The sequence below is a fragment of the Amborella trichopoda genome, chromosome 12 (assembly GCF_054954075.1).
Source record: "Amborella trichopoda isolate Santa Cruz 75 chromosome 12, AtrichopodaSantaCruz75HAP2 v2.0, whole genome shotgun sequence".
Lineage (NCBI taxonomy): Eukaryota > Viridiplantae > Streptophyta > Magnoliopsida > Amborellales > Amborellaceae > Amborella > Amborella trichopoda.
This window is the reverse complement of record NC_142347.1, coordinates 30,918,266-31,062,444: the sequence shown is the minus strand read 5'-3', so window position 1 is coordinate 31,062,444 and position 144,179 is coordinate 30,918,266. Positions and strand designations below refer to the sequence as shown.

General features: G+C 34.8%; 2 protein-coding genes and 4 long non-coding RNA genes across 21 annotated transcripts; 3 read left to right on the top strand and 3 right to left on the bottom strand.

The window, feature by feature from the left end:
* Window positions 1–60,762: 60,762 nt before the first annotated feature.
* LOC148779523 (uncharacterized) lies at window positions 60,763–63,383 on the top strand. Its single transcript, XR_016045730.1, has 2 exons — window positions 60,763–61,080; window positions 63,067–63,383. It is a non-coding gene; the product is annotated as an uncharacterized LOC148779523 (long non-coding RNA).
* Window positions 63,384–64,076: 693 nt separating this feature from the next.
* Window positions 64,077–65,732, bottom strand: LOC110007657 (uncharacterized). Its single transcript, XR_016045729.1, has 2 exons — window positions 65,482–65,732; window positions 64,077–64,387 (listed from the first exon to the last, which is right to left on the bottom strand). It is a non-coding gene; the product is annotated as an uncharacterized LOC110007657 (long non-coding RNA).
* A 15,136-nt stretch (window positions 65,733–80,868) lies between these two features.
* Window positions 80,869–83,454, top strand: LOC110007649 (uncharacterized). Its single transcript, XR_016045728.1, has 2 exons — window positions 80,869–81,242; window positions 82,871–83,454. It is a non-coding gene; the product is annotated as an uncharacterized LOC110007649 (long non-coding RNA).
* Window positions 83,455–84,554: 1,100 nt separating this feature from the next.
* LOC105420995 (uncharacterized) lies at window positions 84,555–90,289 on the bottom strand. 2 transcript variants are annotated; one of them, XR_016045727.1, is made up of 3 exons: window positions 89,792–90,289; window positions 85,088–85,154; window positions 84,555–84,979 (listed from the first exon to the last, which is right to left on the bottom strand). It is a non-coding gene; the product is annotated as an uncharacterized LOC105420995 (long non-coding RNA). The 2 variants fall into 2 exon arrangements; XR_016045726.1 differs by having other exon boundaries at window positions 84,555–84,985; window positions 89,792–90,287.
* A 22,259-nt stretch (window positions 90,290–112,548) lies between these two features.
* Window positions 112,549–125,792, top strand: LOC18438637 (putative homogentisate phytyltransferase 1, chloroplastic). Of its 11 annotated transcripts, none has more exons than XM_088853567.1 (14): window positions 113,011–113,168; window positions 113,920–114,269; window positions 115,251–115,334; window positions 119,189–119,484; window positions 119,690–119,733; window positions 119,882–119,956; window positions 120,180–120,263; window positions 120,490–120,579; window positions 121,012–121,113; window positions 121,351–121,446; window positions 122,974–123,045; window positions 123,249–123,344; window positions 125,280–125,384; window positions 125,479–125,792. In XM_088853567.1, the coding sequence occupies exons 6-14, from the start codon at window positions 119,903–119,905 to the stop codon at window positions 125,518–125,520; spliced, it is 741 nt and encodes a 246-aa protein (XP_088709693.1). In that variant the 5' UTR covers window positions 113,011–113,168; window positions 113,920–114,269; window positions 115,251–115,334; window positions 119,189–119,484; window positions 119,690–119,733; window positions 119,882–119,902; the 3' UTR covers window positions 125,521–125,792. The 11 variants fall into 11 exon arrangements, 9 of the variants coding, with proteins under 9 accessions (XP_088709694.1, XP_020525700.1, XP_088709696.1 ...); XM_088853566.1 differs by having other exon boundaries at window positions 113,055–113,168; window positions 114,053–114,269; window positions 119,650–119,733; XM_088853568.1 differs by lacking the exon at window positions 113,920–114,269 and having other exon boundaries at window positions 112,549–113,168.
* A 1,267-nt stretch (window positions 125,793–127,059) lies between these two features.
* UVH3 (5'-3' exonuclease family protein) lies at window positions 127,060–143,860 on the bottom strand. 5 transcript variants are annotated; one of them, XM_020670051.2, is made up of 17 exons: window positions 143,585–143,809; window positions 143,159–143,409; window positions 142,477–142,640; window positions 141,040–141,160; window positions 139,975–140,052; window positions 139,830–139,883; window positions 137,901–138,085; window positions 135,867–137,289; window positions 135,660–135,779; window positions 133,942–134,136; window positions 133,405–133,490; window positions 132,778–133,069; window positions 132,515–132,651; window positions 131,935–132,019; window positions 128,699–129,169; window positions 127,773–128,099; window positions 127,060–127,446 (listed from the first exon to the last, which is right to left on the bottom strand). In XM_020670051.2, exons 1-17 carry the CDS (start codon window positions 143,670–143,672, stop codon window positions 127,207–127,209), a joined length of 4,317 nt encoding a protein of 1,438 aa, XP_020525710.1. In that variant the 5' UTR covers window positions 143,673–143,809; the 3' UTR covers window positions 127,060–127,206. The 5 variants fall into 5 exon arrangements, 2 of the variants coding, with proteins under 2 accessions (XP_020525710.1, XP_006848746.1); XR_016045720.1 differs by having other exon boundaries at window positions 131,935–132,030; window positions 135,660–137,289; window positions 143,585–143,860; XM_006848683.4 differs by having other exon boundaries at window positions 135,660–137,289; window positions 143,585–143,860.
* Between the last annotated feature and the right edge of the window lie 319 nt (window positions 143,861–144,179).

Genomic DNA, 144,179 nt, shown 5'->3' with positions numbered 1-144,179 from the left:
TTTCTTTCCCTCTCTAAAAAACCTAATTTATTTTTCTTTCTCTAAAAATCCACTCTTTCTTTAAGAACCATTCTATCTCTAGAAACCCAATCTTTCTTTTTCTCTCTAAAAACCTATTTTTTCTCTCTAAAAATCCAATCTCTTTTCCTCTATCTAAAAATACTCTCCCTCTCCAGAACCTAATCTCTCTCTAAAAACCCATTCTCTCTCTAAAAAGTCAATCTCTCTTGCTCTCTCTAAAAAACCATTCGCTCTCTAAAAATCCAATCCTCTTTCTCAATCTAAAAGCCAATTCTCTCTCTGAATATCATTCTCTCTCTAAAAACCCAATCTCTCATTCTCTCTTTAAAACTTCAATCTCTCTTTAAAGATCAAGCTCTCTTCTTCTCACTAGAATCCAACCTCTCTCTCGCTCTAAAAACTCATTCTCTCTAGATATAAAATCTCTCTCTCTCTCTAACACCTATTCCTCTCTTTAGATATCCAATCTTTCTTTCTCTCTTAAAAACGCTATATTTTTAAAATTTTCTAAAAACCATTTTTGCATGTGTTTTTGTTTTTCTTTGCTTACTACAAGCAAGTTTGGAGAGTTAGATAGAGAAAAAAAAAAAAGGGCTTCTTAATGGGCCGATAGGGCACAGGCGCAATAGATTCTTTTCAGCCTTGGCCAAACAATAGGGGTACAATTTTCGGGCCAAGCCGACTTATGTTCAGGCTTTGCCAAACTCTGGCCGCTCCGGCCTGGTGGAAACCCTACTCACGCACACACCCACCCCCCCCCTTCCCAATTATTTTGAAAGAAATTGGAATCTTCGTAGATTTTGGACACTTTTATGGAAATTAATTTGAGGCATAGAGATGTTTGAATCTTCTTACGAGCCAAACGTGAAAAATTGGTTATTTTCTAAGGAAATAGTTTCTAAGAAATCATGCAAACCAAACGTGCCATTAGTTTTTGTGTCATGAGTTGGATTTAAATTGCAACCTATTCAAGGTAATATTGACTCACATAGAGTAAACTAAACGTTGATCTCTCTCTCCTCATATGTAAATTTTCAAGTCTTCCATCTTTCTATCCCTCTCATCTGTTATCTCAACCACTAATTTTACGGCATTCAAAAAAAGAAATATCCTAAAAGCCAAGGAATGGCTGCGAGTTCCCATATGAAGAGACCAAGCATTCAACAAAGGGGTTGGTGGTTTAATGGGGACCTCAAAATTTGGGTAACCATTAGACTAGGTAGTTTCCACAAACGTTGTGCATTATTCGAAGTCTTCACATTCAGTATTGTCAAAATTGAAATTTTAATTAGTGATAAATAAAAAAATTATAACCAGCTTCTCAAGTTGTCTGATCCTTAAGTCGAGCAAACGCTCTATCGAAGTAAATCCTTTGCTTAAGTTAGAATATTTGATTTCTACTTGAACTAAGGGTGCGTTTGATAACGGTGAACGCAGGGGAAAGTTTCCGACTTTCCCATGTACTACATATTTCCTTAGTTTAGGAACAGTGAAAAGTGGGGAAGTCCAAACCAACTCTTTCCCCAAATCACCGTTGCGCTTAGGAAAGTGGCAGCACATGGGTACGCCTGCTCTTCTACTTTCATGGAGAGTAATGGCTGATAAGGATTGTGGCCCCTCATCGTCCACTGAACTGGCTCTGTAGAAGTTTTTCTTCTTCACTTGCCCAGAGGACTTTGCAACTGGGTGCATGCACTCTACTCTCTCTCTCATCACCCCCTTTCTTGCCATCTTAGCTCTTGCCAAGTTATCAGAGTGAGTTTTTTCTTTATTTTTTTCTCTTGCCAAGTTATCACAGTGACTTTCTTCATTTTTCTCGAGGATTATTTGCCTCTTTTTCAATCATTTTCTTCTGGTTTTTCTTTACGATAACAAAAAATAAACCCCTGGATTTAACGCTAGCAACCTCCATTTGAACCCATTCTTTTCTTTTTTTGTTTACTATTTTTGTTTCCTGGTTACTGCTAACGCCAAATCTAAATGCAATAGTCCTAGGTTTCGGGATCTTTCCATTTGATGTTGAGATCCAGAGGAGGAAAAACATGAGGACACTAGAAAAGTAATCATCAGCATTCAGCATTAAGAAATGTCGTGGAACATACCTTCAGAATTTAAAAAACGAAGTTTCTCATCTTAAGGTCCCAAGTTCAATACCCAATTGTAACACAAGTCGAGATTGCAAATACCATCTGGATTTTGCACAGCTACATCTAATTGAGGAGAGCACAGAGCTCTGTTGGCGAAAAATCTTTTCATCATCAGGTTTCTAAGCAAGCAAGAATAGATATTGAGATGCAAGCAACAAAAGATAAAGAAGACGATGAAGAAGGATGAAGAAAGGGAGGAACTTGAGCCACTCAATTCTTAAAGTAAAGCTGACCATAATTTTGAGGTACAATTGAGAGATAAAATTACAGCACAAATGCGGACTACAATCGGAAGTCGTCACGATCATTAGGCAATTCATAAATGTGGGTGTGCTATAAGTTTGTCCCCTCTCTCTCTCTATCTCATAATACCTTTATGGTGACCTTTTGATATTGTTATGTAGTTATCTTTTATGTCATACTTGTGCGGTTGAAAATTGATTTTTTATTGAGGCTATTTCTTAAGTTACAAATATATTAGCTTTAATTTCAATCTTAACCATACATTGTAATAAAAACATTAGATAGGATATCTATATAAGAAATGCATTTAATTTATATTATTAATCATCTTCATATTCTTTCCTTACCTTCCAAAGGCCTTTTAATATAGAAGATCCTTCGAAGTGCTATCATTGGGCAGATTTGGTTAGAGAGAAACAGAACTTTTGATGAGATATCTATGGATCTTGGAAGTATTAAGGACAGAATTTTGCAGTGGCTTGGGATTGGTTCCCTATCACTAGTGTGCGGCGTGGAGTTACAAGGGCATATATTTGTAAATCTAAAAGTTCTAACACTCCCCTATATGCCTAAAGTTCGGCTTACCTCATATTCGATTCCACCTCCATTGGGTTCCTTTAAGTTGAATTCAAATGGCAGTTTGCCTGGTAACCCAGGGCCAGTGGGAGTTGATGCATTCTTAAGGACCATGAAACGTCCATTATCTTTTCTTATGTAGGGCCATGTGGTTCCACTATGGCTAAGCAAGCTTATGTAGTCTATTATTTCCTAAACTAAAAACTATTGTCAGTAAAAGTATTTAAGTTCTATTTTGATTGAAGGAGATTCAAATAGTGCTTGATGGAGCAAAGAATCCTTTGGACTTTTCATCTTTTTTAGCTGAAGATTATGAATATGTACTCCTCACGTAGATTGCAAGTCTCATTCTCTCATATCCTTCGAGAGGCTAATGAGTCGCCTTGCGAAATTTGGAGTGTCTTTGCCTTCTTTCTCTATTTGTGATGCTTTGATCCCAATTATGTTAAGTTTGAGAGAGAGAAAGTATCTTAAACTTTTAGATAGAGAAACTACTTAAAAACTTCTATAGAAAAATATCCCAAAACATTTAGAGAGAGAAATTACTTCAAATTTTAAGTTTTAAAGAGAGAGAGCATATTAAAAATTTTGAGATTAGAAACTATATCAAATTTTAGATACATAAACTACCTGAAAATTTTTAGAGAGATAAACTATCTCAAATTTTAAGTTTTAGAAAGACAAAATATCTTAAAACTTTAGAGAGAGAAAGTATATAAAATTTCGATGGAGAAAGTATATAAAATTTTTAGAGAGAGAAACTATTTAAAAACTTTTATAACATTTAGATAGAGAAACTATCTCAAATTTTAATTTTTAGACCGAGAAAGTATATTAAAATTTTAGAGAGAAAAACTACTCGAAAATTTTAAAGAGAAAAACTATCTCAAATTTTAAGTTTTAGTGAGAAAAAATATCTTAAAACTTCAGAGAGAGAAATTATATCAAATTTTAAATAGAAAAAGTACCTGAATTTTTTAGAGAGAAAAATTATTTTAAGTAAGAAATAATATTTCCAAATATCCTGTTTTTAAATTTCATTTCTCCATATACTTAAAGTTTCCAAACATATCTAACTACATAAAAATTCCATCTTTTTAGCCCAAACAAGTTACAAAAAAACATATTTTTCATCTTTTTAGTCTAAACAAATTACAAAAATACATGTTTTTGGAAACCCTCCCTCTCTCTTCACGTGGTATTTCCAAACTTCTCTCTCCTCGTGATTCCAAACCTCTCTCTCTCTAATATAACACAGCAATAAACAATGCCCACCAAGCCCCCATGATAGGTCCATGGCCAGCAGCGAACCTATCCTCTTCACTAATGACTCTGTCGGTGATGAAACTCCCTCGGAAGGGCTCAGGATGTTGGGTGCAGCAGTGGAGCCCATTGCTGGAGAAGATGCGGCAGGCCTTTCGAAACTTTCTGGAGAGGCTGCTAGGGTCACAGTAAGGGTTCCAAATGCTTCTGAAAATGCGTTAGAGAAGTCTTGGGGCTGCCTTAAACTGAAGGTGGACTGGCCAGAGAAGTCTTTGGATTGCGAAAAATGATGGCAGATTCGCCGAAGATGCTTTGGGCCTACCGGAATTTGTTGGGGGGAGTCACGGGAGAAGTTTTGGGGACTGCTAGAAACCGGCAGAGGACTCGTCAAAACAACTGGAGAGGGCTTGGGGGAAGTGCCACTGAGATAAAAAGAACAGTAGTTAAAGGGATGTTGATGTTGAGGCCAATTTCACTAAAAAATGGTGTTTTAGAGAGGGAAATGGAAAAAGTGGGTTTCAAGGAGAAATGACGGCAAAAGCTTGCCGGTTTTGGCTCTAGACTCCGATTTAAAGAGGAATGGAGCCAGAATTCGAAAAAAGAAAGACATTCCTGGTGAAATGGGAGTCGATGAATTTGAAGTAGAGTGAGATTTCAGAAAAAATCATATAAAAGTTTGGACGGAATTTGGGAGGAGAGGGTGACTTCCGGCCAAATCACGTGAAGAGAGAAACACAAGGGGATTTAGAAGTGAACGTATTCTTTAAAATTGTTTGGGGGTAAAAAAGGAGATAAAAGCGGGTAAAGTTGGATTGGAAAGTTAAAAGACATGATAGTTGGAATCTTTATTTCGCAAGATACGGTTTAAAACTTTGGGTCTATAGATAAATGAAAATTAAAATAAGTGTTTAAGGAGACATTTTCCCCTTAAAAAATTAAATAGAGAAACCATCTCAAATTATAAATTTTAGATAAAGAAACTCTTGAAAATTTTAGAGAAAGAAACTATCACAAAATTTAAATTTTATTGAGAGAAAACATCTTAAAATTTTAAAAAGAGTAATTATATCAAATTTTAGAGTGAGAAAGTACTTAAAATTTCTTAGATAGAGAAACTATCTTAATATTTGTAGAAAGAGCTATCTCAAATTTTAATTTTTAGATAGAGAAAGTACTTTAAAATTTTAGAGAAAGAAACTATATTATATTTTAGAGAGCTAAACTATCTGAAATTGTTTAGAGGGAGAAACTATCTCAAAAATTTTATAGAGAGAAACTATCTCAAATTTTAAGTTTTAGAGAGAGAAAATATCTCAAAATTTTAGAAAGAGAAACTATATCAAATTTTAGAGAGAGAACATATATAAAATTTTTATGAAGATAAATTATATCAAATTTTGTGAGTGACTATTTTTATTTTTAAATTTTTGAAAGAGAGCATATTAATATTTTAGAGAAAAGTTTAGAGAGAGAAACTATCTCAAAAATTTAGAGAAAGAGAAAGGATTTGCATTTCCAAAAAAAAGATATTCCAAACAATCCAAACAAGGAATTTGCATTTCTTTATTTCTACGGGATGCAATCCAAACAGCATACACCATATCCCATTAAATGTCCATTCCAGTAATTCTCAATTCTAGGATTGACTTTTCCCATGATTGAAAAATCCAAGGATCCAAACGGGCCCAAAAAGGATATCTTGACTCGTTAGATCTGACGTTTTTAGATGCCATTGTCATTCTTTCATTTCTCTTTGGTTGTACTTTTGGTTAGGAAAAGATCAAAGAACACCGCGCCAGAAATTCTCCAAATCAAGCATTCCTTTTATTCAAGTAAATCATTTGTTTATGAAAAAGTTAAAAAATGAAAGCCCCAATTTCAGAAAATAAAATAAATTGGAAACCCCAATTTTGTTTTACAATCTATTGAAAACCCTAGTTTTGAGTAAATAAATCTATTGAAAATGTTATAGAAACCTTATTTTTCAGTTTTTAATTACTGCATTCAAAAAATTTGGTATAGAATAGTACACTTAGATTTTTAATTTATAATTCGTATAATCAAAACATTTGGATTAAATAATCAATACAATGAAAGTTTATTAGTATATAGAAAATTTTCATTATATTATTAGTATAATGAAAATTTTAGATATAATACGTATAATTTAAATTTTCGTAGTATATAATAAATTCATTATAAATTATCAATATTATCCACCTAATCTAAGTATATATTTTTGAAGTATATATTGATCATATAATAAGTAAACAAAAAAGTTTTCAAAAGTCAGTAAACTTTATAATCACTGTGATTATAATATTCATAGCGTGTAATAAGAGTATTGAACATATTCAGTATATTGATAATTTTCACTACATAAATAATATTTTGAACATTTTAACTATAAAATTTCAGAATTCACTTCTCCTAATTAGTGCACTAATTCTTTCAAATCAATACTTATTTTGGCGTCCCTAATTTTCAATATAATCTATTGAAAAATAGAAAAAGAAAATCCTAATCTGGCTATATGACGCATTGAAAACCTTAAATTTAAGTATATAATTTTCTCAAACCCCTGATTTATGGTACTTCGCAATATATAATCTACTAAAAATCCATTGAGAACCCTAATTTTCAGCATATTATTTACTTAGAAATCTTATATCTAACATGATAAAATTTGAAGGTACACTTTACCTCTATAGCTACATATGCATCCAAATGCCAACTGCACCCCTACAGAAATTCATGAACTAAATGCAAAGGGCTAACGCGGTGCCAATGCAAGCCTATTTGGATTTGCAAGCCTATTTGGATTGCCATTGTGTGAGCAACCCACCAAGTAGCCTTATATGGTCTCTTTAAAAGAGACATGAAAGGCCATTCAGTGCGCCGGTCATGAGCATTTTGAATACATATCTATTAGTTACCATGCGAGAGCATTGCAAGGCTACATGAATAGGTGTGGGGCATCATTTGTAAAAGAATAATGATTTTTTGCGGCCACGAAATTAGGACTTCCTGGATTGAGATTCCATGACTACGTGAAATAGGACTCCTCAGATTTGGTTAAATCACTATTGAGATGGCATTTTGGTAGAACTTGAGTAGTTCAGATTTTGGCTGAATAAAATCCCTATACAGGTCCATTAAAACAAGATTTCGCAAAAAGGGGAATCTTGGGAGTTTAGGACATGTGAGAGGACATGATCTAAAACTATTGAGATCTGCATCAGATGGAAATGAGGAAACACTAAGTCCTAATGCCCCTGGTATACATGTGCTTAGTTACTCAGATTCCCATTTTAGTGACCTGTATGAACATAAGTTTAGGTGGGTTCAACGTCTCTGATTACGAGAAGGAACTGTTCATTGTGGTGCAGATTCACCGTGGGATTCGATTATATAGAGGCTAATGATTGATACGGATGAGGAGCTTCGTATTTGTGATAACTCCAAATACCTGAATTATGTGTGAACAATGAATGATCGTAGTACAGTAAATCCAAGTCCATCTCTTATGAAGGGCAGGTTCAAGTTAAGAGGCACACTCACTCTACTTGGAATCCCATGACTAAGGGGAGTTTTTAGGGCATCGTAATGAATGACAGAACTTATGGGAAACATGCTTTTGAGCATGTGACATGATTCATGCGAATGAAATGACAAAAATGTTGGTGGCAAATGTTTTCCATAAACATATTCATGGCCTTAGGGGTATATATATAATATCTAAAGGGAAAATTAAATGAGTACTCTTGTGACTGAGTATCTCTGCGTATTCCTGTGCATGAGCATCTCTTAGTGTTCCTTTGGATGAGCATTTTTTAGTATTCTTGTGATTGAGCATCTCTTAAGTATTCCTCTGTATGAGCATTTCTAAGTATTCCTATGATTGAGCATCTCTGAGTACTCATGTATATGAACTGTGCCTGAGAATCTTGTGTATTCCTGTGCGCGAGCATTTGAAAGCACTTTTGTGCATGAAAATTTATGTGTTTAAGCATTTATGTGCCTGAGTATTTCTTCGAGTGAGCATATATGTGCATGATGATTTTTAGACTTGAGTATATATATGTGGATAAGAATATTTGTGTGACACCTCAAAAGGTCAAGTTGGAGAATATTGGAACTATGCCCTTTCAAGGCCTTGATCATACTCTATGACAGGTCACAGTGAGAACGAACCATAACCATTATCTCACCAAATTTTGGTAAATGGGATTAGGAGAGACATAAAACCCGGATCAGGAGGGGTAAGTGTTTAAGGGGCTTTTGAACTAAGAGGTTTAAGGATTTCCTCCAATCAGGGTCGTTTTAAGTATACATCATAATTGTGTGACCAAAAGCATGAGTATGTTCTAAGTATTACTGTGACCTCAAGTAATTCTACTTATTTCTATGAGCCCTGTGTGAGATCGCTAGGCATTGAGAGGATATGTTCATATAAAATTGCAAATGAAATGTCACTCTTTGAAGGAAAGATCCGCTTGAGAGTGTTATGCTCATGTTCTAAGAGAGAGGACCCTTGGGCCATCAAACATCGAGCTATCTATTAGGTTGGCTTTGATGAGCCAAGGAAGGGCCTCTACCAGAGTTTGTGGGACATGGGCCTTATTGGGTCAATTCAAGAAATGACTGCGGTTTCCAGATCTGGCAAAGTGGAGTGCCATTATACCTTATTTCATTTCTTCTATAATCCTAAATTGCATCAAACATATTTCTTTGAGATACAAAATTGATTCAAAATGATGGAGCACATGTGAAAATGATTTTTGGAAATTTTTGAAAATTTATGAGAATTCCATGTAAGAAAAAACTGAGGATTTTTATTTTGTTTGGTAGAAATACCAAATGAGGACAACCACAATGGGTGCCACGTGGCCTCCACATTGCTCAACGTGGATGACATGGGCATGACCTGGAGCAGCTAGTGTGGCAGGCCCTTAATTGGCATTTCATTGGCGGACTTACGATGTGTAATTATATGTTATGGGTTTGGGATGTGTTTAGTCCCTCAAATGTGTGTACCATGTAGGATTTAGATTTTTTTTTTTAATTCCGATTAAATTTTTCAATAATATTTTAGATCTAAGAGCTTTTCATAAGATGTTGATATTTCGTCGTACATGTGTGAGAGCCATGACACCTAGTGTGTGAGCTATGACACCGAGTCTGTGAAATATGATATCAGATGTGAGCTATGACACAGAATTTGTGAACAATAACACCTAGATGAAGAACCAAAGTTTGAAATATGATTTTAAGAGTGGGCAGAAAAATGTAGAGATTTGAGGGGCATATACCCCTCCCTTGGTTCATTGATTTAGAAAATGGTTGGTTGAAATTTGGCATCGCACTTTGGGCTTTGAAATTGAAATCAAATTGAAGAGGAAAATTGAATTGAATTAGGGTTACAAGGATAAAAATGTAGAGATTGGAGGGGCATACGCCTCCCTTGTCTTTATCTCCCTTCTAGATCTTGTTCATTGATTTAGAAAATGGTTGGTTGAAATTTGGCATCACACTTAAGGAGCTTTGAAATTGAAATCATACTGAAGAGGAAATTTGAATTGAATTAGGGTTGCGAGGGGATAAAGTGAATCACAAGCATTCATATGGTATCCATTGAATGATTTTTATAATTAGTATCTTGGCCTCTTTCACCTCTTAAATGTCTTTAATCAAAGTCCAAGGTTAATCATCGTGAAGCTTTCGCAAGCCTAGGTTATAAAAGCTCTATAACCCCACCTTTTTCAATGCATCTTCAAACCAATTTCATGTGGCTTGATTTTCTTAGCATAGGAAATGTCTTTTAGTTAGGTCATTGTCCACAGCAACTCAGGCACTTAGTCGACCACGTTGTATAGACCCCAGGCAGATAGAAGCCTAAGGGAATCTATTATGCTATGTCATGGACATACCCCCAAGGCCAAGGTTAGTCCAATCCAAGGGTCTAATATGGTTCAAGCATAGGTGAATCAATAGTCTCCAGGCTAGAACTCCATGTGGTTGGTCCTTCATGGTCGTATGCGAGGACCAATAGTCACGAGGTGTTTTCCACTAAGACAACCCTTAATAGCCAAGGTATTAAACCAGGGGCAATACTCCAACAACTCATAGTTAATACCAAACCCAAGAGGCAAAACAACAATGGTAATGAGGTTCACAACCTCTCCAATAACCCATCACCAGTCAAATCCTGATGACCCTCAAAAGCAAGAGGCTGAAGGTCTGGCAAGTCAGAAGCACGATGCTTTCAGAGCCTCAAATCGAACATCTAGCCGTCATCGCATCACTAGGAGCAGTCCATGCCCTAATGTCCTATAAAAAGAGGCGGATACCACCTGATTTCAAGAGAAACTTGATGTACATCCCTTCCTTAGATGTCCTAACAAACCAAGCATATAGAATCCAAGTTCTAGCTCAGCATGAGGGCAACTTAGGGCCTCCTTTATAACAGTCAGGTCAGACGACGAAAAGGCCAATGCCCAAAAATGAGGCCTAACCCTTTGTTCGCCACGGAACTTATAGGACAGTCTACCCATAGGCAAAAGTTGTGTCAAACCCCTCATGATGTTTAAGTACAGCTGTCTTACTAGGTTCAACCGTATAGGCATCCACATCATCCCACACGTAATGAGGTCACCGTCATCCCGACTGGGAACATAACCGCGCTCATCAACACTCTAGCAAGGTTAGGTATCCAAGAGGCCTTACTGCCGGAAGTCTGTGTAGTGTAAGCCCTTAGAGACCTAGAGGACCTTCCATATGGGGATCATATTCCCAAACTTTCGAAAAAAATTCAGTGGTAAAGGAGATCCTAAAGCCCATTTCATAACATACATGATGATGGTACCAACATTTCGAGATCATCCAAACTATCTCAAAGCGATGCTTCAATATAGTTTGGATGGAGAACTGCTACTCTAGCATCAAGCAATTACAAATAACTTCCCAAACATCACCCCTAATGAAATGTTTAGGCGATTCACATCTCTTTATCAAGGGGGAAAGCATAGATCCGTCACTCTTAAAGAGTTATCTCGCACCAAGAAGAACTTGGAGAAGTTATCTCTGACTATATAGTCCACTTTTAAGACAACTACAAGAGTTATTTAAGATAGCACTCTTTGAGCCTTCGAAGATCAGCATGGCCATAGAAAATGCTTCCCCATAATACATGACCTTCTTCAGCTACGGAATCTCGCCCTTCTCTTTCGACTCAATGTTAGAAATAGTGGCTCATTTCAAAAGAGCCAAGGCTGTTGCTACACACATCATTTTGATTGAAAACAAGATGGTGACTGCCCCCTCTGAATAAGATGGGCCCCAACAACAACAACACAACTAATCAGATCACAACGATGTATAAGAGATTGTACAACAATCAAGGTCAAACTCTTGAAATGGAAGAAATCAAGCTAGGGGCATAGGCAATAACGATGACAACGGATGCTATATAAAAATATCATATCGATCGATGAGTCATTCGAGAAAGCACTAGATAAACATCTCACAAAGAATATAGTATACGTCGGCACAGTCAGAACCCCATGATGGAGCAGGAGACCCATCGAAGTGGTGCAAGTGGCACAGAAACCTGCTCATGATATAGAATACTACATCCACTTCAAAAGTCCTCCAAGGACTCAACAATAAAAGTGCAGTTGGTTTAAAAATGAAGGACAAACCTGTGAATGAGGAAAACCAAAAGATGGGGGTTTTCACCATCCTCTTTCTTAAAACAAAAGCAACAACGCCAAGCTCAAAGTAAAAGACAACCCATAAGGAAATGTGATCATCCTCATGACTGACAATCATCCAAGTGCGACTTGATGCAATTGATATTCCTTGCCAATGATACCTAGAACCCCAAGAATATTTCTTGGACCTCCTTAACGGGCCCCCTTCACAGGAAACAGTAGAAAACTAATGAAAATAGGACAAGTACGATAACGAGGCCTTGGAAGCGAACATAAAATCTATCGATTAGGACAATACACCTTCGAAGAATCTGCAAGTGCCATCAGTTATTCTCAACAAGCAACCAAATTGACAATCGATGAAGTTGACTCATTAAAGGGGAACGTCTTCAAACCAACGAGGTTGATAGCATACGCATTAGAAGAAATGATGGGATAACCAACCACCAAGAGCCATCATCCTTCAGACCCATCTTTCTCTTCAGCCGATTGGTCCCAAGAAATTCAAGACCTAATCTCAATTTTAGAACTACTCGTGAACTCTCCTGCACATAGCTCTAAATTGAAAGGGCCATGCAAAAGACTGACATCTCCCCTAGTACCATGCCAAAACAACTAAGCGAGATGATTAGCCAGCTTACAACGCTGACTCCTATCACCTTCACTGATGATAATCTTCCACCAGGATATAATCGATTTCATGCCCAACCTCTCCACATCACCTTCTTCATGAGTGGCTATGAGATACACATGACAACGGGTCTCACTGAACATATGCCCAACAAAAACCGTGTAGAGGATAGGGCTAAAGCAAGAAGCCTTCGAACCATGTCAACTTAACGTCACAGCGAATGACAGGATGAAGCACCAAGGCCAATGGATCCTTCTGCTCACTCTTCGGATAGGACCAATAGTGCAAGTGGAAAAATCCTATGCCATGGACATAAAAACCTCCTTCAATATGCTGCTGGGACGATTGTGGCTCCACGAGAACTTGGTGGTCCCATCAATGTTGCATCAATGCTTGAAGTTCCCCACAGCTACAGGAGTGGCCATGGTACGCTCTGACGTCTCTCTTGTAATTGGTGTAGATGCAATCAAAGGCAAAATGGTAGAAGGATAGAGACCTGCAAGGTGCCTCTGGTTTCCCTCGACCCAACAGACTATGCCACGCTCGACAACGACCACCCAATTCTAGGAGCCTTTATAGACTCTGAATTATTCGACTTACTCCTGGAATGTCATCAACAATACAGGTACAGATCACCAGCCACCTGGCACTAACTCCTCTCCCAAGGATTCCAACTTGGACAAGGCTTGGGGACAGAAGCACAAGGAGTAGTCAAAGTTATATCTGAATCACTCAAGGCAAGGACTAAGAAATACAATTGTAGAGGATTAGGATGTTCACTCGCCCAATCTAAAAGCCGAGAATAGCCTCTAAGCCGGACTCGCTTTGTATTCGGAGGCATTCAAGGCCTTGATCCTCTTGTCACCATTACTGCACCTAAACCTAAGGTGATCTCAACCTTTCCATGTGGAGATGTTTCACCTTCCACACAATTCCCACACTACACATAGAATAACTATGCAGGGGATTAAGGTCATCTTCAAGGTTTGAGAATATGATTCATACTGTCAAGTTTTAACACCATTAACCATGCCCATCCATCTACTCGAGCCCATAGCTCAAAACAAGAATGGTCAACCATATCCATGAAATCACTAGAGGGAAACCAGTGGTGCTTACGAGTCCTAATGCCAAAAGCATGTAGGTGTAGGGTGTTTGCAAAAACACCCTATGCGCTCAATTCCCAATAATTCAGGAACTTGTCCCATCAAGGAAACCCTTAAAAATTTCAACCAACATAATGCGAAGTCACAAAGTGTCAAAATGATTGATCAAAAAATATATATATAAAGTAAAATAAACTTCGAAAGCTTATTGGTGGCACAGAACACAGAAAACAACGGAATTGGCAATTCATATGTGGGTTAGAAAGACGATGATACTGAATAATATTTCCATTCTGATGAACTCGAATCCCAAGCTGAACAGTTCTGAAATAGATTTAATGGTAGTCCAATGACCATCCTCAAGGAGATGTAAGGTGTCAAGTAACTTAAACCAGAACCTCGTTATCTTTCGAAGAATGAAAGAATGGCCACTCTCATAAAGAAGTACAAGGATGTCTTGCCCTGGTCTTACAACGATATATCGTGTTTCGACCCGAGTCTAGTGGAACATCACCTTATTCTATACAAAGGATCCAACCTGTAAGACAAAAACTGTGACACCAGAAACTAAAGGTCAAACTCAAAGTCAAAGAAGCAATCGACAAATTCCAAAAGGCCCATTTTATTCTACCTGTTGATTATCCAAAATGGCCAAGAGTGGTTGTCTCAAAGAAAGACATGAGGATAAGGATGTGTGTCGACTAACGGGATCTAAAAAAATCTTATTTAAAAGATGATTTCCCACTGTCAAACATAGATGCCTTGGTCAACACTAATGTGGAGAAGAACTGGCTAACCCTTGTATGGGCGATGTATAAGCTGAGACATTATGTCATGTCATATTCCATCAAGATGATATTGAAGTACTTATTGGAATGGCCACTTCTCAATGGGCATCTTGCTAAGTGGAGAATGCTCCTTAGTGAATTTACCATCGAATACGTCACACAAAGGTCAATCAAGGGACAATAGCCAACCACTTGGCTAAACATGTATTGTCAGGTTATACACCAAAAAAAATAGATCTCGCCGACGAAGACATGTTCATTGTGAAAGGCCTAACATGGACTTTACTTCAATGGTGCAATGAATGAATATGGCACATGCATAGGGATAGTGTTATTTTCATCAGAAAATTTTATGGTGCCGACAATGATAAGGCTCGACTTCCTATGCACAAATAGCATAGTCAAATATCAAGCCTTGATAGCGGACTTGAAAATGACTCTCAACTCCAAATCGAACAATTACATGTTAATGGCAACTCCCTACTAGTCATAAACGAAATTCAAAGGAAATGGAAGGTGAGAGATGAAAAACTCCAACCCTACCAGCAGAAGGTCAATAACTTATTAAAACATTTCAAAGAAATCAGTTTACAGCACATGGTTAGGATTAATAATCGGTTCGCCAATACCCTCGCTACGCTAGCTTCGATGCGAGAAGTACACATGCAATCCTTTTACATTAGACACAAGCATGATCTAATTCCACCAAAAATAAGTGTTTGAAGAAAGAAGATAAGAAACCAAAAAGTAAGAGATAACGCAAATAAATGATCAACACTTATTAGAAGTAAAGTTGTGGTTCCACGATGTAAAGACCTTCCTAAAAGAAGGGATATACCCCAAAGGAGCCATTAGAAGGATAAGGAGGCTTGCAGGAGATTCTCAATGATTTCCATAATTTCAAGAGGGGTTGCATACAAAAAGTCATTCGACAATGTCTTGTTAAGTTGTGTAGACCACTACGAGATTAAGGAAATGCTAAAAGAACTATATTATGAGGGAGGACACATAGGGGCAGCAACCCTCTCACAAAAAATTTGGTGCCAAGGGTATTATTGGACCATCTTGGTAGAAGACTGTTGGAAGTATGTCAAAAGATGTCCGAAGTGCTAACTAATGGTCTCATCCAAGTGCCTTCCATGATGGTCAAGCAGAGGCCACAACAAGACACTTCTAAAGAATATCCATATCGAATAATAGAAAGTGGCAAAGACTCGCACAAGGAACTACCTGATGCACACTAGGCATAAACCGAACCAACAATAAAACACCCATAGGCATGACCTTGTGTTCATTGGTTTACGGTGTGGAGGCAGTTTTGTCAATCAATATAAAAATACCGTCTCTGAGAATCCTTGCTCATAAAGAATCTAACGACAACCAAATAAGAGATGCTCGTCTAACCGCACTCAAACTATTAGAAAAATTCAAGCGTAATTGGGAAGGTCTTACATAGTTAACAAAGTACATGTCGTTAATTCTTACAAAATACAAACCCATGAGGGTCAATAGCTCAATGGATCCATTAATGCCATATACCTCAAGAAGTATTATCCTTGAAATTTCCTAAAAAACCAGAAAGAAAAAGAAAAGAAAAGAAAACAATAATAAGAAAATGGACATGATGAAAACTTGAACATAGCCCACAAGTAAAAATGTCAGAATAAAGGATATGGTGAAAACCTGTAAGGGCACCACAAATAAGAATGGGATCTACAAGCACAGTAGAAACATTGCGGAAAAATGTCATAATAAATAAATAAGGGTGTTAGTGAAAACCCATAACGGGTGTTGTGACCTGATGTCCCAACTGAAAATTCGAAAGGGCACTTAGGGACCAACAAGTGACAACCACGATCAATAAGGTCCAGGTTAAAGGTAACATGGGCTTTTCAACAGATGTCGACCAATTCAATCCTTGACTAAAGAAGGCACAAAGGCGACTCAACTAAGGATCTAAAGGGAATCTAACGTGATAATGGGGGAGACAACAAGCCACAATCTTGGCATGACATTAAACTTCTCGATCTCGTCTTCAGCATGATTTTAAACTATGTGATCTCGTCCTCAACATGATGATAAACTGCATGATCCCATCCTCGGCATGACTTTAAACTGCACAATTTCATCCACCATTGCATGACATTAAATTGCTTAAAGGGCTCCATAGTCTCATAAGCTTAAATTGTTGGTTGCCTCTTTTTCAAAAATCTCTCACTATCAAAATTTTCTTTTAATTTCTTAATTTATGATTGCTTAATGTCCTATTTCTTAATTTCTACTTTCATAATTTTATTTTCTTACTCGTTGATTCTTAATTATTCTTTTGTTTCAAACTCTAAATGGAGGGGCAAGTATGTTTGGCTGCTTTCAAAGATTCTATGTTCATTATTTTAAAAGCATTAATTTCTTTGGTTTAAATTATAACCCGACACCAAATCTTGTTTCAAGAAAACTTCTCCCTATTTATCAAAAATTTCTCAAAAATTCAAAAACGATGGAATTGAATCAAAGCTCGAACACAATGACATTATGCTATCATTAAAAGCTTGTTTTGCTCTAAGGAATCTGTTGTGATGCTCTCGAAAACCATAGACCCATAGGAACCACAGACTTAAGTAAACCATCTAGGTGGGATGTTTGGTACCTGAATACCGAACTTGATGGGATGATGGAACCCAGGCAACAAGCCTGACACATCCTTTGGCGAGAACATCCAAGAGATGACCAGGTTGTAAACCTCGATAGACAGAACTAGGTAGTAAACCATGAGAGGGATGGCAGACGATGTGTTGGCGCCCTGATGGGATAGCCCCTCAGACCACTTAAGCTCGGCTTTCAAGTATCTGGTATCTACTTCTTTGCCATTCTATTATTCTAGGGAACATGGAGTTCTAAAAAGGGGCAACTGTAGATGCCTCATTTGTTATTAGATATAAACTCTATGACACAGACCACAAACATACCATAATCCATAGGACCACTATAAACCAATTCATAGGACCACTATAGAACAAACCCATGACCATCTAGAGGAAAATCAAGAGGAGAACATTGTGCGACTCATGATGCATTGTACAAGTGACTCATCATACATAACACAAGTCAAATCCATTATTTTGACCCAGAAACTACCCAGATTTAGTTCGAAACCATTCAAAATGAAATCAGGAAGACTAGCATTGTGTGACTCATGATGCGTCACACAAGTCAACCCCCACATTTGACCTTAGAAACTACCCAGATTTTGTCAAACAATTGTCCACCTTGAAATAGGGGAAGCCAGTGTGTGTGATGCATGATGCGTCGCATTGTGAAACTCATCATGAGTCACACAATCCAACCGCCTTCCAACTCTTCATAAGCCCCATCAGTGAGGATGGGCGGGAGCTTTTGGGGGATCTTGGGACGTTTCAAGAGACTCTGGTACATTTTGGCTATTTTGGACTCTCTCTTAGCTAATTTTTACCCCTCTTGGTCAGTTTAAGACTCATGTCCATGTTTCCCTCTTTCCAATCTCTATGTCTCCTAGTTCACAACCTACAGACTCCAAAATGTCTTATCTCAAACCTCGAGTTCATAATCACAAAACCTAGTTGAGAACATTAAGATCAACACAGTAATGTTACTTGGATTTGAACCAGGTGATTTTCCATGAATTAGTCTGATCTAAGCCTTGATTTTGGGTGCCAAGCCGTCAGGCCAGGCTTTCTATGAGTTTGGATTGTTTTCTTCTCTTCAATGTGTTTATTTTAGTATTTCAGTTGTTTTCCTTTTGAGTTTTGGCTCCTATTTTATATTTTCTATACCTCCTTCATACTCTGATTAGCCGGCACAGGTGGTGGCCCAATTCTAGGTCTATTCCATTACGAAATCGACCTGTCTTTGGACCATAATTTGACAGGACTCCTTCTTGTCTGGGATTCAAAACATTTAAGGCGAGATCGCCTTGGGTCGTGAATACGATCTGTGGCTCGATTTTTTTCGTAAACAAAGCGACGGATCTAAGGCGACCAAAAGAATACAGAACTACCAGGTAAATTGATCTATGATCTACGCCATCAGTTGGAGGAGCCACATAGTACTGCTTGAAGAGGAATTACCTATGCACTCCATGAAGAAACTAGCGCCCAACAAAGTCTTGACCAACTTTTGAAAATTCAGATGAATAGTTTATACTCGACGAAATTACGCAGGCTTGAGCCCTTGCCAAGCTCAAGTTGTCCTATATTGGAGGTCCAACTCGAGAATCTCTAAGACAATTAAAATTTATAAATAATAGGAAATATATTTGTAACATGTTTATTTATGTTTTCTATCATTTTAGAAAAGATTGAGAAGTATTTTGGCCTTGAATACCTATTTCTATTTTTTCCCATCTTTTTAAAAAAATTCAAAAATACCCCTGATAATATGGTTTTGTCTTTACTTATTTTTATATTTTTCCATACTTAAAAAAAAAATCAAAAATACCCCCAATCATAAACTCATTTTTAAAATTTGGTTTTTTCGCTACTTTTTTTAACCAAAATTAGTAGTGTTTTGTTCAATTTTACTTTGAAGGTATTTTCCCTCTTGTTTGGGGATTTTCTTTGTAGTTTTTTATTTTTTTAATGACTTTTAGGTACTACAGTACTTGGGTCGAGTTACTCAGACTTGGGTGAGTACTCAGTTGGGGGAATAGGCCAAGTAATCAGTGAGTCAGCTTTTCCAATATTGGTCCTGACCAATGTTGTCAGATTCGCTTTGGGGTCTTCTTCGATTTGGTGAGAAAAATGAAGCAAAAAATAAATCCCCAAGACCTACTTTAGCCTATCTCCTACTACCCAATCTTTAGCTTTAATGAGATGAGAGAGAGTAGGAGAAAACCTAAGGTTGGGGTGTGCCCCCTCTATGGGGTAGGAGACAGAAGAGGCTAGAGAGAGAAGCCTAGAGAGAGGAAAGAGAATGGGGCATGCCCCTTAGAGAGAGACTTTAGAGAGGGAGAGAGAAGATAGGCATTTTTTGGTATAGAGAATAGAGGAGGGGAAGTCCTCTATTTATAAAACAATTTTAGGTTTAGAGTTTATCATAATTTGCATCTTAAGTGAGATCGAATATGGACTATCAATCAAGGTGACTTGTGGGGTAAGAGATCTGAGCTATCCATTCCATAAATAGGTCATCAACATTATGGAAGGTGCATTATTCCCCTTTTCTAAACCATTTTCCCATCAATAGAAATTAAATAAATTAAATCTAATCAAAATATTGTGCACACCATAAAATAGCACAAGTATACTCAATCTTTCCACAAAATCTTTCAAAGATATATCAAGTCAATATTTAGTCAAGGGCAAGCTTTCTATGCTTTCCCTACAGCATAGAAGTTCTATCCTTCTCCTTATCCAACTGTCCATTCTCAATGGAGGGTTAAGATTGCCCCAGTCAGAATGTCACGTCTCTACACTATTTTATTTTTAAATTTTTTATATAAACTATTTTGACACCAAATTTTGGACATTCATTCCTCTATTAAACTAGCACTAGCGAAAAATATAAAAATATATATTTTCGATAAAATAAAAGGACCAAAAATACCCCTGAAAATTTTAAGGGGTATTTTGATCATTATATTTTATCGAAAAATTATTTTTAATATTTTTTATAAGTGCACCCGAATGAGAAGATGACACGTACAATTTCATATTCATACAATTTGTATAAAAAAACAAAAAATAAAATACTTTGAGACGTCGGATCTAAGATCAAATGGTGAATAGCTCTCTTGATCAAAATTTGACGGCTGGATGGTAGGGGAAGGATAGAACTTCTACGCTGTAGAGGAAGCATAGAAACCTTTCTCTTTAGTCAATATCTTCTAACCATATGAACACATGCCATATCACTAAAAATAGGAAATAGAATAAAGGGTGGGGCGTGCCACTCAAGGGAGGCACTCATGGCCCCACCTTCTAGAAATATGGTGGGTCCATGTGCATAATGGGCCTCAAGATATTTTTATATATTTAAAATTAATAAAATAATTTTAGAATATTATTTGAATATTTAAACCATTGTAAAATCGATATCTTTAATTTTATAAATCCAAAAATTATAAAAAAAATATCCAAAGGTTTATAAAAATTCAACTAATATTTCTAAAATAATTTTCATCATAAAACAAATACAATTAAATTAATTTAATAGAAAAAAAGATCCATATGGTTTAGGAATTAAATCAACAATCATGGGGCACTTCACATTCAACTGTGAACTACAGATACACTTGTTTTATCAGACATACCCAGTGTTTTTCATGACCCACAGTCCAAGCAGAAGCTCAATAGATCACCAAAGTCTAACCGATAAGTCAAAGGGTCGCAATCTCAGTCTGTGGATTACAGGTCCTCTCCTAGAGACGAGTCAAGGTTACCTAAACCTGATGCGACCACAGCTCCTATGGTGCATAGTGGTATCTCTCACACATCCATACACTTTACCCTGAAAGGTGGTTTGCTTTCTCGAAACGGTCTATCAATATGTGTGTCGTGTGATGGTACAATGATGAGGCTTTGGCCTCCGTCTCTACAGCCCATAATCACACACAAGGATCACACAGTCTATCGGCTCACTCATCCGGACATTCTCCGACTTCATCAAGGGATGATCCATTATAACCCTTATCGATTTATACTCTATGTCCAAGTAACATGGCTTTTTCTCAACTCACTAGCCTAGACCATCATACACAGATCAGTATCTATAAATACTATTTACATAGTATGGTCCACAAGGGACCATACTCCCACTAAATTTATGTTCCACTGTATCAAATGTTTATATTCATTTAATAACCACATAAACCCAACAAAATCTTCTCAGTATCAATCCGATCCATACCATCCTTGAAACCACTAAGGGGTAATCGGATATCCATGTACCCCTCGATTATGTTGGACCCTCAAAATATGATGGAAACATGAATAATAAGGGAGAGGGGGAAAACGTCAGATTTGTCGTAAGGGCACAATGGATTCCTCCTCCTCTTTCTCTTGAGAGGACATGGGAGGTGCCTTTTTAGGAGCCATGAAGTCAAAAGAAGGTATAAAAGCTTGCTAGAAATTGTCAAAAAAAAGAAGTGGAAGGTTGATAGAGTCTAGAGAGAGAAAGAATCTAGAAGAGAGGGAAGAAATTAAAGGCTTAAGGTGCCTTAATTCTGTAAAAGGGTATAGACTGCGGGTGGGAATAGGAGTCCTAAAAGAGCAAAAATCGCATGTAAATAAAAGCATGGCCAGTGGCCCCACATGCGAGGTTTCGCGCACTGGACCGGGTCGGGCAGCAGGCCATAGAGAGAGCAGCCACATGCTGTACTAGAACGACTGGCTGTGAATCATGTAAGGGAGCGAAAAAGCAGGAAAAAAAAAAAAAAAAAAAGGAGGAAATAGAAATGAAAACGGTATATACATATATATATATATATATATATATATAAAACAAAAAAACAAAAAAAATGAAAGAAAAAAAGAGATAAAACAAGCAATTTCCCAAAACCTTGAATGCTGTCAAGAACAAATTCACCAGAAAGAAAAAAAAAAAAATTGTGATTTTTGCCTTACTCATTCCAAGGGAATAAATTCCCAAGAAAATCAAGATCAAAATTCAAAAAGCTCCGTGGTGGCATGTGTTGGAAACTCCCTACCAAAAAATGCAAAATCCCATAATCAAATCCAAAAATTTTTATCCCGTACAATGTAAAAGATCGGGATATCAACTTCAAAATCTAATCAAACGTCAAACTCATGCGACAAAAATGAATAGAGACAGGAAGATGCCTGACTTATGTGATAGAAAAAGGAACGGGAACTAATATCAATTCAATGTCAAACCCATGTGACGTAAAAGAGCCGGGGAAAGTACAAAGTTACATTCATCATTATACGATGTAAAATTGCTTACATGGTTGCATGAGTTTAAAATGCTAACCAACCAAACATGATTTCAAATTTCGCCCCATTTTTAAAATTTCCCACCTATATATCAATCAGTTTTCAAAAATCTTAATTTCTTTTCTTAAAAAATGTAGCCTGAAACCATGTGCCTATTTCAAAATTTTCTCCTATTTGTAAAAAAAAAAAGAATTAAACTTTTTTGAAAATAAAGGAGTATCAAAAGGGCTTAGACATGATGTTTCGACTGATATCTGATCCAGAATGCTGTGCTGAAACTTGAACCCTTCGAGGCCCCATTTTAGGAAAACTCATAGGGTCCTAAAATCTCAACTTCAACATATGGTCGTCTAGATCTTAGACTCAGACGTGAAAACAACTTTAATCAGCCAGATTCTCTCCACCAATTATTCATCTTCTAATTCAAATTCCCATGCAATTGAACACCAAGTCTAAAAGTAAAGGTCTAAAGCCGAAGATTACTATACGGGAGTCCCAAGAAGCATTTTGGTGTCCTCAACAAGGAAAATAACTATCACAAAGTCAACACAGTTCTTGTTGATTAGCACTATAGATATAAATTGTCAAAGACCTCACACCAAAAAAACCAACTACTTCAAAGACAATACAGTTCCAAATTGATATCCTATGGATTAAAATCCATCAGTGTACCACCTTCACAAAGGGTACTACTCATTCAAAAGAATGGCCCATCATTTCTTTCATCACGTCTTGGGTGTTTACTTCTTTACCATTCACTTGGTATCCTAGGTAAATGCCGAAGAGGCGCAACTGTAGGCACTTCCCTAAAAATTATAGTTAATAGGATTCCTAGAGACCTTAATTATGAGACTTAAGGATCATACTAAGCTTGGTGAACCATTGTGAACCTAGACCCCTTAGTTTTGTCCTAAAGTCATTCAAAACATAGCCTAAGTTATAATAGATCTCAAGAGATTTCGAACAGTCTAATAATAATCAAAATGATCTACGATTCAAAAGATATGGATTAGGGAATATTGTTCAAAAAATGACAAAAGGGTCCCCCTACGTGAGCCTATGTAGGTCGAACGTGGGCAGCACGACTTGTGGCCAGTTGTTTAGCCCACATGTCGCGAGCCCCAGGGCCTAGGGGCAATTACAAATCTTCCAAAAGCCTCTAGAAAGATCGGATAACACATTTTTTTTGGAATGGGATAAGCCTAAAATTGATGATTTTGCCCCTAACCTATTTAGATCAAAACTCCAACTTTAGTTTGATAAATTTCAACCTTGTTCCTAGGTAAAACCTATAGAAACCAATCCTGAAAATCCAAAAAACTTACTAAGAAAAATACTTAGAAAAAGCCAATAAAATCTAGAAAATTAGGAAAATTTTAAGAAATTCACTCAAAAATCCTTAAAAAATAAAAAGAAATCCCATATATTCCTATAAAATTAGAAAAGAAATCCAAAAAAAAACAAAAAAGATAAAAAGAAACAAAAAAAAAAAAAAACAAAAAAAGCAAAAAAACAAAAAACAAAAGACAAAAATCAAAAAACAATAAACAATAAACAATAAACAAAAAACAAATCAAAACAAAACAGTTAGGAATTTGTAGATAAACATAGAATCCTAGAAAACTTCTACTAACTTGCAGAAATCTTTAAGTAAACTAGGAACCCTAAAGCCTTCATAATCCCTAGAACCCAAATTTAGGGCATTCTAACCAATTTATCAATGGTATCAATTTCGCTTCGTTTCAACTGAAGAGGTCGAAGCCCTCGAATTTTAAGCATAAACCAAAGCGAAGAGAAGCGTGGTGTTGCCGCTTCGATCAGATTCGAGCCGCTTCGGGCAGCTTCGGTAGATTCAGGTCTCTTCGGATCTACTTTGGCCAAAGCTTTAGGAACCTTCGGTTAGAAAAGAAATACCTACATAAAAGTATTTTAAAATATATATATATATATATATATATATATATATATATATATATATATATATTCCATTATTTTTATGATATATATATATATATAATTTATTTATATATATAATTTATTTATATTAAATTAAAAAAAAATTCGATTTTATATTAAATTAAAAAAAAATTCGAAGTTTTCTCCTGAATTGACCGAAGCACCAAATTGCTTCATTTTTCTCACCAAACCGAAGAAGATTCCAAATCGAATCTGACAACATTGCAATTTATAAAAATTTCTAATAAAATAAAGAATTCAAACAAAAGACATGGTGGCAAATAGTGGCCTGATCCAAGCCCGAAACTCTGAGTTTCAGGTTCCCTAAGGTAATTTTTCCTTTCATTTCTATTTTAATTCACTATTTACTGATTTTCCTAGTTTATTCACATAATTTAGGAATTGAATTTAGAAAGTTTAGCTTTTTAAAGATCTAGTAGAGGTTAATTTACTACAGGCACCGTCAGTAGTCCTAAGATAGGCCAAGTTTGTATTCATTTTAGATTTATAATTTGAGCGGTCCTACTTCTATATCAATTCATCAAATTTTAACTCATTTTGCATGAATTTGAGCTGATCTCACTCAAAGATCAGCGAAAATTCGAGTATAAAAATCTGAACACATATTTTCTTTTTTATGGGTTTCATGGCTTCTATGCATCCAAATAGTACATCCCTATGAGATAACAACTAGAAATGAAGAGAAGTCACGTGGGCGAGGTAATAGACACTTCCCATCCGGATCAGTAATAGTCCAACAGTTTAAGAAACGGATCGGTGCCCCGGATCGGGCACCCCAAAAACGTATCTGGATCGGTGAATCGGTGATCCGGATCGGTGAATTAGTGATCCAGATCGGAGAATCGGCCGAATCGGTCGGATTAAGCTTTAAAAAAAATAAAAATAAAATTATTAAAATTCATTATAAATATTGTTTTTTAGAAATCCAATAGGAAATCGGGGTACTACATTATTAATTTTCATTTTTTTCATCAATATGTGAATATTGAGATGTTTTTTTCCTAAATGAACTTATTTGAACTATTAAATTTACATCACACAAAAGAAAAATCATACAATTATCATGATGAAGTATATAATCATACATAGACTACAATAAAGAATGGTTTAAATCGATGAAAAATGGCAACCAAAATCTCGAATTTGCGGAAAACATTATATACTAAAACTGAAATTATTGGTTTACATTTTATAATTATTTTATTATACAAATAATAAATCATTGGCGTGCACCCGTCCCATATACTCTCTCGTATGTCCTAGACTTTCTTTCTAATTTTTAAGAATAACATCCGTAACTTCTTCTTTTTTCAACATGTTAACTTTCGTAGCTTCTAATAGCCAATATCTTAAAAAGTGATTAGATCATAGTAAAATTTCTCTCTCTCTCTCTCTCTCTCTTTATATATATATATATATATATATATATATATCACTCTCTATCTCCATCTTTATCTTTATTCTCTGCATTATATTTGTAAATAATATCTATCTTCTCTCTTGTAATTCAATAGACTTCTGTTTTGTAGAATAACTTTTGTAGCTTCTCATATCATACTTTTGGATATGGAAATAATATTAGATATGGTATGCATATCTCTCTCTTGAATTTTATTTCTTCTATATATTATTATAATAATATAAATCTATTTTTATTTCTCTTATATATACTTAATATAATAAGATAGGTTAGGCCCAGTTTGGATGTCAAAGAAAAAAATATTCATATTGAAAAAAAAAAGACAATTTTTTTATCCTCAATTGAGAAACATTATCATTTTATTTTATTATGTTGGTAGACTGTTTGGATGTCTCTTAAAATATAAGAAGCAAATTTTATTTGCCAAATATGTCAGTTTGGATGCATTGTAAGAAATCCATAAGAAATCCCAAACCCAATTTATACAATTCCATAATTTAATTATATTGATTTTTCTCTCTAGATTTCAATTTATTCCTATAAATATAGGAGACAAAGAGAATGAGAAGAACCAGAAAGTAGGAGCAGGGAGAAGTTCAATATTATTATTAGAGATAGGAACAGGGAGAAGTTAAATATTATTATTAGAGAGAGGAGCCGGGAGAAGTTGAATATTATTATGAGAGAGAGAGTAATGCTTTCCTCTATAAATGTTTTGAGGTTTGGGCAAAAGAGGTTTGCTCTGCAAGTATTTTGAAGTTGTAAAACATCTCGCTCTGTATACTCGAAAAACCACTCCGTTAAATTTAGATAGAGAATAAAGGTTCTTAGAGATATCGAGCAAAAGCCTGAATTAAAAAGGAATCACTATCCTGCAACCCGTCGAAATGAGAGAGCTCTATGAAATTAGCAGCTTTCTAGAGAGAAACATAGAAATGATTCTAGGGAGAGCTATATAAAATTAGGGGCTCTCTAGAGAGAAAGATGGAAAGGATGCTAGGGAGAACTCAATGAAATTAGGGGCATTCTAGAGAGCGAAAGAAGGAAAAGAAAGGTTCATTGATAGAGAAAAAAAATTTGATGGGATCTAGAAAGGATGTTAGGATCTATAGTTGAGGATGAGCGAAAGAAATAGCAGTGAGATGGACGAAAGGAAAAGAGAGAAGCGAAAGTTTGGGGGGAAAACGGAAGGCTAAAGAAGAAGCAAAAGTTTGAGGGTAAAACGCGGAGAGAGAACCTAAAAAAATTGCGAGCCAAAAAAATTTGAGTCAAACTCAAATTTTTTCCACTCACATTTTTTGGCACATTTGGCTTAGCGTCATAATCTATTTTGTTGATAAATAAATGCTGATGGGGTTATCCAAACGGTTCCAGTGCCTATCTCAATCTTTTTTTCTTGTCATTGAAAAATATTACAATTTTGGGTACATCCAAACTCGCCCGTAGATTTTATTTTCCTATATATATATATATATATGAAAATGTTGATATTAGCCCACTAGCTCATATGAACATATGAGCCCAACGGCCTAGATTAAATCTGGGCCGATCAGATGGTCACGATCTCATTTTGTATTTTAATTTTAATTTTTTTTATACAAATCCAAATAATTTAAAATTTTAAGCAAGAAATAAATTGACCAAATCACCCCTGAAATGTTTTGGGGGTATTTTAGTCAATTTATGTTTTGTGAATTATTTTTTAAATATTTTATTAGGTGCACCTTGATGATAAGAATGGATATCTAAAATTTTACGTTATTTGGATATGTAAAAAAAAAAAAAAAACTTAAAATTAAAACACAAAATGAGATCGTGACCGTCTAATTATCCTATTAGGAGCTTTCCAAAGAAATAGCTTAGTAGCCACATTAGCAGCACTTGGGATGATTTTAGGGGCGGCGTATTCCCTTTGGCTATATAATCATGCGGTTTCTGGAAATTTAAAAGCTGATTTCCATTGGGCTCATATGTTCATATGAGCTAGTGGGCTAATCACAACATTTTTATTTTTGAAATTTTCTATTATGAATACTCTCTCTCTCTCTAAATTAGTCGGGGACAATAAGGTTTGAGGAGGGCATACGGACCCATTTTAAGACGTTGAAACCAAAAAATATGGAAAAACATAATGGAGATGACTTTGCACACACAATATTTAAGAAATGGTGGGATCAAAAAAATTATCCTATAGTACTAGAAAAAGATAGGTTCTTCTACTTTCCGTTTATCATTTCGATAAAATAACTCCTACTAAAATCTTGGTTTCCTAAAATCCTATTTTTAGAGATTCTCTCTTTCTCTACTCTACAAAAGCTTCCAAAAAATTCTCTCATCTCTCTTAAAATCTCACTCTCTTGTGCAAATTCTCTCTCCTTAAAATCTCTCACAATGTTGAGATATCTTTCTCTTATGCTTACTTATACTCTCTCTCCCTCTCTCTTTAATTAAGATAAAGAAAGAATGTGTTGATATGGAAACAATGTTGAGATCTATCTCTCTCTTATGCCTACTCATTACTCTATCTCTTTCTCTCTCTCTCTCAAATTTAATTATCCTAAAATAATTGCCTATTCCATCCTTATTTCCCCTAAAGTTAAAAATGTGTCCCACAATCTCTATAGAATTGGGGCTCCTTATTTTTACAACACATGTCCACCTCTTAACTCTGGCTTAATAACATACTAGTTGAATTACATGCATTGCATGTATGCAATTACTTGTAGAAGATTAACTAAATATTCTATGATCAAAAAATTTTATTACTAAAAAATTTGATAAATCTCAAATCATCTCTTAGATAATAAGAAATTTTTAACCACATATCATTTTTATGAAAGTAAATTCTACTAAAATATTGGTTTCCTAAATCCTATTTTAAGAGATTTTTTTTTATCTTATCTACTCTTCAAAAGCTTCCATGAAAATATCTCATCTCTCGTTTTTTATCTCTTATGCATGCTCTCTCTCTCCCCTCAAATTTTTTCAAAATATTGAGATTTTACTCCTATGCACACTCATATTCTCTCTCCCTCTCTCTCTAATTAAGATATAGAAATAATGTGGAGATATGGAAACAATAATGAGAACTCTCTCTTGTGTGTACTGATAGTCTTATCTTAAAATAAATGATTTTTCTCTCCCTTCTCTAAAGTTAGGAATGTGTCCTACAATCTACTGCAGGGAGAAAAAATAACCAGAAAAATAACAATAAAAAAAAAAAGTTAAGAGAATATACCCTTTCTTAATGTCTGCAAAGGAATCCACCCCAAAAACATTTTTGTCACGAGACCAAATTCTATTCAACTTATTTACTGATTTACAATGAAGGGAAATCTCCCTTAAATAAACTAAAAAGAGAACAGAAATGCTTTTCTATTTTATCTCTCCTCCCTATTTTCTCTCTCATCCCTATCTCTTAACCTTGGTTAGATAGCCCACGTTTTATTCAAAGCCTCCCCCTAGAGGCAAAACGTTATCTTATTGTTGAACATATAAACCTCCCTTATTTAACCTTTTCTTATTTATACTCCTAAACTAACTAACAATTGATAAATACCAATTCACGCATAAAATATGCACCTAATTATCCATGCGCACCTCCTATTCTTGAGTTAAAAGATAAACTCAAACAAACTGATAAATTTTCATTTTTTGTTTTCTACATCATTCTTCTGGGGTTGGGAGAAGCTCAACCTCAAGCTTGATTCAAAGTGGATCTCCTTCTTCATCATCATGGAGGACTATTTCTTGAATTTGATCTTATGGAACTTCTTCCTCTTCCTTAGTCAAGCATAAGCACGATGTCCTGGTTCGTTGCATTGCTAACACATAGACTTTGCCATATCTTTTTTTTCTTCATTAAATCTTGGTGGGCGTAAAACCTCCTTCTGGGTGTAAAATCGTTTATCAATACTCTCTTGGTATTTATTCTCTCTCGTAAAACAAGTAGAAAGCTCTACTTAAAGTCTATGGTCGATGTAGAAAAACGTCATCCTTATTGGTAGGTTGAATTCCATTTACATATGGATTAATCTTTTGTCCTTCTGTCTCTTGGAGGTTATTTCGAACAACTAATCGATAAAACTCTTAAGTATAATCTTCTACTTTTTTTTTCATTATGTTGAAGATTTTAGAGTTCTTGAAAGAAAATTTGCTCATGATCCGCAAAAGATAATTATATATATATATATATAACTCTTCCCAATGCCTATGAGCAAAAATGAATAGTGATTTCGCCTACCCTTGTCACCATCCAAACTTTGCAGTATCTTTTTTTTTTCTATTTTCTTTTCATTATGTCTAAGATTTTGGAGTTCTTGAAAGAAAACTTGCTCATGATCCACAAAATATAATATAATATAATATAATATAATATATATATATATATATATATATATATATATATATGAAAAACTCTTCCCAACCCCCTATAGGAGAAAATGAATAGTAATTTCGCCCCCTCGTCACCATCCAAACTTTGCAGTGTCTTATTTTTTTTAAATTGTTTTTATTCACCCCCTCGTCACCATCCAAATCATTGCCCTGTATATATATGAGCAATGTTATCATGCAACCGTTGTATAATAATATGATGCAACAACGTTAAAAAACCATCGTATGCCCATTTGTTTGATCTAAATTTTGAATATACACTCTTTTCATTCTAGTGAACAATCACAAAAAAAAAAAGAAAAAATTGAAAACACAACCTAGAAAGTATTTTTTTAGCCCAATTAATATAAGCCGTTCATTTTGGTGAGATGCTTAGATCAAAGCTTTAGAAGGATTTTTTCATTTCCAATTTTTGGATGAATTTATTATCATTAGATGAACAATGTTAAAAAAGAAAAAAATGATTTTGAGTTTAGAAAGTCTAAGATCTTGAAATTCACAAAATGAATGGTCTAGATTCGTTTTTGGAGATGACTCATTTTGACCATATTTAGGCTTGAAATTTAACTTCTTCTTTTTTTGGGATTGATTATTGAGATGAAAAGAGTGTGTGTGGAAAATTTGAGGTCATACAAATACCACAAACATGGTTTTCTAGAAGTGTCGTTGCATTATACTATGATACAACGGTTGCATTGGATCATTGCTCTATATATATATATATATATGTGTGTGTGTGTGTGTGTGTGTGTGTGTGTGTGTGTGTGTGTGTGTGTGTGTGTGTGGAAAACTCTTCCCAACACCTATATGCGAAAACAAAACTCTTCCCAACGCCTATAGGTGAAAATGAACAGTGATTTTACCTACCCTCATCACCATAGTTTTTTCATTTTACATTTTTTTTCTACAAATCCAAATTACTTGAAATTTGGAGCGTATACATCTTAGTAAGTCACACCTAAGAAAAATATGAAAAAATTAATTTGTAATATATAAATTAACTAAAATACCCTGAAATTTATGAGGGTATTTTGATCAATTTATACTTTACAAAATATGTTTTTCATATTTTTATTAGGTGTGCCTCACAAAGATGTACATACGCTCCAAATTTCATAATATTCTGATTAGTAAAACAAAAATGAAAATTGAAATACTAACGGATAATTGTGATCATGCGATGAAGTTCAGATGCTGATGAGGGTAGGTAAAATCACTGTTCATTTTAACACATCGACGTATTGTAGTATCTTCTTATATATATATATATATATATATATATATATATATATATATATATATATATATATATATATATATATATATATATATATATATATAGTAATGATCCTATAAGACCCTCCCACACCCATGGGTGTAAGACCCCAAAGGATCAATATTAAATTTGGCACAGATCTCTAAAAAATTTATCACATGGGTGTGGTAAAAATTTGGGATTAGCCCACTAGCTCATATGAACATATGAGGCCAACAGCCCAGATTGAATTTGGGCCGATCTAACGATCACGGATGTCTAGTTGTGTTTGAATTTTAATTTTTTTTACAAATCCAAATCACTTGAAATTTTAGGATTGTGTTCGTCAAAAATATTTGAACCTTTGAAAAATATCAAAATAATATTTTACTTGAAATAAATTGACCAAAATACCCCCAAAATGTTTTGGGGGTATTTTGGTCATTTTTTTGCAAATAATTTTATTTTTATTTTTATTAGGTGCACCTTAATGAGAAGAATACACGCCTAAAATTTCAAGTGATTTATATTTGTAGAAAAAAATTAAAATTGAAATACGAAATGAGGTCGTGATCGTCAAATCGGCCTAGATTCAATCTGGGCCGTTGGGCTAATATGTGATATATATATATATATATATATATATATATATATATATATATATATATATATATATATATATATATATATATATATATATATATATATATATATATATATATAAAGGTTTATCTCTTCAAGAATAGGAGGTGCGCAGGGATAATTAGATGGGCATATTTTGTGCGTGAACTGCTATTGATCAATTGTTGGTTAATTTAAGAGTATAAATAGGATAAGGTTAAATAAAGAAGTTCATCTCTTCAACAATAGGGCAACGTCTTGCCTCTATTTTTAATACGTGAGATTAAGAGATAGGGATAAGAGAGAAAATAGGTTAAGACAGACAAAATAAGGAGGAGAGATAATATAGGAAAGTTTTTATCTCCTTTTTTAGTTTATTTAAGGGAGATTTTGCTTCATTGGAAATCAGTGAATGAGTTTAATAGAATTTGGTCACTTGAAGAGATTGTTTTTTGGGTAAATTTCTTGCAGACCTTGAGAGATGGTATATTCTCTCAACCTTTCTTTTTTTTATTGTTATTTTTTTTATTTTATTTTCTCCGTACATCAATTAGTATCAAAGCAAATTAGATCTACAGAGTGCAAGTTTGTTTTACAATGCCATCAAAAGTTAATCGAGCAATCATGCTTCTATAGATGATCGTTGGGGCCAAGCTATAGAAAATTTGACTAAAGCACTGGAGGAGATAAATCAGAGGTTGCAGTGGTTGAAGAACAATGTTCTTTGTGAAGAAGAGGGGATGCAACAGTTGGATCAGAGGTTGCAGAAGTTGGAGAACAATCTTCCTCGTGAAGAAGGTACTCACAACCACATTAATCTTGCATCAATAACTCCACGACAAACTCAAGGTGTTGATTTCAAGCGTAACGAAAAAATTTACAGGCCAAATCCGTGTCCTATAGAGCGACTTTGATATTTTGGTATTAAAGTCGATCTCCTAAAATTTCTTGGTAAGCTTCACATTGAAGGTTTTATTGATTGGTTAAGTGCAGTTGAGAGTTATTTTGAAGGGAGTGAATTGCCAGAGGAACGCAAGGTTAAACTTCTTGCTACCAAACTTCACGGGTATGTGGCCTGGTGGGAGCAAGTTCAACAATCCTGACATCGTAGTGGGAAGGAAAAAATTACTGACTGGTAAAAAATGAAAAATAAATTTAAATAAAATTTTCTTCCTGCCGATCATGAGCAAATTTTCTTTCGTGAACTCCAAAATCTTAGACAGAATGAAAAAAAAAAAAAAAGTTGAATATTATACTGAGGAGTTTTATCGATTAGTTACTCAAAATAACTCCAAGAAGTGGAAGAACGAAAGATTGCTCGATATATAAATGACCTTCAACCTACTATTAGGGATGACGTTTGTCTACATCGACCATGAACTTTAAGTGAAGCTTTTCAACTTGCTTTACGAGTAGAGACTAAATACCAAGGGAGTACCGATAAACAATTTTACACCCAAAAGGAGGTTTTACGCCCACCAAGATTTAATAAAGAACAAAAAATACTACAAAGTTTATGTGTTATCGATGCAACGAACCAAGACATCGTGTGTTTGAATGCCCAAAAAAGAAGATGGTGGTACACTTGACTAAAGAAGATGAAGAAGTTCTAGTAGATCAAATTCAATAAATAGTCCTCCATAGTGATGAAGAAGGAGATCCACTTTGAATCAAGCTCAAGGTCGAGCTTCTCCCAATCCTGGGAGAATGATAAAGAGAAAAAAAAAGAAAAACTTTATTAGTTTTTTTTAGTTTATCTTTTAACTCAAGAAAAGACGCATCATTTAAGTTTATTATAAGTTCCCAATTGATGCAGGGAGAAAATTTTCTTTCAATTTCTTTTTAATCTTTTGCCAGTTAGTAATTTTTTCCTTCCGACTACGAAGTCAGGATTGTTGAACTTCCTCCCACCAGGCTGCAGCATACTTGTGGAGTTTGGTAGCAACAAGTTTAACCTTGTGTTCCTCTGGTAATTCACTCCATTCAAAATAACTCTCAACTACACTTAACCAATCAATATAATCTTCAATGTGGAGCGTACTATGCAATTCTAGGAGATCAACTTTAATACCAAAATCTCATGGTCGTTCTATAGATCGTGGATCTGGCCTGTAATCTTCGTTACGCTCGAAATCAACACCCTGGGTTTGCCGTCGAATTCCTTATGCAAGATTAATTTGGTTGCTAGTACTTTCTTCACGAGGAATATTATTCTCCAACTGCTGCAACCTCTGATCCAACCATTGCATCATTTGTTCTTCACGAAGAACATTGTTCATGAAGAACATTGTTCTCCAACCGCTGCAACTTCTGATTTATCTCCTCTGGTGCTTTAGTCAAATTTTTTATAGCTTGGCCCCAACGATCTTCCATAAGAGTAGGATTAGCTTGATTAACTTTTAGTGGCATTGTAAAATAAACTGGATCTCTCTGGATCTAACTTGCTCTCTATAGATCTAACATGCTCTGATACCAATTGATGCAGGGAGAAAATGAAACCAAAAAAATAATAATAAAATAAATGAAACGTTGAGAGAATACACCCTCTCTCAAGATCTACAAGAGAATCCACCCCAAAAACAATCTCTACATGAGACCAAATTCAATTCAACTCATTCACTAATTTACAATGAAGGGAAATCTCCTCCCTATTTTCTCTCTCTTAACCTATTTTCTCTCTCTTCCCTATCTATTAACCTCAGGTACTAAAAAATTTGTTAGATAGCCCGCGTTTTATCCAAAGCTTCCTCTAGAGCAAAACGTTGTCTTATTGTTGAATAGATAACACTCCCTTATTTTACTTTATCCTATTTATACTCCTAAACTAACCAACAACTAATCAATATCAATTCATGCACAAAATATGCCCACCTAATTATCCTTGTGCACCTCATATTCTTGAGTTCAAAGATAAACTCAAAAAAACTAATAAATATATATATATATATATATATATATTCTCTGTATCACAAGGTTTCAAAAAACGTTAGGCGGCCCTTAGGCAGTCTGCCTAGTGCCCAGGTGCCCCGTAATTTAAAAAAAATGAAAAACGCCTAGCCTGCCTGGGCGCCCGCCAAGTACATCCGCCTAAGCATCTACCTAGCCCGCCGCCCGTGTAGGGCCGCCTAGTGGGTGGATTTTTGGTCCAGGCTGCCTAGGCGCTAGGCGGACTGTTTTTTAAAACATTGCTATAAAATTAGGGTCCCTTTGTATTTGCACGATATGTGTCCACCCCATAACTCTAGCTTAATAATATAGATTTAATGAAAGTACAATTTTTTTAGATAAAAAACCATAAAAAAATATTTTTTTTATCATTGCAAACATAAAAATAATATTTTGATGCAGGGAGAAAATGAAACCAAAAAAATAACAATAAAATAAATGAAACGTTGAGAGAATACACCCTCTCTCAAGATCTACAAGAGAATCCACCCCAAAAACAATCTCTACATGAGACCAAATTCAATTCAACTCATTCACTAATTTACAATGAAGGGAAATCTCCTCCCTATTTTCTCTCTCTTAACCTATTTTCTCTCTCTTCCCTATCTATTAACCTCAGGTACTAAAAAATTTGTTAGATAGCCCGCGTTTTATCCAAAGCTTCCTCTAGAGCAAAACGTTGTCTTATTGTTGAATAGATAACACTCCCTTATTTTACTTTATCCTATTTATACTCCTAAACTAACCAACAACTAATCAATATCAATTCATGCACAAAATATGTCCACCTAATTATCCTTGTGCACCTCATATTCTTGAGTTCAAAGATAAACTCAAAAAAACTAATAAATATATATATATATATATATATATATATATATATTCTCTGTATCACAAGGTTTCAAAAAACGTTAGGCGGCCCTTAGGCAGTCTGCCTAGTGCCCAGGTGCCCCGTAATTTAAAAAAAATGAAAAACGCCTAGCCCGCCTGAGCGCCCGCCAAGTACATCCGCCTAAGCATCTACCTAGCCCGCCTAGGCACCCGCCCAGGTACATCCGCCCGTGTAGGGCCGCCTAGTGGGTGGATTTTTGGTCCAGGTTGCCTAGGCGCTAGGCGGACTGTTTTTTAAAACATTGCTATAAAATTAGGGTCCCTTTGTATTTGCACGATATGTGTCCACCCCATAACTCTAGCTTAATAATATAGATTTAATGAAAGTACAATTTTTTTAGATAAAAAACCATAAAAAAATATTTTTTTTATCATTGCAAACATAAAAAATAATATTTTGTGAAGTAGAGTAAAACTTTATAATTATTTTAATTGCTTATAATTTTTGTTTGTTATTTTTTACTTCAAATAGATCATCTGCAAAATAAGATAATGTATACTTTAATTCAAAGCAGGTGCTTATGAAATTTAAAATATATATAATTACATACCTTGAGAAAAGCAATATTTCTCTTTGATTAATGTGTTACTCAATCTTCATAAAACGAGAAGAACACCTTAAAAAATGGAAATGTAGCTAATACAAAAAAAATAAATACTATGACTTACCTTCAATATGGACTTTATTGAGCTCCATTTAATGGTAAATAATACCTGAAAATTACAAAATCCACATAATAATATGAAAGAGAGGGCAGGGGATTGCTTTATAATTATCATTGTATTAATAATATATGTAATGTATAACTAATTAACAATCGCTCTAGGACATATTAAAAATTAAGATTAATAATAATAATAATAAAAAGGATGAATGTTGTTCATCACCTTCACCAACTTAAAAACAAACAATAACAATAACACGTACAAATCCAAAAAATAAATAAATAAATTCTTCTTCTTCTTTTGGGTAATTCAATAAGGAAGACAACTACCCATTTTTTCAATAGATTAGGGATTTATATTTTTTAAGGTGTTAAATTGGCGTGTTAGCAATAGAAATGGATTCCACGATGTGGTAACTGGGTGTGGGGATGCTACCACCACGACCTCAGCCCCTTTTCTAATAAATAAATTCTTTTGTAATTAATAGATTACATAACCACAAATATGTCAGTCTTTGCTATATATTACATATGCAAAGCTACTAAAAATCCTACACCTAAGCAAACTCCCCATTTCAAAGTCACATAAGAGAATGTTGACAACAAAAACAAAATAAATATTCTAATCGCAGTGATAGATGAACAAACACAAAGACAAATGAATTTAAAGAAAATTTAAAGTTAACGAAACGGTACCAATATAACAAAACCATAAAGCATGATAGAATTCACAAAAATAACAGAATGAGAGCAAGCACCACAAATCAAACCAACACATATACACACATAAATAGAGAGCGAGATAACAGAATGAGAGCGAGCACCACCAATCAAACCAACACATATAAATGCATAAATAGAGAGAGAGAGAGAGAGAGAGAGAAAAAAAACAAAAAATGCAGCACACCTTAATAAAAAAATAACAGAGAGAGAGGGAAAGAGAGAAACGAAACACATCTTGTTGCATGACAAATAAAAAATAGCGTACCTATTTTGAAAGCAGCATATGAAGGTTTTTTAACTTATTTATAAGACTTCTAAACCTAATTAGGATATAGAATCTCTCTTTTAGTGAGATATATTTTAGGTAAGGAAATGGTAAGTATAGATTTTAAAATATAGATGAGATATATATTGCTCGCTCTCTCTCTCTCTTTTTCTAAATATGGTAAGCATTTTTCTCTCTCTTACATAGGAATATATTAAAATAGGTATACTCTCACCCTCACACGTACCTCTCTCTCCCTTAAACCTTGATTTTTCTCTCTCTCCCCCAACCATGAACTCTCTCTCTCAATGTTTTTCATAGCCAAGTAAATCTTCTAGATAATTTTCTTAACCTATAATTTATATCACTCCTTCCTTGAAATCTCATGCTATGAATCTAACCATCTCTATCCTAAATTACATATATGCTAAAATTAGTGCGTTGATATGTACTCCCTCTCACTGTCCCCCCTAAAATTAGTAGGATTCGTTTTCTCTCTCTCTTTCCTTAAATGTGGGAATGTCTCCTACAACCTCATCTCTTTTTAATATGCTCTTTTTCTCTCTCTTGTTAACGTATGGATATGGATATGTATCATACATATGCATATCTATGTTTAGATAAGGATATGGATATAGATATGTTAGCATCTCTCATACATACTCTCTCTCTCTTCCCTATTTTAAAAGATATGTTATGTTTAAATAATGATATAATATGGTATTTATGTGTACTCTCTCTTTTCCCTTTCTTCTCCTAAGGTATACATACTCTCTCTTCCCTCTCTAACTCTTTGCTATTTTAGAAAATTGAGCTCTTTCTCTCTCTCTCTTCCTTTAGAGTTACAAATCTGTCCTAAAGCCTCTAAGGGACCCTTCTTATTTTCGTAACATGTATCTACCCCTTAGCTCTTGCTTTTAACTCTTACTTAATAATATAGTATAGATAATATCAAAACCCTAACTAATGTAAGAGAGAGATATAGAGTTATAGAGTGGGGCGTGCATGTATTGAAGAGGTTGTCATGCGGGGACAAGGAGTCCTCTTAGGTATGGAAACACTCCTAGATATGTATGCATATATTTCTCTCTCTTGAATTTGAGTTAGGGATAGGTATCCATTTTAGGAAACCAAAAAATAAGAAACAAAAATCTCATATTTGTCTAGGAAACCAATCTCTCTGTCCCTAAACCAATCTCTCTGTCCCTAAAATCTCTACTTTCTCTCTCTTACTCTCTTCCTAAATCTCTACTATTCACACGAATAATATTAAACATGTACACATATCATTCATCTTTCTCTCTCTTGAATTTGAGTTGGAGATAGGTACCTATTTTAAGAAGTTTGAACCAAAAAATAGGAAAAAAAAATGCTATTTATCAAATAAAGACATGAAAACAATCTCTCTCTTCCTAAAATCATTATTTTCTCTCTCTAATAAACTCTCTACATAAAGTATTAAGAAAGGGTGGTGATTCTCTTTTCAAATTAAGATATGGAAACAATCTCTCTCTCACTTCTTAAAATATCTATTTTCTCTCTCTCTCCCTAAAATCTCTATACAAAGTATTAGGAAAGGGTGGAGATTCTCTTTTCTCTACTCTTCACGCACAAATTTTAGGAAATGGTTTGATAAAAAAATATCTTATTTTACAAAAAGATATGGAAACAATCTCTCTCTTCCTAAAATCTCTACTCTCTCTCTCTTCCTAAAATCTCTACCCTTCACATATAAAATATTCTCTCTCCCTTCCTCTAATCTTTCTCTCTTGAATTTGAGTTGGAGATAGGAACCAATTTTACTAAGTTTGAACCAAAAAACTAAAGAAAAAACCTTATTTATCAAATTAAGATATGGAAACAATCTATCTCTCTCTTCCTAAAATCTATTTTCTTTCTCTCTTCCTAAAATCTCTACTCTTTATGCACAAAGTAATAAGAAAGGGTGGTGATTATCCTTTCTTTGTTCTTTATCCAGAAATTTTAGAAAAGGGTATAAAAAAATTACCTTATTTCACTATAAAATATGGAAACAATTTCTCTCTTCTTGAAATCTCTACTCTCTTGCTCTTTCTAAAATCTCTACACTTCATGAATAAAATGTTTTCTCTCTTCGTTCCCCTAAGGAATGTGACCTACAATCTCTATAGAATTAGCGCCCCTTCTTATTTTTGTAGCTCGTTTCTGTTAGATTTAGTGCTATCCAAAATCACTCACATAAGGAAATCTGATGGGATTGATTGAGATTTTCCCATATTTTGTGGGATTAAGATATTACCATATTTTTCCTATATTTTGTGGGATTGATATATTTGTCGGATTAATTGAGATTTTTCCGTCGGATTGAGATATTCCTAATTATTGTGGGATTGATATTGATAAGGTTTCGAAATAATTAGGACTCTTGGATTTATCTATTGGTCTTTTGATATATATGTTATATAAATAGGAAGTTTCTTATTTTGTGTGGATTCCTTATTACATATATATATGGGATATTGATTCTTTATTACATATATATTGGATAAAAGTACAGAGAATTTGTGTGTCCAATTTGGATCACCATAGGGGAAAGGTGGTTCCTCTAAAGATAGAAGGAGGTAGAGCTTTTGGTGCCTAAGATATGATTTCCTCCCGGAGAAGAGAGCTTCCTTTAGACAGTTTGAACTCCCGAAGATTGAGAGGCTTGTTTCTTATAGAGAAGTCGTTCTCCCATTGAGATTTTGGGTTGTTCCTCTTTTAGTTAGAGAAAGAAAAGAGATTTTGGGTAGTTCTCCTTTTAGTTAAAGAGAAAATTAGTTTCTCGTTGCTCTCGCATCTCTATCTAGTGTTATCAATATTTTCAAAAGTAAGGAGAAGTGTCTCTATCTGGTGTTGCCGATATTGCCAGGAGAGGGAATAGAGAGTTGTTTAAAAGAGTTTGCTCGACTTGGGGTTTTTTGTCGAGGTTTGTTCCAAAATCTTTGACATAACTTTCATTAGAATAGTGGATTTCACCTTGCCGTCCCTGTGGATGTAGCCCTGTTGGGGTGAACCACGTAAATCTTTGTATTCTTGTTGATATTGACCCATCGAGTTTATTGCTTCCATGCGCACAACAAGTGGTATCAGAGCACAACAAGTGGTAACAGAGCAGTGGTTTTGGGGTTTTCGGTAAGGCAATAAAGGTTTTGAATGCAAAATTCTACGTGGAGAAATTTGATGGCAAGCACTAATTTTTCAGCAAGAATGATGAAGAATTTTATTTGGCAAAAGATGAATAATTTGTGACGCTATCCAATGGATATTGGCATAGTGATCAAGTGATTTTGATATCAATGTGAAGATTGTTAGATTTGGTGCTATCCAAAATCACTCACATAAGGAAACTCCATATTTTGTGGGATTGATTGATATTTTCCCATATCCATATTTTTTGAAATTGAGATACTCCCTAATATTATGGGATTGATATTGATAAGGTTCCTAAAAGAAATAGAAATCCAAAAAGATTAGGACTTTTGGACTTAACTATTGGTCTATTGAGATGTATATTATATCAATAGGAAGTTTCTTATTTTGTAGATTCCTTATAATATATATGGGAATGAATGGAGGTTGATTAAAGGGGTTTGCTCGAATTGGCGTTTTTTGTCGAGGTTTATTCTAAAATCTTTGATGTAACTTTCATTGAACTAGTGGATTTCAGCGTGTCGTGCCTGTGGATGTAGCCCTTTTGGAGTGAACCACGTATATCTTTGTGCTCTTGTTGTATACATTTCATGCTTTATTTCTCATACTTTATTTGTCAAATATTGACCCATCGGGTTTATTGCTTCCACGCGCACAACAAATGGTATGAAAGAATAACAGTTTCCACCCTTTAACTCCGACTTAATAACAAAAAATAAAATATGGAAACAATTTCTCTCTTCCTAAAATCCCTACTCGCTGTCTCTTCCTAAAATCTCTACTCTCTGTCTCTCCTAAAATCTCTACCCTTCACGAATAAAATATTCTCTCTCCTCCTTCTCCCTCCGAAAGTAAGGAATGTGACCTATAATATCCATAAAATTAGAGCCCTTTCTTATTTTCACATCATATGTCCACCCCTTAACTCTGGCTTAATAATGTAGTTCGTGTATATATATATATATATATATATATATATATAAGATGTACTATGTCTAGGACTGGAAATCCAAGTTTTCTTATCTCTATACATTTAAAGGTGAAGATGATCGATTTGACGATGTGTGAGCATCAAAACAACCTCTTCTAGTGAATTTTTAAGATGCATTTTAATTTGATTATTTAGGGACTCACACTTACATAAACTTTTTCCTTTCATAAACACTCCTATAAAGATCAAGACCGCATATTAATGTGTTGGACTGATTATTTAGTCCATCACAGAAGAAAAATGTCAGGAATCCCTTTACCATGTGAATAGCTAAGAGGACTATTTATACGAGGGTTTTAATATAAAAGATGACATGACATGGAGGCTAGAAAAGTAAAAAAACCACACCCTGCTAGAACATTAACCATATATTACCACTCGAAAGTAATACAACATATTAGTTTTTTGGACCTTGCATCATTCTTTAGCTCTATATTCTAGTAAGGATCAAGGTTATATATAACGTGTTGAACTGATTACTTAGTCCACCATAGAAGGAAATCATAGCCAAGTTCAATTACTCAAACACACTGAAAAAGGAAGTTTAGGCGCATATCCTCTTAAAATTTTGTTATTTAAGAAATCCCCAAATTTTTGTGTTATTAAATTCATACCTAATTTTTTATATTTTTTAAATGACAATATTGCCCCACTTCGAATTTGAAAGTCCAAAGTTCAATACTAGTAATAAAACATGGTTTTAAGGCTTTCTTCGGAGAACTTTGAATTTTGAGAATTCAAAGTTTGTTGAACTTCGGATTTGTCTATAGAATCTCGCAAGCTCACACAGACTTGCTCGAGGCTAAGGATTTCCATGTTTTTTTTTTAAAAAAATGTAGTTCAATGGAGAAAAGGGTCTCATACCCTTGATAGAAATAAAACTCACACCTTTGATAGAAATAAAACTCAAGGCGTAATGTTATGTAACCCCTAGCTTTGAGCTCACCCCTCTTTGAGCTCACGCAGATTTGCCGAAGGCCAAGGATAGTTTCGATTCTCAAAACGCAAAGTTCTCTAAGGAAATCCTTGGCCTCCAAGTTAACTTTTGTCCTTCTTCATTTTTCCTTTAAAATGTTCAATAACTTCATATTTTCAAATTCCAAAGTAACAGCAGTTTGGCAAAAATAACGTAAACTCACAATATAAGGTGAACTTTTAGTTACAATAATTTAAAGGGATTTTTTGAGATTAATTCTCAACAAATTACAATATAATATGCATGATGTTAAAGTTATATAAAAAAATTAATTATATTAAATAAATGAATAGAAATATATTCACATACTTTTAAAGATGTACATAGTATTATTAAGCATTCAATATGAATGCATGCGAAATAATAAACAAATAAACAAAGAAACAAAGAAAGCTCTAAAGTATATCTATGCAGAATCAAACACAAATAAATAAATAAAAATAAATTGACATAAACAATGCATAGGAGGTGATCTCTCTCTCTCTCTCTCTCTCTCTCTCTCTCTCTCTCTATACGATGGGGGAGCTCTGCCACGCCTGTCTCAACCAATTTCTCTCACTTTCTCAATCCTCTCGATTAATATCTTTCTAGGTATCATGTAATCTCCACCCTATCTACCATAAGATATTTCCTCAGCTTGTAATTGATTGTATTTTCCTGTAATTTTGATTTTCTTTGTGGTTATATCTATTTATATCTCTTTCCTCCTCTCACTTTCCTTTCTTAAACATATAAATTCCTAAAAAAAAGTTTTCTCTCTCCCTCCCTAAAGATGGGAGCCCATCTATGTCCTTGATTTTTCTCTTCATCTCTCTCTCAATTTCCTCTCTATATACTCTCTCTCTTTCTTAATCAATATCCTCTCCCAAGTCTCTCTTTTCCTTAAAAATACATCTCTTTTTTTCTCCTCTCTCCCTCTCTCCCTCCAAAGACGGGGGATGTGACATACATAATAGGTCTACTATTTTATAAGTTCTATAGCAATTTTGTAATTATAATGTATAAAATTATAATATTATTCATATATGCTATAATATTACCGTGGCTTGTAATATAATTTAGAATATATACTCACCATAACTTGTAATACTAAATAATCCCTTAGAAAGTTAGGAAATATACATGAAAGAAATAATTATAATCTTGTACTTATTAAAATATAATTATAATATTATATGTATTTGAATAATTATAATCTTATACTTATTAAAATATGATTCGAATATTATACTATTAAAATATAATTACATAAGTTCTTATAACACAGTCATAATATCAATTACAATAATGTTATTTATATAAGGGTGTATTTGTATAAGGTTGCAACTTTTACTAACCCAATTAAACTGTGTCTCCAAATTTTATCATAACATGTAATTTTGGTGTAAAATATTACGAGGATTATCTTAAAATCTATTTTCATGCCTAATTATAAAAAAATTTAACTATAAAAATAGTTTAAATCAAGTAAATCTATAAACATATGAAAATCTTGAAAATGGACTGTCTAGATATGTGTTGCAAGATGAACTATTTCTGGAACTCAAAATCTCTTCTTCTTTTTTTCATATTCATACATCTCAAAGTCGGGATGATTAATTAAAACAACCTTTTTTAGATTTTTGAGTTGCATTTTTAATTCTATGTTTAAAAATTGCAACCCTACATAAACTTGTTCCTTTACATAATTAACATACCTTTCCTAGCACTTTGAAATAATAGTTAATATTCTTAATATTTTTTATTTCTAGTAAAAAAATTAATATATTATATTAATAATTAAAAAATATAAAAAAACAACATAATGTGAATAATTAATTATGATCATATTTGTTATTATTAATGAATTTCAATATTGATAATTGCAATATGGATATTATTTATATACAAATTTGGGGGACAGGGCGTAGGAATTGTGTGAGAAAAGAGAGACTGCCTCTCCTAGATGATAGATTGATTTTAGAAGCCAAAAAATATTGATAAAATCCAGTATATACCAAATTTAGGTGGCTTGAACTAAAAAATAGGAAAGAATTTTGAGACGATAGGACGTTTGAATTAAAAAATAGGAAACAACCTTGGGAGAATATGAACTTTCAAATTTTAGGAATGGGTGAGACCAATTTGTGGTAAAATTTTGGAGGCAGACTTGCACGCCTGAATTTTAGGAAAGGGTGTGATATATTTTGGGAAGTTAAAAGGACGAAGGAAAAAAAATTGGGAAGCACTAGTACGCCCAAATTTTAGGATTGGTTGGACTTGCATCCTGAAATTTGAGGTATGATGGGATAAAAAATGAGCAAGATCTAAGTTCAAATTTTGGGAGATTTAGAAAAAAAAAAAAATTTCGAAAAGGATTTTGGGTAAGATTTGCACGCACATATTTTAGAAAGGATGGACTTATATTTAAGTGGTTTCGAATATAGGAAAATAGTTTTTTTGGAGAACTTGCACTCCCGAATTTTAGGAACGATTGGGTTGCGCGTACAAATTTAGGAATGGGAGGATACCTATACCTTATCCAGATAAGCAAATATTAAAGAATGGGGAGGATATCTATCCCTTATCCCATATTTAGATAAGCAAATATTAAAAACTTATTTAAAGTAATCGACATAACTCCACATATTTGGAAAATCCTAAGATTGGGTGTACTTTTTATCTTTCTATACATACAAATTTAGGAATGGGGAGGATACCCATCCCTTATCCCATATTTAGATAAGCAAATATTAAACGAATGGGGAGGATACCTATCCCTTATCCCATATTTAGATAAGCAAATATTAAAAACTTATTTAAAGTAATCAACATAGCTCCATATAGTTGGAAAATCCTAAGATTTGCGGTACTCTTTATCTTTCTATAGCTCAGTTCTTGACTACTCTATCCAAACTCTATTACTCCTTGCCCTATTACATCTTTCACCATAAGGGCACTTTTTATTCTCGGAACATGTGTCAACCATTTATATATATATATATATATATATATATGGTGCAGTTTGCATAAATGTAGTTTTTATATAAAATATTCTTAGAATGATTAGAGAATTTATTTTCATCTGTAATTATAAAATTTTAAACTCTAAAAATGGTTCAAATCGAGTAGATTTATAAACACATTAAAATTTTTAAAATGGATGGTCTAGATAATCTGTTGCAAGATGCATTACTTCACGGACTCGAAATCTTTTTTTATTTTCGTATTCATACATCTCGATGTCGAGATGATCAATTAGATGACTTTCCAACATCCAAACAACCTTTTATGATAGATTTTTTACGTGCATCTTTAATTTTACATTTTAAGGTTGCAACCTTTTAATTCTATATATATATATATATATATATATATATATATATATATATATATATATATATGGGAAAAGTTTACATACGGTTGCAACCATAAAATGTAGAATCACAAATGCACCTCAACAATATATCGGAAAGGCTGTTTTAATATTGAAAACCCTCTAATTGATCATCTCAACATCGAGATGTATGAACATTATAAAAAAAACGTTTTGAGTCTCTAAAATAATGCATCTTGGAATACATTTTCTAGACCGTCCATTTTCAAGATTTTCATATATTTATAGATCTTCTTGATTTTAACCATTTTTGGAGTTTAAAATTTTTTAATTAGAAATAAAATAATTTTTAAGATAATCCTAAAAACATTTTACAACAAAATTACATGTTATGATAAAATTTGGAGGTGCGCTTTAATTGGATTGTTTAAGGTTGCAACCTTATAGAAACCGCACCATATATATATATATATATATATATATATATATATATATATATATATAACCTCTGAAAACTTTCCGATAACCTCAGACACCATCCTCCACCGACAAAGCCATCTTGTCCTCTTCTCACCTAATGGCCAGCTGTAAAGCCAAAGGAATCTCCCAAGACTCCTATAAGAAGGAAGCACCTCCTTCATTCGGGGTAGGGCCTCACTCCTCTCCTCTTCCAGAGCCAAACCTTTCCCTTACCGGAAGCCTCTCAGCCTACCTGAAGCCTCTCAGCCTACCTGAAGCCTCTCAACCTACCTGAAGCCTCTCAACCTATCTGAAAACTTTCCGATGACCTCAAACCTCTGAAAACTTTCCGATAACCTCAGACACCTGAAAACTTCAACCTCAGACCACCTGTAACCTCAGACCACCTGTAACCTCAGACCACCTGTAACCTCAGACCACCTGTAACCTCAGACCGCCTGTAACCTCAGACCTCAGACCACCTGAACCTCTGCACCTCAGACCACCTGAACCTCTGCACCTCTGCTCTGCATCTGTGCACCTCTGATCTACACCTGCATCCGAACCCTGCAATTGTTCCCATTCACAGCTATCCTTGCCCTCATAGCTGGACCAGGTTCTCTCTCTCCTCACTCTTAATGTGTGATTGCAATATCAATAATTTGCCTTCTTACTGTCCTCCCCACTGGAAACTCTTTTCCAGTTACTGTATATGCACCCAGTAAGTCTTATGCTCCCTTTTCCGTTTATGCATTTCTAGTTTTATTTCCTGCTTTCCTGTTTTTATTTCCTCTGTAATATTTTCTTGTAATCTTCCCTGTAAATGATAATAAAATGCTAGTGTGATTTTCTGAAAAAATTCCATGCAGTTTAAAATCTTATTTAATATTAAACTAGGTGATATTAGTTATGCTCAATGGATTGTAATTGACATCTCTATAATTCCTCTCATAGGAATCATACTATTCTGTTTAAATTACTACAGAATTTTACAATCATTAATCCAATATAACAGCTTGCTGTTTACTTATTTATTATAACTCTGTTATCCGCAATAATCAAGTCTCCATAGACTTAAACCTAAAAACAATCAATCAGAATAGATAAAACGTAATCAAAAGACAGTGCTGTAGATCCTGGCGCAAAGTGGTATCAGAGCCATACAGTGATACACTGTCTGACAAATCAAACAGTAAGAACTATTCCACAGTGGAACTGTGCAAACAGTTATAACTGTAGAATTTGTACAACTGTTCTTCTTACCTCATAAGTGAGATAAAGAGACATTTTACTATAGGAAATTAAGTGAGATTGACCACCAAGAAAGTTGGTCCGAGAGTTAAGACAAGAGACAAGTGAACGCCAACGCGAAAAGTACCGCCAAGGCCAGGAGAGCCGCTTAGGGAAAAAAGCTAAGGCCACTGAATGTCCAGATTGTCATTATCCGCAACCTACGGATGGCAAATCTCATAAGAAATCTTACTAGTAAAACTGTACCTTCATCTTCCAAACTTAGAGTTAAAAATAAAGAACAGATAATCATAAATGATATTGAGGAGAATATACAAAATTGGAATATTCCCAAGGTACCAATACATGATGTTTATAACAAAGGATCATTCAAACTTAAGATGGGTTATGCCATCAAGACTGTAGAAGAAAGTCTATCAGTCACACAAAATCAAGAAGACTTTCACCTACTCTCTAAAAAAGTAATAGAAAAACATAAAGAACATAATTACAAATACTTACACATTGGTCTAATTCAAATAGCCGTGAAACCTTTGACCCGACCAGGGTTGAACACTTCTGTGCTTGTATGCCTAAGAGATACAAGACACAATATTTTCACAGACTCTCTACTAGGCATGGTAGAATCCAGCCTCTGTAGCGGGCCAATATATTTTAACTGTTTTCCTAACTTTTCTGTTTCTTTAACAGACCCCAATATCTTAGATATATTAACAATAAATCTTAAAACACATGGTTTTAATATGATCCATGGATCACAAAATCTTGCCATAGTTTATCGAATATACTATAAAGTTATGAATACATTAAGTCCCAATACCTTGAAACTTGATCAAAAAGATCAAACAATTTTGTTCCAAACAAATATAGACAAATCCAATATGATAGTCCCAAAGACTATAAAATGGTCAGATATAATTCTACCTCAATCATGGGCATTACAAAATGCCAACCAACCACGAGAAATTCCTCAACAGTTCATTCCTAATCATATCATAGAACATACAGATGGAAATGTAGAAATACAATTCCAAAATACAAATACACGAACACAAGATGATATTGAGATAAACAGGAAGAGAAATTCTAAACAAAATATACCAAGTAGAAAATCAATTTCTCACAACCCAAATGTTATTATATTACCACCTCCTCCTAGTCATAGTCATCCATCTTCATCCAATAGTCAAATAAGTTCATCCAATTCAGGAATACAATTCCAAGGAACACATAGAACCAGAGATAATATTGTAATCCCAACATATACATCATCTCATCCTACAACTTCTAATACTGAACCCAGTATAGAAGAATTATATGACTTTCAAGTTTGTACTTTACAACTTGAAGAAGATGATCCGACTCAATATTCAGAAGAATATATAGCAGCCTATCTAGCCTCCAAGCTAGAAAGGAAACAAAGAAAAATAAATAAAGCTTTTATTAAAAAAGATTATTTATCAGAAGAACATAAAAATATTCGAGAATGGTATTTACAAAGATTCCAACCACCTAGATTAATGGAATTACTACATAAAAAATATAATAAATTTTTACATAAAGAAAGACTAAATATAGGATTTTTTCATTGGTTAAAAGATCTATGTTTAGAAAAAAATATTACCATTCCCTCTTTTGAAAAAATTCAAAAAATTCAAACCATAGAAGAAAAAACATATATAAGTACTGATGGTACTACAACTGCTAGTATTCATCCACCGGAGAAAAGTATTATCCTCAAAACAGGCATTCCAAAGAAAAATGAGCCTGTACATTCTGCCTCCTTCTATGATATAGTGGCTACACCATATAAAGCCATACCTAAAGAAATCAATAAAAAACAAGAGTACATACCCCATATTGTAGAACAAAATATCTCTGATAAGGATCTCTCATCCTTAAATATGGGTTCCCGAAGTCTCTCTCCTTTTTAGCTGCCAGCTGTTTTTCCATATATATATATATATATATATATATATATATATATATGTGGAAAAAACCGGAATTAGCCCACTAGCTCATATGAACATATGAGCCCAACGGCCCATATTGAATTTGGACCGATCTGACGATCAAGGATGTCCAGTAGTACTTGAATTATTTCTTTTTTTTACATATGCAAATCACTTGAAATTTTAGGCGTGTGTTCATAAAAAATAGTGAGTCTTTAAAAACTATCAAAAAAAATATTTTACATGAAATAAATCTAGCAAAATACCCCCGAAAAAGATTTTTTGGGGTATTTGGGTCATTTTATTTTTCACGAATAATTTTTTTTATATTTTTATTAGGTGCGCCTTAATGAGAATAACACACACCTAAACTTTCAAGTGATTTGGATTTATAGAAAAAATAAAATAAAATTCAAGCATTATTGGACATCCGTGATCGTTAGAACGGCCCAGATTCAATCTCGGCCATCAGGCTCATATGTTCATATGAGCCAGTGGACTAACCCCAGCTTTTTTCATATATATATATATATATATATATATATATATATATATAAGTACAAATGTACCTGAGAGCTACCCATACATATAGGAAAAAGTTTATATATGGTCGCAACCTTAAAATGTAGAACTACAAATGCACCTCAAAATTCCATTGGAAAAAGTTGTTTTAATGTTGAAAAACCATCTAATTGAGCATCTTGACATTGAGATGTATCATTATGGAATAAAAAAATATTTTGAGCACTAGAAAGAGTGCATCTTACAACACATTATCTAGACCATCCATTTTCAAAATGTTCATATGTTTATAGATCTACTTGATTTTAACCATTTTTTGATTTTAAATTTTATAATTAAATAAAAAAATAGATTATGAGATAATCCTAAGAATATTTTACAACAAAATTACATGTTATGATCAAATTTGAAGTTGCGTCTTAATTGGATTGTTTAAAGTTGCAACCTTATAGAAACCGTGCCTATATATATATATATAGGTGTGGTTTGTATAGAGCCTAGGCTCTAAACAATCAAATTAGAGCCTAACTTCAAATAGTATCAAGAAATGTGGTTTCAATACAATAAATCTTTGTGATAGCATTAAAATATATTTCCATCTTTATTTATAAAATTTAAAGCTTCAAACATAGTGTAGATCGGCAGATCTATAAAAGCATAAAAACCTTAAAAATTGACGGTCCAAAAATGCGTTACAAAATGCACTATTTTCAAATTTTAAATCCATTTTTTTCTCATGTCTATGCATTTTGATGTCGAGATGATCAATTTCAAGATATTTGGGCATCAAAACAACCTCTTCCAGTGAAATTTTTGAGGTAGGCTCCAATTTGATTGTTTAGAGCCTGGGCTCTATATTAACTTTTTCATATGTATATATATATATATATATATATATATATATATATATATATATATATATATATATATATATATATATATGGAAAAGTCTTCTCAACGCCTATAGGCAAAAATGAACAGTGATTTCGCCCACCCTCATCCTCGTCCAAAGTTCATCGCACGGTGACTATTTTCTAGTAGTATTTTATTTTTCAGTTTTTTTCTACAAATCGGAATGATCTGATATTTTGAGTGTATGTACATGTTAGTAAGGCGCACCTAATAAAAATATGAAAAATATAATTTGTAAAAACAAAATTGATCAAAATTCCCTTGAAACATTTAAGGGGTACTTTGATCAATTTATTTCATGTAAAATATTTTTTTGATATTTTTCATAGAATCATTTATTTTTTATGAATACACGCTCCAAATTTTCGATCATTCAAATTTGTAAAAAAAAACTGAAAAATAAAATACTACCAGACAATTGTGACCATGCGATGAACTTTGGACGGTGATGAGGGTAGGCGAATCACTGTTCATTTTCGCCTATAGGTGTTTTGTAGTATCTTTATATATATATATATATATATATATATATATATATATATATATATATATATATATATATATATATATATATATATATATATATATATATATATATATATATATATATATATCTGAGTGAATTCTGTCGGACCACGGGCTGACTGCTACAGTGTCAGCCAATGGCCCAGATTCAACCTAGGCAGATATAATGGTTACAATCTTATTTCGTATTTAAATTTTCATTTTTTTTTTCTACAAATCCAAATCACTTAAAATTTTAGGTGGTCATTCTTCTCATCAAGACGCACCTAATAAAAATAAATAAAAATTAATTGGTAAAATACAAATTGATACCCCCGAAATGTTTCAGGGGTATTTTGGTCAACTTATATCTTACGAATGATTTTGTTTTATATTTTTGTTAATTTTTTTATTTTTTAAGAATAGATGCTCCAAATTTCAAGTGATTTTGAATTGTAGAAAAACAAATGAAAATTCAAATATGAAATGAGGTCGTGACCGTCAGATCGACCTAAATTCAATTTGGGCCATTGGCTGACACTGTAGCAATCAGCCCGTCGGTTGGCAGGGTTTTTTCCCATATATATATGTATGGAAAATGATTTGGTGAGTAATCTCGCCTACAGAAAAAGAGTGAGCCGAAAGGCTCTTATTTGTTCTTGAAATCGAACGGTTGTGGTTTTGTGAGGCAACGACAACTAATAATTGTGCGTACTGACACTCTCTCTCTAGCATGCGCACGACATCTCTCCCTGTACCTAAACTCTCACCTCAGTGAAACCATCTCTCTCTACCTAAACTCTGGCATCCCTCTCTTCTCCCATTGTCTCTCTCTCCAGTGAGCCTCCTTATAATAATCCTAAAATTTCAAAAAAAAAAAATTAAATAAATAAAAAAGAGAGAGAAAAGAAACTTTTAATAAGTGATGGTCCATATGAGCATAATGGTCCTTAGGGACCATCACTATCTTCAAAGGCTTTTGGTTTAAGCTTTTTCCTTTCTTTTACCACGTCCTGACTTTACGTGGACCTTAATCGTTTCTTGCATAATTTATGGTAACACCTCAGGTATGAGGTGGAGCCTAATAAAATAATATAATAATATGTTATAAGAATTTAAATTCGGAAAGGTAAGGACTCTCACCCTAAAAAAAATTTTTGAGATCTCTCTCTCTCTATTCGAAACGCAGTGAGCTCTTTCTCTCTCTAGCCGAATTTTTATCGGAAGCTCCCTCTCAAATATTTTAGGTAAGTGGCCTCATTGTCTCGAAAAATAATCCGTTCTTTTTAAAAATAAAATGAAATAATTACTTATGCTTATTATCATGAATTTTAGGCGCGATAAATTTTATGCGCAAGCAACCTCATTATTTTGAAGAATAATCTTTTTAGTAAAAATGGTGACATTTTATCTATTGTAAAATATTTTAAATGCTGTAATTTTAGAAATAAATTAATTTATTTTTCTTGTCCATTGTTAGAAAATTTTAGATACTGTAAAATTATTAAAAATAAATGTGATATTTCTGCTTTTAGTAAAATTGTAAGATTTCTTTCTACTGTTTTTGAATATTAGACATTGTAAATTTCATGTGCAAATGACTGCCTTATTATTTGAAAACTGATATTTTGGGCATTTGATTATAGCATTGTCTGTGAAATGTTCATTTGCGAATTGACATCCCATAAATTGTGTTAATTCTGTATTCATGAATTTCTATAAGAGTTTTTCTATCCATATTAGATTGGCAATTATGCTAGAATGTCTTTACGAACTGCTACCTTTCTTCATTTGAGCCCAAAATATTTGACTGGTTATTTTAGAAATGTTATTGAAAGTGATTGTTATTAATGGTTTCAGTGAAATTCATATTAATGATTTCAGTGATATGTTGAATACATGATATTGCTGCTTTTGAATATTTAAAGAGATTTAGAAATACTTTAAGTATGCAAGTGGACTCATCCAGTTCGCCGGTGAGGTATAAGTAGACTTATCTGGGACGCCGATAGGGATTAAGTGGACTCATCCGGTACGCCAGTGAGGTATAAGTGGACCTGCAGGGATTAAGTGGACCAATTTGGGACGCCGATAGGGATTAAGTGGACCCATCAAGACGCTGATGGGGTATATAGGTGACCTACTTGGGACGTCAATAGGGTAATTTATGAAATCCTTTGAATTATGTATTGCCGTTAAAACGTTATACGCATTTCAATTATTCAAATTATACTTAATTATGCTTTTTTTTTTAAAGTGAAACTGTTAATAGATCTCCTTTTTTGAAATATTGATATCTTTGAATCATGATTATTTTTAGGATTATGATGATCAGTTACTGAGTAGTTAAACTCATCAAATTATGGTATACATTTTTTCAGGATAACTGCGGTTTCATTTTGAGTGCTCGTCAGGATCCACTTTGGAAGATACCGTAGTTATGCTTAAACTTTCTTTTGTTACTTTGTAGGAATTCGCCACTATAAATTTGTCCTATCAATGAGATGTATATATGTTTTGACTATCACATCTCAGGAATATCAGTATTGTAAATTCTTGGGGCGTGACAATTATAGTATCAGAGCAATAGGTTTAAGATTCTTAGGAAATTTTAAAAAAATGTACTTAAAATCACATTTATTACGTGTACAGACTGGGACGAAGTCAAGATCTAGAATAGCTGAAGCTAATATGGAAGGAATTCACAAAGCCTTGGAAAATATGGTTGCTCTAATGCAACATCAGATGGAAAGCAACAATCAACCTCGGCAGGCAGTTACGGGAAATGGTGGAAGTAATATCGAATTTAAAAAATTGAACCCACCTTCTTTTAAGGGTGTTGTAAACCCACTGGAAGCTGATGGATGGATTATGCACTTGGAAAAAATATTCGAGGTAATGGAATGTCCTGATGATAGGAAGGTGGCCTTGGCAGTTTTTATGTTAGAAGGTGAACCACAACATTGGTGGCGAATGGCAAAAAGAATATTGGTCAAAGAAAATAAACCCTTAACTTGGGAAGTATTTATAGAGGCATTTAATGAAAAGTATTTCCCTGATTTTATTCAAGACCAAAAGGAAATGGAATTTTTAGAATTAATCCAAGGAAACCGGACAGTAGCACAATACGATGCCAAGTTTACTGAATTGGCCAGGTTTGCACCACATATGATTAACAATGCGGCAAGAAAGGTAAAGAAATTTGAAAGGGGTCTCAAACCAGCTATTAGAAGCAGAATATCAGTATTAAAATTGACAACTTATGCTGAAATAGTGGATCGAGCCCAAATTGTCGAAAAAGATTTCGAAGATTACCAAAAGATGAAAAATCAAAAAAGTCAGGTTAGACCCACACCATCTAATCAACAACAGTTTGAAATGACAAACAAGAAGCCAAGACCCTTGCTACTTCAAAGCCCAATAGAACCATGTAAAAAATGTGGCAAAAACCATGGATCGAGCCCTTGTTATTGGAATACTGGAGCCTGTTTTAAATGTGAAAAATTGGGGCACCAGATTAGAGAATGTCCTAGCTTACAAATGCAACAGCTTCCAAAGCAAGGAGAGATAGCTCAAAAGCCTCAACTGAAGGGAAGAGTATTCGCCATTACCCAGTAAGAGGCTCAGGCCTCAAATCCGTGATCCAAGGTACTCTTATTATCTTCCAAAAGGTAGCTCATGTTTTGATTGATCTTGGATCTACTCATTCATTTGTGCCACCACACTTTGCATGCCACTTAAAGGTAGAACCAGAACAATTAGAATACATTCTAAAGGTAGTCACACCGATGGAAAATTCAAGTGACACTAATATAGTGTACAAATCCTGTGTAATAAAGATAGAAGAAAAAGAACTGCTGGTTGATTTAATACTCCTAGAAATTCAAGATTTTAATGTAATCTTAGGCATGTATTGGCTTTCTGCATACCATGCAAGTATTGATTGTTACAAGAAAATGGTTACCTTTAGTATTCCGAATCAACCAGTATTTTACTTCAATGGTATCAAAGAAGACTCCCCATCATATTTAATCTCTTGTATTCAAGCTAATCGCCTCCTTCGAAAAGGGTGTCAAGCCTTTCTTGCCTATATCAAAGAAGATAGGAAGGAATAAATAAATTTGGATACCACTCTGGTTATCAGAGAATTTCCCGACGTTTTCCCTGAAGAATTGCCAAGATTACCGCTTGACAGGGAAATTGAATTCTCTATTGAATTATTGCCAGGGGTAACCTCAATTTCTAAGGCACCTTACAGAATGACACCTGCAGAACTTAAGGAACTGAAACAACAATTGGAATAATTATTAGATAACGGTTTTATCAGGCCCAGTATGTCAACTTGGGGTGCTCCGGTATTGTTTATTAAAAAAAAAGATGGGACCATGAGATTGTGTATCAATTATAGACAGTTGAACCAAGTGACAGTGAAAAATAAGTATACATTATCTAGAATTGATGATTTATTTGTTCAATTACAAGGATCACAAGTATTTTCAAAAATTGATCTTAGAACTGGATATCATCAGCTTAAGATTAAAAGTGAAGATGTTCCCAAGACAGCTTTCAGAACAAGGTATGGCCATTATGAATTTTAGTCATGCCTTTTGGATTAACCAATGCACCGACTGCATTTATGGATTTGATGAATCGGGTCTTTAAGCCCTTTTTGGATAAATTTATTGTGGTATTCATCGATGATATTTTAATTAATTCCAAGAATCAGAAGGAACATGAGCAGCATATAAGAATGGTATTGCAAATATTAAGAGAATAAATTGTATGCCAAACTTAGTAAATGTGAATTTTGGCTTGAACAAGTGACATTTTTAGGACATGTCATATCAATAGAAGGTCTATCAGTTGATCCTTCAAAGGTTCAAGCCATTGTTAATTGGAAACATCCAAGTAATGTGACTGATTCGAAGCTTTTTGGGATTGACAGGATATTATAGAAAATTTGTAGAAGGATTTTCTCGAATCGCAACCCCATTGACTCGATTGACACAAAAAAAGGTCAAATTTGAGTGGACAAGTGAATGTGAGGAGAGTTTTCAAGAACTAAAAGTTTGATTAACTTCAGCACCTATTTTAACTATTCCTGAGGGGGTGAGGGATTTGTGATTTATAGTGATGCTTCACATAAAGGCTTGGGCTGTGTATTAATGCAATATAGGAAAGTAGTGGCATATGCATCCAGACAGTTAAGAGAATATGAGAAAAAATATCCAATTCATGATTTGGAACTGGCTACAATAGTATTCGCTTTGAAAATGTGGAGGCATTATTTATATGGTGAGCAATTCGAAATATACACGGATTATAAGGGCTTGAAATACCTCTTCTCTCAGAAGGATTTAAATATGCGGCAGATAAGATGGATGGATTTCTTAAAAGATTATGATTGTACAATCCATTATCATTCAGGAAAAGCTAACGTTGTGGCCAACGCTCTAAGTAGAAAATCTACAGGAGTCTTAGCTCATCTAATGATCCAAGAAATGAGATTGTTCGAGGAAATAGTGATTTGGCATCTAGCTCCGTCCATTAATGGTGTGGTAAGTATGATTGCCAACATTAAGGCAGAACCCCAATTAATCCAACAGATTCGATCCACACAAAAGAAAGACCTTCAGCTTATAACAATTATAGAAGAGGTGAAGCTGGGAAAGAGAGACGAATGATTTGCTAAGACTCAAAGGTCGGATTTGTGTCCCCAATGATAAGAGTGTGAAGAAAGTTATATTGGAAGAAGCACACTACTCTCATTATACGATACATCCCGGAAGTATTAAAATGTATCAGGACTTGAAGAAAACCTTTTGGTGGAGTAATATGAAAAAAGAGGTAGCACTATTTGTGTCTAAGTGCCTAACATGCCAGCAAGTAAAAGCTGAGCATCAAAGGCTCGCTAGGTTGTTGCAGCCTTTACCCGTGCCAAAGTGGAAGTGGAAGCACATCTCTGTGGATTTTGTCTTTGGCTTGCCTAGAACAAATTCAAGACATGATAGCATTTGGGTCATTGTGGACCAGCTGACCAAAGCTACCCACTTTCTCCCAATTCGCACGACGCACACTTTGGATCGACTGGCCCAGTTGTACATTAAGAAAATAGTGCGATTGCATGGAGTTCCGGTCAGTATTGTATCGGATAGGGATACTCGGTTTACTTCGAAATTTTGGGCTAGGCTACAGTCAGCCATGGGGCATAGACTCACTTTTAACACTGCCTTTCACCTCCAAACTGATGAACAATCGGAGAGGATCATCCAAACTTTGGAAGATATGCTGAGGGCCTGTGTCATAGACTTTACAGGAAGTTGGGATGACCATTTACCCCTGATTGAGTTTGCTTATAATAATGCTTCCAAGCCAGTATTCAGATGGTACCATATAAAGCCTTGTATAAAAGGAAATGCAGGTCACCCATATGTTGGGACGAGGTTGGTGAAAGAAAGCTTTTGGGACCAGAAATTGTCCAGGTAACCACAGATAAGATAGCATTAATTCGAGAAAGGGCTCAGGACAACTCAGAGTCGGCAAAAGAGTTATGCCGATAACCAACGGAGAGACCTTGAATTCGAGGAAGGTGATCGAGTTTTCCTAAAGATCTCATCAATAAAAGGCATTATGAGATTTGGCAAGAAAGAAAAGTTGAGCCCACGTTACATCGGACCATTTTAAATCCTGGAAAGAATCGGAGGTGTCGCTTATAGACTTGCCTTACCACCTGAATTAGCAAACGCCCATAATGTCTTCCATGCATCATCACTACGAAAATATCAACCCAACCCATCCCATATCTTGAAATATGAACCTTTACCGATCAGGAAAGACCTATCCTTCATTGAGCAGCAAATTTTGATACTGGATAGAAGGGTACAAGTGTTGTACAACAAGGAGATTCCTTTGGTCCGTATACTATGACAGTACCATTCAAGAGAGGAATCGACTTGGGAACGAGAAGACGATATCAGAGAAAAATATCCCTATCTTTTTCAGTAATCAGGTACAGAAATTTAGAAGACTAAAATTCTTTAAGCGGGGAAGAATGTAATAATCCTAAAATTTTAAAAAAAAAAAAAAAAAAGAAAAAAAAAAAAGAGAAAATTTTTTTTTAATAAGTGATGGTCCATATGAATATGATGGTCCTTAGGGACCATCACTATCTTCAAAAGCTTTTAGTTTAAGCTTTTTCCCTTCTTTTACCACGTCCTTAGTTGACGTGGGCCTTAATCGTTTCTCGCATAATATTATGGTAACACCTCAAGTATGAGGTGGAGCCTAATAAAATAATATAATAATATGTTATAAGAATTTAAATTCAGAAAAGGTGAGGACTCCCACTCTAGAAAATTTTTTTGAGATCTCTCTCTGTCTTTAGTCGAAATGCAATGAACTCTTTCTCTTTCTAGCCGAATTTTTATCAGAAGCTCCCTCTCAAATATTTTAGGTAAGTAGCCTCATTGTCTCGAAAAGTAATCCATTCTTTTTACAAATAAAATGAAATAAGTACTTCTGCTTATTATCATGAATTTTAGGCGCGATAAATTTTATGCGCAAGCGACCTCATTATTTTGAAGAATAATCTTTTTAATAAAAATGGTGACATTTTATCTATTGTAAAATATTTTAAATGTTGTAAATTCTTAGAAATAAATTTATTTATTTATCTTGTTCGTTGTTAGAAAATTTTAGATACTGTAAAATTATTAAAAATAAATGTGATATTTCTACTTTTAGTAAAATTGTGAGATTTCTTTCTAATATTTTTTAATATTTAGACATTGTAAATTTCATGTGCAAATGACTGCCTTATTATTTGAAAACTAATATTTTTGCATTTGATTATAGCATTGTCTGTGAAATGTTCATTTGCGAATTGACATCCCATAAATTGTGATAATTCTGTATTCGTGAATTTCTATAAGAGTTTTTCTATCCATATTAGATTGACAATTATGCTAGAATGTCTTTACGAACCGCTACCTTTCTTCATTTGAGCCCAAAATATTTGACTGATTATTTTAGAAATGTTATTGAAAGTGATTGTTATTAATGATTTCAGTGATATGTTGAGTACATGATATTGCTGCTTTCAAATGTTTAAAGAGATTTAAAAATACTTTAAGTATGCAAGTGGACTCATCCGGTTCGCCGGTGAGGTATAAGGGACCTATCTGGGATGTCGATAGAGATTAAGTAGACTCATCCGGTACGCCGGTGAGGTATAAGTGGACCTGCAGGGATTAAGTGGACCTATCTGAGATGTCGATAGGGATTAAGTGGACCCATCAGGACGCTGATGGGGTATATAGGTGACTTACTTGGGACGACAGTAGGGTAATTTGTGAAATCCTTTGAATTATGCATTGTCGTTAAAACGTTATACGCATTTCAATTATTCGAATCATACTTAATTATGCTTTTTTTTTAAAGTGAAAATGTTAATGCATTTCTGTTAATAGATCTCCTTTTGAAAATATTGATATCTTTCAATCATGATTACTTTTAAGATTATGGTGATCACGTATTGAGTAGCCAAACTCATCAAATTATGGTAAACATTTTTTCAAGATAACTGCGGTTTCATTTTGAGTGCTCGTCAAGATCAACTTTGGAAGATACTGTAGTTCTGCTTAAACTTTCTTTTGTTACTTTGTAAGAATTCGCTACTGTAAATTTGTCCTATCAATGAGATGTATATATGTTTTGACTGTCACATCTCAGGAATATCAGTATTGTAAATTCTTAGGGCATGACACTCCTCGCCTCTCTCTCTACTGTGAACCTCATCCCTCCCTCTCCCTCTTTCCTCCCTTGACAGCAACAATTAGCCTCCTTGCTCAGTAACCCTAAATCCCCAAAATCAGTAACCCTAGATTTTGTGGACTCTGGAATTTCTCACTGGAAGCTTCTTCCATTCTCAACAACTCTAAATTTCAAGTGATATGAATTTGTAGAAAAAAAAAATATTCAAGCACTATCGGACATCCGTAATCGTCAGATCGATCTAGTTCAATCTGGATCATTGAACTCATATATTCTTATGAAGAAGTGGGTTAATCCTAACTTTTTTATAGGTATAATTATAGATATATATATATATATATATATATATATATATGGAGATTTAGTACGCCAACGGTGGTGTGGATTGCATTTTGTATGGACGATTGGGAACGAGTTTCGAAGTTTCAACATTGAGGCATCTAAAGGCTGCAAAACCTGAGGACTCGTGCTCTCTATCGCCGTACTCTTTATGCCTGCAACCTCTCTTCTCGAAATACTCTCATTCCCTCCTTCCCACGAAATACCCCCTCTCTCCCCTTCCCCTTCCTATGGAGAAGCAGTGCTTCGCTCTCGCACGGCTGCTGCACCAGATCCATCTCTCTCAATCTCACTCAGCTGCACCATATCCAAAGAACAAGTAGGCTTCTGCTTCAACATCAGGTATGGTCTCTGTCTCTGCTCTATTTCTCTCTCTCGGCTATGGATCTCCCTCTCTCTCTCTCATTCTCTCTCTCTCTCCCTTCCTCTCTTCGCTCTTGATTAAGGTACTGGCCCTCTGTCTATGGTTCTCTCTCTCTGCTGTGGTTCTCTCTCTTTCTCTCATCAATTAGGGCATTGGCCCTCTATCTCTCACGCCTCTAGATCTCTCTCTCTCTATCGTCTCTGGTTCTCTCTCTGTCTCTGTCTCTGTCTCTGTCTCTCTCTCTCTCTCGCTATTAGGGGACTAGCCCTCTCTCTCTGGTTCTTTCTCTGCCCTGGTTCTCTCTCTCTCTCTCAATTTGGGGTAAGCCCAAGGGGCTCTCTATCTCTCTGGTTCTCTCCCTGCTTTGGTTCTTTCTCTCTCTCTATCTCTCGGTTAAGGCACTGGCCCAAGGGGTCTCTCTCTTCCAAATTGGGGCAGCCCCAAGTGGTCTCTCTCTTTCTCTCAATTTGGGGCAGCCTAAAGGTCTCTCCCCTCGTGGTGGATCTCGCTCACACACACACGCGCCACCATGCGGTTCTCTCTCTCTCTCTCTCTCTCTCTCCACAGTGAGCTTCATAGCATGCAATTATTTTTCCATTTTGTGTGCAAATTATTGTGTTAAAGGAAGATGTGGTTCTCGTACAAAAAATTTCTCCCATGAAAATCCATATCTGTTTCTAGTTATGAAATTTAAAGCTCTAGAAATTTCTACCATTAGAATCTCTGTCTTGTTCTAATGCTTCTTATGACTTTTATGATTTTGCACTTCTTTGAAACAGAGGATATGGGGTTCATATGGACAATTTAGTGGGTTAGAGGGTGTGGGTTTATACTGCAATGTTATTGGTTTATGACATTTCCAGATGCTAAATAGATTTTGTTTTAGTGAAGAAAAGGGGACAAGTGTTTGCCTTATTTTTCATTGCCATTGCTTAGTTGATTAGAGGGTCCCTAGCGAGTAAGAGTTCTGGGTATTGTTAGTTTAGTAACATTGGATTGGTCTGCCCATGAAGCTCTGAACCCTACTATGATGGATTGGTAGTGTTTGCAGAAATTTTCATTAATCAGCAAAACATGGCATTTTTTATGGAACTACTCTAGTTTATGATCATTTTCTTAGGGCTTTCATTAATTTTTGGATGATTTATGGAACTAGGGAAAATATGGTTTTGTGAGTAGTTTGTAGCATCTACATGGAACAATAGTTTCTACCTGTCATTCTCATGTAGAAACATAAGAGGCACTTATGTAGGGCCAGTTAATACTTCTGTGGGGGTCACTATTTTCTCTTGTGTATTCGCACATGTTTGGGGGCCAGTCATTTGTTCTAACAGTTAGGGGTGACAGCATGTGTGTAGCAGTTTGTTGGTTCAATTCCTTGTGAATACGCCAAGACTATCATCTCCATATTCATCCTTATTCTTTTCTCGTCACTTCTTCCTCTTAACTTTTTATACTCATGGTTCTTTACAGTTTGTGTTCTCCTCTCTCTCGCTCTCTCTCTCTCTCTCTCTCTCTCTCTCTCTCTCTCTCAATGAGGTTATCTACGATGAAGTAGTTAAAGATATCAAAATCAGAATCAAAATTCATAACCCAATTTACCAAGCAAGAAAGTATCACTCAAGTAACAACTATATGGTGCGTGTGATTGTTATTAGATCTTGGAATGTTGTGTAAGCTTTCCTCATATTTGCTGGCCTACTTGCAATTGAACTTCAACCATCCTTTAGTTTATTAAAATAGTGTGACGGGCCTACTTGTAAATGAAAGCAGGTTCTAGTGCACAATGTCTATTATTTAAGAACATAATGGTTAAAATTTCTTACTTTAACTATGGGATGTTAACTGGTGTGAATGGTTATTGGGCTGTTGGTTTTGATGATTGTGTGAATAGTTATTGGGTTCTTGCTTTTGATGATTGTGTGATAGTGTCATTCACAAAATTGTGTTCTACTTGGGCGTAGGTGGGAAGATGGCACTTTCATCTACAAGACTACATAATATTAGAGCCAACAACATCTAACTTCGAGTCACGGATCAAGTTATTAGAGAATCAACGATATTTGACTGTTCATGGGAATTCTGAAGAGCGTGTAATCATAGTTATATTAGCTCTGAGTTTAGTGATTCATATTGTATATTTCTTTCTCCTTATAAAAAAAGAGTAAGGTGTACTTCTCAATCTTACATGTATATTTCTTTCTCCTCGTAAAAAAGGAGTAAGCATGCAATCATAGTAATGTGTACACCTCAATCTTAATATACTTCTATTTGGATCAAAGGAAATTTTATTAGATGTTGTTCTTTCCATTTCTCTTTCAGGATTAGCTGCTTGATAATGCTGGGTTGACCCAAGTCTTTGGGTGCCTAAAATTATTTTCAGAAATATTGGTTAAAATGTAAGTGGATATCAGTTGATTCGAAAAGACATTAAACCATGTCATAAACATGCCTTATAAAATGTTACAGTTTATTGGACACTTTATATGTGGCACTGCAGATTTCATTCAAATCAATTACTTTAATCTCATTCGAATTAAATAAGAATTTGCAGGATTTGTGCATGGCCTCACCCCTTGCAAATTTAGCCTCAAATCTCGTATGAATTAAAATCCAATTGATGGGCCTTATATAGGTTTACAGTTTGTTGGAAACCATGCGACTAAAAATCGTATTCGCATTAAATAAGTATTTGCATGATTTGTATATGGCCACACCCCTTGAAAATTTAGCCTCAAATCTCATCCGAATTAAAATTCAATTGTTGGGTTGAGTGAGAATGATGGAGAGAGAGTATGAGAGAGTTTAAAAGGAATTAAAATCAAACATGTGGTTTCTAACCCATGGCACCTTCAGCCCAAAAGTGAAAAAAAGAATGACTTAAAAGGAATTTTCCCAAATTTGAAAAAATGGAAAGGAATTTCCCAAACATGATACCCTTGACTATACCAGACAGAATTTGGAAGTCTTTAAGTCCATCAAAATAAGACTATGAATCTATGACATAGAAGTAAACGAATTAAGAATCCTACAACAAAAGACATCCCCACAAGAAGTGAACATTATTGCACTATATTTTACCATTGAACTTCATCTTGAAACGACCGATTGCATTGTTCATTCCATAAACTGAAATTTAAAAACACATTTATATTTATTGATTTGAATGCAGCAATTTTGGCACTTCCCTTGATGCTCAAGTGTTAATAATCTCGGACCGAATCTTCCTCTCTTCAAAACAATCTCTTCACTGGCTGAACCCCTCTGTCTTCGTGAATCATTTATCTGCATTAAAATTCAGTAGCATCTTAATACAGTTTTTAACCCTTGTAAGTTCTTTATAAAAAAAAATTTGTTTTAAGTGAGAACAATTATAGAAAATCAAAGAAGCTTCATTTAAGAGAGATTGCTGCAAAAAACTAAAAGATAACAATAACTCAGGTCTAAAGTTTGTACAAATTCATAACACAATGCCTCCAGGAAAATAGCGTGCATACCATTAAATCATTGAAATAAACAAACACCTATGAAATGTACAAGCATTTTTCAGAATACTAAAGAAATGCAAATTCAAACCATAATAGTCCCTAGAAGCATTATTTGATTCCGCCAAAACACCAAGGTTAATTACAAAAAAACCAAACCAATTTGAACAAGACATCGATTCTAATGGTAGAGCTTTAAATTTCATAATTATGGAAGAACGTTTTGGTACCAGAACTACATATTCCTTTAAGACAATAATTTGCACACAAAATGGCAAAATAATTGCATGTTATCAAGCTTACTGTAGAGAGAGAGAGAGAGACCCATGTCTGGGCAAGAGAGAGACCTTTGGGCTGCCCCAAATTGAGAGAAAGAGAGGGACCCCTTGGGGCTGCCCTAACTTGAGAGAAAGAGAGAGACCCCTTGAGGCTGCCTTAAAATGAGAGAGAGACCCCTTGGGTCAGTGCCCTAAGAAAGAAGAGAGAGAGAGAGAGAGAGAGAGAAAGAACCAAAGCAGGGAGAGAACCAGAGAGATAGAGAGCCCCCTTGGGCCACCCCAAATTGAGAGAAAGAGAGGGCCAATGCCTAACACAGAGAGAGAGAGAGAACCAGAGCAAAAAAAGAACCAGAGAGAGAGGGCCAGTGCCCTATTCGAGAGAGAGAGACAGAGAGAGAGAGAACCAGAGCCTAGAGAGGGAGAACCAGAGCCCTAAGAGAGGGAGAACCAGAGCCCTAATCGAGAGAGAGAGAGAGAGAGATAAAACCAGAGCAGAAAGAGAGAACCATAGAGAGGGCTAGCGCCAAGAGCGAAGAGAGGAAGAGAGAGAGAATCAGAGAGAGAGAGGGAGATCCAGAGCCGAGAGAGAGAAATAGAGCAGAGAGAAAGACCATACCTGATGTTGAAGCGCAAACCTTCCCATTAGTTCTTTGGATATGGTGCAGCAGAGTGAGATTGACAGAGATGGATCTGGTGCAGTAGCGGTGTGAGAGCGAGAGTGAGACAGAGAAGCGTGATAGGGATGCGGAGAGGCACTGTGCTCCTTGGGAAGGAGAGAGAGGGGATATTTCCTGGGACGGGGAAAGAGCGTTTTTCGTGGAGATAGGTTGCAGGCATAAAAAGTACTGGGATAGAGACGCGTCCTCAGGTTTGCAGGCATTAAATACCGCAAATTTGAAACTTCGAAACTCGTTCCCAACCGTTCATTCAAACTGCAATCCATCACCACCGTTGGAGTACCAAATCCTATACGCGAGCTGGCCTATCAAATCGTTTTCCAAATCCTATACGCTAGCTGGCGTATCAAATCGTTTTCTTTTATATATATATATATATATATATATATATATGGCAAAAGTTTACATAAAGCTTAGGCTCTAAACAATCAAATTAGAGCCTATATCAAAAAGTTCACTAAAAGTGGTTGTTTTGATGCTCAAATATCTTCAAATTGATCATCTCGACATCAAGATGCATGGACTTGAGAAAAAAATAGATTTTAATTTTTGGAAATATGGCATCTTGTAACACATTTTTTTACCATTAATTTTTAAGTTGTTCAAGTTTTAATAGATCTGCTCGATCTACACTATTTTTGAAGTTTTAAATTTTATAATTAAAAATAAAAATATATTTTAAGGATAGTAAAAAAATTTTAATTTTGAAACCACATTTCTTGACATTATTTGAAGGTAGGTTCAAATTTGATTGGTTAATACAAACCACGCCCTATATATATATATATATATATATATATATATATATATATATATATATATATATATATATATATATATATATATATATATATATATATGAAAAAGTCTTTCCAACGCCTATAGGCGAAAATGAATAGTGATTTCGCCTACCCTCATCACCATCCAAATTTTATTGCGTGGTCACGATTGTTTGATAATTTTTAATTTTTAATTTTTTTAAAAAAAATCAAAATAACTTGAAATTTGGAAAGTTTGTACATCTTACTGAAGCGCATCTAATAAAAATATAAAAATAATTATACGTGAAAAATAAATTGATCAAAATACCCCTAAAACATTTCAGAGGTATTTTGGTAAATGTTTTTCATGTAAAATATTTGTTTTATAATTTTTAAAGCTTCTCCTATTTTTGATGAATACATGTTCCAAATTACAAGTTATTCCGATTTATAGAAAAAAAAAATGAAAAAATAAAACACTACCGGACAAACGTGACTGCGCGATGAATTTTGAACGGTGATGGGGGTAGGCAAAATCACTGTTCATTTTTGCCTATAGGCCTTGCGTAGTGTTTATATATATATATATATATATATATATATATATATATATATATATATATATATATATATATATATATATATATATATATATATATATATATATATCACTTGAAATTTTAAGTGTGTATTATTTTCATCAAGGCACACCTAATAAAAATATGAAAAAAATATTTCGCAAAATATAAATTGACCAAAATACCTCCGTAAATTTTCAGGGATATTTTGATCACTATCTACTTTGTGAATTATTTTTTTTCATATTTTTATTAGGTGCGCTTCACTAAGATGTGTATGCGCTCCAAGTTTCAAGTATTTTGGATTTGTAAAAAAAAAAATGAAAAATGAAACATTACCAAACAACTGTGACAGTGCGATGAAGTTTGGATGGTGATGAAGATAGGCGAAATCACTGTTCATTTTCAGCCTATAGGTGTTGGAAGAGTTTATATATATATATATATATATATATATATATATATATATATATATATATATATATATATATATAAGGTGCGATTTGTATAGAGCCTACCTCCAAATAGCATCAAAAAATGTGGTTTCAATATTGGAAATCTTTGTGATAGCTTTAAAATATATTTTCATATCTATTTATGAAGTTCAATGCTTCAAAAATAATATAGATCAACATATCTATCATATTTTGAAAATCTTGAAAATTGACAGTCAAAAAATGCATTACAAAATACATTATTTTCAAAACTTGCAAACCATTTTTTTCTCATGTCCATGCATCTTGATGTCAAGATGATCAATTTGAAGATATTTGGGCATCAAAACAACCTCTTCTAATGAAATTTTTGAGTAGGCTCAAATTTGATTGTTTAGAGCCTGGGCTCTATATAAACTTTTTCCATATATATATATATATATATATATATATATAAAGATGCTATGGTACGCTGATTCATGTACCCTACAGTAAACGCCCAACGGCGCAGATCGAATGTTGGCCGATCTGACGATCACAGATGTTCGGTAGTGTTTGAATTTTAATCTTTTTTCTACAAATTTAAATCACTTTAAATTTTGGGCGTGTGTTCTTCAATAATAGGCGAATCTATTAAAAATATCAAAAACATATTTCACAATAAATAAAATGAACAAAATGCCCCTAAAAACTTATGGGGGCATTTTGATCAATGTTTTTTAGCGAATTATTTTTATATATATATTTTTATTAAGTCTGACTTAATAAGAAGATCACGCACCTAAAATTTCAAGTGACTTTGATTTGTAAAAAAAAATTAAAATTCAAATACTCTCGGACAACTTGGATTGTCAGATCGGCCCATATCGATCTGGGCCGTTCGTTTACTGTAGCGGTATACACATGGGGGTGTATATATATATATATATATATATATATATATATATATATATATAGTAACACTAAAATTCAAATAGTGATGTGCATTCTGAACCGCATGATGAAGATCTAACGGCTCCCAATCCACCTATATATTATTCATTATAGATGGCCAGCTGTTGTAAGGTTTACCCATATATATATATATATATATATATATATATATATATACATCACTATTTGAATTTTAGTTTTTTTATCTAATATGATTACTATGAAATTTTGGGTATATATACCTAACGCTATTGCGCACCATATAAAAATAAAAAAAAATATTTTTAATAATTTAAAATGACCTAAATACCCCCATCATTTTTTAGGGGTATTGCGATCATTTTATATTTTAGAAAATATTTTTATCTATTTTTTATTTGTGTGTCCTATGTTTTAGCACACATGTCTAAAATTTCACTATGATCTAATTTATATAAAATAATTACAATTAAAACAGTGATATGCATTCTAAACGTATGATGAAGATCAGACGGCTCTCATTCCATCTATATTACTATTTATGATAGTTGGCTAGCTATTGTTAGCTTTTTCCATATATATATATATATATATATATATATATATATATATATATAGGTGCGGTTTGTATAGAGCCACCTTCAAATAGTGTCGAGAAATGTGGTTTTAATACGGAAAATATTTGTGATCGCCTTAAAATATATTTATTTATGAAATTTAAAGCTTAAAAAATAGTGTAGATCGACAGATCTATGAAAACTTGAAAATATTGAAAATTGGAGGTTTAAAAATGCTATATAAAATGTACTATTTTAAAAACTCGAAATCCATTGTTTTCTCATGTCTATACATCTTGACGTCGAAGTGATCAATTTGAAGATATTTTGGCATCAAAACTACTTCTTTTAGTAAAATTTTTGAGGTAGGCTCAACTTTGATTGTTTACAGCCTCGGCTCTTTATAAACTTTTCCCTATATACATATATATAGATATATATATATATATATTGAAACACTACCGGACAACTGTGACTGTACGATGAAGTATGGATGGTGATAAGGGTATGCGAAATTACTGTTCATTTTCGCCTATAGGCGTTGGGAATACTTTTCATTATATATATACATATATAGGGTGTGGTTTCCATAAGATTGCAACTTTAAACTATCCAATTAAGGTATACCTTCAAATTTGATCATAACATATAATTTTGATGTAAAATATTCTTATGATTATCTCAAAATCTATTTTCATATCGAATTCTAAAATTTTAATTTCCAAAAATGATTAAAATAAAGTAGATATATAAACATATGAAAATTTTGAAAATTGACGGTCTAGATAATGTATTGTAAGATGCATTATTTTTGGGATTCAACATCCTGTTTTCTTTCATAAGCGTACATCTCAATGTCGAGATGCTCAATTAAAGGGTTTTTCAATATTAAAACAACCTTTTCCAATGATTTTTTAGGTACGTATGTAGTTCTACATTTTAATGTTGCAACCTTATATAAACTTTTTCAGACATATATATAGTGTTTGTCTAGATTTAACAAATCCTCAAAATACAAAAGGTTCAAGTTAGAAAGGGTTATGATGAGTGTATTTATCAAAACAATGATTACTTTTTTATTAAAAAAATTATTTAAATATGTACTTTTACTATTAAGCAAACGTAAATTTGAAATTTTCACAAAATACAATGGCATTTTGGAAGTTAGTGTTCTAGAACTTTATTTGTAGAGTGCTCTTATTCTTTAGTTAAAATTTCACTTTTACCTTTATGGAGATGACAAAAGTACCATTTGTCTTGTAGTAATATTTACAAAATTTTCCAACAAAAGTAACTTTTTTAAAAAAGTAGACTACAAAATTAATAAATTTACCCTTCACAACTCTCTATATCTTGTACCTTTATAATTTGAAGGGTTGTGAAGTTTAGATTATCCGATATAAGCTGGGATTAGCCCACTAGCTTATATGAACATATGAGCTCAATGGCCCAGATTGAATCTAGGCCAATCTGACGATCCCAGATGTCCGATAGTGCTTGAATTTTTTTGTTTTTTCTACAAATCCAAATCACTTGAAATTTTAGGTGTGTGTTCTTCTCATTAAATCGCACCTAATAATATATATATATTTGTATTTTCTTCAAACAGTTGCAAGGCAAGTGATAAGGGCTGTTCGTCGTTAGAGTCAGTGTTGCCCCCCTTCAAAAATTCACGGGTTAAGAAATCAGGTAATGAATTAGAAGACCAGGGAAAGTGTTCGATAAAAAAATCGAAGGCGGATATATATATATATATATATATATATATATATATATATATATATATATATATATGGAAAAGTATAGGATTAGCTCACTGGCTCATATGAACATATGAGCCCAACGCCCCAGATTGATTCTAGGCCGATTTGACATCACGGATGTCCGGTAGTATTTGAATTTTAGTTTTTTTTCGACAAATCCAAATCACTTTAAATTTTAGGAGTGTGTTCATCAAAAAATAGGTGAATCTTCTAAAAATATCAAAAAAGTATTTTTCATAAAATAAATTGGCCAAAATACCCTCGAAAATGTTCTGGGGGTATTTTGGTCATTTGTTTCACGAATAATTTTTTTTATATTTTTATTAGGTGTGCTTGATGAGAAAAACACATACCTAAATATTCAAGTGGTTTTTATTTGTAGATAAATGAATAAAATTCACGCACTGCTAGACATTCGTGATCTTCAAATCCGCCCAGATTCAATTTGAGCCATTGGGCTCATATGTTCATATGAGCTAGTGGGCTAATCCCATATATATATTCTAAACGTCACAACCCTTAAAATTACAACGGTTCAAGATAGAGAGAGTTGTGAAGGGTGGATTTATTAATATTGTAGTCTACTTTTTAAAAAAAGTTACTTTTGTGGGGTAAATTTGTAAATATTACTACATGACAAAGGGTATTTTTTTCATTTCCATAAGGGGTAAAATTAAAATTTTAACTATAGGACAATGACACTCTAAAGGACAAGGGCAATCTACAAATAAAGTTTCAGGACACGAACTTCCAAAATGCCATTATATTTTTGGGAAAATTTCAAATTTATCATTGCTTAATGATAAAGTTACCTATTTAAATAATTTTTAATTAAAAAAAATGATTATTTTGATAAATACACTCATCACAACTCCTTTTAACTTCAAGCTTTGTATTTTGAAGGGTTGTTAACTCTAGACAAAGCCTATATATATATATATATATATATATATATATGGAAAACATTATGCAATACTACGCAACGCCTATAGGAGAAAATGAACAGTGATTTTTCTTATGCTCATCACCGTCCAAAGTTCATCGCACGGTCACAATTGTCCTGTAGTATTTCATTTTTCATGTTTTTCAACAAATTAGAATGATCTGAAATTTGAAGAGTGTGTTCATAAAAAATAGGAGAATCTAATAAAAATATAAAAACAATAATTTGTAAAATATAAATTGATCAAAATACCCCTAAAATATTATGGGGGTATTTTGGTTAATTTATATTTTAGAAAATATTTTTTTTTTATTTTTAGTAGGAGCGTCTCATTATAATGTACATACGCTCCAAATTTTAGATCATTTCGATATATAGAAAAAAAAATAAAAATTGAAATACTACTGAATAATCGTGATCTTGAGATGAACTTTGAACGGTGATGAGCTTAGCCGAAATCACTGTTCATTTTTGCCTATAAGCATTAGGAAGACTTTTCCATATATATATATATATATATATATATATATATATATATATATATATATATATGGTAGTCACTGTTGTACGCCCATATGCCCATACGCGAATGGTCCATATTGAATTTGAGTCATTTTGTGGTTGATTTGACGTTCACGGATGTCTGATAGTGTTTGAATTTTAATTGTTTTTTTACAAATCTGAATCATATAAAAGTTTAGGCGTGTGTTCTTCTCATCAAGGCGCAGCGAATAAAAATATAAAAAAAATAATTTAAATATTAAAATTGATCAAAATACCCCTAAAACATTTTCAAGGGTATTTTGATCAATTTATTTCATGTTTTTTTTTTTTTTTTGATATTTTGGTAGATTCGTCTATTTTTGAAAAAAACAGGCCTAAATATTCAAGTGATTTGGACTTTTAAAAAAAACAATTAAAATTCAAACACTACCAAATATCCGTAATCATCAAATCAGCCCAAACTCAATTTGGGTCGTAGGTCTGTAGCAGTACGCATTTGGGTGCACATTATCTTTTCCCTATATATATATATATATATATATATATATATATATATATATATATATATATATATATATATATATATATATATATATATATATATGAGTTTTGTTAGGCTACAACACTTGGTGGTGTATACCGTTAAAGTGCTTAACATATCTAGAAAGTTATGACATAGGTAGGGGACTTGGGTGAATGAGTTTATTGATAACTTTTCTAGAGATCAATGTCAAAATAAATCCATTTACACAAGTCTCACATCCATGTCATAACTTTTTTAGATATATTGAGCACTTTAAATGTCTACATTACCAAGTGGTGTTGCCTAACAAAACCCTTCTACTAGTAGTTAAAAAGAATTAATGTATCTTGTGGGTTATGTCACCCACCATATCGATGATGTCTTTATCCACTATTATTAATAAATACTTTGTTTTTATTAGAAATTTCTAGTTTATCCTTAACTAATTACTTAAAATACCCATGAACAAAAAGTTACTATATTATAAAATAAGGGTATCTTAATGTCTAAAAATGTTAAGCACTTTTAAGGTCTACACCACAAGTGGTGTAACTTAAAAAAACCCTATATATATATATTGATTGTTCAGAACCTAAACTTTGGAGGGTGTTTACATATTAGTGAGGCGCACCAAATAAACATATTTAAAAATAATTCGTAAAAAATAAATTGACCAAAATACCCCTGAAACTTTTCGAGGGTATTTTGGTCAATTTATTTAATGTAAAATATTTTTTGATATTTTTTCGTAGATTCGCCTATTTTTTATAAACACACATTCCAAATTTCAGGATATATATATATATATATATACACACACATATGGAAAAATCTTCCTGACGCCTATAGGCAAAAATGAATAGTAATTTTGCCTACCTTCATCACCATCCAAATTTCATCATACGGTCACGATTATTCGGTAGTGTTTTATTTTTAATTTTTTTCTATAAATCGAAATGACTGAAATTTTGAGAGTAAGTACATTTTATTGAGGTGCATCTAATAAAAATATAAAAAAAATTATCCCTGAAAAAACTTGACCTAAATACCATCGAAATATTTTGGTCAATTGTTTTCATGTAAAATATATTTTTCTATATTTTGCGAATATTCCCCTATTTTTGATGAATACACGCTCAAAATTTTAGGTCATTCTAATTTCTAAAAAAAAATGAAAAATGAAACACTATCAGACAATCGTGACCACGCGATGAACTTTACACAGTGATGGGGGTAGGCAAAATCATTGTTCATTTTCGCCTATAGGAGTTACATAATATTTTCCATATATATATATATATATATATATATATATATATATATATATATATATATATATATATATATATATATATATATATATATATATATATATATATATATATATATATATATATATATATATATATATATATATATATATGGAAATGCTGGCATAAGCCCATTAGCTTATAACTATATATGAGCCCAATCTGGGCCAATCTGACGGGTTACAACCTCATTTCGTATTTTACCAATCCAAATTACAAAACATTTTAGGCATGTATTCTTCTCATCAAGACGCATCTAATAAAAATATTAAAAAATAATTCTCCAAATATAAATTGATCAAAATACCCCTGAAACTTTTTTAGGGTAGTTTGGTCAATTAATTTTTAACAAAATGTTTTTTTCATATTTTATTAGATTCTCGTATTTTTAAATAACACACACTCAATTTTTCAAGTGATTTGGATTTGTAGAAAAAAATTAAAATTAAAATACAAAATGCGTTCGTGATGGTTAGATCAGTCCAGATTGAATCTAAGCTGTATGGCTCAGATGTAGCTGTAGGCTAGTGGGCCTACACCAACTTTATATATATATATATATATATATATATATATATATATATATATATATATATATATATATATATTAGACATCCTAAAAATCTTTGTAATTCAGTTTTATCTAAAATTTTGTCAGGAAATTTATCAGCAAAGAGAATTGATCTATCAATTGGAATGATTGCTCCTTGGTTGATATTGTGTCCTAGAAATCTTATTTTTGTTTGGAACAAATTTATCTTTTTAACAGAAACAACTAACCCAGCTGTTTTTACTGTGTGAATGAAAGTATGAAGATGCTTGAAATGTTGTTCAAGTGATTCAGAAAAGACTAAAACATCATCAATATAAATGATCATGAATTTATAAAAGGGATTAAAGATATCATTCATTATTTTTTGAAATTCAGATTGAGCGTTTTTAAGACCGAAAGGCATAACGTTCCATTCATATTGTCCAAAAGGGACATTGAATGCTGTTTTATATTTATCTTCTTCTTTATTTGGATTTGCCAAACGCCAGATTTTAAATCGAATTTGGAGAAGATTACAGCATGTAAAAGTCTATCAAGTAAATCTTTTTTATTTGGAATGGGATATCTAATCCATTGTAAGACTTTATTGAGGGGTTTATAATTAATGACTAATCGTGGAACTCCTCGTTCTTGCTCAGCATTTTTATTGACATAAAAAGCAGAACAACTCCAGGGAGATGAACTAGGATGTATAAGTTTCTTTTGGAGTAAATCTTTTATTTCAAGCTGACATGTTTGTAATAATTCTGTATTCATCTGAATTGGTTTAGCTTTTGTTGGTATATCTTTGTTTCACTAAAATTTGGTTCATATGGTAATCCAACAATATGTTGTTTTCTATGCCAGAAGGCATTTGGTAATTCATTGCATATTTCTTTTTCAATAAAACTTTTGAGTTGTTGTATTTTTTGTATTATCTCATGAGTTTGGAGGTTTTCACTGATAAGTTTATGTTTGATTTCAAGTTGTAAAGATCCTAAAAAATTTTCTTTGTGTTTAATATTTTGTTTGACAGTATTAATTTCTTTAATTTTTGGCTTATCAAGAAATTCAAATCTAATAGGAGTACCATGAGTATTTGTTTCAATACCTGTATGAGAAATTGTAACTGGATATAACAAAGTAAGAAAGGGTACACCAAGGATTACTGCTTGACTGAGTCTTTTAACCATTATGAATGGAGTAGGAAAACAATGTCCTTCTGTACAAATTTTAGCATTGGATAATTTGTATTTGATAAATAGTCTACTACCATCAGCCGTATTAAGGATTTGAGTACTCTTATCAAAGTATTTTGTAGGGACTAATCCTTCATTGAGGCAATTCAGATCAGCACCTGAATCTACTAGAGCTAGAGATTGGAATTCATATTCATCATTTATGACTATGGTTATTAATACAAACCATTTTTGTGTTATTACTCTATTTAAAACATTTACCGAATGTCTATTCGATGATTCGCCTTGATCCATTTGATCTAAATAATCATTGGGATGATATGATTTGAGTAAATGATTAAATTCTACTATGTCTTCTTCAGTATGTAGTTCGGAAGTATTATCATGAAGTTCAAGGATTTGAATTCTTGTTTTTAATTGAGCTAATTCTACTTTTACTGTATTAACTTCACCTTTGAGGTCAGTAATAGTAGGTTCCTTTTGGGTGGCTTCATAATGACTGATTCGTTTCATGATATCAGAAAAATTACAATTATCAGGAGGTTTAACTAATGGTGTATGTTTTGTTTTTGTTTTAGTTAAATTGATAAACTGAGTAATTATTTCACTTTTTTCATTAGGATCAGGTATTTTCTCTATTAAATCTAAAATAAGATTGTCTTCTTTTGTTAATGTATGAATATTAGAAGATGTAATAGGACATTGACATATTTCGTTTTCTGTATTCGAACTATTATCAGACCAATAAAATTCATCATTATGTATTGTTCCTATAAAAGAAGTATCACTACTGGAAGAAGTAGTGTCTGAATCTGAACTATCGGACGAATCATATAATTGAATAATATCATAGATTTTATTCCTGATGGATTTATCTAATGTAATAGAGTCTAATTTTTGCTTGACCTTGCATTGACTTTTATAATGGCCGACTTTGCCGCATTTATAACAAACGGGTAATTTCTTTTTATTTTGGGACGTTTTAGAAGCAAAACGTTTTGTAAATTTCTTATATTTTTTCTGTTTGGTTGGGAAAGACTTATATGTTTTGTCTGGTTTATTACGATGTTTTTTCTTTTTATATACTTTATGGATTTTATGTGGTTTGGTTTTATCTATATGAATTTGGTCCATATGATAGCCAAATTGTTGGCAGAAATCTCCTAATTCTTTTTTACCACTTAAATTATGTTTATCAAGTTGCTTTTTGAGTTTCAGAACTGTACATAGGGCTAGGCCTTCAACACAGATTTCTGAAGATAATTTTCCTAATGTATATTGAGAATAATTTATTACACCACTATTCTTATTTTTTAGACGTTCTTTGACCTTTTCAGCAAATAGGTAAGGTAGTCCGGCTACGAACTTTTCTTTCCAGTGGTCAAGATGACTATCTTCTCGTATAAGTAGTCGAGAGAAAAAGACGTCTTTATATCATTTATAGTGTGATAGTGTAGGACATCGTAGATTAGATAAAAGATCAGCAGTTCGTGCTGCAAGTATCGAAGTATTTCCTATAAAATGAAGGGCAATTGTATATATTAAAGAATTGACAGCATCACTTTCAGAATATACCATATCCTGGTTATGTTCATTTTTTGTTGTCCATTGTCGAGTATTAGTTAATATTTGTTGTTTTGTTTGTTCATTAAGATATGAATCCCACCATCCCCTTAGCCATCCGATGAATCCTGAGACTATAGCTTTTGCTATTTCTTGGTCATGACTACCAGCCATTTTACGTGCTAAAGCATACATAGTCATGTGTTTCATTGTATCTAGTATTCGGTGATCGGAAATTCCATCAATATTCCAATCTATAATTGTTCGACCTGTATATGTAGAAGTATGACTTGTTAGATCTTCTTCTAATTGGATATCAACTGGGGTTGGTCTTTTATAATATGGTCGGACATTTATTGGTTGCCAGTTTTTACTATAATTGATACGATTTATACTATCAGGAGTAAGTTGTATTTCAGAAAACGCTGTTTGCATATTTTGTATTGTATTGTCAATTGGTGGTTCCTTCATTTCAGTGGTTTGGAAAAGTATTTCTTCTTGTAGAGTCATATTATCATGTTCAGGGATTTTTGTTTTTCCTTTATCATTATCTGATAAAATGATTGTTGGTTTGGGATCTTTTATTTCTAGTTTAGATAATTTAGAGATTAGTTGACCCATAAGTGTTGTATTATCATCGCCGATATGAAATTTGTCTTTATTCAAGTCAGGAGGTGGTTTAAAAAATAATTGTTTTTTCTCCCTGTAAGTGGGAGGTTGTAGTAAATTTTCTATTCTATTTGTTTGTTGTCCAAGCGTATGAAGATAAAGATTTGTATAATTATTTTGTTCAATTATGTGTGGGAGTAATTCTACACGAGCTATATTGGCATTGTTGAGTTTATATGGTGTGGCTACTGTTTCATATACAACCATTTGGCTTGCTGTAGATGAGGATCCTATATTTTGTTCTGGAGTTTTTGCAGTTGGTACTGTAGTAGCAACTCCTTGTATTTTCAAGCTTTGTTCAGGAGGATGTATAGATTTGATAGTATTTCCTTCTGTAGTATTGAATACTGTGTATTGGGTTTCTAATGTATTTATTTCGAAGTCAGGAATAGGGATATTGTGTTGGCTTAAGGTGTCTCTTAACCAATTAAAGAAACATTTTCCTCTATTTCCCTTTTTTCTCCATTTATTAAATTGTGAGTGAAATAATTCTACTAATCTAGGTTCAAATTCTTTGACATACCATTCTCTAATATTTTTATTTTCTGGGGATAAGAAATCATTGATAATATCTTCTTTAGTGAATGTTTCTTCAAGTTGTAATACTTGAATGAATTCTGCCTCAGCAGGTTCTCCTTCAACTTTTCTGTATTGGGGAATAATGATATTATCAGACGTTCGCGGAAGTCCATCAATTTGTGGTTTTGGTGTTGATGGAATATCTATTATTGGAGGAATTGTCGTATAAGCAGTAATGGATTTTCTTGGGGGTTCTGGATCTCGAAAAGAATGAATACTTGAAGTTCCTGAGATGGATGCATTATCCATAATTCTATTGTTTGTGGTGAACTGTATTTCAATATTTCCGTCTGTATATTCAATAATTTTATCTGGAATATTTTGAGTGGGATTTTGTGATGGTTGGTTTTCATTATTGATAGACCATGTTTGGGGTAGAACAATATCTGACCATGATATTGTTTTTGGTATAATTGTATTTGATTTTTCCATATTGGTTTGAAAAAATATTGTTTGTCCTCTCGTATCTATTTGGAGTACATTTGGACATAATGTAGTCATTACTTTGTAATAGATTCGATAAACAATGGCTATATTTTGAGAACCTGTCTTCATATTAAATCCTTGACTTTTGAGATTTAAAGATAAAACATTTAAAATATTTGGATCTGTAAGTGATACAGAATAATTTGGAAAACAGTTGAAATATATTGGTCCACTACATAAACTAGATTCGACCATTCCTAACAGTGAATCAGAAAATCTATTATGCCTAGTATCGCGTAGGAAGACTAAGATAGAATTATTTAATCCCAAGCGAGTCAAGGGTTTGACAGCTATTTGTATTAATCCTATATGTAAATATTTATAATTTTTGTTTTTATGAATTTGTAATATCTTTTGAGATAGTAATTGAAAATCTTCTTGGTTACTAGTGACAGAAAGAGTTTCTTCTACTGTTTTTATAGCATATCCGATTTTGAGGTCGAATGTACCTTTTTTGTAAACATCTGATATTGGAACCTTAGGTATGTTCCAATTCTGTATTTGGTTTTCAATATCATTAATAATAATTTCCTCTTTGTTTTTTATCCTTAGAGTTCTATTAGTTGTACTAGTTGTTTTATCTGTCAGATTCTTTATAAATTTCTCCATTATTAGGTTGCGGTTGAGTGTTATCTGGACAGTCCTCTTTGACTACCTCTTACGTCTTCTGGACCTCAGCGGCTCTCCTGGCCTAAACGGTCAACTGACTGGGTGTATATATATATATATATATATATATATATATATATAAACTCTTCCCAACGCTTATAGGCGAAAATGAACAACGATTTCGCCTACCCTCATCACTATCAAAACTTCATCGCACGGTCACAGTTGTCAGGTAGTCTTACAATTTTCATTTTTCTTCTAGAAATCTAAATTACGTGAAATTTAGAGTGTGTGTACATCTTAGTTAGAAAACGCACCTAATAAAAAACTGAAAAAAATAATTCGTAAAATATAAATTAACGAAAATACCCCCATAAAGTTTAGGGGTATTTAGGTCAATTTATATTTTATGAATTATTTTTTTTATATTTTTATTAGGTGTGCCTCACTAAGATGTATACATACTCCAAATTTCAGACCATTCTGATTAGTAAAAAAATGAAAATTGACACACTACTGAATAACTGTGACTGTGCGATGAAGTTTGAATGGTGATGAGGGTACGCGAAATCACTGTTCATTTTTGCCTATTAGCGTTTTATAGTGTGTGTGTATATATATATATATATATATATATATATATATATATATATATATATATATATATATATAATCTTAAAAACATCAAAGGGCGAAAATGAATAGTGTTTTGCCCCATACCTGCTCTCGTAGAGCCATTGCAGCTTTTCTGAAAAATCATAATGGCTCTCCTAGAGCTATTGTAGTTTCTCATATTTTTGTGTGAAAAATCGAATGCACTAGGGTGGTTGATTTATCCACGCCATTCGAAAAATCAGACGGTGCTGAGCCTATTGGCAAAAACATTGTTCCCATGAGCTCAAACACAAAATGCAATCGTGACTATTGAATCGGCCTAGATTTAATCAGTGCCATTGGACTTACACCATAACTGTTAACTAGTGGGCTACTATAAGATTCTCCTTTTATATATATATATATATATATATATATATATATATATATATATATAAATATAGTAATGATCTTATGAGACCCTCCCACACTCATGTGTGTAGAAAACCAAAGGATCACCATTAAATTTAGAACGGATCTCTAAAAAAATTATCAAATGAGTGTACGACTTGACTTTTCTTAAGATCTGTGTCAAATTTAATGATAATCCTTTGGAGTCCTACGCTCCTTTGGAATCCTACGCACATGGGTGTGAAAGGGTGATCAATACTCTTATATATATATATATATATATATATATATATATATATATATATATATATATATATATATAAAATGATTTGGTGAGCCATCTCGCCTAAAAAAAAAAGAGTGAGCCGAACGGCTCTTATTTGTTCTAGAAATCGAACGGCTGTGGTTTCGTGAGACAGCGACAACTAATAACTGTGACACTCTCTTGCCTGCGCACAACATCTCTCCTTGTACCTAAACTCTCGCCTCTGTGAAACCATCTCTCTCTACCTAAACTCTGGCATCCCTCTCTCTCCCCCGTGAGCCTGCTCCCACCCTCTCCAATCCCATGAGCCTCCTCACATTGTCTCTCTCTCCAGTGAGCCTCCTCGTCTCTCTCTATTGTGAGCCTTATCATCTCTGTGTTTCATCTCTGCATATTATTAATCCGCCAACTCCTAAATCTATGGACTTTTACGATTTTACATCAAAATGGATTATGCAAATCGTACAAAATTGCATCTCGGACGTGGCAGTTTGGAGATCATTCACAGGTGCAGTAATTTTTTATTTGAATATTGGGGATTTAGGTTTACATTTTTGTGGATTTAATTATGTCTTTGTCTTGTACATTTACAATGGAATTTTTACCCATATTTCTTCACCATTGTCACTCTGCAAACGATTCCAATATTTCTTTTGCTTTGCCATCACCATTGTCACTCTATAAAATCTCCATCTTGATTTGTTTTCTCTATCTCTCGCATCTTTGTTGAATCCAAATTTTCCTTCTTGATTTGTTTTCTCTATCTCTCGCATCTTTGTTGAATCCAAATTTTTATAAGAAGAGGCTCAAATCTGTGGTAAAAACAACTCCAAATACCAAAGTAATATGGTTATGAATTTAGATTTTCATTTTATCGATATTGTTCTTATTTCCTTTATGTGACAATTTGGGGAAAGTGTTTATTTTCTTTGCCTGCATATTTTAATGTTTGGTTCTGTGAAGTCCTAATTTAGAGATTTTTTTTTTTTTTTTTAAATTGTTGAATGGCATCCATCGATGTTGCTATGTTAAGTGATTGATTTTTTGGTTTAAAATTGTCGAGTGGCATCCATTGATGCTGCTCTGTTAAGTGATTGATTTTTTTTCATAAGGTTTGTTAATGGTTCAAACAGGGTGGAATTCATGTTGCTCTGTGAAGTCATAATTTGGAGAAATATTTTACCGAGATCGTCGAATGGCATCCATTGATGTTGCTCCGTTAAGTGATTGATTTTTTTTCATTAGGTTTGTTTACTTTCAATCATCAAGCATTTTGGTTTGTTAATGGTTCAAACATGGTGGAATTGATGTTGCTTTGTGAAGTCCTAATTTGGAGATTTTTTGGTTTAAAATTGTCGAGTGGCATCCATTGATGTTGCTCTGTTAAGTGATTGGTTTTTTTTTTATTAGGTTTGTTTACTTTCAATCATCAAGCATTTTGGTTTGTGAATTGTTCAAACAGGGTGGAATTCATGTTGCTCCGTGAAGTCATAATTTTTAAAAATATTTTACTGAAATTGTCGAATAGCATCCATTGATGTTGCTCTGTTAAGTGATTGATTTTTTTTCATTAGGTTTGTTTATTTTCAATCATCAAGCATTTTGGTTTGTTATTGCTTCAAAAATGGTGGAGTTGATGTTGCTCTGTAAAGTCCTAATTTGGAGATTTTTTGGTTTAAAATTGTCGAGTGGCATCCATTGATGTTGCTCTATTAAGTGATTGATTTTTTTTTATTAGGTTTGCTTACTTTCAACCATCAAGCATTTTGGTTTGTGAATTGTTCAAACAGGGTGGAATTCATGTTGCTCCGTGAAGTCATAATTTTGAAAAATATTTTACTGAAATTGTCGAATGGCATCCATTGATGTTGCTCTGTTAAGTGATTGATTTTTTTTCATTAGGTTTGTGTACTTTCAATCATCAAGCATTTTGGTTTGTTAATGGTTCAAACATGGTGGAATTGATGTTGCTCTGTGAAGTGTTTTGGGCCTCATCATAGAGGTGGTAATGGTTGTTATTGCTGTTGTGGTTATTGTTAAAATTATTATTGACATATTTGCAATGACTGTTATGATGTGCTTGAAATACGTAATTATTTAGTCATTTATAGTGTGGTACTGATACAATTATTGTAGGCTCTAACAATGTCATCTTATTCTACAAGTAATCGAGGATATACAACTCGACGATGCCCAAAGTGCAGTATAGATTGTGCTAAGAAACCTAAAGCAAGCCAAAATAACCCGAACAAGATGTACTATAAATGCTCTATATGTGGGTTCTTCCAATTGTGTGATGAATATAATACCGTCGTGTCAATTTAAGACGATGCAATACACGACAGTGGAGTCCAATGAAAGAATTAGAAAAACGTGTCATGCTCAATCAAGAAACAAGTGTTGGCAATGATACGATACTCATTGCCATAGAGCGCATGCATCAATTCTTACTCGATGCCTTTGGGTGTTTGCAACAATTTTTGTATTTCTTGTGCATAATAAATGTGTGCTTGCTTGCACTCATCTTTTTTATTTTTATAGTCGATTAGAAAGATGTGATACTTTCTGACTTGGAATTTGCTTTTTTACAGGGTTGCCTTTTACTAATGTAATTATTCCTATAGTAGAATTAATTTATTCTTCTTTTATGGAAAATGTTGTAGTTGAAAGTAACAAAAGGGTTCTTTTGGTAATATAAACATATATTATTTGTCATGCAATTCCAATTCGAGGATATTATCTCGAGGACATTATGTATTGATTTTTTATTGTGCGTTGATAGCGAGCCAGAGTTCAAGCATCTATAATTTATTTAAATGGGTGGGTTGATCATTTGAAGTATGGCCAGTGCGATTGTGCCATTTATTGAGGGCTATAAAAAAATTGTGCTATAAAAGCTGAAATTCAGCCATGTGAAAGCAGGCCATACTTTCTTACTGTTGCAAGGGAGATGTCTTTTTGAGTCATTGCTCTTCAATGTCTTTTTAGTCATTGCTATTCAAAATTGTGTTGTAAATTTTCTATATAGTCTGATATACTTCAGCCTTCATTGAGACACTTCTATACTTATGGTGGTCATTGAGGGCTTCATTGAGACGCTTCATGAAGGGCTTCATTGAGATGCTTCTATTTCATCGAGGGCTTCATTAAGGGCTTCATTGAGACGCTTCTATTTCATTGAGGGCTCTATTTCATTGAGATCTTCATTGAGGGCTTCTTTATTAAGGGCTTCTTTTCATTGAGGGCTTCTATTTCATTGAGATCTTCATTGAGGGCTTCTATTTCATTGAGGGCTTCATTGAGATGCTACTATTTCATTGAACGCTTCATTGAGGGCTTCTATTTTATTGAGATGCTTCTATTTTCATTATAGTGCAAGCTCATGCTGGTGCAATGAATTACAGGGAGTGACATATGGACAGTAGATTTAAAATAGATATTGTCATGTGGCCGCTTATTTGACTTAGAGCTGGTCCAGAGTGTTAATTTGAGAATTGAAAACAAATCGAGAAATGTACATCCCTTTAGCAGGAATTTTTGCAAAATTACAATAATAAAAATGCGAGTAACATGCTAGGTGCTCACATGTTAAAAGAATGCCCCTGGTAAAAGAATGCCTATGTGAATAACACACTAGGTACCCACATGTTAAAAGAATGCCTCCGTGAAAAACCTATAGTAAATCCCAAACCTAATTGGGCACTGTTGCCATTTTTTTGGTTTTTCAAGCCATATATCATACAAAACCTATTATAAATTCCAAACCCAATTGAGCATATTTTTGGTTTTTCAAGCCAAATATCATACAAAACCTGTCACAAATTCCAAACCCAATTGGGCACTTCTGCCATATTTTTGGTTTTTCAAGCCATATATCATACAAAACCTGTCATAAATTCCAAACCCAATCAGGCACTATCCCAAGATAACGAGACAACCCCAAGATAACAAATTAATACAAACAATGGACACAGCACAAAAAGTAAAAGATACATGGTCCCATAAGAGAAAAACATGTCAAATGGCAAAGTTCGAAGACATCCATAAAAAGTAAAAGATACATGGTCCCATAAGAGAAAAACATGACAAATGACTCCAAAAGGAACACCCTCCAAAAGGCGTAATATTAAGTTTACAAATAATTAACCATGAAACAAGATAAATTCATCGACCGAAGGCAGTGCAGCCATTGTTTTCTGACTTGGAAACATCAAGTAAAATGTGAAGTCCTCCATCAATCGGTGTCTGCAACTGTATGACCATCAGTAAGTAATACAACCACGGATAGAAGTACCACAATGCTTAAATAAGGTAAATTTATGAATAAACTACACAATAAGAAATATTATTTACCTGTCAACTTTTGATTCAAAAGAACAGCACCCGTTGCATCCACATAAGCATAAGAAATAATTTTTACCTACATTGTCAACAACCACATAAGCATAAGAAATAATTTTTACCTACATTGTCAACAACCACACAAGCATTAGAATTTCAATGCAAACAAATTTCTTACCATGCAAATTCAACGCAAAAAATATTATTTTACTGAATATAATGCAAATCTCTAAAGATTATTACCATTACTCAGCATGTTCCACATGCTCGCATGACCCATCCGTGCATCTAATATTTACATTTAACCTAAATGAAGAAAACCCATTTCAAATATTTATATTTAAAGAATTCATATTAAAATCACATAGAGTACGAGAAATGGAGCAATAGTTCATTCATACTTTGAACGTGCGAGAGATGGACAATTCCTTTTGTCATGTCCACTCCCTTTGCAAACTGCGCACTTTCGGGTAACTTCTTTCACTCTTGCTTTCGCTTTCTCTGCCTCTTATCTCAACTCGAGATACATATCTATCATTGGTAGGTCTCCCCTTTGTTCGTGCCTGAGGGGTTCAAGGATGTTATAGCATGCATGTCCCTCAACCTCAGCTCCGTTGTGACCGTCGGCAATCATATTCTCATTATGACTGCTGCAAGGCGTCTTAAAAGCACCATCTGGTAATACCACACCCCCAATCTTGGCCTTAACCTTTGAAAGTGTACTTAATAGTTCAAACATTATAAATGCATGGAGTTCTACACTTTCTGAAGCATGCTCTGCTAGTTCTCTAGTGACTTGACAAACCTCATTAAAACGAATTGAACGGGGTAGATCAGAGGTACCTTGCATTTGTTTCCCATTGGCATCAAGTACAACACCTATCATCACATCTTTTGTCCACCTCTTCATTATGTAATGCGATGGGATTTCAAAAATATTATTCACCATCAAGACCCTAATCCCATGTCTACAAATAATGCCCAGCCTCTCATACATGTGGCAAGTACAAACAAAAGTTTGATTGTGACGATTGAACTCTACATTGCAGGCCCTTGTTCCACTTTCACATTTTGATACCTTAATATTGCAACTGTCATTGTCTTCAATAATTTCACTAATGTAATTGATGCCTCCTGCAACTTCTTCTCCAAATGACTTCATAACCTTGTGTGTATATATCTTCGAAGCGTGAGCCTCAATGTCACACGTGGTCCTCACAAAAGGCTTTGATGTCATGTTCTTTAAGTCATTTTATCTCATCTTAAGAAGTTTTTAATCATGCACTTTTATAGTAGTTTCCAACAATGTGCGCAAGCTTGTATTGGAAGTCACATACATTTTGAAGTGCTTATTCATTTCTTCGCTTCTCTGAGTCGATGACATACCTGCTATGAATGCATCTGTAATGTATGCATCAATCCATTGCTTTCGACATCTGAACAATCTATTGAGTCATTCATTCTGTTGAAGATCAAATTTCTCAATAAGAGATTTCCCTTCTGACTCAAATTCTTCCTCAGCTTGGCTCATTATACAGTTTTTGAATATTTCAGGGAAAGATGGACTCCTTCTCAAGACATGACATAATTTTTCTTTGACCTTTGAAAGTATGTGCCACTTACAATAATGATGTCTGCTTTTATTCAATACTTGTCTCACTGCACGGTCATTGCAAGATCCTGATCGGTGATAATTACTCCAGGTTGACTTCCACCCATTACCTCTAGCCAATTTTCATCCTATACAAAAGACTCCACTTTCTCATCAAAGATAAGGGCAAACCCAAAAAATGTTGTGCTAAGGTGGTGATTCACTCCAAGTATGGGAGCAAAGGGCATGCCAAAAGCATTTGTCTTATATGTGGTATCAAAGGTGACCACATCCGAGAAGTGATGGTAGAACACCCTAGACATGGCATCTACCCATAGTAGGTTGACAATGTGATCTTTTTCATCTAATTTTACTTCATAGAAAAAAGATGGATTGAATCTCTTCATATCGATTAACCATTCCATCGCACGATTGCCATCTTCCCCTTTAAATTTTCTTCTCTTGATTCCTAATTGGTTTTCGATGTCTTTTTGTGAGCAAGGGAGATTATTAATCCCTCTAGCCTGCTCTAAAAAGATATCATAGATATTCCGAGATTTTACCAAAGCAGAGCTCATGGAGTTTATCATTGTCTTTGTCACATCCGATATTGTTCAGTGTGATCGAATGAGTCAAGCTTTATATGGAGATACAAGTAAGTGATTATGATCCTTAACAAACTTTGTGACAACCCACTCATTGTTGGTATTTATGCACATCTTCGCATCACATCCACACCTTGTCTCATGGAAAATTTTTCTAGGTTGCACTTCTTTCACCCAACGGAATCCTTCTTTAGAACATTTATATTCCCTATCAATTCTCTTTCCGTCCTTATTCGTGTGAGTACTTCCCTTTCTGACACCAAACCTTTCCCCCAATGCAAAAGCCTTGTAAAATTCATATGCATCATTTTCATCACTGAGTTTCATTCCTACACGAGGTTCCTTTCTTTCAGACCCCTTGGACGACAACGCATGGTCTCTGTTTTCAAGATTTGTGAACTTATTGGGGAGAGGGGTTGCTAGCAAGGGATCTTGCTCCATGGACTCTACAGTATCCCCCATGTTGTCATTCTCTGACAATGTGGGGGATGCCACACTTGTTGAAATGGTGAGGTCCATCTCAGGTGCTAAACTTACCCTACACAAATCATGAAATCTTTGTCGATTAATGACTTCAACACTTCACATATTTTTTTAAAAATGATTTTACAATTTCCATTTCTATTCTCTTGCAAGCTCAATTCCATCCTGTTTGAATCATTCACAAACCAAAAATGCTTGATGAATGAAAGTAAACAAACCTAATGAAAAAAAATCAATCACTTAACAATGCAACATCTATGGATGCCACTCGACAATTTTTTTTATAAAAAATCTCCAAATTAAGACTTCACAGAGCAACATCAATTCCACCCAGTTTGAACCATTAACAAACCAAAATGCTTGATGATTGAAAGTACACAAACCTAATGAAAAAAAATTAATCACTTAACAGAGCAACATCAATGGATGCCATTCGACAATTTCGGTAAACAATTTCTCAAAATTAGGACTTCACAGAGCAACATGAATTCCACCCTGTTTGAACCAATAACAAACCAACATGCTTGATGATTGAAAGTAAACAAACCTAATGGAAAAAAATCAATCACTTAATAGAGCAACATCAATGGATGCCTCTCAACAATTTTAAAACAAAAAACCTCCAAATTAAGACTTCACAGAGCAACATCAATTCCACCATGTTTGAACCAGTAATAAACCAAAATGCTTGATGATTGAAAGTAAATAAACCTAATGAAAAAAAATCAATCACTTAACATAGCAATATTAATGGATGCGATTCGACAATTTCGGTAAAATATTTCTCAAAATTATGACTTCACAGAGCAACATGAATTCCACCCTGTTTGAACCATTAACAAACCAAAATGCTTGATGATTGAAAGTAAACAAACCTAATGAAGAAAATCAATCACTTAACAGAGCAACATCAATGGATGCTACTCGACAATTTTAAACCAAAAAGTCTCCAAATTAGGACTTCACAGAGCAACATCAATTCCACCATGTTTGAACCATTAACAAACCAAAATGCTTGATGATTGAAAGTAAACAAACCTAATGAAAAAAAATCAATCACTTAACAGAGCAACATCAATGGATGCCATTCGACAATTTCGATAAAATATTTCTCCAAATTATGACTTCACAGAGCAACATGAATTCTACCCTGTTTGAACCATTAACAAACCAAAATGCTTGATGATTGAAAGTAAACAAACCTAATGAAAAACAAATCAATCACTTAACAGAGCAACATCAATGGATGCCACTCAACAATTTTAAACCAAAAAATCAATCACTTAACAGAGCAACATCAATGGATGCCACTCAACAATTTTAAACCAAAAAATCAATCACTTAACAGAGCAACATCAATGGATGCCATTCAACAATTTAAAAAAAAAAAAAATCTCCAAATTAGGACTTCACATAACCAAACATTAAAATATGCAGGCAGAGAAAATAAACACTTTCCCCAAATTGTCACGTAAAGGAAATAAGCACAATATATATAAAATGAAAATCTAAATTCATAACCATAATACATTGGTATTTGGAGTTGTTTTTGCCATAGATTTGAGCCTCTTCTTATAAAAATTCGGATTCAACAAAGATGAGAGAGATAGAGAAAACAAATCAAGATGGAGATTTTGCAGAGTGACAATGGTGATGGCAAAGCGAAGCAAATACTGGAATCGTTTGCAGAGTGACAATGGTGAAGAAATATGGGTAAGAATTCCATAGTAAATGTACAAGACAGACATAACTAAATCCACAAAAATGTAAACCTAAATCCCCAATATTCAAATAAAAAATTACTGCATCTGTGAATGATCTCCAAACTGCCACGTCCGAGATGCAATTTTGTACGATTTGCATAATCCATTTTGATGTAAAATCGTAAAAGTCCATAGATTTAGGAGTTGGCGGATTAATAATATGCAGAGATGAAACACAGAGATGATATACAGTGAAATAGCTCTGAAAAAATGTAGCTAAAAATATTCAAGAAGAACTCCATGAAACCATGCCAAAAGTAAATTGAATTCGTACCTTGCTGTGAATGGTTGATTGAAACCACTATTTTTTATTTAGAGTTGCTGAGAATCGAGGAGGCTTCTAGTGAGAGAGATTCCAGAGTCAAAGGAATCTAGGGTTGCTAATTTTGGGGATTTAGGGTTGCTGAATTTGGGGATTTAGGGTTGCTGAGCGAGGAGGCTGATTGTTGTTCTCGGGGGAGACAGAGAGAGAGAGAGAGGGAGGGAGGGAGGGAGGGAGGGATAAGGCTCACAGTACAGAGAGAGGCGACGAGGCTCACCGGAGAGAGAGGCAATGGGAGGAGGCTCACGGGATTTGGAGAGGGGTGGGAGCAAGCTCACGGGGGGGAGAGAGAGGGATGCCAGAGTTTAGGTAGAAAGAGATGGTTTCACCGAGGCGAGAGTTTAGGTATAGGGAAAGATGTCGTGTGCAGGCTAGAGAGAGAGGGTCAGTGCGCACGGTTATTAGTTGTCGTTGCCTCACGAAATCACAGCCATTCGATTTCAAGAACAAAAGAGAGCCGTTTGGCTCACTCTTTTTCTGTAGGCGAGACGGCTCACCAAATCATTTTCATATATATATATATATATATATATATATATATATATATATATATATATATATATAGGAAATGACCTAATGCAATGATTGTATAGTAGTATAATGCAACTGCATATCTAAAAAATTTATATGTTATGAACAAATTTGAAGGTGCGTCTTAATTGGATGGTTTAAGGTTGAAACCTTACGGAAACTACACCCATAATATATATATATATATATATATATATATATATATATATATATATTATGAAAAAGTTGGGATTAGCCCACTAGTGCATATGAACATACAAGCCCAATGGCCCAGATTGAATCTGGGTCGATCTGATGATCACAGATGTCCGTTACTGGTTGAATTTTAATTTTTTTTCTACAAATCCAAATCACTTGCCCCTGCATGACCACTTTCACCCTGTGCACCCTCGAGTTCACTTGCTTCTTTTTTTCTTAGTAGTCCCTCATGTACGTCTTTCTCTTTTCTCTTTTTTTGTGCACCCTCACCTCACCTCTTTTTGGTGTAACCTCTTGTTCCGGGCCAGACTAATGCAGCCCACAGATACCTGAATGCACTTCTTCGAGTACTTTGCCTATCTCTTTTGTATAGACACATCTGAGGAGAATTCCATCAAATGATCGACGAAAGCGAACATCCTCGTCGAGAAGGGTCCCTAATCCCTAATATATATATATATATATATTTTCTAAAGTTCATCGCAAGGTCGCGATTGTCTGGTACTGTTTCAATTTTTATATTTTTTTTATGAATCAGAATGATCTGAAATTTGGAGCGTGTGCGCATCTTAGTGAGGTGCACCTAATAAAAAAAATTTAAAAAAATTATTTTACAAATTATAAATTGACCCAATTACCCCCATAAATTTACGGGGAGGTATTTTGATCAAATTGTATTTTACAAATTATTTGTATTTGTATTTTTATTAGATTCTCCTATGTTTTATGAACACACGCTCCAAATTTCAGATCATTCCGATTTGTTGAAAAAAAATTAAAATTAAAATACTACCAAATAACTAAGACCGTATGATGAACTTTGAACGGTGTTTAGCATAAGCATAATCACTGTTCATTTTTGCCTATAGGCGTTGCGTAGTTTGATATATATATATATATATATAATTTTATGGTTTTCTGAACTCTTAGGACCATATTTTCCTAGTCTACCCAATTTAATTACCCCAAAGCTACTCAAATCCTATCTCAATTTGAAATAGAGTCCAAGAGCTTTCCAACGGTCTAAGAATCATCTGAATCGGACCTACGAATAAAATGATATAGCAAATAACAATTTAGTCCCTGAGAGACCCAATTATCAGGGCGCGGGCCGGACTGTAATGGTCCCGACAGGTCTAGACGCAGGCTGATGATACAGTAAATATATTTTTTTTAATTAGATAAGGCTAAAACTTAAAGATAAATCCAAAAAATTATGAAAAAACACCAAAACAACTAGGAAAAATCACCAACTGAATCTTATAAATACCCCATCTCCCTAACCCAAAAAGAGAGGAAAAGCTACCAAAAAAACCTTAGAAATTCTCGAAATTAGGAAAATCACCCAAAAATACCAAAAATAGGAAAAACCCTTAAACAATTCCTAAAAATTTAGAAAAAGTTCCAAAACATTAAAGAAAATATCAAAATTCATATTTAACCTCTGAAGATCACAAAACCCTTAAAAAATTGAGCAAATTCTCCTCCAAACCCCGAGAAAGGGCATCATGGATAAAGGAAAAAAAAACTCCAAGAAAGAGCTGCTGATTCAAAAACACTCAAGTACAAATAAGTACATGCAAGTTCCAACAATACGACACAAGCAGACCCTGAGGACGAAGACTCCTCCTAAACCCTGAAGGTTTCCAACAGAACCAACTTAGAAAGATGGGGGATGTTGATATGAATAGAAAATTAAAGTGACTTCGACGAATCCTGGAAGAACATCAGGACCTCTCCAAGATGGAAGCTCAGCAAGAATCCAGAGAACTCTTCATGGACCGGCGAATCATAGGATGACAGCTCCAAAGGTAAAAAGACAGCTTCAAGACTTTTGAGTTCTCATGATCCCACAAGAAAATCCTTTCATCATCTTTGAGTAAAATATAATAAAGAAAATGACCACCAAAGGAGCCACAGGTGACAAAACTATAAAGCCCATCCCTTTTAAAAGCGCTTTTTCAATCTAATGGTTAAGACCCTCCATTTCTAAAACCTTTTTAGAAATGACTTCCTCCGTCACTACAAGAGGTTAAACTATTAGTCGATCTGGCTCGTCCTACGCCAGTTATGAAGGTTTGAAAGTAGTCAGACACTCCATGGTTGTATGAGTATAAATACCAACTACTACATATCGGAGATGGGTGAACCTTGCCAATAATGATATTGGCTAGTCTGAGAGCATTTTTCTCTCAACTGGATCCCCTGAGGCGAAATGAGGCAAGCTCATCCCCGTGTGTGCGTACGATGTCCCAAAGTCCAATTCGAAAAAACATCAAACTCGTGTGGGATGTAAAACAGTCGATACATGATAAACGTTAAACTCGTGCGACGTAAAAGAGCCAAGACATGATAAGTATCAAACTCATGCGATGTTAAAGAGCCAACACAGGATAAACGTCAAACTCATGAGACGTAAAAGAGCCGAGACAGGATAAGCGTCAAACTCGTGTGAGGTAAAAGAGCCGAGACAGGAAAAACGTCAAACTCGTGCGATGTTAAAGAGCCGAGATAGGAAAAACGTCAAACTCATGCGACTTAAAAGAGCCGAGACAGGGACCGTGCAGCTCCATATGACCTGAAAGGTTGAGTGTATCCAGAGCACAGCCATCCTATTTCAATGGAAAAATGTCAAACTCGTGCGACATAAAAGAGCCGAGGCACGTACCATCTATCATCATATGACGTGAAAAGTCGGGTGTATCTAAGGCACAACCACCCTGTTTCAATGGAAAAATATCAAACTCGTATGATGTAAAAGAGCTAAGACACGAACCGTCCAGCCCCGTATGACGTGAAAGGTTGGGTGTATCCAGTGCACAACCACCCTGTTCAATGGAAAAATGTCAAACTCATAAGACGTAAAAGAGCCGAGACAGGTATCGTCTAGCCCCATATGATGTGAAAGGTCGGGTGTATCCAAGGTACAACCACCATGTTTCAATGAAAAACCGCCTAACTCATGCGACATAAAAGAGCTGAGGCAGGTACTGTCTATCCCCATTTGACGTGAAAGGTCGGGTGTAACCAGGGCACAACTACACTGTTCGATGGAAAAACATCAAACTCGTGTGACATAAAAGAGCCGAGGCAGGTACCGTCTAGCCCCATATGACGCAAAAAGGTCAGGTGTATACAGGGCACAACCACCCTGTTCGATGGATTTCGTCTATCCCCGCATTGACGTAAAAGGGTCGGGCGTATGATCCATCGCTGCATGATGCTAAATTGCTTAGAGGGCTCTATGGTTGAAGGAGTTAAAACTGTTAACCATGCTTGTTTTTCGAAATATCTTTATCTTTTAAAAATTTTCACTATATGTCTTGTGCTTTCCAAAAACTTTAGTATCTTTGTTAAAATCGTAGCATGTCCTTGCTCCGGGTTCTATTTCAAATCTCCCCCAACTTTCAAAAATTCTAAAAAAAAAGTCTTAAGAAAAAATAAAGGAGCTTGGACACCCGTATATGATGATTACCGCATTGCCGCGATTACCGTGTTGGTGCCTCGTCTCTCACTTCGGATTCGGCCAGACAAGTCTTTTCCTATAGAAAGACTTTTCCTATAAACAACCTTAGGAAACCCTAAGGAGATAAAAGAAAATGTCAGGGTTAAAAATTCAAACTACAAAAATCCCTGAAGTTAAGTGGAATGGCTAGAAACTCCAACTTGAGTTTCAAGAAATCTCACGTCGAACACCCTAGGAGGAAAAATACCCTAAGTGGGTGAGCTCGGTGAGCACAATGACTTGGAGGGATAGTTGGTGTGCCCCCTGACCACGTGACATTAGAAAGAAATTTAAAATGTCGGCTTTAGCTTTGATCACCTGCCCCTCGAAGGATAGGGAACGCTAAAGTGTCTACTTCTTTGCCACTCACATGTCCCTCGAAGACAGGGAATACCAAAGAAAGGCAACTGTAGATACCCCATTTTAAATCTGGCAAATTCTATGGTTTTCTAAACCCTTAGGACCACATTATCCTAGTAGACCCAATTTAATTATCCCAAACTATCCAAATCCTATCCCAATTTGAAGTAGAGTCCAAAAGCTTTCCAACGGTCTAAGAATCGTCTAAATCAGATATATAAATAAAAAGATATAACAAATGACAATTTAGTCTTTGTAAGACTCAACTGTCGGGCCGCAGGCCAGGTTATAATGGGCACGACAGGCCCATACACGGGCTGATGATGCAGTAAATGCATCTGATGATGTAGTAAATGCATTTGATGATGCAGTAAATGCATCTGATGATGCAATAAATGCATCTGATGATGCAGTAAACACGTTTTCTTTAATTCGATTGGGCTAAAGCTATAAATCCAAAAAAGTCCGAAAAAACTCAAAACAAATTAGAAAAAATCACCAATTAAATCTTATAAATACCCCCTCTCCCTAACCCAAAAATAGAGAGAAAAAGATACCAAAAAAACTTTAGAAATTATCGAAATTAGGAAAATTGCTCAAAAATACCAAAAATAGGAAAAACCCTTAGAAAATTCTTAAAAATTTAGAAAAAATCCCCAAAAATCTCAAAAAATTAGAGAAAATCTCAGAATTTATATTCAACATCTAGAGCTCACAAAACCCTTAGAAAACTAATGCAATTCGTCTCCAGGCCTCGAGAAAGACAGACAGCTTTAGAAAAATCTCTAGATTGAAAATCCTAGATAAGATAAAAAACCTAGCCTCCTGAAGTCCTAACCCTCAAGACTGATAAAACCTAGACCTAAGGCATAAAACCCAAGATCAAAACTAGAATTAGGGCACAATAACCCTAGATCTAACCCTTCTACATCAGAGATCTGCTAGTCAACATTCGAATCAAAGAAGCAAAGATGATCAGTTCTGATACGGCCGAGCCCTCGAAGGCTCGGGAGTCTCGGGCCATCCAGCCCGATTTGATATTGTTTCTTCCTCTCTCTTTCTTATTCTTTTACTATTTTTCTTCTTTTATTTATTTTTAATCTGTTAACTTGTCTTAAAAATTTTATTTTAATGCTTTGAATCATGCTGGCTCAGCCACAGATCTGAGAATAGATCCGCTTGTTTCCGGGCAAATCTGACCTCAGATTCTAAATTTAATCTATCCCACTTTCTCTAGAACTTTATTTACATCTTTTTAATTAGTTTAAGGTGTTAAAATTCGAGAGATCTTCATTGGAAGATCTGTCAGATTTTCATCGTAAACAGTTTGGCGCCCACCATGAGGCTATTTCGACCTTGATCCAAGCTTCAAAATCAATTTTTATTCACTTTTTTTCATTTTTTTCAATCATAAAAGGTCCCAAAAGTCGGCTATGACCAGAATCCAAGGTTTCGGTGCTCCAAAACCCCTCTTATTTGGGCGACACTCCCAGTGTCGCCCAAATTCAAAGGTCTCAGAAACCTCTGAAACTTTGTGGATCTGTTATAAAGACTCTTTTGTGATTGAAAACAAAAATTCAAATCAAAATAAAATTTTAAAAAATACAAAAAACATATTTTTCAGTCCAATCTATGTTTTTCTATTTTATTTTATTTTAATTTATTTCATCATAAATATTTTTATTTCCTACTTATTCTAAGTTTAAAGTAGTCTTATTTCATCAATATTAATAAGATAAAAAATAAAAAAAATAAAAAAAAAATAATTGTTTTGGGCGACACCAATCGTGCCACCAACCCTGTAAAGGCGACACCAATAGTGCTGCTTGGGCGACACCACCCGTGTCGCCCAACTGCAAGTGTCCCAAAAAAATTTTGGGTCCCCACAGGACCATTCCAGGGACTTTTGGCTCCATGTTGACTAATTTTTTACCTAAAATAAAATTTTTAAAAATATATAACAAAATATTTTGCTTTAGATAGAGTTGTTATGTTTTTGCCCTTTTTATTTTATTTTAGTATGTTAATCTTGACTGAAATAATATTTTCTCTGCTTTCACCATGTTTAGTTGAATTGTGTTTCATCAAAATTAAAAAGATAAAAAAATAAAAAAAAATACACTAGGGTTGCTTACCCCTACAAACCTAGACCCACTCTTAGTCTAAGCTGAGACTCGTGCACCATCTAGTCTAGATCTTAGTCTAGGTTCTAGCATAGGTCTAAGCTTAATAGTTGCCTCTGAAGTTAGACTAGGCTTACCCTAGTTCAGGGTCTTAACCAAAATCCATTGAGTCTAGTAAGCTTAGGTTCCAGTCTAATCTTAGCCTAGATCTTAGCTAAGGTTTTTGCCCCTAGTGTCAGGCTAGGTTTGCCCTAAGTTGTCGAGTTTAGATCTTACTTAAGTCTAGACTTTAAAACCCAACCAAAAGCAATCACCATGTCAATCACTCAAGGCGACCATGATGACTGCTCCACAACCGACTCTAAGCCTAACCTGCCCAAACCTAAGGACCAGTATGCAGCAATCCCTTAGAGTTTTCGATAGATCCAAGACGATCCATTATCCAATGCCCAAGTCTTCAATTAGAGGCAGAGTCCCAAGCATCCACTCCTAATCCTAAGATCTGTGTGGCCCAAAAAGCTGGCTCCTCCCAAAAAACGTTGAATAGTCAGGGAGTCGGACTAGGCGTCGTCCTACAAGGGATTTTAGGCAACCAAAGTAGAAGACGAGTGAGGGAAGAAATTCATGCAACATCTAAAGCCAATTCCCATAACTCGAACCGAGATAACTCTGAGGTGCAGCGATCTCAAAACTAAGACCCACCTAGGTCTAAGGGATCTAACCTAACCTCGAGCCACCATAGTACAGCTCATGATGTCCTGAACACTGTATGAAACAAATGTGTCGACTCAAACCAACCCTTAGGCGAGATAGGCTTTTAAGCTACCCTCAAAAGTCTAGTTGACCTAGGTTACATTGTTCATGCTCCAGCTTAGGGGCCACTCTCAAACCAAGTTAGTGGTATACGTCAACTCTTAGCACAGTCGAGTCAGTCGATTCTTCAATCGGTCCTTCTGGTTCATCCAGTCCAACAAACCATGCAATTTTTGCAACCGGTGCGACACCTATGGGTCGGTACGCCCCTCAGACACCAATATATCAGACTGCCCCAGTGACTGTGACTCATCAATCTCAAACCCATGCAGGCCAACATATACCCCAAGTTTCAACTTATCAGTCTATACTTAGGAACCCACCAACCAGTGGGTCTACTGCCATGCCAAATACTCAACATGAAGACACCTTAAAAGCAATGCAGGATGAGCTTGTAAGGATGGGCATGCATGAAATTCTACCCCCGAAGGCCTATTTCATGAGACCCTTGAACGCATGGAAGACCTTCCCTTGGGATTTGTCATCCCAGAATTTAGGAACAAGTTCAATGGGCTGAGCGATCCAGATACTCACGTCAACACATACCTCCTCTCCATTCGAGCTTTGCGAGACAGACCTAACCAACTGAAAGCCATCTTTTCACAAACATTGACCAGTGAGGCCTTGAACTAGCATCGGAGAACAATCTGCTCGACCACACATCACTCCAGATGAAATGTTCAACCTATTCGTCTCTCACTACCGTGGGTCGACATCAAGACCTCTCTCCCTGGACATCAAGAATCCTTCGAGGATTTTATTGGTCGATTCCGCAAAGCAGCAAATGCGGGTCATAGAATGTCCACTTACAGACTCAGCCAAGATCTCCATAGTCTTAGAGAATGCTGCTCTAGAGTACAAGACTTTCTTCAGCCAAGGTCTTATCCCCCACTCCTTCGACTCCATGATTGAGCGGGTGGCACGACATGAAAGGGCCAGAGGGACACCCCTCAGCATCAAAACCATGCTCATGATACTCAAAACTGCATAATAAGGAGGAACATCACTATCGCACCTAGAAATCAACCTGTCGAAGAGCCTAATCAAAAGATGGGTATGTTCACAAATCATCTCTCTAATAATATGGTCACAACGATCGAAAAGCCGGGAGCTCAAGACAACTCGAAAGAGAACGTTGTCATTCACATGATTGAGTGTGGAGACGAAGAAGAGGATCCCAGTCAGTTCATGTTAGCTTGTGATCATCACTTTCAAGAAACTGAAGAAGATCTTTTGAGCCTCCCAAGAGGAAGCCCTTCATCTCCAAACCTCGATAACCTTCCCACATGGGACCGATATGATGAAGATGACACACTAGATATTTATATGGTTAGAACCAATGAAAATGCGTCATCTTCCAAACAAGGGGCCAACACCTCAAAGTCTCCTATTACTTTTGCTAGGGCTGACCCTATCGAGCTTCAAGCTGGCGAGGTCGACTCCTTAACCTGAAGAGGCCGAGTGTTTCAATTAATGGCCGATACTCTCAATGAAAGAATGAGAAATACCTCAAAAGCCAAACAACCTGCGGGGGTCATAAATCATGAGTCAAACAAGAAAATTCAAGGATTTGCAACCACCTACGATCTACCAACTCATCTCGGGAAGATCTACTCTCAAATCTCCATCTTGGAGCTACTCGCCAATTAATAACACATAGAGCCCAAATTGAGAAGGTCCTTGCCAAGACACACATCCCGAGCAACACACAGCTGTATGAGTTGTGCGAAATGATCAACCAGTTGATGGCACCAACACCAATCGTGTTCACTGACGATGACATCCCAGCCAGCTTCAACCGATTTCATGTCCAACCTTGCACATCACCATCTTCATGCAAGGATATGAGATACGAAGAGTGCTTGTAGATAATGGGGCATCCTGAAACATATGCCATATGAAACAGTGAAGTAGATAGGCAAAAGCCCATATGACTTCGAGCCATGTCAACTAACTATCGCTGCATATGACGAAACCAAAAGACAAGCTGAAGGCATATGGCCTCTCACACTCAAGATCGACCCTACCGTCCAAGTGATAAAGTTATATACCTTGGACATAAAACCTTCTTTCAACATGCTATTAGGAAGATCGTGGCTGCATGAAAACCTCGTGGTCGCCTCTACACTCCATCAATGCCTCAAATTTTCCACTATAAATGGCGTCGCAAAGGTATGTGCTGAACCCCTTGCTTTTATCAATTCTAGTATACATAACGGGAAGCTAGCTATAAGAGTCGAGCTTGGAGAAATCTCGCTCGCTTCCTTCGAGCAAGACGATTGTGCCACCTTATGCCTAGAGGCCGGTGACTTTGTTCCTCAAAATTTACCAACTTCTGCATCGATAGATGACATTATCCAAAGTCAACATCGATACGGTTTCAGGTCCCTCGAAGCTGAGCACATGCTCTTCTCCTAAGGCTTCCAACCAGGCCAAGGCTTAGGGAATCAAGGGCGAGACGTAACGGAGGCAATTTCTGAATCACTCCAAGCTAAATCTGAAAATGGGGATCGAAGAGGTCTCAGGTGTTCTCTCACTCTATTTCAAAGCTAGATGAAGCCTTCAAGCTATCCGGGCTTTGTATCTAGAAGCATTCAAAGCCTCGATCCTCTCGATGCCCATCCTTCAAAATGACCTAAGGTGATCCTTGAATCCCCAATGGGGAATAACTCTTCTTCCACATCTTAGTATACACAAGAACTGGGAATTGAAGACCTTTTTGTTGACCCGGATTTGAAGGTATACACAATCGGCGCAAACACAGCCAAGCATGCTCATTCATCGATTCAAACCCAGGAACGAAATTGGTCGATCACTCCCCTATCTCGAGAATGGTTGGAAGTATACCAGCGGCACCTTCAAGTCCTTGTGTCAAAAAACGGATAGGCGCAGGGTGACCATCTAACCACCCAGCCCATTCAGTCTCCAACATTTCTCTCTCGAGTCCCATAAGGGACACCTCTTGTGTTATTTTAAAAACCATTGAAAAATCAAAACATGATAAAACTGATAATAATGAAAAAGAATTTTCAAAAACGGCGAACACTCAAGATAGCCCGATAACGGTGCACAATACCCAAAATGACAAATTGGATGACCAAGACGAAGATCAAGAGAGCCAAGAGTCTGAAGAAATCTCTCAACCAGAGGAACTCACTTCTCATGTTGAGAAATTCAAGAAGATGTTCGATGGTGACCTAACGGCTATCATCGAAGAGACGATCGACATAAACCTACGAACTGAGAAAGATCTAAGGTTAACCAATATTGGAACCTCCTTATCTCCTGAGGAGCTGGAAAATATGATTTTATTTCTCAAGGAATATGGAGATGTCTTCGCCTGGTCATATGATGATATGTCAGGGCTAGATCCCACATTGGTACAACATCACCTAATATTTAATGAAGGGGTCAAGCCTGTAAAGCAGAAACTCCGACATCAAAAGACCCACCTTGAGCTCAAAATTAAAGAAAAAATTGACAAGCTGCTCAAAGCGAAGTTCATTATCCCCGTCGATTACTCAGAATGGTTGGTCAACATAGTGGTCGTACCCAAGAAAGACGGGAGGATCCAAGTATGTGTTGACTATAGAGACCTCAACAAGGCATGCTCAAAAGACAATTTTCCATTACCAAACATAGATGCCTTGGTCAACAACATTGCAGGGCACAATATATTGGCATTCATGGACAGCTTCTCAGGTTATAACCAAATCTTCATGGCAGAAGAAGAACAGACCAAGACTTCATTCATAACGCAATAGGGAACTTACTGCTACAAAGTCATGCCCTTCGGCCTCAAAAATGCATGGGCAACTTATCAGCGGGCAATGACTAGCGTCTTCCGCGACTTAATGCATACTAGCATGGAAGACTATGTCGACGACATTCTGGTCACGTCCAAGACCAAGCCTAATCATCTCACCAACCTAAGAACAATTTTCGAAAAGCTCTGGAAAAATCAACTTAAACTCAATCTGCAAAAATGTGCCTTTGTGGTTGAATCCGGTAAATTACTAGGCTTTATAGTAAGCCAACAAAGCATTGAGGTGGACTCGTCCCAAATACGAGCCATCACTGAAATGCCCTCTCCTCGGAACATTAGAGAAATTCGTGAGCTGTAAGGTCGCATACAAGCCATAAGGCGTTTCATCTCACAACTAGCAGACAAGTGCATGTCGTTTAATAGACTAATCAAGAAAGACACCCCATTCATATGGGATAATGAGAGCCAAGAAGCGTTTGACCAAATCGAGTACCTCATTAAACTTCCCATCCTTAGTCCTCCTAGTCTAGACAAACCCTTGTTCCTATACATGTCAATGAGAGACAAGACCATGAGGGCAATGTTAAGACAATACGATGACCATGGAAAAGAACAAACGATATACTACATCAGCAAGACTATGGTGGATTATGAAACAAGATACACGGATATGGAGAACCATTGCTTGACGCTTATGTGGGCCATGCAAAAGTTAAGACACTATGTCTTATCTCATTCAGTCAAGCTTATCTCAAAAATAGACCCACTCAAGTACCTATTGGAGAGACCAGTCCTGAACGGACGCTTGGTGAAGTGGAGAATGCTATTAAACGATTTCGAGATCGAATTTGTTACTCAAAATCGATCACAGGATAAGCCATTGCTGAACACGCACTACCAGATAACACTCCCATCAACACGGATCTCCTTGATGAGAACCTCTTCACAATCGAGGAATCAATTTGGGAGCTATACTTCGATGGTGTAAAGAATGAATACGGGTCAGGTATAGGAGTCATATTATGCTCACCTGAGAAGATTTTAATGGCAATAGCCATCAGATTGAATTTCTCATGTACCATTAATGTTGCTGAATACAAAGCCTTGATACCCGGGCTCGATAACGCAATGGGAATGAAAATCCAACAAATACAAGTGATAGGTGACTCCTTACTCGTTATCAACCAAGTTCAAGGGAATTGGAAGGTGAAAGAAGAAAAGCTCAAGCCCTATCAAGTAAAGGTGGAAAAGATGATCCCATATTTCAAGAAAATCACCTTTTAGTATGTAACTAGGGAAAATAATCGGTTCGTCGACGCCCTTTGCTTCAATGGTTGATATTCCTCCAGAAATCACCACGATGTCATTCTACATCATGAACAAACATGATCATTCCCCACCAAGGATCGAAGAAGAAATAGAGTAAGAAATCAAAACGATGGCGAACTATCTATCATGGCTTCAGATGTGCTAGTTAAGGTAAAACAATGGTTCCATGATGTTTTGTCCTTGCTGAAAGATGTGTTATACCTTGAAGGAGCCACTAAAAAGGATAAAGAAACCCTTCGAAGGTTTTCTATGGGATTCTCAGTAAGAGGTGATCTCCTTTTCAAAAAGTCATTCGATGACATCATTATATAGTGTCTTGATCAGCCAGAAATCGACCAAGTACTGTCAGAGTTACATAATGAAGGAGGTCATTCTGGAGCAGCCGCCTTCGCTCATAAATCAGGCGCCAAGGCTATTACTGGACCACCATGGCTGAAGATTGTTGAAAGTTCGTACAGAGGTGTCCCAATGTCAGCTTTATGGAGACCTCATCCATGCACTGTCCATACCACTCAACTCAACACCGCCTTTATGACCCTTTGCCAATTGGGGTCTTGATATCATCGGAATGATCTCACCTAAAGCCTCAAACGGTCATCGTTTTATATTAGCGGCTACAAAGTACTTCACCAAATGGGTAGAGGCCGCATCATTTGTCAAAATTGAGGGACAACATGTTGCTCGTTTCATAAAGAACAATATCGTATTCAGGTTCGGTGTTCTTGAGTCAATCATTACTGACAAGGAATCCAATCTCAAAAATGAAAAGGTCTCTAAGGTGTGCAAAAAATTTGGGATAACGTAGAAATTCTCCACCCCTTACTACCCTCAAGAAAATGGACAAGAAGAGGCTACAAACAAAAGACTTCTCAAACTTATAGACAAAATAATAGAAGGTGGTAAAGATTGGCATGAAAAGCTAAATGACGCGCTATGGGCCTACCAGACAACTGAAAAGACTCCTACTGGCATGACCCCGTACTCATTGGTATATGGAATGGAAGCAATGTTAGCCATTGAAGTTGAGATACCGTCTCTCCGAGTGCTTATTTATAAAGGTTCAGATGAGGAACAAAAGATTGAAGCGCAAATCGCTGCCCACATTAATTTGGATGAAAGACGACTACGAGCAACACAAAATATTGTTGCTTACCAGCGTAGAATCTAGAGGGCATACCAAAGTAAAGTTATTCCTCGATAGTTCAGGGAAGGGAATATGGTACTCAAGAAAATCTTCCACACTCCTGCAAACCCACACCCTTTTGGAAAGTTCAAACCTAATTAGGAGGGGTCATTCGTGGTCACCCTAGTGCATGCAGGCAATTCTTACAAGATCAAGAATCAGGAGGGGTGCGAGCTCAACGACCCCATCAATACAATGTATCTCAGAAAATGCTACCCGTAACGGCCTCAAAAGAGTGGCGAAAACCTAAAAATGCATCAAAAAAAAAAAAAAAAAGGAAAAAAAAAGTGAACGTCGTGAAAACTAGAAAGGGTATTATGGGTTAAATAAAAATAAAAAATAAAAATAAAAATCTCCAAGAAGGAGCTTCTGATTCAAAAATACTCAAGTACAAACAAGTACTTGCAAGTTCCAACAATACAACACAAGTAGACCCTAAGGATGAAGATTCCTCTTAAACCCTACAGGTTCCTAACATAACCATCTCAGAAAAATGCGAGAGCGTGATATGAATGGAAAACTGAAGTGACTTCGACGAATCCTGGAAAAACATCGAGACCTCTCTAAGATGGAAGCTCAGCTAGAATCCAAAGAACTCTTCATGGACTCACGAAGCACAGGATGAAAGCTCTAAAGGTAAAAAGATAACTTCGAAACTTTTGAGTTTTCACGATTCCACAAGGAATCCTTTCATCATCTTTGGGTAAAATATAATAAAGAAAATGATCATCAAAGGGGCCACAAGTGGCAAAACTATAAGGCATATCCCTTTTAAAAGAATTTTTTCAATCTGATTGTTAAAACCCTCCATTTTCAAAACCCTTTTAAAAACGACTTCCTCCATCACTACAAGAGGTTAAACTGTTAGTCGATCTGGCCTCGTTCTCGAAGCCAACTTCCTACACCTATTATAAAGGTCTGAAACTAGTCAGGCACTCCATGGTTGCATGAGTATAACTACCAACTACCAAATAACCATATTGGCTAATCTGGGAGTGTTTTTCTCTCGATTGAATCCCCTAAGGTGAAATGAGGCAAGCTCATCCCCGTGTATGCGTACGATGTCCCAAAGTCCAATTTGGAAAACGTCAAATGCGTGCGATGTTAAATAGCCAAGACATGATAAACGTCAAACTCATATGATGTAAAAGAGTCGAGATAGGATAAGCGTCAAACTTGTGCGACGTTAACGAGTCGAGACAGGATAAACATCAAACTCGTGCAACGTTAAAGAGCCAAGACAAGAAAAAACGTCGAACTTGTGCGACGTTAAAGACTAAAGACAGGAAAAACATCAAACTTGTGTGACGTTAAACTCGTGCGACGTAAAATAAGCCGAGGCAGATGTCGTCTACTCCCGTATGACGTGAAAGGTCGAGTGTATTCAGAGCACAACCACCCTATTTCAATGGAAAGACGTCAAACTCGTACGACGTAAAAGAGCCGAGGCAGGTACCGTCTATCCCCGTATGACATGAAAGGTCGGGTGTATCTAAGGCATAACCACCCTGTTCAATGAAAAAACATCAAACTCGTAAGATGTAAAAGAGCCAAGACACGTATCATCTAGCCCCGTATGACGTGAAAGGTCAGGTGTATCCAAGGTACAATCGCCCACCTTCACAGAAAAAATGTCAAGTTCGTGCAATGCAAAAGAGCAGAGGTAGGTATCGTCTATCCCCGTATGACGTGAAAGGTCGGGTATATCCAGGGCACAACCACCCTGTTCGATAGATTCCGTCTATCCTCGTATTGACATAAAAGGGTCGGGTGTATAATCCATCGCTGCATGACGCTAAACTGCTTAGATGGCTCTATGGTTGTAGGAGTTAAAACTGCTAACCAACCTTGCTTTTCGAAATATCTTTCTCTTTTCAAAATTTCCATTATATGTCTTGTATTTTCCAAAAACTTTAATTTCTTTATTAAAATCGTAACATGTCTTTGCTCTGGGTTCTATTTCAAATCTCCCCCGCTTGGACACCCGTATATGATGATTACCGCGTTGCCGCGATTACCGCGTTGCTGCCTCATCTCTCACTTCGAATTCTGTCAAACAAGTCTCTTCTTATAGAAAGCCTTTTCCTATAGACAGCCTTAGGAAACCCTAAGGAGATCAAAGAGAATGCCAAGGTTAAAAATTCAAACTACAAAACTCCTGAAGTTAACTGGCATGGCTAGAAAATCCAACTCGAGTTTCAAGCATGTGTAACTCACCGACATCTCACACCGAAAACCCTAGGAGGAAAAATGTCTTAGGTGGGTGAGCTCGGTGAGCACAATGACTTAGAGGGATAGTTGGTGTGCCCCCTGACCACGTAGCCTCAAGAAGAAATTTAAAATGTATGCTTTATCTTTGACATTCACCTGCCCCTCAAAGGACAGGGAATGCCAAAGTGTCAACTTCTTTGCCACTCACTTGTCCCTCGAAGGACAGGGAATGCCAAAGAGGGGCAACTGTAGACATCCCATTTTAAATCTAGCAAATTCTAAGGTTTTCTGAACCCTTATGACCACATTATCCTAATAGAACCAATTTAATTACTCTAAAAATACCCAAGTCCTATCCTAATATGAAGTAGAGCCCAAGAGCTTTCCAACTGTCCAAGAATTGCCTGAAACAGACCTACAGATAAAAATATTTAATAAATGACAATTTAGTCCTTGTGAGACCGAACTGTTGGGCCGCGGGCTGCATTGTAACGAGCCCGACAGGCCCAAACGCAGGTTGATGATGCATTTAACACATCTGATGATGTAGTAAATGTGTTTTCTTTAATTAGATAAAGCTAAAACTTCAAGATAAATCCAAAAAACTCCAAAAAGTTTAGAAAAATCACCTATTGAATCTTATAAACCCCCTCTCCCTAATCCAAAAAGAGAGGAAAAGAGATAAAAAAACACCTTAGAAATTCCCAAAATAAGGGAAATTACCAAAAAATACAAAACTTAGAAAAAACCCTTAGAAAATTCCTAAAAATTTTAGAAAAATCCTCAAAAATCCTAAAAAAAATTAGAGAAAATCTCAGAATTCATATTCAACGTCTGGATATCACAAAACCCTTAGAAAACTAATAAAATTCTCCTCTAGACCCAAAAAAACCTATGACTTGAGAAAAATCCCTAGATTGAAAAACCCTAGAGAAGATAGAAACCCTAGCCTCCTGAGACCCTAACCCCCAAGCTTGAGAAAACCTAAATCTAACCCTTCTATACCAGAGATCTGTTGGTCAACATTCAAATCGAATAGGCAAAGAGGACCGATTCTGATACGGGCGAGCCCTCGAAGGCCTCTCATTCTTCTTCTTTTTAATGGTTTGCTTCTTTTATTTATTTTTTATGTTAACTTGTCTTAAAAATCGCATATTAATGCTCTGGATCATGCTGGCTCTACCATAGATCTGATAATAGATCTGCTCGTTTCTGGGTAAATCTGGCCTCAGATCTGAATTCGATCTGTCCCAACTTCTCTACCACTTTATTTACTTCTTTTTAATTAGTTTAAGGTGTTAAAATTCGAGCGATCTTCATCAGAAAATCTGTCAGATTTTCATCGTAAACAATATATAAAGCAATGATTTCATGCAACATTTGCATAGTAATATGATGCAACAACCTTGAAATATCATGTTATGGCCATTTGTTTGATCCATATTTTGAAATATACACTCTTTACATTCTAATGAACAATCAAAAAAAATAAAAAATTGAAAACACGACCTAGAAAGTATTTTTTAGCCCAATTAACATAAGTCGTTCATTTGGTGAAATGCTTAGATCCAGGTCTTGAAAGAATTTTTTTCATTTCCAATTTTTTTGGATGGTTTTATTATCATTAGATGAACATTGTTAAAAAGAAAAAAATGATTTTGAGTTTATAAAGCCCAAGATCTTGAAATTCACCGAATGAGTTGTCTAGATTCATTTTTGGATGGGACTCATTTTGACCATATCTAGGGTTCAAATTGAACTCTTTTTTTTGGGGGCAATTGATTATTGAGATGAAGAGAGTGGGTGTGCAAAATTTGGGTCATACAAATATCACAAACATGGATTTTTAAAAGTGCCATTGCATTATACTATGATACAACCGTTGCATTAGATCATTGCTCATATATATATATATATATATAAGTAATGATCCTCTGAGACCCTCCCACACCCATGTGTGTAAGACCTCAAAGAATCACCGTTAAATTTTGGTACAAATCTCTAAAAAAGTCAAGTCCCATACCCATGTGATAACTTTTCTAAAGATCTATGCCAAATTTAATAGTGATCATTTAGGGTCCTACACACATGGGTGTGGGAGGGTCTCTTAGGATCATTAATATATATATATATATATATATATATATATATATATATATATATATGGAAAATACTATGCAACACTTATAGGCAAAAAAGAACAGTGATTTTGCCTACCATCATCACTGTCCAAAGTTCATCGCATGGCCACGATTGTCCAGTAGTATTTTATTTGTTATTTTTTTTCTATAAATTGAAATGACCTAAAATTTAGATCGTGTATTCATCAAAAATAGGGGAATTTTTTAAAATTATAAAAAAATTATTTTACATTAAAAACATTGACCAAAATATCCTAAAAATGTTTTGGGGGTATTTTGGTCAATTTAGTTTTACAGATAGTTTTTTTTATATTTTTATTAGATGTGTATCAGTAATATGTACATATCTTCCAAATTTCAAGTCATTCTGATTTGTATAAAAAAAATGAAAAATAAAATACTACTAGACAATCATGACTGCGGGATGAAATTTGGACGGTGAAGAGGGTAGGTGAAATCACTATTTATTTTTGCCTATAGATGTTGAAAAGGCTTTTCCTATATATATATATATATATATATATATATATATATATATATATATATATAGTGGGTGTGGTTTCTATAAGGTTGCAACCTTAAACAATCCATTAACGCGCACCTCCAAATTTTATCATAACATATACTTTTGGTATGAAAAATTCTTAAGATTATCTAAAAAATAATTTTCATATCTAATTATAAAATTTTAAACTCCAAAAATGGTTAAAATCAAGTACATCTATAAACATATAGAAATCTTGAAAATGGACGGTCTAGATATTGTGTAGCAAGATACATTATTTTTGGGACTCAAAATATTTTTTTTCTTCATATTCATACATCTTTATGTCGAGATAATCAATGAGAGAGTTTTTCACAGCTACATATGTGCCCAACGGCCCAAATTGAATCTGGGCTGATCTGACAATCACGATTTCATTTCGTATTTGAATTTTATTTTTTTGTTAATCCAAATCACATGAAATTTTAGGTATTCATTATTCTCATCAAAATACATCTAATAAAAATATTAAAAAATAACTAAATTGACCAAAACACCATTACAAAGATTTAAGAGTATTTTAATCAATTTATGTTTTACATATAATTTTTTGATATTTTTTATTTTTAAATTTTTAAAGAATACACGTCAAAAAAGTTTCTTTTTCATTATTAAGCTTGTTAAAGCGATGAATTTTGTGAATACTATGGAATGTGACGGTTATGTATTGTATGAATACTATCAAATGCAATGGAGTACTATGCAATGAAATGGTCATGAATGTTTGAATAGTAGGGATTGTGAAGGTCATGAATGTTATAAAATACTTGTTGTGTTTGTAGGAAGGTTGTGGTCAAGAATATTGTGGAATAAATATGATGTTATTGAGTAATTCTGTATTGTGAAACAATGGACGTGGTTAGCATGCGGCCAACCCTTATATTGTAGAAATGGAGGGGATAAATATATTTTTTAAATATAATTTGATATTAATTTTTGGAGAATATATAATTTTTAACATGGAGTTTATGAATATGAATAAATAAATAAATTCTGAAAAATAAAAATAATAATTATATTAAGAAAACATTTGGACCACTATTTACAATTGTTTTTTATCTTAATTTTTGGAGAATATATAATTTTTAACATGGAGTTTATGAATATGAATAAATAAATAAATTCTGAAAAATAAAAATAATAATTATATTAAGAAAACATTTGGACCACTATTTACAATTGTTTTTAGCACCGTTTGCATTTACCTTTAAGATGGATGTTTTATACTTCTTGACCACATATTGTAGAAATGCGGTCCAGCCTGCATGAACAATTGTTTTTTAATAATTATATTTAATTAAATATTTATTTTTAATAAAATTTATTATTTTTCGATAGTCATGAGTTTGTTAAATAAGTGTATTTTATTTATTTATTAATAAAAAATTTATTCAATATTTCTTCATTATAAAATAATTATGTAATGTAAAAGAATTGTTCTGTTACTAAATAATATTTCTTTATTAAATCATCCCATCTTTAAATATTCATATTTTAAAAAATCATGATTTATTAAATAGACTTGGTTTAATTAATGTTCATGTTTTTTAAAATGTCATGCATTATTAAATGATTGTGGTAGTATGAAAATGTAGTTATTGTACAATAGCTACTTACTTAATAATCATTTTTCATGAAATTGCTAAATTTCTTTCACCAACTTCTTTTAAAAAATAGTACAACTTGGAAAATCCATGAAAATTTGATTCATTACCAAATAATGGATTTAGAAATGATGATAAGGAATCCATGAACTAAAAGAGAATTTGAGGAATTCATGACAAGAGTTCTTGATACTAGAAATTCATAGATTCTTTTGGATTTCAAATCCCCGAAATTCCTAATTTCATCGTACCCAAAGGGCCACAAAATGTTTCCAAAATAGATTGACTTTTTTTTATCCCAAATTTTGGGATCCAAGTAGATATCTGATGGCTATTTACAAAAAAAAAAAGAAAAAAAACTCGATTTTAAGTACTTGAACATCTTGCCCTTTGAAAATTGGACATTTCTTATAAATATTGGGGCTTTGATTTTATTTTATTTTTGAGGCATATAGATTCCCTTCTTTTGTTTCTTTTTTGAAATTGGTTGTAGGTTCTAGATGTTAATCCTAAAATTTTGGGAACCAAAAAAATATTTCTAATATGAGTTTTACCATGTGAGACCAAATACACACTATTGCTCCCACAAGAGCAAACAATATTTTCACATTTTAATATACGTTTGCACGTTTTTAAGGGAAAATACAAAACACCCCCAAGATTATATTTCTATGCAACTTATCTCCAACCTAATTTTTTCTCACTTTTTTTCCCAAAATACACAAATACCCCCTCACCAAATAAAAAATAAAAAAATACCTAAACTATCCTCCCTTATACCTTACCCACGCCTCTCTCTCCTCTATCCTATGTAAGGGCGGTCCGATAGTAGGGCTCCAACACTGTGTAAAGTGTGGTCCGACAGTAGGACTCCAACACAGTGTAAAGTGTGGTCCAGCAGTAGGGCTCCGGCATTGTGTAAAGTGCAGTCCAGCAGTTGCAAAGGGTGGTCTGACAGTTGTAAAGGGCGGTCCGATTGTTGCAAAGGGCGGTCGAGCAGTAGATGTTATTGGATTCCAAGCTCCGGTACTATGTAAATGGGGGTCCGACAGTACTCAGTTTCGATCTCTCTCCTCTATCCTATGAAGTGCGGTCCGATAGTAGGGCTCCAACACTGTGTAAAGTGTGGTCCGGCAGTAGGACTCCGACACTGTGTAAAGTGTGGTCCAGCAGTAGGGCTCCGGCATTGTGTAAAGTGCAGTTGCAAAGGGTGGTCCGACAGTTGCAAAGGGCGGTCGAGCAGTAGATGTTATTGGATTCCAAGCTCCGGTACTATGTAAATGGGGTCCGACAGTGCTCAGTTTCGGTCCGGTAATTGTCTTAGGGCAATTCGGCACTTGTGGGCTCCAGCTGTGGGTTTCGGCAATGTGATGGTGCACTTTGGCAATGTGCTATTGGGTCCAATGTGCGACTGTGTACATAAAGGGTATTTTTGTCTTAAAAAAATGAACTTTTTCCCTTGGAAAGGTATGTACATATAAAGTTTGTTTTAGGGAAAAAAGTGTGAGAAAAAGTTACGTTAGTAAGGTAATTTGCAAAGAAAATATAGTCTGGGGATTCTTTTGTACTTTTTCCCATTTTTTATATAGTAAAAGAAGAAACCTTTTCACGTTGTTTTAATATAGGAGAATGAGAAGGGAAAAAATTATATAAAGTTACAGCCTTGCTCGTAAAAATGAAATTGTAGTAATCCACACCATCTACTTTATTTAGAGAGAACTGATTTAACTTTATCTTAAAAAATATTAGATATTATCTTAAAAAATATGTACCATCCAATTAAAGGGAAAAAAATTTATGTAGAGCTGATGCTCTAAACAATCAAATTCTAGCCCACCTCAAAAAGTTCATTAGAAGAGGTTGGTTTGATAATCAAATTTCCTCAAATTGATCATCTTGATATTAAGATGCATAGGCATGAGAAAAAAATGGATTTCAAGTTTTAGAAATAGTGCATATTGTATCGCATTTTTGGAGTGTCAATTTTCAAGATTTTCAAATTTTTATAGATCCGCTCAATCTACACTATTTTCAAGTTTTAAACTTTATAATTAAAATAAAATTATATATTTTAAGACTGTCACAAAGATTTTCAGTATTGAAACTACATTTCTCGATACTATTTGAATGTGCACTTTACTTTGATTGTTTAAAGCCTCGGCTCTAAACAAACCGCACCCGCAATTAAATAATTCGAAACATTCGAGCCTTATTCTTACAAATGAGGGTGTACAAACCGCTCCAAAAGAGATGTTTCTTGAACATTGAAGTGGGAGTCAAACAAGGCGGTTTAGGACAGTCAGGTCATAACAGTAGAAGCTCTGAATACTTTGGTCAATATACAAAAGAATAATAAGAGGTGGCAGCTGCCCTGAAAAGAATCTAAAAGTTATGTCAGCATGCAAATGACACATTTTGTTTTGCTATTGCGCCCACTCTGATCCATCTTTCCATTTTTCTGTTTTTTTCAACACTACAAAGGAAACTTTTTTTCCTTTTTTTTAATATTAAAAGGAAACTTTTTTTTAATGATGACCCATCTTTCTATTGGCCCTTTAGTTTCTTAAACTGTTTCTTGCTTATATAAGGTTTGGTAATCCATAAATAACCTCAAACCAAGAGTTATATTACTTGCCCATAACTGTTTTCTATGTTTTGTTATTTCCTACTATTAATTAAACAAAACCCTAAAGTGCGAAGCCATATTTCTCACACTTTCCTTCTCTGTATAAAAATGCGGCGCACTTCCTGTTTTGGTTCTCTCGCATTCGTTGTATTGCCACATAACTCATGTTCTTCTTCATTCTTATTCTCTCTCTTCTCTCTCTCCTTAAAAACCCATCTTCTCAACAATCTTATTCTTAATCCTCTCCTTAAAAACCCATCTTCTCAACGATCTTACTATTCATCCTCTCGCTCTCTCTTCTCTCTCAACCCTTCCCTATGTTTCTTTGATGGTGATCTCCAGGCCAGGTTCTCTGTCTCCTTGTTATGCTCCAGATTATGGGACGAGGACTAGAGGTATGCTCTCTCTCTCTCTCTGTTTTTTACCTCAGATTGAATGTTTATGCTCTCTCTCTCCCTCTTTCTCTCTACAATGGCATGCGGTTTAATTCTCTTTCTCTCTCTAACTCTCTTTTTCCAGAGAGTTGCTTGCTACTATGTTTCGTTTGCAAAGTTGGCTCTTTTTCATTGTTATTTTCCCTTGTCTCTGTTTTTGTTTCGTTGTTTTTGTTTCGATTTTTGTTTCTTGGATTAATCCTTTGAAACGGACTAAGGTGCGGTTTCTTTGCAACATTAAACAATCCAATTAAGGCGCACCTTCAAATTTTATGCAATTTCGTTATAAAAAGATTTTCTATTATCTTGAAATCTATTTTAGTACGTAATTAAAAAATTTTAAATCTTTTAAATAGTTAAAATTAAGTAGATCTATAAATATATGAAAATCTTAAAAATAGACAGACTAAATAATGTGTTGCAAGATGTATTATTTTCAGAACTCAAAATTTTTTTTTTTTTTTTAAGATTCATATATCTCGATGTTGATGGATTAGAATCTTGTTTCAACATTAAAATAACATTTCATAACATTTCAGATAGATTTTTTCGGTGCATATGCGATTCTACGTTTTAAGGGTGTACCTTAAATAAACTTTTCCCAACAGACAGGTTACCGACTTTTTTCTTTTTTCTTTTTAAATGACGATTATACCCTTCTTTGGAAGGCATAACTGTAGCAATCTCCCAAGGGCACTAATGTCATTGACAGACCTACAGTGATAAAAACTTGGGAAAGTGTGTACGATATATACTGGGCGTCATTTTGGAGCCACAGTTAATCTCCACCGTCGCTTTAGCACTTTAGGAGCATTATACTACTATCGGCCTCGTTTACATGGCAGAGAATACGAAAGCTACAAAAAAGGATCACAACCATCCGTCATGTTGGATATTGAGATTATGTGAAACATATTCTTATACTTAAACGCCATATGCACCGGGTAGAAGCCACGAAAAAGATGATATACGTTATTCTCTCTCTTATCCAAAGTTCGCAACTTTTATTGTAACCAACGTCGGGAGTTCGAATTCCACATTTCACCAACCAAAAAAGAAAAGGTAAAATTACAAGTTAGCCCTAATCAACCTTGTTTTTCTCTTTTTTTTTCTCAAAATATATATATATATATATATATAGCAAATCCGCACCAAGTAAAAAAATAAAGGGATTTTTTTTTTTTTTTTTACAAAAATACCGTTTTTCTCCATAAAAATTTAATTTTGGCCCCACATTCACGTGGGATGCTCTGCTTTTTCGAAATAAGAGACGGCAATTTATTTATTTTTTATTGAGTAATGATCCTATAGGATCATCTCCTACTTATGTGTGTAGGACTCTAAAGGATCACAATTAAAGTTTAAAAGTTATCACATGGGTATGGGACTTGAATTTTCTATAAATCTGTATCAAATTTAATGGTGACACTTGACTTTTCTATAGATCTGTATCAAATTTAATGGTAATCCTTTGGGGTCCTACACACATAGATGAAGAAATGGAGAAGGATCCCATAGGATTATTTCTCTTTTTTATTTTGGGTCTATGCGAAGAAAGTATATTTTGGGGTAAAAAGGCAAAAATAGTTTGGTTGGAAATAATTTGTAATTTTTCCAAAAAAAAAAAAAAAAAAAAGGTTTATTAGAACCCTTCATCTTTTGCTCATAAATCACAAGCAAATTTGATTGCTTGGGGTGAGTTTCAAGACTTTTTTGTTTTTGGAACTGTAGGTTTATTCAATGAAATTCTTACATCCACTCACATTGAAATTTAAGAAACAATAATGATTATGACCTCATGTACAAAAGATAAATATACTCTTTGTTACAATTCCAGTTATTGTTGCGATGGACATGATCATTATTTTAGTTTTGTAAACCATTGCGTATTTCCTAAAAACCTTTCCGCTGTCTCCCCATTTTTAAGTAATAAAGAAATGATAGTGATGATTTTGGTGCCCATTTCATCTCTTTAATGAGGCTTTCTTACATGGGGTCTTATTCATGAGACTTCTGTTTTTTTTTTTTTTTTGGGTATTGCAGCCTCCTCTGAGCGCTCAAGGGGTCTCAATTTATCAATAAAGAATGGGAGTCTTGGCAAACTTGCCTTCACGACCACTTGTAAAAGTAAGTAAAAAAATACCTTTATTCAATTTGTTTACTTATTATTGTTCTGGCAGTAGTTTGAAGAAGTATAAATGTCTTTTCCCTTGTGTTGACAAGGGTTGCTAATTGATCAGTAAATCAAACCACATAGAGGGAACTTGTATTAGCACAATTGCTTTTGAGATGCATGGGATATTGCTTTCTTTCATTGATTTGCTTGCAAGAATGTGGTTTATGTTATGGTGAAGGAAATGATGTCGAGGTGTAGTTTGATTTTCTAGATGCATTATAATGCATACACATTAAAGGTACTAATGATATTTTTCTATGTCAAGTCTTAGATTGGTGAGTCTGAATTTCAAAGTCATGTGGCCACATAATGTCTAGATGTTTATGTAGTTGATAGAATGCCATTTGACATTTTTTTGAGTCAATTGCATAAGTCTGGTATTCCCAAGTTTAATGCACTAAGTGAATGTTCAAAAGGCACTTTATTTATAACATGTGCATCTGATAGGATTGAGGGGAATGGACCTCAAAACCAGGGTAAACAAACATCTGATGCCTCATATTGTATATTATACAATAATACAAACTCGTGATGCAGGTCTATATACAAGAGTTTGAATCAGGAGACCAAACTGTTATTCATACAAAGTTACTCGACATTTGAATCAGGAGAACTAATGTCAATTCAATAAATATGTTACAATTCAAAAGCAAGAAATTTTCTGTTTTTGGTCCTTTTTTTTATTTGTTTTGTTCACGTACCAAATCTCTTTGCAATGTGTATTGCTTGTTGTAACCAATGTACCAAAAATCGACTTAGCCAAGGTACTTGGGACCGGGACCTTGTCCAAGGTGAGTCACTTGGAGTAGTCCAAGTATGAGTAACTCACCCGAGTCCAGCATGGGTCTAACTAAAAAAAAGAAGTTATATATATATATATATATATATATATATATATATATATATATATATATATATATATATATATATATATATATATATATATATATATAGATAGGGTGCAGTTTGTATAGAGCCGAGGCTCTAAACAATCAAAGTAAAGCACACCTTCAAATAGTGTCAAGAAATGTGGTTTCAATACTGGTAATCCTTGTGATATCCTTAAGTATAGTTTCATCTTTAATTATAAACTTTAAAACTTAAAAGATAGTGTAGATCGAGCAGATCTATCAAACTTGAAAATCTTGAAAATTGACCGTCTTAGATCAAGCAGATCTATGAAAACTTGAAAATCTTGAAAATTGACAGTCTAAAAAATGTGTTACAAGATGCACTATTTCCAAAACTTGAAATCCATTTTTCTCATGTTCATGCATCTTGATGTTGAGATGATCAATTTGAAGATATTTGGGCATCAAAACAACCGCTTCTAGTAAAAAATTTTATGTGGGCTCTAATTTGATTGTTTAGAGCCTCGGCTCTATATATATATATATATATATATATATATATATATATATATATCTATCCTCGCACTTTCTTGTCATCGAACATCAAAGGCCATGTTGATTTGGCCTGCCATTTACAGGATGTTGCTTTGCACTGTGGCTTGGGTTTGAACCCCACATACTTCATTTTTTTGGGCTCCAGTCCATAAAAAACAAAGACTTAGTTCCTGTGGGTAAAATAATAAAGGGAGTGCAGGATGGGCGGATGGGAACCCTCACTCCAACGAAAAAGAGTAGGATGTGCTAAACAAAAGGCCAATTGGACATTGGTGAATTAAAAGAGAAATATTATATATATAATGGATACAGGCCTGGATGTATATAGCTAAACTCGCCTTACCCATAGGGCAAGGCCGAGTTCGAGTCCGAGTTCGAGTGGACTCAGCCAAGTCGTGGTACACTGGCTGTAACAATGACTGCTGTAACAAAATTGTAGTCACGTAAACCATTACAATCAATTACAAAATTCAACATCTAGTTACCGACTAGCAATGAGCCTGTTACCCTGACTTGGCAAGTGCATCACCTGGGAAGATCCTTTGCCGTGGTTTTCTTGTATCAACCATGATCCTCAAAGCACGGCTTGTATTGCAACTGCATTTGATGTAGACATCCTCACTGGCCCTGAGTATGTTAACGGAATTGTCCCACTGTGATCCCTTCTTGCCATGCCTTCTATTCCATTACACATTCCCATCGAAATTGTGCTTAAGGCTTCCTGGCAGGGGCGGTATCCATTTTACCACTCCCTTATTTGATCCTTTTCACCCTTACTACATCCCTAAAGTTAACTATGATATCATGACTAGCTACGGCCCAAAGCTCCTTCCTTGAAGATGCCCCTTCCGCAGCTGATGCAATTATCCTTGCCTTAATGTTTTCAAATTCCTGCACTGTCCCTTCAAAGCATCTGCAGTTCATTTCATTTCATAAGTGCCAGAGTATACCGGTGATCCCGGTACACTCCATAATGTTCTTCCAGCTTTTGATAAGTGTGGGACATTGCAGATCCAGGAAGTGCCATCTCTATATCTAGGGTTTTCATTGCTCTGCTCCACAATGCTCTAGCATCATCACAAAATAACGATGGGTTCATTGGTTTGTGAATGACATAGGTGATATGCGCACCTTTAGTGATATGTGAAGCTTGAACTTAGCTTCTACTATGACAACAAAGTGTAGGGCCAAGTATTGAGTGCTACATGTATGCTTCTATCCTCATATTGGTGGCACTGTTGTTTAGGTAACCTTTTGCCAGGCCCTTTGCAAGAAATAACATAATCAAGGAGCAATTGAGTGCAAAAAACATGAAAACTTTATCTTACAATGCTACATCAAGGGAACAAGTCTTACATGGTCATATCTGTAGCAAAACATAGGGACATCCACAATCTGATCCCAATGACAAACTATGGAGGTTTATTTATGTACTATTATTATCCTCCATCGAGAAAGGATCGGAGATAGTTATGCGGTGTAGCAGACATGATACAACACTAGTGTATGGTATGCAAAACAACCCAATATTTTAGATCTTTTTTAAGTTATTTTAGTCCTAATGATGCACAATTAGTGATTAGCGTAGATTTGCTAGTGTAATGTGTGCAAAATTCAAATATTGAAACATCATGCAATAGCTAATTTCCATTGAGTAGTTATCGACCAGTATTCATGTATCAATTCTCCAGCAATCCAAAAACTATACCAAGAAGGAATATAAATCATGCCTCTTCGAATTCACATGATTTCTTCTCTATTCTTTGATCTTTTTTATCCTTAGTCTTTCATATAAGATTCAAACCTTGGTTTCATTACGTTTTAAACACAAAAGCTTGTGTTTAAAGAACAAAGAGAATTTATCAAATCACACTAACATTATTTAACATTTCACCCGGTTCATTTGATCCAATTTTAAATGGCCTATCATCCTTTTGATCATATTTCAAATAGTTTGTCAAAGGAAACATCATCATGGATCATAAATTGTTGGAAAATTGTGGGATTATTGGCTGTGTCAAATGCTAAAAGATAAAATAAAAAATAAAAAAGTTAATCTCTTAGATTATATAAATTTAATTTTGCGTAGAGCAATTGGTCACATCGCCTTGCGCAAGGAGAGGTTCAGTTGTTGTCAGCCATTTAAAGTAAGGGACAAGCTTACCACAAATATAGCCTAATTATATACTTGCTACCAAGAATCTAAAGCCCTTAGGAGAAATAATTGAGCTCTTGATAGTTCTTCATTTCATCTTAATTTTGCATTCCTTTTCTAGGTATAATGTTTTTGTTAGTTTCTGGGGTCCGTGTAATTATGTATTTAAATGATACTTTATACAGTGTTTCTTGTTTGAATTGTTTTGATCCTTTAAATTTGTTGCCAATATTGTGACTTGTAGGTTTTGCTATTCAAGAACCAAAAGTTCTGACATATAATACTCTACACAAACGGTCTTCCAACCAACCATGGGATCCTCACAAGTCGAGATTTTCTGCTTCACCTCTTGATGTAAAAAAACATGATAAGCCCTTAGATCATCTGAGAGCTCGTAAAAAGACTTCCTTGTTCGCAATAGAAAAGCACACTTTTGAATCTGAGTCCAAGGTTTCCGTCTCAAAAAGTTGGTGGTCCTATGTTCGGAAGAATTTCACTGCCTTATACCGGTTTTCTCGTCCTCACACAGTATATGGCACTGTAAGTTTTGATGCATGTGTGTATCTTTGGGTATTTTGTTTTTTTGCCTTACATTGTTTTATTTTTCCTTATTTTGCAATAGAAAGCCTAACTGGACTCTTTAGTTATCAGATCATAACGTGAGATTTAAAGGCCGATGAAGTATTCTCTCTTTTTACCTATCAGGTTATAGGAATAATATCAGTTTCTCTTCTTACATTTGAAGGTTCATCTGATCTTTCACCATTGTTTCTCAAAGGACTTCTGCAGGTATTGTTCTTAGCTAGCTTTGGACATAAATGAAGCTGGTCTTTTTTTTAATTATTGAAAGACAAAGTTTGGCTTCTTCATGTGATTGTCTAATCTAGATTGCTTTTTACGCATCATATTTCTAATGTCATCATTTTAATTTTGGCAGGCTCTGGTGCCATCACTTCTTATGAACATCTATGTTGTTGGATTAAATCAGTTATTTGACATTGAAATTGACAAGGTAATCACCGCCAAAAATAAATCAACCAGATATCAAGGGGATTTCTTTGATATGTTCCTATTCATTGCCTTGCAACCAAAAAACTGAAGTATTGAGCCTTCATCAATGAATTGGGTGTATTATTTAGCACGTGTTTCACTTGCATTTGCTCTCTATTTAAGAGTCATGCTCTCTTACCATGTACCATGATGTCTAAGGAATCGGTGCTTTTCCTTTCATCTAGGTTAATAAGCCAGATCTTCCGCTTGCTTCAGGAGAATTCTCTATGGGCACTGGCGTAGCAATCGTCATTTTTTGTGCTTTTATGGTATGGCAATTGTTATTCACTAGAGTTTGAATTTCTTGTATGTCCACAATATCCATTTTCGGAGAGTTGTGTTTAAAATGAAGAATACTTGTAACTTCAATTGCATGGAGAAATTCGTGGTGGCAATGGTGTTTTACTTGATATTGCGTTTGTTTTTTAAAGTTAACCCTTGTGTTTGTCTGAAATATTTTTCCGTAATTCTTCTTGATTTGTTCCTTTATTGCAGAGTTTTCTTATGGGACTGATGATTCGTTCCCCAGCACTACTTTGGGCCCTTCTCATAAGTTTCTTGCTTGGAAGTGTGTATTCCATCAATGTAGGATTTTTTAGAGCAGTTCTTTCAATTAGCTCATGCTAGAAACAACTTACTTATTCTTCTGTTCTTTTTTAGATTTAGATGGACTTATATCCTCGAAATGTTTACCATTTTTATTGAAATTTACTATGGGAAAGGAGATGATAATCGAATGGACAGGCAATGAAAAACCATGATCCATTTCAGCTCATCACTGTCAATGAAATGACAGACGATGATGGAAAGGGAGGGTCTCATCGATACATACATGACTTCAACGGTGGATCCATCTGATTCTCTCCATAACCATCAGTCATTTATCTTACAGTGATGACGTGGATTATTTTCCATAGTCTTTTGGGTTATAATACCCTTTCCCTTTTACTATAGTTTTAATATGGATTGCTGCTTTTTGTTTTGTGGAATTGGTTTCCTGATTCTCCTGTCCCTCAGCTTCCGTTTCTACGCTGGAAACGTTTTGCACTACTTGCTGCAAGCTGCATCTTGTCTGTGAGAGCAATTGTTGTTCAAATTGCGTTTTATATGCATATGCAGGTGAACACCTATCGTCCTCTCATGCTATGAGAGTAGATTTTCATAATCCAGATTATCCATTCAGGATCTATTGAATATCATGAACTTGGGCTCTCCTGAAAATGACTTCCTTTTTTTAATAGCAGTAGTAAAAAGTTGTAAAAGCCTAAGTGCGAAAGGAGCATTTTGTGGCTTTTTTTAACTGTTAGAAGATTGTTGGCTTGTTTCATGTAATGATCTATGTAAATGAATTTGCAGCTATACACTCTCGGGAGGCCCGCAGTTTTTCCGAGAGCTCTTATGTTTGCCACTGCATTCATGTGCTTTTTCACAACTGTAATAGCATTATTCAAGGTAAGACGCATGTAATATATAAACTGTGTAGGTATCGTTTCTTTATAAATATCTACATTGTTTTTTATTCATCCTACAATTAAAGAGTACAAATGTTTATGCCTCTTGGTAGATCACATGTGTTCTATCCTGTCCCTTATCATTTCCTTGGGTCTCTCATGCCTATCAACTTTTGATAAATGATAGTTGTTGCCTCAAAGTCTACAGTTGATTACTTAGTGTTTGCCTAACCTTCGAAAAATGTCCATTTACCATATGATACACCTTGAATCATTATGGAACCTTTATGCCACCGTATTCTCCAGAGACACCATACTTTTGGGGGAAGGTTAGCTTGTCTTTCATATGGTTCAAACCCTGGACCTCCCTCCTGCAAAGTGTGTCTCACTCACATCACACCTTTATGCAAAAGTTGTGGTCAAATAAATTGTAGACAGTTGCATTCTCAAAGAATTGAGTTCATAAAATTTCTGTTATGCTTAATGGCTAACATATGAACTAGGACGCAATGATCTAATTATGGATATTTCTTTTAAAGAAACCATGTTTAAATATGCACTTGAATACATTCTATGATGAATGATCTAGATCATATGACCTGTTAAACTACAGAGATATGCTCCTACATGTTTCTAAGTGGAGTAGTGGAGCTAAGTATCACCCACATCATCCACTTTACGATGTTATATGGCTGGTGTATTTGATAAATATTTATATATTTAGTCATTTGTAACATGAATGTGAACATAAAGAACTTGACGGACCCAAATGGGAGGTTGTTGTCCCCCACACGTGTTGGACTTCGTTCTTGTTCAGCCGATTCTTGCAATAATTTACATTGCATTCCAATCGCACCGGGAAACTGTTAAAAAAGTGAATATCATTTATGAGTAACAAGTCCCTCAGTGTTCCATAGACTAACTTGGTGTTAAATGAATTAAAAGACACTGCGACTGTAGTAATGATAAAGATGTACTCATGCAACAGATGTAACACAAACAAGCTTGCACATTATAATACAGACAAACTGTGCTCCGAGCACACAATTCAATCAATGATCAATGTTCATTATGTGGTAACTGCTGTCGTTGATGTTGTGAATGAGTATACTAATTTCTCATGTCTTAAATGCCCTCTCTCATAATTAAGGAATATGTCCGCCAAGATCTAACTTAAAAGGAAGACAGTTTAAAATTTATTTTAGGCTTAATGCCCACTATACCTTTCAGATTACTGAAATATCTCCATCACATACAAGAATACTATGTGAAGGGCATCCAAGGATACTTATCCAAGCATTCCAAGCACAAAATTTTGTAGCGGCAAGCTATTCTTTCTCTTACTTGAACATTTCCCACGTCACTAGTTCTCTCCAAGATGGAGTTTATTCATTTTAATTTTCTCTCGCCAAAAGCCTATCTACAGTCCCAATTGTGACATATTGCTCAGTACTTTTCTAGAATCACTTACCATGCATCTTACAATATATGCCATCAAGTATATGTAATTGGCTTCTACTATAAGCAGGATATACCTGATGTTGATGGAGATCAAAGTTTTGGCATCGAGTCTTTCAGTGTTCGCTTGGGTCAAAAGCCGGTTAGTGAAGATGATTACATTTCTCAGCTTAAATCAATTGTTTCTTTTGATGCACAGTTGTCACACATATGATATCATTATATCCATTTTTGATAAACGTGGAGTGACTCAAATGTTGGGTAATACATAGTTTTGACATTAGCATCACTAGGTAAGGCAAAATCATTGTCTGATTAATTTTATGTTTATGCGAATGGAACCAGGTGTTTTGGCTGTGTATTAATCTGTTGCTGGTGGCCTATGGTGTTGCCATGGTGGTTGGAGCAGCATGTTCTTCTGTTTGGACCAAACTTGTGACAGTAAGTTGTTGATGTCCCTTAACAAGAGAGAGAGAGAGAGAGATCCCAATAAATGGTAAACATAAACAGAAGCATGCATGAATGCTCAAAATTTTTTAGAGGGATGACAGTAGTAAACATTGTTTTTTCGTCGCATAACAGAAATTGTTTCTTTTGCAGGAGCAATATAGGCCCAAATTTTTATTACGAAACACCCATCTAGGAAATGACAAGGAAGCTAATATCTCCAAGGCCAATCCATTTTAAAAGTTTCCCTTCTTTTCTTTGTGAACTTCCAAGCAACAAGAAAATTTATCAGGAAAAGCAGTTCTAGGTTTTCACATGTATACTAGCCTTTTCAACTGACAAAAATGCACCGATTTTTCCAAATATTCCTGTAATGAGTTTTCCTTGAACTGCAAAGTAGCATGTGTTTTGACCAGAGTTTCGAGACTTCACTGAGTTCATCACTCAAACTCGGCCGAGTTGCCCCAAGTTTTATATACAACTCGGGGTACATAAAAAATGAAAATTTTCGCCAAAAATATAGAAAAATATGGGATTGTTGATGCCATGTTTATATATAATTTGGAAAAATATTTGGTATTTCTGTAAATTTGAAAAATTAAGGAGATATTAAAAATAATTTCCCTAAAAAATGTTGACCAAGTAGCCATAAAAGTTTCAGTGGTACTTTGGTCAATATTGTTTATTTGAAATACTTTTTTGTTTATTAGGAGCCCCTGGTTTGATGTGGGGATTTCATGTAAAAATCATTCCCTGAAAAAATTAAAAAAACAACATATCTAGGCCATCCAACCGCACGAAATCATTCGGGCCTATTGGCATACAAGATGGCACATGACTGGGTAGGTCTTATAATTTTCCACACACACACTTATATATATATATATATATATATATATATATATATATATATATATATATATATATATATATATATATATATATATATATATATAGGAAGTCACTACGCAACGCCTATGGGTGAAAAGGAAAAGTGTTTTCGCCCATAGGCTCGGTGCCATCCGATTTTTTTTGGACAGCGTGGATTAAAAGACTGCAATGAACCTACTATGTCCATTACAGTACCACGACAGACATAGCATGTCTGTGGCAGTATTTTTTCATGCAAAAAAAGCACGGGAAACTGCCACGGCTCTCGTAGTTCTGTGGCAGTTTTTAAGTCAAAACCGCATTGGACATAGAGAGAGAGAGAGAAGTGCCTTGCATGAAGCTCTAATGGCACAAAAATTGTCATGCTTTTCAATTTATTGGTAACTAAATTGTGCCATAATAATCAAATGGTCGATTCAACAATTTTCTTAAGATTTTTTTATTTGAGATATCTATTTATTACAAAATATTAAAATTTTAAATTTTAAATATTTTTTGGTTTAAAACAAGGGATTTTATACTATAAGAATGTTTGCTTTGTATACAAGGTCATAAGAACCCCTAGCCACCATATGTGAAATATGGCGGCCAAAGGTGTGCCACAAAAGTTTGACACATTTTTCTGGACATTGAACCCAGTGAATCAACTCTAACTACTAGTGGTGATTTCGACCATGATGTACCAAAGATAAATGGTTTTTGTTGTATACTTTTTCTTAAAATAATTAGCGTCAGATAAATGGTTTTATTGTATACTTTTTCTTAAAATAATTAGTGTCAATTCGACTGAGATTTGAAATTTTGGCATCAAGAGAGACTTGACTTGGTTGGAATTAATGATAGATATGGCCTTGCTTAGATATAGTGATTAATTAGGAATATTGGAGGTCAAAAGGAGTTTTGGAGAGTTGTTCAAAATTCCTACTTATTCTCTCAATTGGTACTCTTATTTTATTCTCGTGTGTGTGTGTGTTATTGAATAAGTCTTGCTGCATTTCATTTGGTAATGTAATCTGATAAATAAGATTTTCACTCTAGGTATTGGGTCATGGTACACTAGCTTGGATTCTCTGGTTGAGAGCCAGATCTCTTGATCTAAAGAGTAAAGTGGCAATAACATCCTTTTATATGTTCATTTGGAAGGTATTGCATGGAAATTTTTCGTGATTGTAATTATTTTTTTGTGTTTTTGTTCTTATAGGACTTCAGAGCTAATAAGTCTTCTTTGAACCTGCAGCTTTTCTACATGGAATACCTGCTAATCCCATTCGTGCGATGACATGAGCTTATGTCTGCAAATTAAGCTTCTGTGGTTTAGTGTTTATAAATCATAGTCGGCAATTTTAATAACTAATGCTTAGCAATCCCTTAGGATGCTACATCATATGGCCTTGTTTGTGAAATTTTGATGATATTTGAAATTTTAGTCATTTATTTGTCATTTAGGAGATATTCTTTTCCCAATTTCAGTTATTACAGTATTAATGAGTCACCAGTTACAATGGCAACTTCCTTGTTATGAGTTAATGGCAACTTCCATGTTCTGAGTTACTTGACTTGATGCAATTTTTTTTTTAGTGATAGAGAAACTGTTACCAAATCTGACATTTGTTTGTTGGGATTACATACAATGACACCGTGTACTTTTGATACACAATTACTTACAACCATCTCACATGTGTTATAAAACCCACATGTGTTATAAAGTGTTAGAGAAATTTTTTTTTGAATTTTGAGCTTGGTTAATAAATAAATGCAGCCATCCAATTTATCCAATTGCAAGATTAATTGTGGCCACTTTATACTAAATGGTTTTATTGTATACTTTCTCATGCATTTTGAAGGCCATGCCTGTGCATCTTGGATTTAAATAATAACCAGAGTTGCTCCTTATTGACCAATATATAAGCTAGCAATGAACAGCAAATATTACAACAGTAGTACATAACCAGAGTTGCTCCTTATTGACCAATATATAAGCTAGCAATGAACAGAAAATATTACAACAGTAGTACATATTTCCTGATTGACTAATAAATCTGGACCTCATTAAGCAATTAATCAGCATACACGCACAATTCTCTCAGCAGATAACAGAAAGAAAAGTATTGAATATTGTGATTAGGGGCAATTAATCAGCATACACGCACAATTCTCTCAGCAAATAACAGAAAGAAAAGTATTGAATATTGTGATTAGGGGCATCATCTTGACGAATTGGTTCTCTATTTGATTTAGGGTTGGTATTGCGTTCACATGCTGCGGAATGGTTCAGTGTGAACAATGCTTATCCAAGCGCCAATAATGAATCTCATTTTTTATTTTTACTTTTTTATTTAAATAAGATATTTCATATGAAGTTTTTTGGTTTTAAGTTCATTTTTATAAGTAAGCTTGAATAAGAAGTACAAAAATATTCTAAATAAAAAATATTGACCAAAATAACTATTTTGGTCAATTTTTATTTAAAATATTTTGTAATCATTTTTATTTAGTTACTTTTATAAAAATTCTACACTCCAAAATTCAGATAAATATATTATTTATATAAAAAATAAAATACAAGATTAATTTTCAGTTGTTGGATATGGCCAAATGAGATCTCAACCATTGAAAGGGTGCATAAGCACTCTTGTACCCGTCCACGTGAGGCGGATGGATACTTTTCGTTGATTTAACTCATAACAATCTCCTTTTCTTTAACACTACTCTCAATACCTTTTCTTTAACACTACTCTGAATACCTTTATACCGCATTTTTTTTTTTTTTTTTTTTTTTAACATTCTAAGCCCCTATACTTTTTCCATGATCAACAAATTGGAAGTTTTCAACTCTGCAATTTGTATATGTACAAAAAAGTTAAAATTTACATACAAGAGTAGCAAGGCTGCTAATATAATAAAAAGGCCAAAGGCTCTCAAAACATTGACAAATAGCAATAGCGTCCCGGGAATCTACAAATCCTCACATTTTTCTTTTCCTCCTCAAAGTAGGCATTGCTTTTAAACCTGTCTCAGGTTGCTGAGATTTTGACTTCTCCAGGGCCTGAAAATTAGGGTTATCATTTGTTTGATTGCGTTCCTCCTCGTCCTTATCCTGAAAATCTTCCTGTTGAGGCCCATTTGCATTTGCAGGCTGAACCTCACTCACTGATCTTCCATGCAAAATTGGCTCATGATCCCAAGTTTGGGCAGCACCAAAGGCCTGAAACCATTCCCAATCATATAATTTATAGCGACAAATATATAATTTTGTTTTGGAAGACCTGGTGAAAACAGAGCAAGACTTCTTGTTTTATTTTTTGAGTTTTATTTGATAATTTCCTCATATGAGTTTCAAACATAATTGACAAGGTGAGTATTTTAATATATTCATAGATCAAAATCAAAAACAAATTTCCTAGAAACTTTGATATACAAGAAATACAGAACTAATATTCTTGTTTATTCTACTTATTTCTTCAGTGTCTTCAATCTAATTCCCTTAAAAATTTATCTAAATGAGAGTTTCAAAATGTTCAAAGAGACTACCTCATCAAGTAATTCTCGAGAACGAGATTTGTTACTATTGTTAGCAATAATAGTATCAACACATCCCAGAACCGGCTCATCTAGGTCACTTCGGGGTTCAGCCTCTTCTGGGCAGAATCCACCTCCCATAGAAAGGTAATCTTTTGAGGAACTCCCGTCCACATTCTCTACTGCTACTTCATGATTAATACTATGAATTGCTCCAACTATTCCCCCACAAGAAGATGGATCTCGCTCATGTCCCACTTCCGCAATGTAATCAGAGTCACTTTGATTCAGGGAATCCCCAGCTCCTGCATATTTTACATTCTTCTTTGGCCGCGCTGACTGGAAAAAACAAACACGAAAAAAAATTATAAATGAGCAATACCATACCAATAATATGTGTTAAACAAATAGACCGGAAGAAACAGTAATATGCTTTTGTTCAGAAAGTTAAATCAATGTATCAACACAGACTCCTTGACAAGAAAATATATTTAATTTTCAATAAAAATATATCAATTAATATTTGTTCACTAACCCCTTCCATAGTGGAACTCACTGCAGTCTAACCCAAGCAATTCGATGAAGAGTAATTTATAGGACTAAAGTTAAAGAATATTATTGGCCCCAACATCAAGCAACTAGCCCAAATTTGAGAGCTTACGTAGGATGGTGCTATCTCTTCATGCACTTGGTATGTGAGTCGCAATGTTGAACGAGTCATAAATTGCACATTTTAAAGCAATTTTGCTGCACTGCTATTAAATAGTTTGCAAGAATAATTTATTTGGCTTTCCAAGATCTAGCAATTGTTGCTTCAGAACAAATAGAAGTGATTATTTTACTAGAAAGGAAAAAAGTATGTGATTATTCTCACTAAAAAACAATCATTACCTATAAAGGAAAATAAATTCATACATATCAAAAGACATATGACTTACCCTTCGCAGCACAGGGAGCTCCATTTGACCAAATCTGGTTTTTTCATTACATTCTTCACCATCGCAAGAGCTGGTCTCTGATGGTTTGGCATTGTAGCCACCTTTCATCCCCCTTCCCCTTCCTCTTCCTTTACCATTCCCTCTCTCTCTTCTCGCTTTCTCTCTAGTGGTGGTCCTCTGCTTCCTCTGCTGCTTTGAAACTTGATTTCCTGTACACTCCTCATCGTTTCCCTCAACAAAGGTGTCATTATTTAAAACTTCAGCAAATGCATCTTCATTCGAATTTGGTGGGCTCTTCCCTTTTCTTCGTTTGGGTTCACTGGAGGTAGAAGCTTCTTTACTTCCAGGCACATGCATCATCTCCGAGGATCGGTTGCCCGTAATTCCTTTGACAGCTTTTTGGATTCTCTTGCTACGAATTTTTGCAAACTTCTCATTGAAGGTGTAGAATGCTTCTAAACGCAACTGGGTCTGTATAAGGGCAGTTGAATGAAACACAAGTCAGGTAGATAAAGCAAACAAAGCCATACATATCACAAGTACAAACAGTAGAACACATGATTTTTCTATAATTCAGCTAATGCAACACCTCATTCATGTCTCGATAACAGAGAGAGAGAGAGAGAGAGAGAGAGAGAGAGAGAGAGATTTAACAACACAATCGTATGATCTTTGTCATTCATTAGAAAACAACAATCAGTTACAAGTATAAAGGGTGGACGGGTACCCACATGTTAAAATTCTGAGAATCTACAAAAAAGAATAAGGATAGATATTTTTCCTTCCATCAAAATCGTGAATTTGGTAATCCAAGATATTTAGAAACAGGCATGCTACTTGTGGATCTTAGGACCTTCATCTCGTGATCGAGAACCAAGGTTCAAGTATGATATCAAAGACATCAGGAGTTAAATGTTATGTCACACAGCATTAAGTTTGAGTGCTAAACCCAATCTTACCAACGCGTATGTCCACATATCCACAAAGAAATGGAGTTGCATAACATATAAAATGACGTATTATGGAGCACTCATGCATTACCTGTGCAATCTAATCTTTCTAGTGGTTAGTGGGCACAAGCTATTTTGGCTTCATCTTATCAATAGAATTCCTACCAGAAGTTATTGGTGATGTCTCTCCTGTTAAATTCTTAAGCGGCTAACCGGTTAGAGACCATATGATTCCACAGTGCGTATTTTTTGGTGTACTTGCGTTGTCATGACTACGTGTTTTTGGGCGTTCTAGTTTTGTCATGTTGAGTAGTACTCAACGGAATAAACTAGTACTTGATCCGTTCAATGTGTCTTTGTGGGATATGACACCACTCAAAAAGTTATCATTGCTATGAACCAAAATAAGATAAACTACATCGTCAGAGCCTTTTCCACCTAACTGGGGTCGGCTATACGAATCTTGTCCGCCATTATTCTACTCTATTAAGGGTCATACCTTCAGTGAGGCCACAAGTCCCCATATCTTTTCTCACTACTTTCAACTATGTCCTTTTGGGTATATCCCTTGCCCTTTTCAAGCCTTCCACTTGAACTAACTCAAATCTCCTAACAGGTGTTGTACTGAGTCTGCGCCACACATGGCCAGTCCATCTAAGTCTACTCTCTCATCTTATCGTCTATTGGAGCCACACCTAAATTTTTCCGAATATATTCATTTCGAATTCTATCCCTTCTTGTCTTGCCACTCATTCATCTCAACATCTTTATCTCCGCTACATTCATTCTATGGGTATATTGTTTTTAGACCGCCCAACATTCCACCCCATAGAGCAAAGCTAGTCTCACAAATGTCCTATAGAGTGGCAATCACATAAAATTTAGGTTGCACATCTCCACTTCGCCCACCCAGCTCTAATTTTATGTGTGACATCTTCATCAATCTCTCAATTTTCTTGGATTTTCGACCCAAGATATTGAAAGTGCGCTCTTTTTTGTATTTCCTAGCCGTCAATCTTAACTACTTTCTCATCTCTACTCCTATTATTACTAAACTTTCATTCCACATACTTGTCTTAATCCAACTAATTTTAATACCTTTAGATTCTAGAGCATCCATCCAAAGTTTTAACTTTGTGTTGATGTCGTTTTGGGTCTCATCGATTAAAACTATGTCATCCACGAACAACATGTACCACAGCACCTCATCTTACAGGTACCTAGTTACGTCGTCCATAACTGAAACAAAGAGATATGAGCTCAATGCTGACTCCTAATATAGACCTATTGTCACTGAAAACTCACTCATTTCTCCATTAATTGTTCGTACACTAGTTAGCGCTCCATCATACATATCTCTCACCAAGTCGCTGTAGTGTCAAAAGATTCCTTTATTTTTCAATACCTACCAAATCAAATCTCGAGGTACTCTATCATAAGCTTTCTCTAGATCAATAAAGACCATGTAGAGGTCTTTTCCCTTCGCTCTAAACTTCTCAATCAATTGCCCAAATAGGAAAGTAGCATTAGTTGTTGACCTCCTCGGCATAAAACCGAATTGGTTTTCTGATACACTTTATTTCATGCCTTAGTCGTTGTTCAATCACTCTCCCCCAAAAGCTTCATAGTGTGGCTAATAAGTTTGATCTCTCGATAGCACAATTATATATGTCTCCTTTATTCTTGTAAATAGGTACCACAGGTCTAAAAAGGGCGAGGACCATAAATTTTCCCTTAATAATTTTCAGAAATCAAAGTGTAAGGACTGCAAAGTTATATCAGCACAGTTTGAGAATATTTTAATGCAGATCAATGATCCAATTAAAAGAAAAATGAGAAGTACGAACTTCATTCTTACAGATGCCGCTTATCCTAAGAGGGAGAGGACAATCCAGGAAACTACCGGTTCCATCAAAATGCAAACAGAACAGAAAATAGTCCAAATGTGGAGAATTTGTGATCTGGCTTTATTTCTCTTTATTGTTCCTTGAAAATATTTGTGTTTCTTTACGGGGATTGGAAAATAAATTATGAGACTTCAAAGGCATCGTATATTGCGAACAATATATTATGGCACATGTCACCATCTTATACATATCATGCCTGTTTTTCATACCAAATACAGCAACAATGGATGAGCAATCTACACAACCAATTCTGAACTTCAGAATCATCTTGCGGACTCCATGTCCAGATCCAAGATGCAAGAGTTTACTAAAACAGCGGTTCATCTTTCGAACTTATCACAAATACAGGAACAATAAGTAATCAGAACTACAGTCTTACCTCATGGCGGTTATGCTCCCTTAAAACTGGAAGGAGCAATTCATCTGCCTTCTGGCTAGGCCAACCAAACCTTTCCCAACATAACCTGCAATTATTCTATAATTGATATGACCAATCGTGTAATACAAATACATAGAAGGAAGTATTCTAAACCCTCAAAAGACAGCCACAAATAGGGAAACGAATTTGCAAACAAGAAAAACCTATCTTAAGCTTCAAAATAAGATTGCACATAAATGCCCATTTCGAGTATGTAGATTTCTAAGCTGAATCACAGAACCACCCACCTTGTCAGTTGACCAGTATTTTCTATTTTAGACAAAGTAACCTGGTGAACGTTCCTTCACAATTTAAGCAAGAAAGGTTACTAAAGTATTCATTTCAGTAATTTTCTCAAGAAATTCTTTACTCTGTATATTGAATAAACAGTATGCATTTATCAGAAAAGAGATTCCCTAAATAACAGAATCCACATCATTCCAGAACCATAAAAACCCAAAATACAAGCTACTCTCAGAAATCTGTAACTGTTGCCATATCAAGAAGTTGAAAAGTTAACAAATCAGAATTGACCACTCACTTCCGAAGAAAAAGCAAATCAGGCTTTCCCCACAAAAACGGCTCTGTTGATTCATCGACTTGTGGGGATTTATAAGCAGAAAGAACAGACTCACTGGGGAAGGATGAAGGAATACACCAGTTCTTGCTCACATTTCTCTGGATAAAAAAAGCATGACAATTAAGAGCACTGTCAAGAAACTATCAATAAGATCGACCAAATAGAAAGTTTAAAAAGCTTTTTCCTTTTGGCCAGTACAAGGAGAAGAGAATAACAGAGATTACATGCTTCTCCATGAAAATCTGTTTCAGGTTTGCAATATCCTCAGATTCTTGATCAATATTGCATCTCCCATCACTATTGTCATCAAGAAGAACATCCCCCATGCTTTCACAGACATCTTCATCCTTTTTACTTTCTTTTGATGATTTTTTTCGAGTTTCCTTGCCAGTTTGAGCATGGACCTTGTTTAAAATGGAAGGATCTGGAGATTCAAGCCATTCTCTGAACTTCTGGAGACCACCCTCCTCAGGAAATGCATTTACAATTTCAATAGCATTAACAATACCAACACCACTGACAAGTAAAGTCACAGAGTCAAATTTTGAACAAGTAATATAACATCAGCATGACTACTCAAGAGAATATGATTTTTTTTCATACTCAAAAGGATTTCATATGCTAGCAGAATTATCAAACGAAGAGAATATGAAAGAGCACCGAAAGGATCAAAATAAGTTCCTACAAAAACCCAATTACTCTCCATATACACAAGACTCATGAAAAGAGGAAAAACATAATGCACATGGTTCAAAACATTCTTTATAACCCACAATTTCTTTTTTCTTTTCTAAGATTTTATAGTTAGAAATTCACTAATGTAGAGGTTTACAAACAATGTTCAACTTTACCTGATACCTTCAGTATAATCACTCCCAAGAAGCAAAGCCATTCGGATAAGCTTATCTCTGGTTAATCCAAGCTCATTCTCCACATCCTATGAGGGAAAAGAAAAAAGAACTTACATAAGCAATGTATTGCATAAATTAATCAAAAACTCCATGAAACTCATGAGTGCCATATAACTTCTAACCACAAAATATCTCATGTCAGTTGAAAAAGGACAATCTGAAATCCCCACTAGACTGAATACATATTTGCAAGTTGGTTGCTGCATATGGAAACTGATACCAGGGTAAAAAAAACAAAAGTATGAAACATCTATAGGAGATCTTGAAAAATATGAAAACATAGATGACTGTGAAAAGGTTAAAAAAGCTGACCGCCCCTCAACGGTAAACACCACGTAGAAAGGATAAAGAAACCAATTAAACTACAAAAAAACAGAATAAATTATTTGAAGGGAAAAAAAGTCAAAACAAAGAAAAGATGAAAGCAACATGCAAGCAGCCTACTAGAGAAGGAACAGAAAGCTGACAGACTACAACCTTTATAAGGTACATCTCGACATATTTTCGGTCATCAAAAATATTCTTGTATATGCTACGCGCTCCAAATAAGAAAGCATCAGAGTCATCAGTCACAACCCCATCAACGAGATTACTTAGCTCCATATAGGCACATTGTGCTTCAGCTTCCATAGGTGCAATAATATAAGGTAAGCCAAACATTTGAAGCAGCTCCTGTCAATAAATAGAACAAGCTAAGTGCATATTTAGGTGAATGTATTGTCTAAATAACATCAGGTGATTTACTGATTTCTAGCACTTGACAAATTACGTCATCTAAATTGATTCAAGATACAAAACAAAGAGAAAGAAATTAACTTCTCATGCTACAATAAGAAAGTAACCATTAATCAACAGAAGAGAGAGATGGTCCAGGTTTACAGTGATCAGCCCATAGTGCAAATTTTGGGAAAGAAGATGCTTATAAACAGAAACTCTTTCCAATCCTTACCCTGTTATCAAATAAAATAAAAGTATTATGAAAACCATTCATAGGCAGGCTTCGCATGGGGAATCCCAGTATCAAAACAGAACTTACCTTTCTTTGGCAAAAATTGGGTATTGTTCCAAATGGTGGCAATGCTCTAAGAGCTTGGGACAACCAACTTACCCACGGTAGAACAAAAAGGATGGATTATACTCAAAGGAATCTTTCTCATTCATCTAGTTCCCTTCTTTTCAATTGATCAAAAACAGTAATCAGAGGCAACTCAGTCAATTATTTCTACATGTATGATAGTTAAAAATTAAAACTTAATGGATCCATCCCATGTACCCATGTGAGATAGCAACAAGGGAAAAGCAGTACAACAATGAGTAGTATGAAGGAACATGGGTTGGGAACCAGTCTAGGATTGAATATAATTTTACTCATCAAGAATAATTTGAACAAGATATACAACAGAGAAGAGAGATAAGAAAGTTAAACCACAATAGTCACTCAGGGCCCAACGAAGTGGAAAAACTACATTCTTTTGAGGTAGTACAGTGGCAGCACTGGAATTTAGGAAAGGGCCTGGCAATGGGCAGGCCCGGTATGCCCAATTACATCTTAGATGATCGATGTGTAGACAGGAACCGGCCTGGCCCAGCCATGAACTGCCGAACCAGGGCCCAGCCCAATACGAATCTGGGAAGAGCACTTTAGAGCCAGCCCAACCCTTCACAGCACATATGTTGGCCCCGTGCCAAGCTTAGCCAGGCCAGGTTGGGGAACCCGGCCCATCACCATGCCTACTTAGGATGTAGTGTACAAGCATGAACACCTCAACCAAAACCAATCAAGCTCACACTTTAAATCTTATTATAAAGATTATATTATTTGCATATATTAAGTTTTCAATAAATCTATGCTTCAAACACCATTAAGGGCAAGGTACAAATTAGATGCTATGTGAGACGATAAATTGATGTTGTTAAAATAGAAATCAGTTAAAGTATCGTATTCCAAAGCAGGTCAACAAAGAACGAACTTTTATGTGACCGGGGGTCAATTTCACAAAGAGCACGAGAAGGCAAGTCATGTCATTCATCAGTCACCAACACAGCAAATCATGACCAGTTACCCCTGAACACAAAAACAATTAATAAAGAAATAACTTATCAAAAAGAAAAACATGGTCTATGCATGTGTAATTGGAATATACAAACATCTACGATCATAAAAGAAATGCTTGGTCTGAAGTCTCAAGACATACCTGACACTCTGCAAACATCTCGCTGCTAGCATATTCAGCATTCCTCTCAAGCTTTCTCTGTTGATCACCCAAATCAAGCTGCTCTTGTCTCAATAGAGATATTTCTTCATCCAATGTATCCTGAAACTCCATACGGTCTTGAAATTCATTCACATCCTTATGGTAATCTTCTTGATCAGCAAGAAGGTCTACTTCTACAGCATTTACCTCCGTTTCCTTTGCATCATCAGATAACTCCTTTTCCTTCGATGAAGATATTTTGAGATCAAGATCAGCTTCTTTAGCACTAATCTCCCTATCCTTTATATCATCAGATAACCCCTTCTCCTTCGATGAAAACTCTTTAATGTCAACAGGAGCATTTTCAATATCACAATGATGTTGTGAAGATAACGAATGATGCAAATTATTTAGTGGAGTATCACCACTAAATGCATCAAACACATTGCTGGCCATGATAGCAGGTACATCAGAATTGACATTAGGAGGCCCCTCTAACTCAGAAACAATTTCCTGTTTCCTAAAGTCAACCACGAGTTCGTCTTGCATAATTGAGCAGTTTTTATGGGACTGTAGTTTTTGGTCTTGGTAGGCATCTGACAAGACAGGTCCAGCAATTTGATGCTTAATCCCATCTTGTTCAGATCCCATCCTGGTATGAAGTGATGCTTCAAACTGGCTCCCAGTCAAAGGAAAGTCCAACAGAACTGAATTTCCATCAATCTTATGCTCACCATCTTCAGAAGAAATTATTTTATTGCTCTCTTTACAAATATCAAATCTTTGAATGGAAGGCTTTGGAGTCTCCACTTCCGAAAATAGGTTGATGCATTTTCCTCCACTGTTTTCCTGTAGACTCCTCCTTATTGCCTCCTGGATTTCAGCTTCTTCAGCCAGACTTCCTTTTGAAACAGTTTGCTTAGTTTCAATAGGAGAGTTAGATGTTTCAACAGGTAAATCACAGGTCCCATCTTCCCAATCGACCTCCCCTTCATCACTGCCGTTTGATGCCTCAACCTGAGATGGATGCGACTCCTCCATGGATGCAGTATTTTCAGCAACCAAACTTGTAAAGAACTCATCCTCATCTTTCCCATGGCCAACAAATTCATCTTCTGAGAAGGAGATCTCTATGGCATGAGTGCCTCCAAGGGTAGAGCATGTATGAAGAAGATTGTTCTCATCCATCTGTATTGAATCCCCATTTCTGCCTTCAAACAAATCTCTTTCATTATTTTCCTTCAAACTTGAAGCTTTTTTAGGGCAGATAGAACTGGGAGCACCCTTGGCAACTTCATCATCAGTGGTGGCAACCAGGCCCACCATATTATTTGTTTCTGTACTCTTCACTTGCTCAAGTTCTTTCATCATTTCCAAATTCCATTGCAGATCACGAGTCATTCGAATCCCCATTCCCCTTAATCTGCTAACCCTAACCCGTCCCCTCTCATCAAGGTAAGTCTCTACTGCACCATCCAATTCCCTCTCAGATTCATCAATGGCAGCTCTAGTGTTAGAGCTGAAACCAATTGTAGATGGGATAGATTCCACAGGTTGAAATTTAGAATTAGTCCCTTGCAACTGATGCTCAGTATCTCCACTGCTACTGACCCCAGAGGTACTCAGCACACTAGAGGACAATTCAAAGGTGTAAAGTAATGAGAACTGGAGATGTCAGCAAGCACCGACAACATAAACATGTACAAAGATTAGGAAAAATTATGCAAGAAAACATTATAAACAAGTATCTGATGTAGCAAGGTATGCCGTACTCCAAATGGAAATTTACCATCTTCTGATGAAGGATGATAAACTGGATTTCAGGAAATATCTGTGCTATGCAATTTGGAGAATGAAATAAAACTGAACTGAAATTCAAGTTTGTGAATCAAAACTACGATTATGAACATGCAAATGTTCCTGACGGAATTCAATAATATCTCGTTAGAACCATAGTTTTAAATCTACCATTCCAAAACATTCCAAGGAGCTTGACATCAAGGTCTCAACATTGCCTCAATCTCTATGACCATGTAATATTCAGGATTGCTTCCTTAAACAATAGACATTCAGCACAAAGTCCAAAGTCACCAAACTCAATTCAAGCCATAAAGTAAGTTCAAAAATGTTACCAAGTCTAAGAAAGCAACCAATGTGACAACATTTTTCTTAGCCGGGAAACATTTAAGGGCAAGTGTACTGCTTGTACAATGAGAAGAAATCTAAATCAAATGAACTTACTTCTTGTCACCACTATAAGATGATGAAAAGATGAACTCTCTGTTGCTTTCAGATGCAATCCTGGAAGCTGGCAATCCACCAACTCCCCTTCCACCAGCAAATTTCTGCACTTCATTTATCTCCCGACGAAAAGCAACTGTTTTGAGATAAGAATGTATCTGTAGCTCAGAAAATTTTGAGGGTGCCTGGAGAAAACGGATCAATAAATCAGTCTTTATAAGCCCCAACATATGACGAATCGAAACACTACACCCCATAAGCTAACGTCAAATTCTTAAGGCATTCAATTCAGAAGGAACACAGGATATGCAATTTCTGCCTATTTTTAAGACATCATCACGAATGTGATATGCATTACTCAGTGGACCATGGAAAATCATACTCCGTCAGGATCATCAAAGTCCAATGAAATATTAGATGGTGATGGAGAGAAGTACCCATCAGAACAGGACAGAACACCCTACTGGGAGTCCCACTCTCCCTCCAAAACTGTCCATCTCATTGGATAGTCGTAACTATAATGAATTAAGGTCTTCATAGCTGGCAGGGATAGGGCAGACTTTCTGGGCTCTAAATAGGTATCAGATAACACTTCGTAGCCCTTTAAAATTTCAAAACAACTCTAGAGATGACAAAGAATCTACCCAGAAGTAAAAGTCACAATCTGCATTTTGTAAAACAGAAGTAGAATCGTAACATGCAGAATTGAAATGAGAATCAAATGATCCAAACCAAAATCCCACATCTTATTTAATAGATGCTACTTTAGGTAAAAACAACCTAGTTCAGTTAGAACAAGGTTCCTACACTCAGAACTCGGACTCGGACTCGACTCGAACTCAACAACATTCCAAGGAGTTGAACAAACTACCCATTAAATAGGGGTATATTGTATATCTTGGAATAACATGGGGCAAAATGATGATATAACCCCTTAGATGATCGACTTTGATGGTTTTATGTTTTCTACTTTGCCATCATCTATAGAAACTAACAGCTAAAATAACTCACAAAAAGGTGCTCACCTCCAGGAATAGCATGCAAGTACAACTCCTTAAGATTATATCAATGGTAGAATACAAAAGAGAACTAATTACATAAGAATTTATAACCCTATGCACAAAGGATTCTCAGTCATGACCCAATGACAGTTATTTGCTCATATGACCGATATCTACTTAGGGGAAGCATGATAAGGCTAGTTATGCTTTGAATCCCAACTACATAGGCATGCGAGAAGGCATATGGTTTGAGATGGTTGAGATATTTCTTCTATTTTATATTCATAATTTGCAATTTCCTATTTTCATGTGCTGTTTCCTCCCTCAACATATATTGAATCATGCATATACTGTATTTGATAGGGATAGCTTTTTCACAATTTGTATTGCACAAGGTTATTTTATTCTTCCTATTTATGATGTTATGCAAAAGAGAAAGCCTTGTTCTTCATCATTATGACAGCAAAGAATAATGCTGCTCAGTATCCCTAAATCCTAAAAGTCCATTATAGTTCCCAATATTCCTATAAGCTTCCATAAATAATTGTATCCAAACTTTGAAGAGATAAAAATCACCATAAATTACATTGCTACATCAGTTCAACTGAGCAGGTCCACCTAAAGTGCACTATCATTAATTTATGTGAAACGTGACATAGACATTTCATATAACTAAAGTTAACAAAACCTAGTTTATCAGAATTTTGCCAGGTTAACTTGTTTACTCATAACCTTCCAGTTAATATAACTTGTGTGTGAAACGACTAAATTAAGTATTGCTTAAAAGAGTAATTACTCTAAAACAGCATTCATAACCATCCCATAGAAAGACATCATGTAAAAGGAGAAGGATGAAGAATCACAAAAAAGCCACAGTTAAAATGATGGATTCCACATGGCTACTTCATAAAGCAGATGAATATTTTACCTTCTTAACCTTCTGATACTTCTGTCTGTTTTCTGCCATCAATTGCTCTCTCATCTGTACATAAAAGTATTACAGCTCAAAACGAACTAACTTATTTGAGTTAGATAGTCACATTCAGTAACCAGCTGAACTCTATACCACTTACCTGAACCAGAAGATCTAGTTGCATAGATGGAGGCAATGCTGCCAATATTGCTGGGTCAACTTTTCCCTGTCCTGTTGGCTGAAAGAGAAAAGACCATGTTTGGTCATCAAACTCTAAAAGTTTAAGTGAACATGGTATATAGTGATTACTAATTCCTTCTATTCACATTCTGCCATGCCCCAACATTTTGTAATGTACTGCAATTGATCTTTTTCTCATTAGTATCGTGTTGTTAGTACATTTTTCAAGAGATATGTATGGTGGGGGTGTTGATACATGGCATAAGCATGCACATAAAAATACATGCAACACATGCATGCAGTGGAGCACACCAATAATATGAATATATATGCATATATGCGTATAAGTATGAGTTTTGTGTTGGTGCATTGTCTGTGGTGTACCGATAAATAAGTTCCCCTACGTTTTGCGAAAATCATGTGTTCAAAATCTTTAGAACAAACTAGTAATCCATGGTAAGGGGCCTATAATAGTAGTGCTATCACAAATCATCAATGCTGCAACATAACATATCAGCACGGTAACATGGATTCATGAATGGCTTCCTAGTGGGCTGCATATACCAAAATCTTAGTATTTTGCTTTCATAGTTCCATTTGGTCGTGCTTAACACACCTTCAAACCTGCTTCTGAAGTTCCTTTTGCAAAATAAAATTCTTAAACCCAATTCCATCATTAGCAGTAAAAAGAAAAACAAGATAATCAAATTCAAAAACAAAGATTAACAAAGGCAGATACTTTTGTCCAGACCATACCCAAGGAGCACATAAAAAAAGGGAGCGCCTAGAGATTAAACCCTTAAAAATAGCATTGCAAGTTCAACATCAATGATACAGACAGCCCCTAGTGCATCTCATACTCTAAATATTTAATTTTCTCTACACAATCCAAACCAAGGCAAAATTGGCTCAATTTGATGTGGTTGAGATAAACCATACAAAAAATTTAAATAAGGGAAAGGCAATATGCAACGGAATCAGGAGTGAATAAAATGATATAAAACAGATAGCGATGGAATATACTATGCTACAGACAACTACTTACAAAGATCATTTCCTCACTCTCATCCAGGTTGTCTTCCTCTTCAATGGGAACCCCAGCAGCTGAGGTTGATGCCTCGCTAATAAACGCACCATCTTCTTCAGCAGCAAGAGAAGCTGCCAACCTTCATCGAAACAGATCAACTGAATAGTGTCATAGCTAGTAGCATCGATCAAAAAAGGAGTAGGGAATACAGATATTAGCACAACAAGCAGCAATGTAAGAAGTAAGAAATACAAATATTAGCACAACAAGCAGCAATGCAAGACGGATATAGAGAAAGATGAATGTGAAGCTCTAAATATATGTTCTCCTAAAGAAAAAGCACAGGTATGGATTTAGTTGGTAGCAGACACAGTGATTAGGTGCACAAGCAAGGCTACATGGCTATGGTGTAGCACCAGCATAATGATTGATCAACAATAGGCTTCATTTTCTATGTGGTGCCTGTGCTCATTGGCTTTGGATTTGTAAAAATGTTGTCGAGAAGCATGTGAGTGTAAACACTTGGGTACTTATGTGCAAGAAAAACAATGCCTGCTCTGTTGATTCTAGATTTACAACTCTACATTATACCATACAGAATATTAAAGTTGGAAGTGCATAATTCAGATTTCCAAATACAAATGCAATCGTCTGAAAAATTTTGATTTTTCAAACATACGATTCAGTTGGCATAAGTATCAGATGACACAATAGGTCGTAGAAACAAGACATTGGTTAGTTACGTCTCATAAACATCACTGATATAATCAAAACAATGGCCAAGTACTAAGAAGTGTGCAAACCAGAATCAATCTAGATTAATAGTGAGGGAAACATAGTCGACGATCAACAATGCCTCTTAGTATGGATAAATCCAAAATTCCAGAAAAATCTATAAAAGTATTAGCCTCCAGAATCTTCATAGCGTTGAAGAATGCATTCTCAAATTTGAGATACTCAAAATATCACCAAAGGTTCAGACACTAGGTTAACCAGGAGACTCTTCACATATACTTTTCAGATGGGAAAACCCTCAATCCAGCAAATAAATGCTACACCCACAACTGAAACTGGTGTCAATCATAGCCTTCACTATTCCCATTAAGAGGATCAAAGTTTTTCAGGGAAACCTGTGCAATGTGAAACTTTGAAAGCAGGATTATTATGAAAAGGGAACCATAATGTACTTCTTTTAAAAGCACGGTAGAAATCTTTAGCCGGAATGCTCAATTTATTAATCTGGTCTTCTTCACCTCAAGTATCATCAGCGAGAAAAATAACTGAAAGTTTTGTGACTACTCTACCATACCAAAACAATCAACCACAGATCAAAAAAGAATAATATAAAAGAAAAAAGCAAGAAAAATAATTATCTCTACTAAAACTATAATGATGAAAAACAAAATACATCAATACTAGTAAAGATGGAGACATAGGATGGGAAATGAACCTTACAATGCATCTGCATTGTCCTGGTTGTAAGCTTCTTTCACTCCCTCCTTTTCTTCCTCTGCCACCAATTTAGAGGGTTCAGTCACAACCCCTTTTCCCTTTGCTCCAATTTTCTTCCTCCCTACTGCAAATTCTTTAGCTAATTCTTCTAACTTCCGTTTCTTGAGCTACAGATCAAAATAATAATAATAATAATAATAAACAATCACAACAATAATTATAACAGACAGATAAACAATTGTAAACGCGTATTGACGATCTTAAACACCCCAAAGCCTGGGATTTATCTCGCATGTAAATTGAAGTCATTAGTTGGCTCAAAAATTGAAACTAATACCAAAGCACTATGAACTCTCAAAAATAATAGCAAATATTTATAAACTGATATTGAAACCCCTGCGACAGCCGAAAAGGTTCCCACCTCTATAGTAGCAAATTCTAACTGAAAACTTAAGAAGCGTCAACAGAACAAATTATTCAAGTAGAACTGACGGAAAAGTCATGATTGCAGAAGGAATGTCGCGCTATAGTTTCTCTTGCTTCTCCTGAACAGACATAACAAATTTGCAGTTCGCAGCAAACAAAGAATAAAACACAAAGAGATAGAGAACACGAAGAGATAGAGGTGTAGTGTGAGAATAAGCAGCTTTTAAACCCAAAACGAAGAAGGATTCAAAGAACTCACATGATTGAGGAGCAGCTTTTCCGCAGTTTTCCTGATCTTCGCCTGCGCATTCTCCCTCTGCCTCCTGCGGGCAATCACAGTGCGTCTCTTCAGGGCCGGCGTGCCCCCATCAAACACAAACACCGGCTTCGTCCTCAAAAACAAGAGCTTACAAATTCGCCTGAAAAACCCTATCAAATGGGCATTCTTCACCATCTCCCCCCTCTCATCTCTCATCGCCTTCATAAACTGAATTATCCAAATGCTCGCATCTGACACAATGATAAAAAAAAAAAAGTAAGCAAAACGGCCCGAAAATTATCAGAATGACCGTGAAATTCAGCACAGTGATCAGAAAATTTAGCGCCGGAAACCTGATCAGAATTGTTGGAGAAGAGCGAAAGTATGGGAAAGATGAATTAGATGTGGAATAAAGGGGGAATTTACCGATTGCTAGTTTTTTTCCGGCTAAGTTTTCGACGGAGAGGCGGCGACCAACTGGAGCGAGAAGGTCCCAAAGGCCATGAACTCCCATCTCTCTCTCCCTACTCTGTGTGTACGCCGCAGCGCGGCTCGGCGCGAAGGACTCGAGCTTCTAAGTTTTATGACTTGGGAAAGGTTTCTACGCTTCCCCAGCAGCGTACAAGTTCTATTATCCCCCGCACCATCCTTGCGATAAGAGAGTCGCTCCCGTGTCATCTTAGCCCCGTCTTCTCAAAGTATTATTTTTTATTTTTTTTTTGTGTTTAAGTAATGATTTTATAAAAAAAAAATTTGTTGGAACTCAAACGATTACCATTAAATTTGATACACATCTCTAAAAAAAAAATTATTACAAATATGGAATTTGACTTTTCTAAAAATCTATACTAAATTTAATAATAATCCTTTGAAAACATATACACATGAGTGTGGGAAGATCTCATAGGATCATTACTCTTTTTAAATACAAATTGTATGAATATGGAATTTAGTATGAGCCATTTTGGGGCACCTATAAAAAATATTAAAAATAGTTTTTGGATAAACTATAATAATAAAA

Bases quoted from the DNA above. Each gene is read 5' to 3' on its own strand.
- LOC18438637 (XM_020670041.2), top strand. From the start codon at position 113,102: ATGGTGATCTCCAGGCCAGGTTCTCTGTCTCCTTGTTATGCTCCAGAT. The intron at 121,114-121,350 runs GTGAACACCTAT...ATGAATTTGCAG, and splicing joins CGTTTTATATGCATATGCAG to CTATACACTCTCGGGAGGCC. The intron at 121,447-122,973 runs GTAAGACGCATG...TACTATAAGCAG, and splicing joins CTGTAATAGCATTATTCAAG to GATATACCTGATGTTGATGG.
- UVH3 (XM_006848683.4), bottom strand. From the start codon at position 143,672: ATGGGAGTTCATGGCCTTTGGGACCTTCTCGCTCCAGTTGGTCGCCGC. The intron at 141,161-142,476 runs GTAAGGTTCATT...GTTTCGATGAAG, and splicing joins CAGGACAATGCAGATGCATT to GTTGGCAGCTTCTCTTGCTG. The intron at 127,447-127,772 runs GTAGTCTCTTTG...GAATGGTTTCAG, and splicing joins CTCGAGAATTACTTGATGAG to GCCTTTGGTGCTGCCCAAAC.